Below are 144,179 nucleotides of genomic sequence, written 5' to 3'. Positions count from 1 at the left end.
AAATGAAGTTGTGAAAGTCACAACTACTATATAGGCATGGAAAACTGGGATCACGGCAGCAGCAACCCAAACGGCAGATAACAGAGAACAATAGAAGAAAATCGGGTTTTTATCAGCCGCGCCAATGATCACTTCTCAGGTATTCAGATTAATAGATCTTTTATTTTGCACAGGTCTACGTGTTTCTGGAGTCTCAGCTCCCTTCCTCAGGACCATCAGGCATAAGAACACATTAAATTTGATTGTAAATATTTATTATTATGGACATTTAAACAGCTATTGTCAAACAAGAAGAAAAGAAGAAAGAAGATCTTTTATCCTAATGATGAATTTATCCACTTTGAGGGCTCCATTCAATATATGTGTTACCCCCCAAACAGGGGAGAATGTAAAAAGTCCACAAATATTAACTAATCCATAGTACTGTTGTAAAAATATTAAAATTAATACATCTAGTTATCAAACACTTTATAATAGGACATATTATATATGTTGACAGTCCTGTCTATATTGGAGGGCATAGCTTATTGATAACAGGTCCTATAAGAAATTAATATTTTGAGCCTGTATTGAATATAGATAAATGTTGACATAGTCCTGTATATATGTATATATATATATATATATATATATATATATATATATGAACAATGACAAGGCAGAGTCCAGCAATAACGTGAGCAATCCAGGATGCTGTTAAAAATTTTTTCCTTCTTTTTATTCATAAAGTCATTAAAATATAATGGTCCAAGCAATTCAGAACAGCATTATCGCAGGAAAATAGCGCAGATAGGACTACGCGTTTCAGCAGTAAAATCCAGATTCTGGACCGTGAAGAAGGCGGATTTTACCACTGAAACGCATAGTCCTATCTGCGCTATTTTCCTGCGATAATGCTGTTATGAATTGCTTGGACCATTATATTTTAATGAATTTATGAATAAAAAGAAGGAAAAAAATTTTAACAGCATCCTGGATTGCTCACGTTATTGCTGGACTCTGCCTTGTCGTTGTTCACATTTGTATGGATGGACTCCTACGTCCTGATCCGGGCACAACGGAGTTAACCAGGTCAGCTGAGGTTCCAGGTGATTCACAGGAGTGAGCTGGTCTCCATTGTTGGACTCATATATATATATATATATATATATTCCATTTGGAACCTTCCAGAGGGTTACATCGTGTGCAACATGCATTCAGAATAATCTCCCTATATGGGTTTGGACAGCTGCATATATAACATGACACATGGTGGAGGGCGGGCGGACTCTTGCACATGTCAAGCTGCTGGGAGCCTGATCCATCCATCCAAGATGAAGTAATACATGCCTGTCAGTTCTACAGCAGATCACCCTTGCCGTCCATTTAGGAACATGGGAAAGATGAATGAAGACTTTTGATTTAGTTAAAGATATGGACTATTATTGAACTCCTCACGTAAGCTAACAAAGAATACTATTTTTTTCCTTTCTGTAACTGAACTGTAACTGAATTCTTTGGCAACCATTTTACTCGATATAAAATACATCTATTTATTTTTTTACATTTTTAAAGTTTGTCTTTCATGCGCCTTATCACGTATTTGAAGAAAAATATATTTAAGGGATATATTTTTAACATTTGGTGAGCCAGCCATTCTTGATTTTTTTTCATTTTTTTGTGCTAATTCCTTTATTTTGCACAAGGGGGGACAGATATAGAATACCTCTTGCAAAGTATCAGGAATCGAGACAATTTTATGTTAAAAATCATACAGGACCTAAAAAATACGGATAAGTTTCAAGTTGCATGAATGTTTTTTAAATGAACTTTGAAGAGTTTGTAAAGCCACAGAAGATCATCCTTTGACGTGTCTTTGACTGAAAAAGAATAAGTCAGTCCAAAAAGTATTGGACGTGCTGAACGAGGTGAATCAAGTCTCAGGGGATCATCCATTCACGGTTGGGTCATTCCAGGTAAGAAAATGGATTTTATCTCTTCTTTTCCTAAACAAAGTAAATTACAGTTCACATACTCAGATATTTCTAATGTAGAGGCGCTCTGGTTAAGCCTTTATGGGAAATGTGAACTTGAGAATTCACGTGTAGAATGTGCAATGTCTTTTAATAGAGAGAAACAGAAAATCAGGAATGTCTGTCATTTAGTCCATGAATTTCACAAGTTAGTGTTAGAGAAATTTAAAGATTGTGGAAATGGACAACCAGAATTGTCAGGAAATGATTTTGGCTGTACTCGCCCTCAAGATGGCTACAGACATGTGCTGCCCATTAAAGGTGACCTTGAGGACACCGGAAAAGAAGCAGGAAATTACATAGAGGAGCCAGAAGGGGGAGGAGTCAATGAAGGAAATGACAAAGAGGAGCCAGAAGGGGGAGGAGCCAGAGAAGGAAACGTGCAAAGAGGAGTCAGAGAGCATGGCGACGATCAGTTTCTAAAAATAGAACAGGCTAAGTTAGGAATTAACCCCTTCACCCCCGGCCACTAAAACACCGTAATGACCGGGCCATTTTTTGCAATTCTGACCAGTGTCACTTTGACAGGTTATAACTCTGGAACGCTTCAACGGATCCTGGCGATTCTGAGATTGTTTTTTCGTGACATATTGTACTTCATGTCAGTGGTAAATTTAGGCCGATATTTTTTGCGTTTATTTGTGAAAATTTAGGAAATTTGGCAAAAATTTTGAAAATTTCGCAATTTTCAAACTTTGAAAATTTATGCCCATAAATCTGAGAGATATGTCACACAAAATAGTTACTAAATAACATTTCCCACTTGTGTACTTTACATCAGCGCAATTTTCGAAACAAATTTTTTTTCTGTTAGGAAGTTAGAAGGGGTCAAAGGTCATCAGCAAATTCTCATTTTTCCAACAAAATTTACAAAATAATTTTTTTTAGGGACCACATTACATTTGAGGTGACTTTGAGAGGCCTAGGTGACAGAAAATACCCAAAAGTGACCCCATTCTAAAAACTGCACCCCTCACACTGCTCAAAACCACATCCAAGAAGTTTATTAACCCTTTAGGTGCTTCACAGGAACCAAAGCAATGTGGAAGGAAAAAATGAAAATTTTACTTTTTAACACAAAAATGTTACTTTAGCCATAAAATTTTCATTTTTACAAGGGAGAAAAGAGAAAGTACACAATACAATTTATTGTGCATGTTCTCCTGAGTACGCTGATACCCCATATGTGGTAAAAATCAATTGTTTGGGCGCACGGCAGAGCTCGGAAGGGAAGGAGCACCATTTGAATTTTTGAACGCAAAATTAGCTGCACTCATTAGCGGACGCCATATCGGGTTTGAAGACCCCCTGAGGTGCCTAAACAATGGAGCTCCCCCACAAGTCACCCCATTTTGGAAACTAGAGCCCTCAAATAATTTTTCTAGATGTTTGGTGAGCACTTTGAACCCCTGGGGGCTTCACAGAAGTTTATAGTGTTGAGCCGTGAAAAGAAAAAAATTTTTTTTTTTACCACAAAACGGTTGCTTCAACTAGGTAGCTTTTTTTTTCACAAGGGTAACAGGAAAAAATGCAGCATAAAATGTATTGTGCATTTTCTCCTGAGTACGCAGATACCTCATATGTGGTGGAAATCAAATGTTTGGACACACAGCAGTGCTCGGAAGGCAAGGAGCGCCATTTGAATTTTTGAGTGCAAAATTAGCTGCATCTATTAGCGGACGCCATGTCGGGTTTGAAGACCCCCTGAGGTGCCTAAACAATGGAGCTCCCCCACAAGTGACCCCATTTTGGAAACTAGAGCCCTCAAATAATTGTTCTAGATGTTTGGTGAGCACTTTGAACACCTGGGGGCTTCACAGAAGTTTATAGCGTTGAGCCGTGAAAAGAAAAAAAATTTTTTTTACAACAAAACGGTTGCTTCAACTAGGTAGCTTTTTTTTCACAAGGGTAACAGGAAAAAATGCACCATAAAATGTATTGTGCATTTTCTCCTGAATACGCAGATACCTCATATGTGGTGGAAATCAAATCTTTGGACACACGGCAGTGCTCGGAATGCAAGGAGCGCCATTTGAATTTTTGAGTGCAAAATTAGCTGCACTCATTAGCGGACGCCATGTGGGGTATGAAGACCCCCTGAGGTGCCTAAACAATAGAGCTCCCCCACAAGTCACCCCATTTTGGAAACTAGAGCCCTCAAATAATTTTTCTAGATGTTTGGTGAGCACTTTGAACACCTGGGGGCTTCACAGAAGTTTATAGCGTTGAGCCGTGAAAAGAAATTTTTTTTTTTTTACCACAAAACGGTTGCTTCAACTAGGTAGCTTTTTTTTCACAAGGCTATCAGGAAAAAATGCACCATAAAATGTATTGTTCATTTTCTCCTGAGTACGCAGATACCTCATATGTGGTGGAAAGTAATTGTTTGGGCGCATGGCAGGGTTCAGAAGAGAAGGAGCGCCATTTGACAGCAAAATTGGTTGGAATCATTAGCGGACGCCATGTCACGTTTGGAGACCCCCTATCATGCCTAAACAGTGGAGCTCCCCCACAAGTGACACCATTTTGGAAACTAGAGCCCTCAAATAATTTTTCTAGATGTTTGGTGAGCACTTTGAACACCTGGGGGCTTCACAGAAGTTTATAGCGTTGAGCCGTGAAAAGAAAAAAAAATTTTTTTACCACAAAACGGTTGCTTCAACTAGGTAGCTTTTTTTTCACAAGGCTATCAGGAAAAAATGCACCATAAAATGTATTGTGCATTTTCTCCTGAGTACGCAGATACCTCATATGTGGTGGAAAGTAATTGTTTGGGCGCATGGCGGGGTTCAGAAGAGAAGGAGCGCCATTTGACAGCAAAATTGGTTGGAATCATTAGCGGACGCCATGTCACGTTTGGAGACCCCCTATGGTGCCTAAACAGTGGAGCTCCCCCACAAGTGACACCATTTTGGAAACTAGAGCCCTCAAATAATTTTTCTAGATGTTTGGTGAGCACTTTGAACACCTGGGGGCTTCACAGAAGTTTATAGCGTTGAGCCGTGAAAAGAAAAATATTTTTTTTTACCACAAAACGGTTGCTTCAACTAGGTAGCTTTTTTTTTCACAAGGCTATCAGGAAAAAATGCACCATAAAATGTATTGTGCATTTTCTCCTGAGTACGCAGATACCTCATATGTGGTGGAAAGTAATTGTTTGAGCGCATGGCGGGGCTCAGAAGAGAAGGAGCGCCATTTGACTTTTCAAACGCACAGACGCAGTGCACTGATCGGCCGCTGCAGGACGCACGGTCGGATGCGATAAAAAAAGCGTCGGGGATACGTAAAAAAAAAAGTCACGCCAAAAATTGACCATGGATGCAGATACGTTATGTGCATCCCTGATCAGCGCTTGGCGGGATGCACGGACGGATGCGATACAAAAAGCGTCGCAAATACGGAAAAAAGTCACGCCAAAAATTGAGCAGGGATGCCGATCAGTTATCTGCATCCTTAATCAGCGCTCGGCGGGACGCATGGACGGATGTGATACAAAAAGCGTCATGAATACGGAAAAAAGTCACGCCAAAAATTGACCATGGATGCCAATCCGTTATGTGCATCCCTGATCAGCGCTTGGCGGGACGCACGGACGGATGTGATACAAAAAGCGTCGTGAATACGGAAAAAAGTCACGCCAAAAATTGACCATGGATGCCGATCCGTTATGTGCATCCCTGATCAGTGCTTGGCGGGACGCACGGACGGATGCGATACAAAAAGCGTCGGGGATACGGAAAAAAGTCACGCCAAAAATTGAGCAGGGATGCCGATCCGTTATGTGCATCCCTGATCAGTGCTTGGCGGGACGCACGGACGGATGCAATACAAAAAGCGTCGGGGATACGGAAAAAAGTCACGCCAAAAATTGAGCAGGGATGCCGATCCGTTATCTGCATCCCTGATCAGCGCTTGGCGGGACGCACGGACGGATGCGATACAAAAAGCGTCGGGGATACGGAAAAAAAAGTCACGCCAAAAATTGAGCAGGGATGCCGATCCGTTATCTGCATCCCTGATCAGCGCTTGGCAGGACGCACGGACGGATGAGGTGTAAAAATGGACAGGGGATACGGAAAAAAAAAAAAAGTTATACTCACAGTACCCAGAGGACTAGCAGGAGGATCACTGACCAGAAGAGCTGCAGAGGAACAGATGGCAGAGAGATGGACAGCTTTACAGGAGCAGCAGGCAGATCAGCAGAATGCCCAGGAAGGACCCAGCGATGGACGCAGATGTGATCAGGCCGGTGAAGACAGGTAAGAGGACGTCGGGGGAGAGCAGAGGGGGAGAGGGGGGGGAGAGCAGAGGGGGGGTTGAGAGCAGAGGGGGGGGGAGCAGAGGGGGAGGGGGGTAGAGCAGAGGGGGAGACCGGAGCGGGAGCTGCAGAAGCAGAACAGAGATAATGGGGGAGGCAGTCAGATCGCGGGGGGAGCAGATCGGGATGTCGGGGGGGGGTTGGGGGGAGCAGATCGCGGGGGAGGCACGGCAGGGGCTATCACGGCAGCGCGCAGGGGCACCACGGGAGCGCGCACGGGCTGCAAAGTGAGCACAGTACTCACGTGCAGCAGCAGCGGTGACCTCAGCTACGGCGGCGGCGGCAGCAGCAGCGGTGGCGTGGTACCACAAGTACCAGCCACTGCACGCTGCAGACATGTTGGGGGAGGGCTCGCAGGCCAGCACAGGCCTGGGGAGGGCGGCCACCGGCAGATCAGACCGCCCCACTGCACACTGATTGGAGCGATTGCGCGTCATAGCACGATCGCTCCAATCAGTGCTGCAGGGGCTGGGGGCAGCATGTTTGAGGTCCACCTATGATATGCTGCAGCAGCTGCGGCATCTCATAGCTGGATCTCACAGGATCGCACTAATTCGGGCATTATTTTTGCCGAAATTAGTGCGATCGATGTGGTTGGCGGTTCAGATTTGAACAGCCAATCACATCGATCGTCGATAGGGGGTGGCGATGCCGCCCCCCCTGGGGTCAAGCAAAGGTCCCCTGCTGTAAGAAACAGCAGGGGACATCATTTGAAAGCCGTTGCTATGGCCACGGCAATCAAATGAAGTTTAGGCCGTAAAATTACGTCCCTGGTCGTTAAGTCACGTTAAAATAGGACGTAATTTTACGGCCCGCGGTCGTGAAGGGGTTAAGCTTAGAAATAATTTTTTGGACTTATGCAAATTAATTCCTGCATATGATCCCAAGATACATGTGTGCAGAAATTCAGAAATATTTGAAAGTTTTGTTGAAAAGTTCAATTTATCCAATAGTGAGAAAACTCTGATATTCCATATGTGGATACCACAACAATTTTTCAGGCAGCTAGCATTAAAAAAGTCTTCTGACAATAAGACATTTGATTGTCCAAATGATGACATCAATAGATTGAAAAATCTTATCTTTTGCGAAAGAAATGAAGATAGTCCAAATTATGGGATGTTGAAGGAATTACAAATTGAACAGAATGAGGGTACATTCTCATTTATGTCCGTTTTTGAACGTTTATATTGGGCGGTCATTCCAAATGTCAGATCAAATGCAATTATACTTTTGTTCGTAAAGAAATTTAATTTCCTTGATGATACAACCTGTACTATTGCATTAAAGAAAAGGAACCTATTCAAATGTACGAAATTTATTGATTTCGTTAGGAAACACCAAAAATAATCAAAACAGAAATTAATTAAAGCCATAAAAGGAGAAATTCTATGAAAAACCAACATTGTCTCCCAGATCCAAATATTCCTGTGACAAAATTTAGGAAATTCAAAGGAAATTGCATGTAAATTACAAATCATACAATCCGCTACAATTATTATCTAAAAATCCTTTTTCACAGGAAAAAAACTCTCTTTCCTTGTCTCCAATGAAGGGACTGGTCACAAGATCTGATATTGATGATCTCAGACAGGTTATTTTTAAAAGCCCTGACAGACAGAAACAGGTGATGGACTCTCCTGAAAAAAATATTTTGTCTCATGAATTAGCGGAGTTACAAAATGTTTTAAAAAATTCCAATAGTTTAAAAATGGTTTTATTAGATCGGATCTTTGAAGAAAAAATGAGGTTGGTCTTCAGTTTGGGTAGAGGGGATTTCTGAATTAATAAAATATGGTGATTCGTATTTTGATATTCATAATTATTCATATACAGTGAATCTATGCATTACATGTTTTATGTATATATATATATATATATATATATATATATGTTCATATAGCATATTGTATACTTAAAATTAGTGACCGTAAAGGCAAGGTTATATTACTATTTAGCTTAAGAAATTATAGTTTAATTTTATAAATTAATAATTTGATCTCTGTATATGAATAATAATCTTTAAATTTTAATAATAAGGAAAAAGTATAACTTATTTTAAGTGTTTCATTTTTCCATAAATATGATAATAATTTTATTCTTTTATTTCACTCAGAATTTCTCAGTAAAGCAGATTGATGAAGTATTCAATTTTTATTTATAAATTTATTCTTATCCTCAAACAGGTAACATATGTCTTATATTGTGTAAGGCTAATTACAAAAGCATGCTTAATAATAATAATAATAATAATAATTATTATTATTATTATTTTCTCAGGTACCAATCGCCAGAGGACCATCAGTTTTAACATTTCTTTTTAGGAATATGAATACATATATCTTTCTTAGTACAATTTATAATGTAACTAATATGTGTAACCTGAGTTTTTGGAGTGGAATACTTACACGCATATTGTTGTTGATGGAATGTTCTTTGCATCTTTGTACTTAACTAAGGCATGTGACTTTGAATACTGAGTTAATAGTATGTGACTATCAAAGGTACTTGTTACTCATGAGTATATGTGATATTTAATTCGTATATTTCAAGAAGTACTTCAAATTAGTTATCATATCTTTGAAATGCGCATAGAAAAATTGAAAATCAAAAAGGGATACGTGTTTGTCAATGTCTTGTATGTGGATAGTTCTGTATATACATGTGAGGCAGTGTAATTGACTGAATAGCTGTTGAATGAAATTCTATCCAGAGAAGTCTTTGAAGCTTCAAAAGAAAAAAAAAGGGAAAACTTTTTTTTCAACTTCAAGGTTATATATCTATATTATTTAGATTAAATAAGTTTAAAGTACATAAGTATTAATAATGAAGGAATTTATACAAAATATATCTTATTCATATACATATTTCTTTAGTATAGATGTGTGTCAGGATTTTAATTAAATTATAGATAGGTAAACCAATATCAAAGGTTTACTCCGAAGACTCTCATTTTAGGAAAGTATTTCCAATGTCTTTACTTTTATACAGTTTTGTGTTACTTATTTTACTGATACACAGATTGGTAAATATTTTCTTTTCAAATATGGAAGTAATATTTATAATATGGTCTTGAAGATTACAACATCAATTTTATTTTAATTTAATCTTGATAATTTTTTTTTTCATAACATTATATTTCATGATATTAAAAGGAAAAGGTTTGGTCTTAATTACATATTTATTTGATTAATATACATGTCTACACAATATTTTAATAATCAATATTAATCAAGTACAAAGAAAATTATTGGGAATAAAAAAAAATAATTTTGAAGTATAGTAATCACAATGCATTTATATACTAAAGAAGAGTATTATCAGCAAGGTTACATGAATTAATTATTTCTATAAGTTAATGATATGACAGGTATGGAAATTGGTAATAATAAAGTTATGTGTTCATCAAGGACATAAGTGTCATATACATAAAGGCCTTATTTTTATTCCAACTTTTATCTTTTATTTTTATTCCGATTTTCATTTTTCCTTTTAAGTCCTATTTTTTATTTTGATTATTTTTATTCAATATTTAAATTTTTAATCAAAATTTTAATTCTACAATTTTTATTTTTCATCCTAATTTTTAATATCTCAATTGAGAAAACAATTCAATATTTAGTTAAGTAATATCTAATATAAGAATATTACTTTATTAAATATGAATCACATTAAAAGGAAAAGTTCCAATTTTTGGAAGAAAAGAACACTTCATTCATCGATATATTCAGTCATTTACTTTCTAGTAATATATTATTCTTACATTAGTATGTAACACAATAAGGATGAAATATTGGTTATAGTTACACATTTTCTTATATAGTAGGTTATTTAATAAATAATAGACAAATCAAATAAACTAAATTAGAGTAATAAAGATGGAAGATCAAGGTACATCTAGGTTTACCTTCCTATATTAATATATTATATTTTTAATCAATAATAATCATTTATGATGAGTAATATTGTGTTTTGATAGAATCATCCAGTCTTTTCTTAAAGGTTACTTTATTGATTGTCAATTATTACCCCTTTGGTTTAGCATTTTACAAATGATCTAACTAAATAAGCCACAGTGTTGCCTTTCACATTTACATATTATAGGCACATATTATTTCATATTTAGTATTATATTTTGGTTACATTCAAACACATTGCTACCTATGGGTTGGAAAAGTAATTACACCAATGACAAAAAAGGTTATTACAGGAAAATACTATCGTATATACCATTATTCAGTATTATTTCATCATTCTAAGTATTAATTATATTAATACTTTTACGATCATAATAATGACATGGTATTATAGTATTAGAGTTATGATATGCTGTGACATTTATTAGTGGTAGTATCATTGCCATATTTGGTATCTAGATTAGGGAATGAAGTCTTGAATCAAGATTACAGAAAGATAAAAGACTTTTACTAATTTTTTAAAGTCAAAAGTGATTCCACAAAAAGTTGCAAAAGCTGATACCCAAAAGTCCAAAAGTTAAAGTCTCAAATAAGACTGTGTCAATTACAATCTACTGACCACTTCTGGACTGCAGCAGGACGGTGATCTCATGATACCAGGATGGACAATGTGATAAAAGGTCTCTGTTTTATCATTTCCAAACCTTCAAGGTGTGGTATTGTCAGGAAGCTGCAAACCTGATATATGTTCTGTGCATTAAGACTTCCCCACAGTTACCAAAGAGAGTAGGAAAGTGTTAAGGTTAACCCCTGTCATGCTGACCAAAAAGTCTCATCACCTGTTCCAGGAATGACAACAGGCAGCGCAGAGGATAAAGGTGACTAATGTAAACTTCACTGCACAGACATCAGAGGCCTATGCTATTCTTCTACACTTATGAACTGTGGTTTATCAACATTTGATCATGGACTTTGCAATAAAGAATAAAGTTTATTGATCTAACAATGATAAATGCAATAATGGACTGCATCAAATCAATAACCATTCATTTTTTACCAAAGGATTTATTTCAAAAGACTGTGTTTATGCCAGATTACACCGGAGATAAGAAGACATCATCCCAGAGGACATCAGAAGGTGACCGGATCTGTGTTGCATCTTTTTAGGTATAGGATGGGACAATTATGTACTTTATCTGATTATCAGTAACGGCCTACCATAACATGAATCCACATTATTATATTGTTGAACATACAACATGCATAATGCAAATTGATTATTAATATTTTCATCATTATCACTGACATTAATCCAGTATAACCAAAGAAGGAAAGAAGATCTGTTATCTTAATGATGTATTAATTTATTTTGGGGGTTTCATTAATAATAATAATTTACCCGCCTCAAGGGGGAATTGTAAACACATTAAAATTAATACATCTAGTTATCAAACACTGTTGTGTTGACAGTCCTGTCTATATTGGAGAGCATAGCTTATTGACAACAATTCTTATAAGAAATTAATATTTTGAGTCTGTATAGAATATAGATAAATATATATATATTCCGTTTGGAACCTTCCATAGGGTTACATCATGTGCAACATGCATTCAGAAGAATCTCCCTATATGGGTTTGGAAAGCTGCATATTTAACATGACACATGGTGGGGGGGCGGTCAAACTCTTACACATGTCAAGCTGCTGGGAGCCTGATCCATCCATTCATCCATCAAAGATAAAGTAACACATGCCTGTCAGGCCTACAGCATATCATCCTTGCCGTCCATTCAGGAACATGGCAAAGATGAATGAAGACTTTTGATTTAGTTAAAGATATGGACTATTATTGAACTCCTCACGTAAGCTAACAAAGAATACTATTTTTTTCCTTTCTGTAACTGAACTGTAACTGAATTCTTTGGCAACCATTTTACTCGATATAAAATACATCTATTTATTTTTTTACATTTTTGAAGTTTGTCTTTCATGTGCCTTATCACGTATTTGAAGAAAAATATATTTAAGGGATATATTTTTAACAACTTTACATATAAGTATATATACAGGTGCATCTCAATAAATTAGAATATCATCGAAAAGTTACTTTATTTCAGTAACTCAATACAAAAAGTGAAACACATACAGTATATTATATAGTCATTACAGAGTGATCTATTTTAAGTGGTAATTCCTGTTAATGTTGATGGCTTACAGCCAATGAAAACCCAAAAGTCATTATCTCAGAAAATTAGAACAATTACCACAAAACACCTGCAAAGGCTTCCGAAGCATTTAAAATGCTCCCTTAGTCAGGTTCAGTAGGCAACACAATCATGGGGAAGACTGCTGACTTGACACGAGACATACTGATAGACCAGGGCCACACAGGGCACTAGTGCAATGCTTGCATGACACTCAGCTCGCGCTGGCAGCACAGCAGGAGCCGAGTGTCATGCTAGTATCCCTGCGACTGAGGTCCGACTGTGCGAGCGGACCTCAGCTGCGGGGGGCGGGCCAGTGCTGCGGAGGGGCGGGCCTGCACGGAAGAGGGGAGGGAGGGATTTCTCTCCCTCTCTCCTCTGTTGCCGGCTATTGCGATTCTCGCTCTGCACGCGCAGTACACCGGTGTACCGCGAATGCAGTGTGATTTTTCTCTCGCCTCATTCACTTGAATGGGTGCGAGAGAAAAGAGTTTTGCATTACAGTTTCTCGGTCCAATTAGAGCTGAGAAAATAATCGCTCATGTGCGCTGACACACTGGCTAGAATTGGTCCGAGTGGAATGCGATGTTTTATCCCACTCCACTCGCACCGATTTTCTCGCCGTGTGGCTTAGGCCTTAGCAGAATCACCCTTCCTTAAAATCTACCCAGCTATACAACAAAACTATAGGAGTTATGGTTCCCCTCCTCCCAAACTTATGTCCCCCTTTGCTTAGTGCTCTGGGGGTGTCTTTACTCCAGACAATGTATAAATCTCGGTAAGGAGCAGACTACTCCACTCCACTTGCCATCGGAAGCCGGCAACCCAGTGCATATATGTCCCGTTTTCTCACCTCCCAACTTAACCACGACCATAACAATGCCGGGGATAAAAGAAGCTGAATTTTGGATTGACGCGGGGGCAGTCGGGACCCTAGTGTACAGACACTTGATACTACCGGACGTAACTAAAGATATTACAGAGTGTTTTTGGTGGGGAGACTTGTGACTGAAGCCCTCATGACTAAATAGATGAAACTGAATTGCCGGATAGCCACGATGTGCCTACAAAATGTATTCTTAGTGAAAATGCTCCTGTGAATTTGTTGGGGACAGATGTGGTAAGTGTTGTCCAGAACACAAAGCAAGACGCTCCTGAAGGTAACACAGTCACAATTCGACTCTAAAGCGGGCTTTACACACAGCAACATCGCTAGCAATTTCGCTGGTGAAAGAACCCACCCCCGTCGGTTGTGCGTCACAGGCAAATCGCTGCCCTTGGCTCACAAGATCGCTAACACCCGTCACACGTACTTACCTGCCTAGCGACGTTGCTGTGGCCCGCGAACCGCATCCTTTCTAAGGGGGCGGTTCATTCGGTGTCACAGCGGCGTCACTAAGCAGCCGTGCACTAGAAGCGGAGGGGCGGAGATGAGCGGGCCGAACATCCCGCCCACCTCCTTCCTTCCTCATTGCGGGCGGCCGCAGGTACAGTGATGTTCCACGTTCCTGCGGTGTCACACATAGCGATGTGTGCTGCCGCAGGAACGACGAACAACCTGCATCCTGCAACAGCAACGATAATTGGGATTAGAACGACGCGTCAACAATCAACAATTAGGTGACTAATTTTGATCGTTAATGGTTGTTCGTGCGTTTCACACGCAATGACGTCCCTAACGAGGCCGGATGTGCGTCACGAATTCCGTGACCCCAATGACATCTCATTAGCGATGTTGTTGCATGTAAAGCCCACTTAAGATAGACACTTATACAAACTGGCAGAAATGGTGTCTATTTTAATAGCTTTGAGAGCACCTGATGCCAGATTATTTGATGATATGTTAATTCATCAGGTGCCCGACACCTTGTCAGCAGAACGGCTCCCAACCCACCTGCCATGATTAAATTGAAAGCAGAGAAGTACCCTCTGTGTTTAAAGCAATATTTGTTAAGCACGGCCCAATCAATGGCCCTGACTAGCAATAAAAGAAAGTACATCCAGGCTAGAGCCCAGGTGCCATAGACGTCCCCCTGTGAAACCCACTTTTATCCAAATAAGATTAAAATAGACCTAGAGATTCCCCTGATACTTACTGAATGATCCATGATTTGAAGACTGTTAATGCTTTGACCGAAATTGAGGCCTTGAATGTTCCAAACCCTCATACCTTGTTGTCACAAATACAAGCAATCTCCAGATATTTTAAAAATGCATGTTTCTCTGTCCACCACCTGTCACAGGTACGTCATGGCTGACAGACAGTCCTGTGGTGTCCGGCTGTAGAGGGTCACAGGGTTTGACTGCATAAACTGCTCCCTGACATTCTATTCTTTCTTCTGTGTTGTAAATAGAGACCTATGTATCTTCTCTGTTTGACGTTAATCATTTTCCTTTTAGGACCCTGTGGATATCCTCACCTCTCAGTTCTTAATCATCACTTTCCCTTATGTCCTTAAATACCTGCATTTCCCTATTGTGTTTGCTGGTGATAGAGTTACATTTCTATATGGTCTTGAGTGCAAGCAGTCGGCTTGTAATCATCACGAGAAACATTGTTTGTTGCTGTACCTCTCCCTGAGTCATCTTGGAGATAAGTTGTTTTTTTATTTTCCCTTGTTTGTGTTCCCTGTGTCTTCATTAGAACTTAGTGGGGTTGACGAAGTGCTTATCTCATGCGTTCCTTACCTAGGGCCCAGTTCAGGGTCAGCCAGGGCCAGGTATCCTGCTCAGTGCATATGTGCGGATCATATTTAGGGTGGTCAGGGGGAGCCATGGGCCAGTGGGAGGTTTCATTAGGGGTCACCATCTCTCTCTTTCCTAGAAACAGGGTTCTCTCTTCCCGTCCCTCCTTTTTTACCGTCTGCTTGGTATTTCCCCATACCTAGCGTGACACCACCTTGTAGACTGTTATGATCTCTTTGCCTTCCTCTGAGCTCCAGAATGCAGCCTAGACTGAACCGCGAGCATCAAGTGATTGATTTGCCGGTGATTGTGGTTCAGTTCATGACAGCTGCAGACAGGCCGGGCTGATCTCCGGTACTCTCACCTGAACTCCGGAGATCAGCCCGGCCTGTCTGCAGCTGTCATGAACTGAGCCGCAATCGCCGGGGAATCACTCACTCAGCGCTCACGGATCAGTCCTGCAAACTCTGAGATCAGTCCAGTCTGCAGGTGAGAGCTCCGGAGTGCAGGTAACTGAATCCAGGCCTGGCATTCCTGGAGATTCCACCAGTAGCCAATCCGACGCTGCATGGACAGTATCAAAGTTGTGTCTTGTGAGTAGTGCCATGCTTCTGTGAGGAACAGGCCTACACCCGCCACTCAGGCATGTCTTCATTTTTAAAATTAAAATGCCGAACCACAGAGTTGCTCACTGAGAGCCGGACGTCGGCCTGTTGTGTGCTTACTAATGATCGGTCTAGCATTAGCTTATTCCTGCTCCCCTGTGAATTGCTGCACGGTCATGTGTTTCTGAAGACCCATCATGGCGGTTTTCTCCAATGGTAGAAGCCTATAATAGCTTTTGTGATTACAATCCATGTAAATGGTTTTCCAGCTTCTGGTGAAGTGCTGTATACTATTCCGGTGTGTTTTGGAAATTCATGTCATTTGATTATTTCCTTCCTTTTCTTTATTTCGTACTGAACACGTGTTGTCGTTACCTCTATGAGTGATTGCTGGGAGTTTGTTTTTGGTTTTCCCCCCTGTCTGTCTTTTAGTGTGGGATTTACCACTCCAATCCCAATCCTCTCCTGGTTTTTGGGTGAGGGGGTATTACACCTAGGGCTAAGCAGAAGTCAGGGCTATGTTGGCGGTCCAGACCTCTTTACCTTCAGAAGTACCTCTGGGATAAGGGACAGTTACGGCCTGTAGCCCAAGGGCCAGTTTAGGAGCTTTTGTTCCCAGTTACTACATTACCCTCATGACAGACCGCCCCTGCAAATTAATGAGCTGGATATGAACCCAAATTGAACAATCATCGCAGCCATTTTGATTGTTTCCTAGAAAAAAAAATCATAATTAAGAAGAGGCTGAATAAAGTGGAAACTTCACAAGAGAAAGAATGAAGCATTCATATTTATTGTGGATTTATTTATTTCCGGGAACCCCTGTAGAAAAATTTCTGGAGCGCAATCATTGATGGCGAATAACATGGTTGGCCACTCATATGACTCGGCTTGTTATTTATGCATTGTGAATATTGTTCAGAAACGTCTTTGCCCATTAAACACATCACGGTTTTCCGGTCGCACTCGCAGGTGTCTGGAGCACAGTTATCCAGAAACTCTTTATTTGCTGTGGATATAACAGAAGCATTTATCATTATTCATCCATGATGGATCCATGACCCGGATATAACACAAATCAGCTGTAACACTGACCAGGGATAACAATGACCAGAGATAACACTGACGGGAGATAACACTGACCAGAGATAACACTGACCGGAGATAACACTGACCGGAGATAACACTGACAGGAGAGAACACTGACCAGAGATAACACTGACTGGAGATAACACTGACCAGAGATAACACTGACAGGAGAGAACACTGACCGAAGATAACACTGACCAGAGAGAACACTGACCGGAGATAACACTGACCGGAGATAACAATGACCGGAGATAACACTGACCAGAGATAACACTGACTGGAGAGAACACTGACCAGAGATAACACTGACCGGAGATAACACTGACCAGAGAGAACACTGACCGGAGATAACAGTGACCGGAGATAACACTGACCAGAGATAACACCGACTAGAGATAACACTGACCAGAGATAACACCGACCGGAGATAACACTGACTGGAGAGAACACTGACCAGAGATAACACTGACTAGAGACAACACTGACTGGAGATAACACTGACTGGAGATAACACTGACTGGAGATAACACTGACAGGAGATAACACTGACCGGAGATAACACTGACCAGAGATAACACTGACTGGAGAGAACACTGACCAGAGATAACACTGACCGGAGATAACACTGACTGGAGATAACACTGACTGGAGATAACACTGACCAGAGACAACATTGACTGGAGAGAACACTGACCAGAGATAACACCGACCGGAGATAACACTGACCGGAGATAACACTGACTGGAGATAAAACTGACCAGAGACAACACTGAACTGAGATAACACTGACCTGAGATTACTGCAGCCTCTATATACAGTGTATGAAGGAGGAGGACACTGGATAATCCCCCGATTACTGCAGCCTCTATATACAGTGTATGAAGGAGGAGGACGCTGGATATTCCCCCGATTACTGCAGCCTCTATATACAGTGTATGAAGGAGGAGGACGCTGGATATTCCCCCGATTACTGCAGCCTCTATATACAGTGTATGAAGGAGGAGGACGCTGGATATTCCCCCGATTACTGAAGCCTCTATATACAGTGTATGAAGGAGGAGGACGCTGGATATTCCCCCGATTACTGAAGCCTCTATATACAGTGTATGAAGGAGGAGGACGCTGGATATTCCCCCGATTACTGCAGCCTCTATATACAGTGTATGAAGGAGGAGGACGCTGGATATTCCCCCGATTACTGCAGCCTCTATATACAGTGTATGAAGGAGGAGGACGCTGGATAATCCCCCGATTACTGCAGCCTCTATATACTGTGTATGAAGGAGGAGGACGCTGGATAATGCCCCGATTACTGCAGCCTCTATATACAGTGTATGGAGGAGGAGGACGCTGGATATTCCCCCGATTACTATAGCCTCTATATACAGTGTATGAAGGAGGAGGACGCTGGATAATCCCCCGATTACTGCAGCCTCTATATACTGTGTATGAAGGAGGAGGACACTGGATATTCCCCCGATTACTGCAGCCTCTATATACAGTGTATGAAGGAGGAGGACGCTGGATATTCCCCCGATTACTGCAGCCTCTATATACAGTGTATGAAGGAGGAGGACGCTGGATATTCCCCCGATTACTGCAGCCTCTATATATAGTGTAGACTGTGGAGTTATCAAAGATTCTTAATAAATCTGGAAACAAAATCTGCAAACAATGGGGTCCTTGAGAAATTGTGCCATTTGACTCCTCCTAACACCGGGCCTGACTGTAACTTGGGCTCATTTTTTGAGTAGGGCTTATATTTTAGGTATATTCCAAAAAACTATAGAAAATGCTACTAGGGCTTATTTTCAAGGAAACATCTGACATAAAACATCTGATTGGATTTCCAGTTTTGTGATTAATCATGGACAATCTTGTAATTATTGCCGCCGAGTGTCTTGACCCCGAGGAGACCCCCGGACTTACTGCAGGTGAGGGTCCCGTTCCTGTAAGTGTAGGTATAACGCTGGCGTTTAGGCTTACACGTGTATTTAAAGAGTTCTTTATGGCAGCAATCTTGTAGACGACAGCACCTGAAGAAGAAAGAGATTGATGTCACCGGGGGCGAAACTAAAAAAAAGAAACCTGATAGATAATATGAAAAAGATTAATACTATTGACCCTTTCATGTCTGGGTGATTTTTTATTTTTCCAATGTCATTGTTTCTTCCTCTCCTTTGGAGAGCCAACACTTTTTTTTATTTTTCCATCTGTCTGTATTTCCATATTGTATCAACGTATGAGAACTTGGGTTGATTGTTGGAAAAGTTGCGGTTTGGAAGCTCACCATTCATTTTACCATATAATCTACTGAGAAACGAGAAAAATCTCGGGGAAGTGAAAAGACAATATTGATTTCAGATTTTTTTAATTTACCAAGTTTTATTTTTTCATAAACAGAGGATGATCCAAACTTTCATTTATATTTATTTTTTTTAATGTCTATAGAGCAGGGGTGGGCAAATAATTAATGGCCGAGAAGCCACATGAGAAATCGTGACTGGTGTGGATGCCGAACCTATGGGCTGAAATGAATTCTGCTCAATAGTAATGTTACCATATGAAGTATAATTTTTTACTTTATATCAATATTTATTGTATGACTTAATATTGAGCAGAATTAAGTATGCTGACATCCCCCTATATACACTTTGAGCGCCCACATAGTCCCCTATATACAGCAGGAGCCCCAACGTAGCCCCACTATATACAGCAGGAGCCCCCATATAGCCCCATCATATTCAGCAGGAGGCCCCACATATCCCCCTATATACAGAATGAACCCCACATAACCCCCTATATACAGTATGAGCTCCCACACTGCCTCCTATATACAGCAGGAGCCCCGACGTAGCTTCACTATATACAGCAGGAGCCTTACATTGCCTCCTACATACAGCTGGAGCCCCCACATAGCCTCCTATGTACAGTATGATCCCCATATAGCCTTCTATATACATATTATCCCCCCACATAGCTCCCTATATACAGTATGAGCTCCCACATTGCCTCCTATATACAGCAGGAGCCCCCACATAGCCCCCTAAATATAGTATGAGCCCCCACATAGCCTTCTATGTACAGAAGGAGCCCCCGCATAGCCTGCTATCTACAGAAGGAGCCCCCACATAGCCTCCTGTATACAGCAGGAGTCTCAACACTGCCTCTATATACAGCAAGAACCCTTATATAGCCTCCTATATACAGCATTAGCCCAAATATAGCCTCCTATATACAGTTTGAGCCCCACATAGCCTCCTATACACAGCAAGAGCCTCCATATAGCCTCAAATATACAGAATTAGCCCCATATAGCCTCCCATATACAGCAGCAGCCTCCACATAGCCTCTTATATATAGTATATGCCCCCACATAGCATGTTATATACATCAGGAGCCTTATGATAGCCTCCTATATACATTATATACAGTATGAGCCCCCACATAGCCTCCTATATACAGCAGGAGCCTACACATAGCTTTCTATATACAGGAGGAGCCCTCTCATAGCCTTCTATCTACAGTTTGAGCCCTAACATAGCCTCCTATATACAGCATTAGCCCCAATATAGCTTCCCATATACAGCATTAGCCCCATATAGCCTCCCATATACAGTAGTAGCCCACACATAGCCTCCTATATACAGTATGCATCCCCACATAGCATGTTATATACATCAGGAGCCCCCGCATAGCCACCTATATACAGTATATACAGAATTAGCACCCACACAGCCTCATATATGCAGCAGGAGCCTCCACATAGCTTTCTATATACAGAAGGAGACCTTTAGATACTTTAAATGATACTTTAAATGATACTTTAGAATTTGATGATCTTGTTGAAGCTGCTTCAGAACACTTTTGTATTCATCACATGCGCTGTGTTGTGCATACACTGCAGCTGGCAATAAGAGATAGTCTACAAGAGGGACATGCTGGAAATCTAATTGGAAAAGTGAGGAAATTGGTTATTGCCGCCAAAACCCCTAAAATTGATTCCATCTTGAAGAGACATGCTGGGAAAGGGGCAATTGTTGATCAAGCCACTCGGTGAGTCAACACTTATTTAATGACTGAGCGATTGCTTGAACTAAATCCGTTTCTTATAGATATGGCGAATCCTCAGGTAACCCTAAATGAAGGTCAATGGACACAAGTGGCTGAATTGAAGGAATTGCTTAATCACCCATTTACCGTGACTAAAAAATTACAAGCTGAGGATTTAACTCCTGGCATTTTCATAAGGGAGTGGAAGAACTTGCTATGTTGCCTGTCCCAAAGAGGAGGTTTAATCGCAGATGGCATTTCTGCTTCAATGAAACGGAGAGACGCAGCTATTGGAAATTAAAATTCTTCTGGCAGTTGTTTGTGAACCCAAGTCATCGTATACTGCTTGATCAACAGCTTACTAAAGGAAAAGAAGCTGTGAGTGAGGTAGCAGTTAGGATGAGCAGCTACAGGACTGCCAGGCAGAAGAGGACTTGGGGCCTGACAGTGCTACTGCTGCCATATCTTCATCCTCATCAGATGAGGAGTTTAACTTTTGACAAGTATTTGGATGTCAAGGAGCAGGTAAAGCGTTGCCGCAAGGAAAAAGATTGGACTCCGTCTCCTATAGCAGCAGATTGACCAGATTTCAGCAAGATTTTTCACTTGCTCTCAAAGAAATAGAAAAATTCAACCGTTCATCAAAATTGACTGTGCATGAGGCAATTCCTTTATACCCAGAAATTGTTAGAGATGTTGCCCATGTGGTTACGGCTTTGCCTCCAACCCAAGTTACTGTAGAGAGGCTGTTCTCCAGCCTTAACATTATTAGGTCAGATTCAAGGTCATCTGCGAAGGACGATCTGATGGAGGCAATTCTATTTCTTACAACAAATTCATAGACTGCAATGTTATTTAGTATGTTTTTGTTGAAAACTGTTTTTTGCCACTTACATAGTTTATTGCATAGTGTTATTTATATATATATATATATATATATATATATATATATATATATATATATATATATGTAATCTATTACATAGTGTATTACATATTTACAATTTATTACAGTTTTTTGTGTTCTAAAGTTGTATCCAATACATATATTTTATGTTGTATCTAAATATCTTGATTATTGTATCATAAAAAATGATTAAATCTCTGATGTTCACATTGTACTGCAGTACATTTTTCACTTAAATGGAAGCATATATGTGGGAGTCGGAGTCGGAGTCTGAGTCGCAGGTTTGGCTTACTGACTCCACAGCCCTGGTCCACACAGCGCAGACCATCATGTCACGTCATCCTGTCTACTGTTACTCATGCTAATTTGTGGAAGATGGAACCAGTGGCGTCTCCTCCATCAATGTGTTTACCGCTGTTTGCATCCTGTGAATGCTGTGAATGTATATAGCGGTGACATCAGGAGGCACATGGACAGCAGAGGAGGGCACAGTGCGGGACATGGGCAGCGGAGGAGGGCACAGTGCAGGACATGGGCAGCGGGGGAGGGCACAGTGCGGGACATGGGCAGCGGAGGAGGGCACAGTGCGGGACATGGGCAGCGGAGGAGGACACAGTGCGGCACATGAGCAGCGGGTGAGGGCACAGTGTGGCACACATCCACTGTTTTCAGCCCTTTGCCCTTTAACCATGTCAATCCGCGAGCCAGACTAGAACACTCAAAAGACCTGATGTGGCACCGACTGCACTTTGCCCACCCTGCTATAGGGAAATGTAATCTAACATCACCTCTTCACTTTTCCTATTTGATTCAATACTTTACTATTCAGTAAAAGTTATTACTGTTGTATTACATAGGACTGCAGGTGACATCTACTACATTATCTGTACTCCGAGATATCACTGTGTTATCTGTGGTGTTACATAGGACTGCAGGTGATATCTACTACATTATCTGTACTCAGAGAGATATCACTGTGTTATCTGTGGTGTTACATAGGACTGCAGGAGACATCTACTACATTATCTGTACTCAGAGATATCACTGTGTTATCTGTGGTGTTACATAGGACTGCAGGTGACATCTACTACATTATCTGTACTCAGAGATATCACTGTGTTATCTGTGGTGTTACATAGGACTGCAGGTGACATCTACTACATTATCTGTACTCAGAGATATCACTGTGTTATCTGTGGTGTTACATAGGACTGCAGGTGACATCTACTACATTATCTGTACTCAGAGATATCACTGTGTTATCTGTGGTGTTACATAGGACTGCAGGTGACATCTACTACATTATCTGTACTCAGAGATATCACTGTGTTATCTGTGGTGTTACATAGGACTGCAGGTGACATCTACTACATTATCTGTACTCAGAGATATCACTGTGTTATCTGTGGTGTTACATAGGACTGCAGGTGACATCTACTACATTATCTGTACTCAGAGAGATATCACTGTTATCTGTGGCGTTACATAGGACTGCAGGTGACATCTACAATGACTGTGTATACATTCACTCACCTTTCAATTTCATGCGGTATCTGATCTCTTGGAGATATTGTACACCTGCAGCCATAAGGAAGAGAATCTACAATCTCTTTGTCCAGTGTTTCATTAACCATTGTCTTGAAATCTTTGCGCTCTATTGTGAGTCTGAAGCTTTCCACCGACACTAGAAAATAAATGCCATTGTCATTGAGCCTTGAGCCGATATTCCACCTGTGTCGGGTGTAAATGGCTCCAGATACTCCCAGATCTTACCGAGACTCAGGAGGAGCAGCAGAGAGGAGAGCATTGTGCCCCGGAGACAGACGGGGAAGATCCAGGAGAAGACCATCTGGAAGACCAGCAGATCCCACCGGGGATTATATCCTCCTGATATTCCCTCCACTAGGGGGCGCTGCAGAGCGCTGTCTGCTATTGGTGCCCGGGGGCTTCTTACCTGATACCAGCATCATATGATCGGGTGACAGCGTGGGAAATATTAACCCTTACTGCATTGGATGTGTGGCCATGGGTCTAACAACATTGTGTGGAGTGAATGTCAGTGATGTGTACTCTTCACATAAGCTTATGAAGAATACTATTTTTCTTTTCTGTAACTGAACTAATGAATTGTTCCATTTTTGTCATTTTCACTCAATATAAAATACATTATTTATTTTTTTGATTTTTGAAGTCTATTGGTTTTTATATCTCATCGCATATATAAAGAAAAATATATTTAAGGGATATATTTTTAACATTTTGATGAGCCAGCTTACTTGATTCACACAGCTGTTTTTCCCTTTTGGCATGTGTGGTCATTTGTCATTTTGACGCTGGCTACTGCTGTTTTTTTTGTTGTTTTTGTCTCATTTCCCTAGTCTTTTGTACAACAAGGGGGGACAGTGCTGATAAACAACAAACTTGTCCAGAAGCCTCAGGGAATTGCACAGAACTGTGTTTAAATCAAACGAGAACATAAAAATATGCATGAGTTTGTTTAATTTGAAGTTTGAAGAGTTCGCAAAGCCACAGAAGATCATCCTTTGATGTGTCTTTGGAGGAAAAAGAATAAGTCAGTACATGAGAAGGACTACAAGTGCTGAACAAGGCTCAAGTCACAAAAGAGTTATAAGCCAAGGAAAGATTGAATTTAAATTCTTTTTCTGAACAAAATAACTGTACCACCCCGCGCTTGGCTGCAGCTGAGCCGCTCGGATCCGGGCCATGTCGGTGGCTCGAGCGTCTCCGGACCGGGGGTCACGTTGCTCTGCAAGGGGCTGGCGCTTTGAAGGGGGTTTTAGATTAGAGTTCGTGACACCACCCACGGGTTGTGGTGAATGTGGACACCACCGCTGCTGTTTACTAGACACCCCGGGGGAGATGTTGGTGCAGATTTTGGTGTTAACCCGTCCGTGGGCAGGGGTGGTGGCCCCGGGACGCGTTTGATGTGGTGCTGGCGGGGCAGGGCGGTGCGTGGCCCGAAGGCACAGTGGTACTCACTCTGACAAACACACGGGAGTCTCTGGTAAACAAAATGGATGATGGTCGGTGCCCGCAGCCGGCTGTTTCGGTTCCCCAAACAGGTTGATGGTGTCCACTTTTCTCCTGCACCTTTTTGTAGAAATGGACAGCCGCACTTCAGCGACGGGAGTCCCGCTCCCCGGCGTGTATGTCAGGAGAGCCCGTTTGCCCACAGGTGCTGGTCCGTTGGATCTCTTGGCCCTTGGCGGTGGCCGTTATCCGGAATCGGTGGGCTGTTGCCTTCTTTCGGGACTTGGGTGGGAAAGGACCTAGAGTCCAGACCTCGATCAGTTAATTACCTTGCCCCTCCCCCCATCTCATTGTAGATTGTAAGCTCTCACGAGCAGGGTTGCCATTTTTCCTTTTAAATATTGTAGCCTCTATAATTGTTACTTGTTTGTATATGTTTATGTATATGATATGTATATGTTCCTCCTGAATTGTAAAGCGCTGCGGAATATGTTGGCGCTATAGAAATAAAGATTATTATTATTATTATTATTATTAACGGGGTCCGGTAGATTCGGGACCGCATTTCAGGGTCTGAGTCCCCCCACTTGTGCTCCAGTTTCCAATCGGTTCCCCGGTTCGGTACCGGCGGGCCACTACCCTGTCCCGGCTACCTACGGTTCCACCAGGCTGTCTTCCTGGCTCCTGCAGACAGCCACCACCGTCTGCCTCCTAGCCAAAGTGCCCGGGCTCCTACCAAGGACACTAACAGATTTACTCCTCTACTCCACTTCACTGTCAAAACTGAACTCTACTGTACTCCTCCTCTCCTCAGACTTGATCTCTGTGGTTTTTCCTGCCTCTGGGCATGTGAACTCCTAGGTGGGCGTGGCCAACCACCTGGCTCCGCCCCCCCTGGTATGGACATCAAACCCAGAGGGAGGTGACTAGGGTTTAGTAGGTTGGCTGCTGTCACTTTATTTGGGGATGGGTGTAGTGCAAGGGCCTAACTGTGACTACTGGCTAATCCAGGGCGTCACACTCCCCCTTGGTTGAATGCAGACCATCCGCGGGCTGCCTGACCACCACCGGTTTATTTTGTAACTGCAAAAGATAAAAATAGAAAGAACAAGTACAAATATAATAACAGTGTTTACATCAGAAAACTGTAGGCATCATCCCTTACGGGAGGCAGATTGCTTAAACGTTGCAAATATAATAACATGTTTATTAACGGGAATGGGACCGGGTCCTTCCGCTTGCCCACCCAAGCATACTTGCACCTTGATACTGCCTCTAAGAAAACCAGATCAGCACCCCTTTTCCCCAGTCCAGGAAACAGGCCCAGATACGGGTATTGCCCACAACGGGTCGGGTACAAAGTTCCATACCCGGCAGTCTATCAGAGGCCCCACGTCCAGGGGACCCCTGACCCGGAGGGTTGTCACCGGTTGCTCTGGTGAAAGGACCCCGGCCTACTCTGCCGCAGGCCCTTCCTCCAACCAGCCTCTCCTGAGACTGTAGGACGGGATAGGATGGTCCAAGGGGCTGTTTCCAACACTTAACTCCGGTACAGCTTCCTCCTGCAGCTTTCCCACAGTCCACCACCAGACAGCACAAGCCCCCAATGCCACCTTCACTCACGGGCGACACTGTCCCACAAGACTCCGTTTTCAGCTGCCGGCAGTGCGGGTACGATTGCTCCTCCGACCGGACTCTTTAACTTTGGGGGTTAACTGGAACATCAACAGGGTCCCAACGGGGACTGGCAGTAAGGTATCCGGAACCGCTACCAATTCAACTTTCTTCAGAATAAACGCGGGCATGCACATCCCCCCTGCTGCCCAGGAGCACTTGGGTGCCCTCGGCACCGGCTACGACCGGCCTCTCATACTGCCGTGGGCCCCACTGATCAGTGGCCTGCTCCGGGTCAGCCTGTGTGGAGGACGGGTCCAGCTGGAGTCCCTCCGTGCCAGCTATGACCGGCACCTTCGGTAATGAGGGACCCCGCTTTGACATGGCCTGCTCTGCCACTTGGCAGCTGCGTCCCCGCCGTGCCTCAGCCGAGGCCCCGTGTTTGGGCGAGGATTGCCTCCATTGCGGCCGGGCGGACTGCCGGAGCCGTCGTCATCTTCGTTACGGCCATGCTCGGGGCCAGATGGGATGTCGTCAGCAGTGCTGGAGCGATGGTGACGGTAAGGCCTGAGGGCTCAGTAACTCGGTCCTCCCCCATAGGTGGTACGGGCTCCGCTGCCGCGGACTGGGGCAGCGGGTCGGTCGGGGCGTTGGCTGCGGACACGAGCGACGAGAGGGACGGTGTGGCGGACGGGAGCAGGCCGGGTCCCTCAGCCGCAGCGGCAGATCCTTGTGGGACATAGGGGTGTGGGTCACTGCTTACCCGCTCCTCCGAGATCACCTCCACTTTGCGCACCCGGACAGCTGCAGCCAGGCCCTTCATCCCCGACACCCACTTCACAAGCATGAAGTGGGCTTGGGCCTGGATCTTCCGACACATCCTGCCGCGTTGGTGTCCAGGAACGGGTTTTGGCAGAGTCCTGGCGTCCCTGCACTCCACAGCGCTAGTTACATGCCGCAGTTCTTCACGCGCTCCCCCTTGCTCTTTTCACAGCACACCTTCTGCACGGCTTCTCTTGCAGCCATGCGCTCTCCAACACTCTCTGTTCCCAGGGGGCGGGGCTTCTCTTTCACGCCATTTCCACGGGGAAGACGGCTTAGGCGGGAATTTTTGCGACACAAGATGGCGACAAGATGGAGGATTTTGCGATTTTCCCAACGGATCACCGCTAACTTCAAGGCGCACTTCCACAGGTAAGTGGACTGGTTCAATCCTGTTCATGATGCCAGAAGAGTCTATGTGTACTGCCCCGCGCTCGGCTGCAGCTGAGACGCTCGGATACGGGCTCGTGTGTCGGTGCCTTGAGCGTCTCCGGACCGGGGGTCACGTCGCTCTGCAAGGGGCTGGCACTTTGAAGGGGGTTTTAGATTAGAGTTTGTGACGCCACCCACGGGTTGTGGTGAATTTAGGCACCACGGCTGCTGTTTACTAGGTACCCCAGGGGAGATTTTGGTGGAGCTTTTGGTGTTAACCCCTCCGTGGGCAGGGTTGGTGGCCCCGGGACCCGTTTGATGTGGTGCTGGCGGGGCAGGGCGGTGCGTGGCCCGAAGGCACAGTGGTACTCACGCTGACAAACACACGGGAGTCTCTGGTAAACCAAATGGATGATGGTTGGTGCCCGCAGCCGGCTTCTTTGGTTCCCCAAACGGGTTGATGGTGTCCGCCTTTCTCCTGCACCTTTTTGTAGAAATGGACAGCCGCGCTTCAGTGACGGAAGTCCCGCTCCCCGGCGTGTATGTCAGGAGAGCCCGTTTGCCTACAGGCGCTGGCCCATTGGATCGCTTGGCCCTTGGCGGTGGCCGTTATCCAGAATCGGTGGGCTGTTGCCTTCTTTCGGGACTTGGGTGGGAAAGGACCTAGAGTCCAGACCTCAATCAGTTAATTAACGGGGTCCGGTAGATTCGGGACCGCGTTTCAGGGTCTGAGTACCCCCACTTGTGCTCCGGTTTCCAGTCGGTTCCCCGGTTCGGTACCGACGGGCCACTACCCTGTGCTGGCTACCTACGGTTCCACCAGGCTGTCTTCCCGGCTCCTGCAGACGGCCACCACCATCTGCCTCCTAGCCAAAGTGCCCGGGCTCCTACCCAGGACACTAACAGGTTTACTCCTCTACTCCACTTCACTGTCAAAACTGAACTCTACTGTACTCCTCCTCTCCTCAGACTTGATCTCTGTGGTTTTTCCTGCCTCTGGGCATGTGAACTCCTAGGTGGATGTGGCCAACCGCCTGCCTCCGCCCCCCTGGTGTGGACATCAAACCCAGAGGGAGGTGACGGGTTTAGTAGGTTGGCTGGTGTCACCTTATTTGGGGATGGGTGTAGTGCAAGGGCCTAACTGTGACTACCTGGCTAATCCAGGGCGTCACATAAGCACTTAGATAAGTCTAGTTTGGCGAATTTATGGTTAGGCTTGTATGCTGAGTGTGAGCTTGCAAATTCAGGAGTAAATTCTAAGGTATTTTTTTAACAAAGAAAAAGAGAGCTTTAGGAATATATCACATCTAGTCCAGGAATTCCACAAGTCAGTGTTGGAGAAATTCAAAGATTGCTTACAACCTGAAATGCCAGAAAGTGATATTGTTGAATTAGGCTGTAATCATCCTCAAGATGGCTACAGACATATGCTGACCATTGAAGGTGATTTTGAGGACACCGGAACTGATGCAGGAAAAGATGGTGGAGAGGCAGGAAATTACAGAGAGGAGCCAAAAGGGGAAGGAGCCAGAGAAGGACACGTGCAGAGAGGAGTCAGAGAACGGGGAGGAGCCAGAGAAGGACACGTGCAGAAAGGAGTCAGAGAAGGGGGAGGAGCCAGAGAAGGAAACATGCAGAGAGGAGCCAGAGAAGGACACATGCAGAGAGGAGTCAGAGAAGGACACATGCAGAGAGGAGTCAGAGAAGGACATGTGCAGAGAGGAGCCAGAGAAGGACACGTGCAGAGAGGAGCCAGAGAAGGACACGTGCAGAGAGGTATCAGAGAAGGGGGAGGAGCCAGAGAAGGACACGTGCAGACAGGAGTCAGAGAAGGGGGAGGAGCCAGAGAAGGACACGTGCAGAGAGGAGAAAATGGCGATAGTCAGTTACTAAAAATAGAACAGGCTAAGCTAGAAATTAACCTCAGAAAGAACCTTTTGGATTTATGCAAATTAATTCCTGCATATGATCCCAAGATACATGTGTGCAGAAATTCAGAAGTATTTGAAAGTTTTGTTGAAAAGTTCAATTTAACCAATAATGAGAAAACTCAGATATTCCATATGTGGATACCATAACAATTTTTCAGACAGCTGACATTGAAAAGGTCTTCTGATAATGAGACATTTGAGTGTCCAAATGATAATGGTATCAATAGGCTGAGGAATCTGATTTTTTGTGAAAAAAATGAAGATAGTCCAAATTATGAGATACTGAAGGAATTACAAATTGAACAGAATGAGGGTAAGTTCTCATCCGTTTTTGAACGTTTATATAGGGCGGTCATTTCTAATGTCAGATCAAATGCAATGATTCACACATTCGTAACGAAATTCAAATTTGTGGATGCTAAAACCTGTACTATCGCATTACAGAAAAGGTCCCTATTTGAATGTACCAAATTTATCGATTTTTTAAGGAATCACCAAATTAAAACAGAAATTAATGCCGTAAAACCAAAACCAAAAAAGGAGAAATTCTATGAAAAACCAACTTTGTCTCCCAGACAAAATTTATGAAATTCGTAGGAAATTGCATGTAAATCATACAATCTGCTTCAATTATTATCTAAAAATCCTTTTTCACAGGAAAAATCCTCTCTTTCCTTGCCTCCAATGAAGGAGAGAATTGTCACAGAATTTGATACTCAGAGACAAATTATTTTTAAAAGCTTTGACAGACAGAACCAGGTGATGGATTCTCCTGAGATGTCTCATGTAAAGAAATTAGCGGAGTTACAAAATATCTTCAGAAATTCCAACAGTTTGAAAATGACCATAATAGATCCAATTTTTGAAGAAAAAATGAGGGTTGGTCTTCAGTTGGGTAGAGGGGATTTCTGAATTAATTAAAATCTGATTGTATTTGATATTTATAATTATTCATATACAGTGTATCTATGTATTACATACTTTTTATAATTTATCTAGATAGTATATTGTATACTTAAAATTAGTGACAGTAAAATCAAAGTTACATTTTTATTTAAAGAAATTAATAAATTTGATCTCTGTATATGAATAATTATATATATTTTTTTTTTTTAAATTCTTTATTTTAAAGACCGACTCGAGAACATACAAAGTAACACTTGCTCCACAAAGAGCAGAATAACAGATTTCAAATATTTACCAATGACATGTATCCCACCCTTCCGCACCCCTGTACATAACAAGTCACTGCAACTGCTCAAGTCAGGCCCAATTTAATCCTTTTATAAACCAACCCAACAAGGGTAGAATACAGAACATAGAAAGAGAGAGCAAAGCCCGAAAAGAGTTTAGAACAGGATAAGAGAAAGAGGTAGAAAGGGGAATAGAGGGAGGGGAGAATAGGGGAATATAGGGGACAAAGAAGTGAGAAGGGAGAGCGAGGGAAGAAAAAGAGGAAAGGGGGGGAGGAGGAGAGAGAAAAAAAAAAGGGGGGGGGGGAGAATGCTTCCCCAGAACCTCACAGCAGCCGTGGAACAGAGAGTAGTCTGGCGTATTCCGCCGAGTAAGTGAACTCCAACCATGGAAACCAGGTCCTATGAAAATCCTCCTGTCTGTCATTGAGAGAGGATGTCAGGTCCTCCATGTGCCTCAGGTCGTTAACCCTTGAAACCCACTGTGCCAGTGTGGGGGGGGTAGAAGACTTCCAGCCAAGCGGAATGCAAGACCTGGCAGCCATTACCAGAAATCTAAGCAAAGAGCGCTTGTATCTAGAAGCTGGGAGTTCCGAAAGCAGTAAGATAAACAGTTCCGGACCCAATGTCTCCACCGTGCCAGTCACCAGTCTAATCACCTCCCTCACTTCTGACCAAAACCGTTGCAAGGAAGGGCAGGACCAAAAGATGTGCACGTAATCACCCTCCCCCAAGCCACACATCCAACAAACAGGGTCGACTGAGGGGAATATCCTATGGAGTCTTGTCGGGACTCTATACCACCTAGTCAGCAGTTTGAAATTGGCCTCCAGCAGTCTGGAACTGACCGAGGTTTTATGTGCCATCATTAGGACGTTGTTTCGTTGCGTGTCAGATAGAGCCGTCCCTAGGTCCCTTTCCCACTGCCGCAAATAGACCGGGGTGGGCAAATGCAAATCTCCCGGGTCTGATAGCAAATTGTATGCCAGGGAAAGTGAGTGCCGCAGGGCCCCCTCTCCCAAGCACAATTTTTCGAATCTTGTGGGAGGCCCAGCATACCGGGCGAAGCAGGGAAGGGAGCTCATGAAATGCCTCAGCTGCATGGCCCTCCATCTCCCCAGGGGGTCCGGAGGCAAGAGACCACAAATGTCCGAAAGAGATAGCCAGTCACCCTCCCCTCCCAGTTGGTAAGCTCTGAATCTGCCTCCCTGTATCCAGCTCCGAAAAACTGGGTCCGAGAGGCCAGGACGGAAATCCGGATCTCCTATAATTGGTGACATGGGGAAAGGCAACGGCAGGAGGAGGCGCCGAACCTCGCCCCTCGAACAGCATTCCAGATGTCAGGTTTCCGGGTTTTCCAGTTCTCTTTTGAAAGAGCTTGCCCTCGGTTAACATGGAGTTTACTGTTCTGTTGCCCTACTTCCTGTCCAGCTGCTTAAAAGGCCGCCTCTAAGCCTAGTCCAGTGCCTGAGTATACTGCTTGCTGTGTGCTCCTGCCTTGCTGCTTCTACTTCCTGATTACCTTTGGATCCTCCTGAAAGACTACCGACCGACTCTGGACCATACCCGGTTTCTTCAAGCTGTGCCCGGACTCCGTCTGCCGTCTTCGGTCAGCACTTCTGCCCGGTTCCTTCCGGTTCATAACCACTCTGGACTATCATCCCGTACGGACACTTCTGGACTTTACCGTTTGCCCCTTGTGTCCCGGCTGCTGTGCATTTAGGCCTTCCGGGGTGATTGCCGGACAGTCCCTGTATAGGGGTTCGCTCTGGTGGTCTCCCTGGGGGAGTCCGGTGCGTGGCCCCGGGAATTCCCTCCGCTCCGTTTCGGGAAGGTATTTCGTGTGTTTGTTCTGCTGTGTTTGTTCTGCTGTGTTTGTTCCGTTGTGTATCTACCGTGGTTACATATTATAAACGTCTTGTACCAAGAACTCGTCTCTGGTTGTCATTGCCCTAACGCTATCGAAATCCTCAGAACATACAATAGTATATACATTATACTCAGGCCATAAGAGGATTTCGCTGGGGCAATGACTGAGACACGAGTAGACCAGCTCTTTTCCATGATTAACTCCTTACAGCAGGAGATGGAGGCGGTACAAACTAAACTTAGAGATGTGGAGGCACAGCTGGGCCATGATCACCAGGTACTGGGTCCGGCTATTCAGGATTTGCAAGTCAGAGTGGAGGCTCAGGAAGCCGTCCCCACTACGTCCGTATCAGCTGCCGGTATGCCTAGGTTACCCCCATTCCGTTTCAATGGTGATCGTAGTCAGTTTCGTGGATTTGTTAACCAATGTATACTGTTTTTTGATGTACATGCTGATTATTACCGTTCTGACCGGTCAAAAGTGTTATGTATAATCATGTTATTAACCTCACGAGCACTGGCTTGGGCTAATCCGATGATAGAGAATCGGGACATCCGTTTAAATCACCTGGATGACTTTCTGACCGCAATGGCGCAAATGTTTGATGATCCGAATCGCCGTGCTACCGCTGAATCGGCTCTCCTTTCCTTACGTCAGGGAAAGCGTTCTGTCGTTGAATACGCCACTGAGTTCCAGAGGTTAGTGGTAGACACCGACTGGGGAAACAATGCATTATTGTCTGTTTTCAGAAAAGGTTTGTCCGGTATCATCAAGGACGAGTTAGCTCGTTCCGAATCTCCAGGGGAATTTGAAATGTTTCTCCAGCACTGTCTGCGTATTGATACCCGCTTGACGGAACGTAGACAGGAAAAATGGGCAGCTATAAACCGTGTAAACAACTTTGCGTTTCCTTCCAGAGAACCCGCTCTCAGGACGCCACGGGAGGCCGAGGACGTTCCTATGCAAGTGGACTCTCTGCAAAAGCGAGAGACCAACGAACGTCGTCCGTGAGCGTTTGTGCTTCTATTGCGGTCAATCGGACCATTTCTTGATCGACTGCCCGAAACGTCCAAATCGCCCAAATAAGGTATTGGCAGCCATGGCAGAGTGTGACAACACGGATGCAGAGTCCGATATCTCTGAGGCAAGTGGACACTTGGATGCGGTATTTCCCTTGACTATAATGTCAACCTCACCGAAGGACTCAGAAGGGAAACATACCCATTGCTCGCTCCCCATTCAGATCCGTTGGGAGGGACAGCTAATACCTACCTCTGCAATGATAGACTCTGGGGCAGGGGGAAATTTCATGGACTCTTCTTTTGCCAGGAAACACGGTATCCGGACTCAGCAAAGATCCTCACCGGTTACCATGGAGACGGTAGACGGATCTCCGTTAATCTCTGGACCAGTTGATCGGGAAACAGTACCGCTATAATGCGTGATGAAGCCAGGTCAGCAGGAGACCCTTGTTTTCATGGTAATTTCTTCTCCTCATTTTCCGATTATTTTAGGTATTCCGTGGCTACGGTCTACAAATCCAGTTATCGATTGGGAGACTAAGGAAATATCCTTCCCACCGCAGAGTGGTCCGACCATTAGTCCAACTGTTCCGGTTCCGGTAACACCGAATGCGGAGGGCACTGTACAGGTACCTGTTTTACCCCCGGTTTATCATGACTTCGCAGATATATGCGATAAAAGAAAAGCCGATCGGCTTCCCCCGCATAGACCGTATGATTGCCCCATAGACTTACTCCCAGGGGCGGAGATCCCGTTTGGTCATGTCTACCCGTTGGCGGCACCTGAGCTAGAAGCACTCAAAGAGTACATTGATGAAAGTCTAGCCAAGGGATTTATTCGCCCGTCTACCTCACCAGCAGGGGCACCCATCTTTTTCGTGAAAAAGAAGGAGGGGACTCTGAGACCCTGTATTGACTACCGGGAACTGAATAAAATAACCATCCGGAACCGGTATCCGTTACCGTTGATTCCTGAGCTATTGGAGAGGGTCCAACAGGCAAAAATATTCACTAAATTGGATCTCCGTGGGGCATATAATCTACTCCGCATACGTCCCGGAGACGAGTGGAAGACCGCGTTCCGATGTCGGTATGGACATTTTGAGTACCTAGTGATGCCTTTTGGACTTTGTAACGCTCCCGCGGCTTTCCAACATCTGGTTAACGATATTTTTAGGGATATAATGGACCAATTCATGGTGATCTATCTGGACGATATCCTAATCTTTTCTGATTCCCTACAGGAACACCAGGAGCACGTCAAGACCGTACTTACCCGGCTGAGGGACAACCACCTGTACATTAAACTGGAGAAATGCGAATTCCATTGCTCACAAATACAATTTTTAGGGTATGTCATCTCTCCTCAGGGACTGAACATGGAGTCTGGCAAGATACAAGCAATTCTAGACTGGCCGGAACCGGGAAACATCAAAGAGGTACAACGCTTTGTCGGTTTTGCCAACTTTTACCGACGCTTTATCCGTAACTTTTCAGAGATCGTTCGTCCCATCACGCTGTTAACCAAGAAAGGACAGAAGTTTGTGTGGTCCGCTCAGGCCCAGGAAGCTTTCCATCGTCTCAAGGTGGGTTTTACCTCAGCGCCAATATTAGTACATCCGAATCCCGCACTTCCCTTTATCGTGGAAGTCGACGCTTCCGACTACGCATTAGGGGCCATCCTTTCTCAAAGAACTGGGGACAGGAGTCTCTTGCATCCGTGTGCTTTCTTTTCCCGCCGGTTGTCCCCTGCAGAGAGGAACTATGACATTGCGGACAAGGAATTGTTGGCGATTATTTCTGCTTTTAAGGAATGGAGACACCACTTACAGGGAGCTGCGCAGCAAGTGATAGTACTCACGGATCATCGTAACCTGGAATTTCTTAAGTCTGCCAGGTGCCTGTCTCCACGGCAAGCCCGTTGGAGCTTATTCCTTAATCAATTCAATTTTATCGTTACATACCGTCCAGGTTCACGTAATGGGAAAGCCGATGCCTTGTCCCGAATCCACGCCGTGGACTCCGTGCCTGGAACCCCGTCTCAGACCGTGTTATCGGATGCCAATTTCGTTGGAGTAATCCAGGACCAGGACTTGTGGAAGGACATCAAGCTGGCCTATGATGGTGATGTATTTCTTGCTGCCCCCCCGAATGATGTAACTCTTGTTCTTCGGAATGGTGTGTGGTTGAGAGAGCGACGCATTTATGTCCCGGAGGCCGTAAGACTTCGAGTTCTCAAGTTGGTCCATGACTCCGTGTTGGCTGGCCATAGGGGGGTACAGAAGACGCAGGAGTTTCTGAGCCGTTTTTTCTGGTGGCCTACCTGTTTAAAGGATGTGAAGGACTATGTCCACTCATGTGTGGTTTGTGCCCGGTGCAAGGTCCCTCGTGTGGCTCCTACGGGACTCCTCCAACCGTTACCCGTTCCATCTCGCCCTTGGGGATCTATCTCAATGGATTTTATTGTGGAGTTGCCCGTCTCAGGCGGTCACAATACCATTTTAGTGGTGGTGGATCGGTTGACAAAAGCTGCTCACTTTATTCCGTGTACCGGTCTTCCCTCAGCCGCAGAGACAGTGGATTTGGTTATCCAGAACGTATTCCGATTGCATGGGGTACCAGACGAGATCATCTCTGACCGGGGCGTGCAGTTCACGTCTAGGTTCTGGAAGGGGTTTTGTACGGCACTCCAGATTGATGTCTGTTTGTCTTCTGCATACCATCCTCAGACAAATGGGCAAACAGAACGGACTAATCAAACCCTGGAACAATACCTTCGATGTTATGTCAGCCATCTGCAGGACGATTGGTTGAAGATGCTTCCGTTGGCGGAGTTCTCTTATAACAACACTCAGAGCAGCTCCACTAAGGTAACGCCCTTTTTTGCTAACTTGGGTTACCATCCGAATGTTTTGCCTAGGTCACCGGTTGCGGTTTCGGTACCAGCAGTGGAGGACAGATTGACGGAACTACGACAAAATCTGGAGATTCTAAAGGACACTGTGGCTACGGCTCAGGAGCGTTACAAGAGGACGGCAGACACTCACCGGAAACCGGCCCCCATGTATAAGGTAGGGGACTCTGTATGGTTGTCCACCAAAAACCTGAGATTGGGTGTTCCTTCGCAGAAGCTGGGACAAAAATTCATCGGTCCGTTTAGAATCACCGGGATCGTGAGCCCTGTGGCCTGTCGGCTGCGGTTACCGCACCATCTGAAGGTACACCCGGTCTTTCATGTTTCTCTCCTCAAACCCGTTTCTCCTAATACGTTTCGTGGTCGTGTCGTGCCTCCTCCTCCGCCTGTGATGGTCGATGGCGAGGAGCAGTTCGTGGTTGAGGACATTATTGACTCCCGGCTCCATCGTCGTCGGCTTCAGTATCTGGTACGTTGGCAGGGGTACGCTCCCGAGGACGATTCCTGGGAACCGGTGGGTAACATTCGGGCACCCCGGAAGATTGCGCAGTTTCATCGACGGTACCCGGACAAGCCTGGCCCTGATCCGTCCTGAGGCCGTTTCTGGGGGGGGGAGTAATGTCAGGTTTCCGGGTTTTCCAGTTCTCTTTTGAAAGAGCTTGCCCTCGGTTAACATGGAGTTTACTGTTCTGTTGCCCTACTTCCTGTCCAGCTGCTTAAAAGGCCGCCTCTAAGCCTAGTCCAGTGCCTGAGTATACTGCTTGCTGTGTGCTCCTGCCTTGCTGTTTCTACTTCCTGATTACCTTTGGATCCTCCTGAAAGACTACCGACCGACTCTGGACCATACCCGGTTTCTTCAAGCTGTGCCCGGACTCCGTCTGCCGTCTTCGGTCAGCACTTCTGCCCGGTTCCTTCCGGTTCATAACCACTCTGGACTATCATCCCGTACGGACACTTCTGGACTTTACCGTTTGCCCCTTGTGTCCCGGCTGCTGTGCATTTAGGCCTTCCGGGGTGATTGCCGGACAGTCCCTGTATAGGGGTTCGCTCTGGTGGTCTCCCTGGGGGAGTCCGGTGCGTAGCCCCGGGAATTCCCTCCGCTCCGTTTCGGGAAGGTATTTCGTGTGTTTGTTCTGCTGTGTTTGTTCTGCTGTGTTTGTTCCGTTGTGTATCTACCGTGGTTACATATTATAAACGTCTTGTACCAAGAACTCGTCTCTGGTTGTCATTGCCCTAACGCTATCGAAATCCTCAGAACATACAATAGTATTACACCAGAGTAGCGCCAATAGTGGGGTGAGATCTCAAAGTAGTCGGGAAAAATCTTACGAGCCAAGGCATGGCCGATAGATGTACCTCCGAGAAGCTCTGTTCCAGGGCGACCCACGGTTTCATCCCAGAGTGGCGGCACCAATCCAGAACCCTAACCATATGTGTGGCCCAGTAATATTTTTTCATATCAGGTATTCCCAGCCCTCCCCTACACTTAGGTCTGCACAGTAGAGAACGGGAAAGTCTCGCCAGCTTATTCGCCCAGATAAATTTAGTATATAGTGAGGCCAGATCCTTGAAAAAGGAGCTCGGGATCTTAATTGGCAGGGCCTGGAAGAGGTATAAAAGTCGCGGTAATATATTCATTTTCAATATTGCACATCTCCCAAACCATATGAAGAGGCCCCTCGCCCAATTTGCGCAGTCTGTTCTAATAGACTGCAGGAGAGGGAGATAGTTCAGCTTATATAGTTGACTAGTGTCCGCAACCAGCTGGACCCCCAGGTACCTCAGAGAGTGATTAGCCCACTTAAACCCGAACGCAGATTGTAGCGAAATAACAAGGTCTTGGGGGAGAGATACATTCATAGCCTCCGATTTTGACATATTAATTCTAAAATTAGAAAGAGAGGAGTACGTTTCCAGCTCTCTCAGTAGATTGGGCAGGGAGACCCGAGGGTTGGTAATAAAGAAAAGTAAGTCGTCCGCGTACGCCGTGATCTTGTAGGTGGAACCAGCAACTATAGGGCCGGAAATGTCAATATTACCTCTAATTCGGCTAAGCAGGGGTTCCAAGGTCAGTATAAAGATCAGGGGTGAGAGGGGGCATCCCTGCCTTGTGCCGTTAAGAATGGGAAATCTATCTGAAAGGAGACCGTTCACCCTGACCGCGGCGGAGGGGTTACTATACAAAGAGCATATCCACCTGAGCATCATCCTCCCCAACCCCACCTCCCGCAGAACCTCCTCCATGAATATCCAATTGACTCTGTCGAACGCTTTTTCTGCGTCGGTCGACAGGAGCATCAGGGGCAACCCTTCCGATTTAGCCCTGTGGATTAAGTTCAACGCCTTAGTGGTGTTGTCCCTCGCTTCCCTTCCCATCATGAACCCAGCCTGGTCAGGGTGGACAATCCCCCCCAGCAATGGAGAGAGTCTCTCTGATAATATTCTGGTGAAGAGCTTCAAGTCTGTGTTGAGGAGGGAGATGGGTCGGTAACTGGAACAAGAGGTAGGGTCTTTACCCTCTTTAGGGATGACTACTATATTAGCGGCCAGAGAGTCTCTTGGCAAGTGGACTTTTTCGGAAAGTGAGATATTGTTAAAGGCAGAGAGAAATGGGGGGAGCAGCATGGAGCCCATCTTTTTGTAGTAAAGCAGGGGGAAGCCATCTGGGCCAGGGGCCTTACCAGTGGGGGAATTTTTAATTGCAGCCCAGTACTCCTCCTCTGAGATGGGTCTTTCCAGGGCGTCCGCATCCTCCGGTTTCAGGTGTTTCAAACCGGAGTTTGAAATGTACTTCTGGATACGCTGCCGTAGTTCCGTTCTGGCCCTCTCAGACCGCCCCCCATCTATTGAGTAGAGAGAGGAGTAGAAGTCTTTAAAGGCGGAGGCAATGTCTTTCGGAAGAGTGGCCCACCTGTCGCCCGAAATGTGCACTCTAGGAACATAGCCTCTCGCCCTCTGTGTCCGGAGGGCTCTAGCTAGGGTCCTGCCACTTTTATTGCCATATTCGTAGAAATGCCGCCTACACTTAGCTAGCACTCCCTTGGCCTTTTGATATAACAGGGACCTGAGTTCCTCCCTCTTCCTGGCCAGATTGATGCCCACGTTCCCTCCCAGAGACCCCTTGTGTACTGCTTCCAACTCCCTTATGTCTGCTAGGAGAGATGTAACCTCAGCTTCCCGTTCCCTTTTCAGACGGGCCCCATGTTTGATGAATAATCCCCTCACCACACATTTGTGAGCTTCCCACACAATGTTGGGGGACACCCCCTCCCCCCCACTACAGTCAAAGTATTCCGTCAAGGCCCCCCTTATTTCTTGCATTGTCACCGGCTCATTGAGTAGCGAGGTGTTCAATATCCACTGACTCTGCCTCCCGATGGGACATCCAAGGGACAGAGTGACCGTAATCAGGGCGTGATCAGAGAAAGATATGCACTCAATTGAAGCATCCACCAGAGAGTGTAGGTCCCCATGTTTAATAAAAAAGAGGTCCAACCTAGAATAGCAGTCGTGCGCTGCAGAATAAAATGAAAAGTCTTTGTCTGATGGGTGCAGCAATCGCCAAGTGTCTATCAGTTGGTGGTCATGTAGTCCCCGTCTCATCCGGCGCAGCGCCATGTGTGGCATACCGGACACCCCTTTTGAACTGTCCCTCAACGGTTCCAACACTACATTAAAGTCACCCCCGAGAACCAGAGTACCCTCCGAGAATTCCTCTATCTTCTCAAGGTAACGCAGCAAGGTGGGACATTGGCCCGCATTAGGCAAGTATACTGCCACGAATGTAAATGTCTGAGTTGCAATGCGTCCCTTGAGCATCATAAGCCTACCTTGGTCGTCTGTCTGAGAGTCCAACAATTCCCAAGGGAGCGTACTGGACATAAGGATGCTCGTGCCCCTAGATCTAGGATCAGGGGAGGGTGAGTGGTGCACTGTGGGGTACCTTCTGTCCGAGAGTCTGTAAGGTTTAGCTTCACAGTAGTGTGTCTCTTGGAGGAAGGCTACCTGGATTCGGTTTTTCCAGAGAAGGTTCAGTAGAATAGACCGTTTCTCAGGGCTATGAAGGCCCTTGACATTCAGAGAGCCCACCCGTAGTTTGGCCTGCCTCTGTTTCGCCATTCTCTGTCACAAGACCCTAGAGAAACAATCAAAGAAAGAAGAAGAAGAAAAATAAAGAAAGAAAAAAGAAAAAAAAAAAAAAGGGAAAGAGAGAGAGAAAAGAGGGGGGGGGGAAAGCTGGTAAAAAAAAAAAAAAAAAAGAAGAAGGGGGGAAGAAAAAGTATTGACAAAGGAGGAAATAGCAGAGACCCTTTAGCAGGGAGAAGAGAGAAAGGCAAGAAGTTCAGAGAAGAGAACAAGAAAGTGGAAAAGCAGCAGAACTGCCGCTCGCAGTACCAGGGACCAGCCCAGGGACTACTAAGGAATATATAGGGACAAGAACTGAAACGCGGCCAGAGCGCAGACCCGCGCCCCTCTTATTAGTACTAAATGACCCTTCTCCCCAACGACGAGGGAGGGTCAGCCGATTAATCACCCACACACCCCACCACCCAGGACGAATGCAGTAAAGAAAAACTTTCCCCCCCCAATCTTAAACTTAAACTAGTCATTGCCATAGAATTAGGATTTTCAAAAACTTAAGTCAATAGGCTATGTCCAGAAAAAACTAGCCCAAGGCCAGGACTCCTGCTTAGGGGTCGTAGAGACGTAAAAGAGCCTCCCAGCTCCCAGTTCTTTGATTCCATCTCCCATCAGAAGCACCTCCGTCTCATAGCTTGGACCACTCCTTCCTCCCAACAGCACCCGGTACATGCCATGCCCCTCAAGGATCACCGCTTTGGGTAGGGCGGGTACCTCCCTTCCTCCTCCGCAGCCCCGGGGGTGCCTGGGGTTTCCACTCCAACCAGTCCGGAATTGAGCATTCTGGTATTCCCAGGAAGGCAAAAAGATTCGGAAGCTCCGAGTGCCTCCTCAGCAAGAACACGGAGTCCCCCTTGCGTACTATCAAATGGAAGGGATGGCCCCATCTATATGAGGCGTTCACTTCTTTGATGCCAAGCAGGAGAGGATGAAGCAGGCGTCTCATATATAGTGTGCGGCTGGAAACATCAGGAAATAACTTCACCATGGCCCCATCCATCTCCACAGGACCGTATGACCAAGCCCCCTGTAGGATCCTTTCTCTGTCCCCGTAATAATGCAAGCGACATAGTACATCTCTAGAAGAGGGGACAGATCTAGGGCCCGGCCTTGCGACTCTGTGAATTCTGTCGAAGAGATAGGTAGCCTCCGAGGGGCGACCAGTGACCCGGTTGAAGATGTTTAAGACTTTAGTACGCAGGAGTTCCTGGGGCCAGTCCTCCGGTATACCCTTTAGCCTGATATTATTTCTTCTGCCTCTGTTCTCTTGGTCATCCAAGAGCAGGGCAAGGTCTCTGATGCGGGCATTGGATGACTCACAGTCCCTCTCAATCCTCTCCATTCTGCTCTCCAGGGACTCCTGAGCCTGCTCTGTGGCCTCAATTCTGTCCTCCAATACCACCATTTCCTCCCTCAGGGCAGACAGAGCCATCTGCTGGGAGGATTCAATTCTAGCCACAACGTCCTCCAGATCTTTCTTGCTGGGGAGGGCCAAAATACGTTCTCTCAGGACTTGTATGTCTCCCTGTGGGGGGCCCGAGTGCAGGTTGTTTAATATGGCCTGAGGCTCCGTGTGCCCCGTGGGCGGGGGGGTCCCCTGTGTGCAGAGCATGGCAGGAAAACCCGGGTCTGGTGATCCACCCAGGGCCCCCTCTCCATCCACATCAGCGTGCTGTGAGGCAGGTGAAGCAGCCCCCCCCCCTCCTACAGTCCTCTGTACCTGGGCCCACTCCGTCCAGTTTCACCGCCGGCTCTGTCCTCCGGTTCTCTCCACCGCTGATCCCCTGCACTGCTTCACAGGCTGAGATGAATAATTATATTTAAAATTTAATAATAAGGAATAAGTATAACTTATTTTAAGTGTTTCATTTTTTCTCATAAATATGATAATAATTTTATTCTTGTTATTTTCCTCAGAATTTCTCAGTAAAAGCAGATTGATGAATATTAATTCTTTCTTTCTTTAAATTTATTTTTATCCTCAAACAGGTAAAATATATAATTATATTATGTAAGGCTAATTACGAAAGCATGCTAAATTATTGTTGTTTTCTCAGGTATCAATGGACTAAGATCATCATTTTTTAACAATTTTATTTTAGAAATATTAATACATATATATTTCTTAGTACTATTTGTAATGTAACTAATATGTGTAACCTGAGTGTTTGAGTGAAATACTTACACGGCTTGCCTTGTTGGAATAGTTTTTTTCTTTGTACTTAACTAAGGCATGTGACATTTGAATACTGAGCTAATAATATGTGACTGTCATGTGGCCAAAAGTACAATATCTGTGTTACTCATGAGTATATGTGATGAATGTAATTCGTAAATTTAAAGAAGTACTTCAAAATAATTATAACTTTAAAATGCGCATAAATAATAATTGAAATATATATATTTATTTATATATATATATTATATATTATATATATATATATATATATATATATATATATATATATATATATATATATATATATATATATATATATGTGAGGCAGTCTAATTGACTGAACAGCTGTTGACTGAAGTTCTATCCAGAGAAGTCTTTGAAGCTTCAAGAGGAAGAAAAAAAAGGAAAGCCTTTTTAACTTCAAGATTATATATATATATATATATATATATATATATATATATATATATATATATATATATATATATATATGTGTTATTTAGAGTAAAATTAGTACAATACATAAGTATTAATGGAATTTATACAGAATATATCTTATTCATATACATATTTCTTTAGTATAGATGTGTGACAGGATTTTAATTAAATTATAGATAGGTAAACCCATATCAAAGGTTTACTCAGAAGACTCTCATTTTAGATAAGTATTTCCAATGTCTTTACTTTTATACAGTTTTGTGTTATTTATTTTACTGATACACAGATTGGTAAACATTTTCTTTTCAAATATAGAAGTAATATAAAGTTTTATTCTGAAGATTTACAACATCAATTTTAATTTAATCTTGATATATTAATTTTTTTCATAACATCATATTTCATGATATTAAAAGAAAAAAAAGGTTTTGGTCCTAATTACATATTTAGATTTGATTAATATACATGTCTACACAATATTTTAATAATCAATATTAATCAAATACAAAAAATAATTATTGGGAATAAAAAAAATGAAGTATGGTAATCACTATGTATTTATATACTAAAGAAGAGTATTATCTGAAAAAAATTACATGGCTTAATTATTTTTTTATAATTTGATGATATGCTAGGTATGGAAATAATACAAGAAATTTGTAATATTAAAGTTATGTGTTTATTAAGCACATAAGTGTCATATACATAAAGGCCTTTTTTTATTCCAACTTTTTATCCTTTATTTTTATTCCGATTTTTATTTTTCCTTTTTATTCCTATTTTTTTTTATTTTGATTATTTTTATTCAATATTTGAATTTTTAACTAAAATTTTAATTCTACAATTTTTATTTTTCCTTCTAATTTTTTAATATCTCAATTGAGAAAACACTTCAATATTTAGTTAAGTAATATCTAATATAAGAATATTACTTTATTAAATATGAATTACATTAAAAGGGAAAATTCTAATTTTTGGAAGATAAGAACACTTTATTCATCAATATATTCATTAATTTCCTTCCTAGTTCTACATTATTCTTACATTAGTATGTTAACGCAATAAGGATGAAATATTGGTTATAGTTACCCATTTTCTGATCTAGAAGGTTATTTAATAAATAATAGACAGATCAAATAAATTAAATTAGAGTAATAAAGATGAAAAGACCAAGGTACATCTAATTCTACCTTCCTACATTAAATATATTTGTAATCAATTATAATAATTTAAAATGAATAATATTGTGTTTTAATGGAATCATCCAGTCTTTTCTTAAAGGTTGTTTTATTGTCTGTCAATTATTACCCCTTTGGTTTAGCATTTTACAAATGATCTAACTAAATAAGCCACATTGTTGCCTTTCATATTTAGTATTACATTTTGGTTACATTCAAAAACATTGCCACCTATGGGTTGGAAAAGTAATTACACCAATGACGAAAAAAGTTATTAATATATATATGATAGTAATAACTTTTTTTGAATATATATTCAGTATTAGTTCATCATTCTAAGTATCAATTATATTAATACTTTTACGATAATAATAATGACATGGTATTATAGTATTAGATTTATGATATGTTGTGACATTTATTAGTGGTGGTACTATTACCATATTTTGGTATGTAGATAGGGAATGAAGTCTTCAATCAAGATTACAGAAAGATAAAGACTTTTACTGTTTTTTTTTAAAGTCCAAGTGATTTTACAAAAAGTTGCAAAAGCGGATATCCAAAAGTCCAAAAGGTAGCGTCTCAAATAAGACTGTGTCAATTACAATCCACTGAGCGCTTCTGGACTGCAGCAGGACGGTGATCTTATGACCCCAGGATGGACAATGTTATAAAAATTCTCTGTTTTGTTATCATTTCCAAACCTTCGAGATGCGGTATTGTCAGGAAGCTGCAACCTTTACATATGTTCTGTGCATTAAGACTTAACCACAGTTACCAAAGAGAGCAGGAAAGTGTTAAAGTTAACCCCTGTCATGCTGACCAAAAATGTCTCATCACCTGTTCCAGGAATGACAACAGGAAGCACAGAGGATCCAAGGTGACTAATGTAAATTTCACTGCACAGATATCAGAGGCCTATGCTATTCTTCTACAATTATGAACACTGTGTTTTATCAACATTTGGTCATGGACTTTGATTAAATATATGGACTTTGCAATAAAGGATAAGGTTTATCGCTCTAACAATGATGCACGCAATTATGGATGGTATCAAATCTATAACCATTCATCTTTTATCAAAGGATCTATTTCAAAGCATTGTGTTTATGCCAGAAATAATTAACAAACATGAGTTGATAAGAAGACGATATGCCAGAGGACATCAGATATAAGAAGAGACCATGCCAGAGGACATCAGATATTAGAAGAGACCATGCCAGAGGACATCAGATATAAGAAGAGACCATGGCAGATGACATCAGATATAAGAAGACATCATCCCAGATGACATCAGATATAACAAGAGACCATGCCAGATGACATCACATATAAGAAGACATCATCCCAGATGACATCAGATATAAGAAGAGACCATGCCAGATGACATCACATATAAGAAGACATCATCCCAGATGACATCAGATATAACAAGAGACCATGCCAGATGACATCAGATATAAGAAGAGACCATGCCAGATGACATCAGATATAAGAAGACATCATCCCAGATGACATCAGATATAAGAAGAGACCATGCCAGATGACATCACATATAAGAAGAGACCTTGCCAGAGGATATAAGATATAAGAATAGAACCTCCCAGATGACATCAGATATAAGAAGAGACCATGCCAGATGACATCAGATATAAGAAGAGACCATGCCAGATGACATCAGATATAAGAAGAGACCATGCCAGATGACATCAGATATAAGAAGAGACCATGCCAGATGACATCAGATATAAGAAGAGACCATGGCAGATGACATCAGATATAAGAAGACATCATCCCAGATGACATCAGATATAAGAAGACACCATGCCAGATGACATCAGATATAAGAAGACACCATCCCAGATGACATCAGATATAAGAAGAGACCATGCCAGATGACATCAGATATAAGAAGACACCATGCCAGATGACATCAGATATAAGAAGAGACCATGCCAGATGACATCAGATATAAGAAGAGACCATGCCAGATGACATCAGATATAAGAAGACATCATCTCAGATGACATCAGATATAAGAAGACACCATGCCAGATGACATCAGATATAAGAATAGACCATGCCAGATGACATCATATATAAGAAGAGACCATCCCAGATGACATCACATATAAGAAGACATCATCCCAGATGACACCAGATATAAGAAGAGACCATGCCAGATGACATCAGATATAAGAAGAGACCATGCCAGAGGACATCAGATATAAGAAGAGACCATGCCAGATGACATCAGATATAAGAAGAGACCATGCCAGATGACATCAGATGTAAGAAGACATTATCCCAGATGACATGAGATACAATAATAGTTTTTTAACTGCATGAGAGGACACACACGAGCTAGGGACCCCAACGTAGAGAAATACTTTGGCATAGTGTTGGGGCTCTATTGCATTGATCAATTCAGTAGCTAAATTTCTCTTTGTTCATATGTTCATGGCAGTAATGCAGGTTCCATTTTTCACATTTCAATCTTACATATAGCTATTGAATTTTCCATGTCAGTATTCACACAGCAGTTTCTGCTATTACATGTATTCCCCTTGCATAGTCACTGGTGTGCATACCTTATCTCCATATAGTGATGTTTATTTAGGTTTTTTGCACCCAGTTCAGACTTAGAATGGAGTTCCAAACGTTATTCCTTATTTATGAGATATAATAAGACACCATGCCAGATGACATCAGATATAAGAAGACGTCATCCCAGATGACATGAGATATAAGAAGACACCATGCCAGATGACATCAGATGTAAGAAGACGTCATCCCAGATGACATCAGATATAAGAAGAGACCATGCCAGATGACATCATATATAAGAAGAGACCATGCCAGATGACATCAGATATAAGAAGAGACCATGCCAGATGACATCAGATATTAGAAGAGACCATGCCAGATGACATCAGATATAAGAAGAGACCATGCCAGAGGACATCAGATATAAGAAGAGACCATGCCAGAGGACATCAGATATAAGAAGAGACCATGCCAGAGGACATCAGATATAAGAAGAGACCATCCCAGATGACATGAGACATAAGAAGAGACCATGCCAGAGGACATCAGATATAAGAAGAGACCATGCCAGATGACATCAGGTATTAGAAGAGACCATGCCAGATGACATCATATATAAGAAGAGACCATGCCAGAGGACATCAGATATAAGAAGAGACCATGCCAGATGACATCAGATATAAGAAGAGACCATGCAAGATGACATCAGATATAAGAAGACATCATCCCAGATGACATCAAATATAAGAAGAGACCATGCCAGAGGACATCAGATATAAGAAGAGACCATGCCAGATGACATCAGATATAAGAAGAGACCTTGCCAGAGGACATAAGATATAGAAGAGACCATGCCAGATGACATCACATATAAGAAGAGACCTTTCCAGAGGACATAAGATATAAGAAGAGAACCTCCCAGATGACATGAGATATAAGAAGAGACCATGCCAGAGGACATCAGATATAAGAAGAGACCATGCCAGAGGACATCAGATATAAGAAGAGACCATGCCAGATGACATCAGATATAAGAAGAGACCATGCCAGATGACATGAGATATAAGAAGACATCATCCCAGATGACATCAGATATAAGAAGAGACCATGCAAGATGACATCAGATATAAGAAGACATCATCCCAGATGACATGAGATATAAGAAGACACCATGCCAGATGACATCAGATATAAGAAGACATCATCCCTTGATGACATCAGATATAAGAAGAGACCATGCCAGATGACATCAGATATAAGAAGACAACATGCCAGATGACATCAGATATAAGAAGACAACATGCTAGATGACATCAAATATAAGAAGACATAATCCCAGATGACATCAGATGATCTGTTTTGCATCTTTTTAGATTTAGGAAAGTATAATTATGTATTTTATATGATTATCAGTCACGGCCTACCATAACATGAATCCACATTATTATATTTTTGAACAATACAACATGAATAATGCAAAATTGATTATTATTTTCATCATGATCATTGACATTAATCCACTATTGCCAAAGAAGGAAATAAGATCTGTTATCTTAATGATATAGTAATTTATTTGGAGGTTTTATGTAAATTTTCCCTCCACAGGGGGTTTGTAAAAAGTTCTCATTTATCAAATAATTTATAATATAATACCTCCATATAATAGATCTATAGAGGACAGAACTTATTGATATCAGTACTTATAGGAATTAATATTTCGTGTCTGTATTAAATGTACATAGATGCTGACATAGTCTTGTCTATATATATATATATATATATATATATATATTCAATCTGGAAACTTCTAGTGGTTACCTCATGGATATCGAAGAACACCTTAAATAGCCCTTTTGAGCAGCTGCATTGGGCAAATATACCATGACACATGCTGGGGAGGGGTCATCTTTCTCTGGATAGCCAAGCTGCAATATGTCAGATGCGAATGAAAACAGGAGAAAGACGAGTAGAAATGCTTCGCAATATATGTTTTTTTATTTCTATATTATTATTTTACTTTATAAAAGTTGGTAGACAAAAACACAAAACACATATATGATGTAGATGCAATAATGGAGAAAAAAGAGGCAAAGAGGAGGGATGTTAAAAAAGAGGCACAGACAAAACCTTCATGAATAATTGTAAAAATACTATCATAATACCATAATATTGTCACAGAGGCTATATCAGACAAAATGAACAATAATGCTGACAAACCCCTTTCCTGTGTGCTATCATGTATGATTATCGCACCTATATGTGATTACAACAGTGCAGCAATCTCACACAGGAGAGGATAAAACAGAAGGGCATAAAAAAATCTATCTATGCCAGTTATGTGTCCAATATAACTTCTAAAACGCCCAGAGCAAAAAACCGCACATGTGTACATTTATTTCATCAAGCCTATAACCACACCATCAGCAGGCACCATTGGTAAGTAGCCCATTTTACATATATAAAACAAAGGGTGTAAAGGGGGTCTGCCAGGCTGGCTATATATCAATACGGCATTTATCACCTAATGTGAAAATCACATGTACGTGCATTCAGCTTAATAGGCATATAAAAAATGACAATGAGGTGGTTATGAGTGGAGTCCCGCCAGTTCCAGTGTCCCTTACTACTAATCATGTGTCAATACACTGGATCAGCATTAAAAGGAGGTTACCTCATACTACTGCAGTAAAGGAAACACAGACATAGGCGGGGGCCCCATACATACCACACTGTGCAATCAGTGAGTGTAAGTCCAGTCAGGAAGGCTTGTCAGGTGTGGAAGGAATAAATCCCCCAGAAACTCCGACGTACGTTTCACAGAAAACCTAGCTTGTGCGCGGTTGCTTCATCAGGGAGTGACTGATCATACTGAATCGGCTGGTTTAAATAGCCGCTCAGTCCCTCAGAGCAGCTGTATCCTATCAAAAGATGTTGCCGGCGCATGCGCGTATGGCATCCCCGGGATCCGGAAACCCCCACACACCGTCATAACCCCAGCGCACTCGCGGGAGCGGGGACGCGTCTCCATGGCGCCCGCGCGTGCGCAGTGAGTCACCCAGAGACGGCCGGGAGGAAGGCGGACCCGCGGCGCAACACGCGCGCGCGCACGTCCATGATAGGTAAGAGGCAAGTGTGCACAGACACGGGTATATATAGTAACATTATGCGGTCGCATGGTAGATGAATACAAGATAAAGCCACATAACAACTTATGACATAAATGAATATACAGTCACAGCGCCGCATACAACATCCAGTGTCTGTGTCCACAAGAATAGAAAGATTCCTCGATGTCAAAATTTAACTTGATGGTTCAAATTCATACAGGACCAAAGCTGTTATTTCATACATGTGTTTTGTGTTTTTGTCTACCAACTTTTATAAAGTAAGATAATAATATAGAATAAAAAAACATATATTGCGAAGCAGTTCTACTCGTCTTTCTCCTGTTTTCATTCCTACCTTTGAGTAGCTCTGACACGCAATGCAGCGTCCCAAGTGAGGGGCAGCTGCTGTGTGTCTCTAATGTAATGTTGGACTCTATGTATCTAATATGTCAGATGCGTAGGAAGAGAGTTGAGAAAGGGGGGGTTACTTCTTCCAAAGATCTTCACTACTAAAGCAACACATGCTGGTCTCCAGCATGTCACCCATTCAGGATCCAGGGAAAGATGAATGAAATATAAGACTTCTACTGATTTAGTAAAGAAATGGACTATTATTGATATGAATTATATATATATATATATATATATATATATATATATATATATATATATATAAAATAAAATAAATAAATATATATATATTGTATATATATAGTGTTGTGTGGAGTATGCACGGGCAGTGGAACTGTGACTGTCTGAGTCAGTTTATAGTGCCGGGCGGGCGAGGTAGGGTTTTATGCTGGTTTGTTTTTGGTATGGATTTTGTTATGGGCTGGAGTTGTATATATAGTTTTATTGTTGTATTATATCTTCTTATTACGGTAATAAATAAGACTTACAGGAGGTAACTCAGGATCAGGAATATAATGTATGTACACAGTGACTGCACCAGCAGAATAGTGAGTGCAGCTCTGGAGTATAATACAGGAGGTAACTCAGGATCAGGAATGTAATGTATGTACACAGTGACTGCACCAGCAGAATAGTGACTGCAGCTCTGGAGTATAATACAGGAGGTAACTCAGGATCAGTAATGTAATGTATGTACACAGTAACTGCAGCAGCAGAATAGTGAGTGCAGCTCTGGAGTATAATACAGGAGGGAACTCAGGATCAGTAATGTAATGTATGTACACAGTGACTGCACCAGCAGAATAGTGAGTGCAGCTCTGGAGTATAATACAGGAGGTAACTCAGGATCAGGAATGTAATGTATGTACACAGTGACTGCACCAGCAGAATAGTGACTGCAGCTCTGGAGTATAATACAGGAGGTAACTCAGGATCAGTAATGTAATGTATGTACACAGTAACTGCAGCAGCAGAATAGTGAGTGCAGCTCTGGGGTATAATACAGGAGGTAACTCAGGATCAGTAATGTAATGTATGTACACAGTGACTGCACCAGCAGAATAGTGAGTGCAGCTCTGGAGTATAATACAGGAGGTAACTCAGGATTAGTAATGTAATGTATGTACACAGTGACTGCACCAGCAGAATAGTGAGTGCAGCTCTGGAGTATAATACAGGAGGTAACTCAGGAAAATGTTCCATAAGGAGAAAAGTTAGATAAGATGTGTATATCCCTTAATCGAACACCATTAAAACCTATGACTGATTCAGCCTCTAGGGGCTGCCACTCTGACGAGTTTCCGGCACCTCACCCGCATTTAACTTAGATACTATGTGTCAACTATACATAGAAATTTAAAACCATGAATAACCGATAGGAATAATTCCTTACTGATTTTTCAGGAAATAAACATCCATTATCAAAATAATACAAAAACATAATGTCATTACGGAGATTAATTCCATTCGGCTGTCTTGTGGATCTCTCTCAGGAAAATCTTTTTTTCAGTCCCTCCTCATACAGGTCTTGTAACTTGTTAAATACGAAAGCATTCCAGATGTCCAGGAAATGCTTCCACAGAGTAAGTATTGTTCTTTTAATGATATTATGTATATATTATTCTTTTTTTGAGTTTTCTTATGCTGCACCCTATATATTGTAGGTTTTCTTGTGGTGCACGCTATATATCATAGGGTTTTTTGTCTTGCACCCTATATGTCCTAGGTTTTCTTGTGATGCACTATGTATATCGTAGGTGTTCTTGTGGTGCACCCTATATATCGTAGGTTTTCTTGTGGTGCACCCTATATATTGTAGGTTTTCTTATAGTGCACCCTATATATCGTAAGTTGCACTTAGTACTTTCCATACAATAATCCAAATGATCGGAATCACAATTAATGAAGCTTCCTATGTCATACACTTTGTCATTAGGCATAAAAAAGTTTTTCTTTTTTTGGCAAAAGAGCACATGTTGCAATTTTTACCACAATTACCAAAAAAAACCTACAGTCAATAACCAAGGTTTTTTAGTTTTATTTTTTTGTACATAGACTGGGAGAATGAATATTATCGAGGCTATTACCTCTTTTGGCTACCACTATATGCCCCTTAAAAAACTAGAATTATTACTATTATTAAAAAAACTACCCTTTATTTCATATTCTTTAATAATGGGTCAGCGGTCGGATGTGTTGTACAAGGACAATGACTGTTTCGTGCCTAGTGGTGCTTCCACATGTCCTGAATATGTGCAGCAGCTTTAAGTGACACTGAAAAAAAAACAATGTGACACGATCACTCGATCATATGATGCTGGTATCAGGTAAGAAGCCCCCGGGCAGCAATAGCAGACAGCGCTCTGCAGCGCCCCCTAGTGGTGGGAATATCAGGAGGATATAATCCCCGGTGGGATCTGCTGGTCTTCCAGATGGTCTTCTCCTGGATCTTCCCCGTCTGTCTCCGGGGCACAATGCTCTCCTCTCTGCTGCTCCTCCTTAGTCTCGGTAAGTCCTGAGATTCTCCGCTCCTCTCCGGTAATGGTAATATAGTAGGGACCGATCTCCAGGCAGATCCCTGATCAGAGGAGGAAGATTCCCGGTAACATCCGTCATTCCCGGTGACTGCGCCGCTCCGTGTAACCACAAGGTGACCATGGCTTTATTTTCTAGTGTCGGTGGAAAAAGTCAAATATCAGCTCAAAGATTTCAAAATGATGATTAACGAAACATTGAACAAAGAGATGATAGAGGCGCTGCCCTGGGGCTGTGCATGTGCAGAAACCGCAAATAACCAGACAATGCATAAAATAACAAGGCAAGACAATTTATATACAGTAATAGATGTCACCTGCAGTCCCATGTAACACCACATATAATACAGTGATATCTCTCTGAGTACAGATAATGTAGTAGATGTCACCTGCAGTCCTATGTAACACCACAAATAACACAGTGATATCTCTGAGTACAGATAATGTAGTAGATGTCACCTGCAGTCCTATGTAACACCACAAATAGCACAGAGATATCTCTCTGAGTACAGATAATGTAGTAGATATCACCTGCAGTCCTATGTAACACCACAGATAACACAGTGATATCTCTGAGTACAGATAATGAAGTAGATGTCACCTGCAGTCCTATGTAACACCACAGATAACACAGTGATATCTCTGAGTACAGATAATGTAGTAGATGTCACCTGCAGTCCTATGTAATACCACAGATAACACAGTGATATCTCTCTGAGTACAGATAATGTTGTAGATGTCACCTGCAGTCCCATGCAACACCACAGATAACAGGGATATCTGAGTACAGATCATGTAGTAGATGTCACCTGCAGTCCTATGTAACACCACAGATAACACAGTGATATCTCTGAGTACAGATAATGTAGTGGATGTCACCTGCAGTCCTATGTAATACCACAGATAACACAGTGATATCTCTCTGAGTACAGATAATGTAGTGGATGTCACCTGCAGTCCTATGTAATACCACAGATAACACAGTGATATCTCTCTGAGTACAGATAATGTAGTAGATGACACCTGCAGTCCTATGTAACACCACAGATAACAGTGATATCTCTCTGAGTACAGATAATGTAGTAGATGTCACCTGCAGTCCTATGTAACACCACAGATAACACAGTGATATCTCTCTGAGTACAGATAATGTAGTAGATGTCACCTGCAGTCCTATGTAACACCACAGATAACACAGAGATAGCTCTCCTCTCTTCTACCTCAGGTGCTGTCAATTACAACGTTGCTGCCATTTAACCTTCTGGACTAAGATCTGTCGTCCATATTTACAGCTTTACTATTACACCTACAGTAACGGGGTCATCACCTGCGGTAAGTCTAGGGGTCTCCTCTGGGTTAGGACATCCCCAGTAATGGGGTCATCACCTGCGGTAAGTCCGGGGGTCTCCTCAGGGTTAGTACATCCCCAGTAATGGGGTCATCACCTGCGGTAAGTCTAGGGGTCTTCTCGGGGTTAGGACATCCCCAGTAATGGGGTCATCACCTGTGGTAAGTCCGGGGGTCTCCTTGGGGTCAGGATATCCCCAGAAATGGGGTCATCACCTGCGGTAAGTCCAGGGGTCTCCTTGGGGTCAGGAAATCTCCAGTAATGGGGTCATCACTTGCGGTAAGTCCAGGGGACTCCTCGAGGTCAGGACATCCCCAGTAATGGGGTCATCACCTGCGGTAAGTCCGGGGGTCTCCTCGGGGTCAGGACATTCCCAGTAATGGGGTCATCACTTGCGGTAAGTCCAGGGGACTCCTCGAGGTCAGGACATCCCCAGTAATGGGGTCATCACCTGCGGTAAGTCCGGGAGTCTCATCGGGGTCAGGAGATCCCCAGTAATGGGGTCATCACCTGCGGTAAGTCCGGGGGTCTCCTCGGGGTCAGGACATTCCCAGTAATGGGGTCATCACCTGCGATAAGTCCGGGGGTCTCCTCGGGGTCAGGACATCCCCAGTAATGGGGTCATCACCTGCGGTAAGTCCGGGGGTCTCATCGGGGTCAGGACATCCCCAGTAATGGGGTCATCACCTGCGATAAGTCCGGGGGTCTCCTCGGGGTCAGGACATCCCCAGTAATGGGGTCATCACCTGCGGTAAGTCCGGGGGTCTCATCGGGGTCAGGACATCCCCAGTAATGGGGTCATCACCTGCGATAAGTCCGGGGGTCTCCTCGGGCTCAGGACATCCCCAGTAATGGGGTCATCACCTGCGGTAAGTCCGGGGGTCTCATCGGGGTCAGGAAATCCCCAGTAATGGGGTCATCACCTGCGGTAAGTCCGGGGGTCTCCTCGGGGTCAGGACATTCCCAGTAATGGGGTCATCACCTGCGATAAGTCCGGGGGTCTCCTCGGGGTTAGGACATCCCCAGTGATGGGGTCATCACCTGCGGTAAGTCCAGGTGTCTCCTCGGGGTCACGACACTCGGGGACATTGTGAGAAGCAGTAGAATTACAATTTTGTCCTTGGTAAATCATCACCCTTCAGGCGAGCAGTGTCAGGTCATGTGACGCAATTATATGTATATATGTATATACTGTGCAAAAGTTATAGGCAGGCGTGCAACAAATGCTGCAAAGTAAGAAAACTTAGGAGCAGACGGGAGGATGTGAGATCAGAGCTCTGTGGATCATCACTGCCAGGACAACTCCTTCTTAATGGCTTCGGCTGGATGTTGGGGGTCATTGTCTAATTGCAGAATAGATTTGGAGCCAATTAGACGCCTACTTGATGGCAATACATTATGCACATTATGCACAAGTGTCTGTCGAGTTTTCTCAGCATTGAGGACACCAAGAATTAGGCAACACTGGGAACTGTAGACGCGGTGATCGGCCGAGGAAACTTAGTGCAGCAGATGAGACCCCAGGAAGATGTCCAGCAGTGCCATCAACTCCAGGGGAACAGCTACAGAGGTGTCAAACTCAAGGCCCTCGGCTGAATAAAGCCTGCCTTGTGTTGTGATGGGGCTCGTGAGGTTAGGACACATAAGGACCGACTCTCCATTTTCCACGAAAAGTGTGGAAGTGTGCGCCAGTGATCAAAATGTAATATGGCACCCGTCGTGTGTCTGCTGGCGCCATTCCCTCTACTACACAGCCGGTGAGTAGCAGAGTGCGACAGCCTAGCACAAGGAACATGGCATCTTTGTGACTGAGTGCAAATGACATCTTTGTGCTGGTGGACTGCGGTCACTTGATCAGTTGTCGCGGGCGGGGAGGAGGGTGTCAGCACACCGCGCTCACCCCTTCTGCTCGGGTCCGGCTGCTCAGTGGTGGCTCGAGCCGTAGGCCGGATCCCGGGGGTTTCCTCGAGCGGCACTCCTCGCCCGTGAGTGAAAGGGGTTGTTGGGTGCGGGGATTGTTATAGTTCGTGACGCCACCCACGGTTGTGGTGATTTCACCACCGCTGCTCAATGCGGGGGTCCCGGGGATGGTGATGCGGAGCAGCCAGGTGTTGTGTTGCCCCTCCGTGGGCAGGGGTTGGTGATCCCGGGGCCCGGTGATGGTTTGTGAGGTGCGGGGCCTGGTGGGCGCAGGGACGCGGGGGCAGTGCGGTGCCTTGCGGCACTGTGGTACTCACTCAGCTACAAACACTTCGGCCTCCAGGCCCGGTTCATATATAAACCCGTAGCCCCGGCGGACATCAAACCGCCTCACCTGCCCCTCGTACAACGGGCCCCGGACACGGAAGGTCGCTTGCCGCAGATTCTCTTTTTCCCGAATGGCTCGGGCCACCAGCTCGGCTTTCCTTCTCTCCCTCTCCGCGATCTCCAGGCCCAGCTTTGTCGGCTCCCTTTCCCAATATGGCGCTGCTGCCAGCTCCGGCGCACGGGTCGGGCCCCGCGGGACATCCAGAACGTTACCCACTGTCAGGAAGGTGGGCGGCGTATCCCGCGGTGTCATGGCCTTGGGCGCTGCCCTGCAGCAACAACCCAGCGCCACCTCAGCCGAGGTGTGGGGGATGGGCACAGGGGCTTTCCGCAGCTGGGCCTTCGGCTCGGAGCGGGTCATCGGCTCCGGCTCGGGGACTGTCTCTGGCACACCCTTCGGGGCCTTCCATGGCAACACCTCCGGTTTGCTACGGGCTCTGGCTACAGGTCGGTCCGCTGGGGCGGACGGGCTGGGTATCGCTACCGGTTGCGGTGGTAGCGGGCCTAGTGGCGGGGTCACGGCCTCTGAGACGGGTGGCGAGGGAGGCAACGGGGGTAGAGGGCTTGGACCGGGTCCCTCAGCCGCAGCGACCGGTCCCTCCGGGACATAGGGGCGTGGGTCACTCACCCTCCCTTCCTCCGCTTCCTCCTCGCGTCTCCGCACGGTGGCTATAACGTCCGCCATGTCGGTCTCCCACTCCTCCAAGAGGAGCTGCATCTTGACCTGCAGCCTTAGGTGGAGCTGCGCGGTCCGGATTTCCACCCACGCTGCGGTTCCCGGCGCGGGGGCCACGGTGCTTCGGGACGGCATCCACATGGTGACTTTCTCTCTTTCTTCCAGGAACGGTATGTTTGCAGGGTCCTGGCGTCCCTGCCTTTATAGCCGCGACTACATGCGGCCAGCCGCCATCGCGTCCCCCTTAGCTCTTTCCGGCCCCTCCTCTCTCGGGGCGGGGTCTTGGCCTTCGCGCCTCTACTGCTCGAGAAGACGCTCGAGCGGGAACTTTTCGCGCCAAAGATGGCGGCTTCTGCAATTTTTCTGCCGGGTACCTCCGGCGGTAACAAGGCGCACCTCTACCAGACGGCAGAGCGGTAAGATCCTGTTCGTGACGCCAAGTTGTCGCGGGCGGGGAGGAGAGTGTCAGCACACCGCGCTCACCCCTTCTGCTCGGGTCCGGCTGCTCAGTGGTGGCTCGAGCCGTAGGCCGGATCCCGGGGGTTTCCTCGAGCGGCACTCCTCGCCCGTGAGTGAAAGGGGTTGTTCGGTGCGGGGATTGTTATAGTTCGTGACGCCACCCACGGTTGTGGTGATTTCACCACCGCTGCTCAATGCGGGGGTCCCGGGGATGGTGATGCGGAGCAGCCAGGTGTTGTGTTGCCCCTCCGTGGGCAGGGGTTGGTGATCCCGGGGCCCGGTGATGGTTTGTGAGGTGCGGGGCCTGGTGGGCGCAGGGACGCGGGGGCAGCGCTGTGCCTTGCGGCACTGTGGTACTCACTCAGCCTGAGACACGGGCACAGTTTGTACGGTAAACCAAACGGCTGGTAGGACGGTCCCACAGACGGCTGCACCTGCACTCCCGGTAGGTGACGGTGATGCCCCTCTTCCTTGCACCTATGGTTGACTTGTGGTAGCGGTGGATTCCCTCCGGTTACCCGCTCCCCGACTACAATCTGGGCCGGGGGAGCTCTACACTTTGCCCGCAGGCGCTGGCCCTGAAAAACTGGTGCCTTGGCGGTGGCGGTGTCTTTCTGCTTCAGGTTGGACTGTTGCCTTCAATCGGGACTTGGTTGCTGGGGGATCTACGTCCCCTTCACTGACGGATTCGGCAAATTTGGCGACTCCTAGCCTTGCCGGGGTCCGAGAGGCCCCTGCCCTGGTGCTGACTGTCTTTCGGAACACTGCTCCAGACCACCGGGCACACAGCCAACGGGGTCCTTCCAGGAACTTCCAAACGGTCCCCCTCCAGGCAGTCACCGCCGTCGCTGACCTTGCTGTTCTGGCCCTACACAAAGCTGGACCCTTCAGGCTTTCCTTCCTTCTTGCCACCTCACTTGCTTTCCTCCTTTTCCACTTTCACTACTTGTTTACTCCCTCACTTAGCTGTTTACACAAGCCCTGCCTGGGCTTATCTGCTTCCACTTCCTCCTCCCTGACTAGACTCCTACTCTAGACTGCCTGGTCCTTCCTGCCTCCAGAGCTGTGATCTCCTAGGTGGGCGGAGCCAACCGCCTGGCCCACCCCCTGGTGTGAATCATCAGCCTCTGGAGGAAGGCAACAAGGATTTGTAGTTTAGCTGTGATGTGCCTACCTGGAGTGTGGGGTGTGGTGGTGTTGTGACCTGTGACCCCTGGCTTGCCCAGGGCGTCACACACTCACAAAGAGTGAATGCAGTCGGCACTTTTATGCAATTCCATCTTTGAATCACAGCAAACACAGCCAGTACATAGGGAGCAGCCTGTCCTGTATTCTGAGGCCTGGCACAGCACTCTTATCTCTACTACCCAGGGACAGTGCTCTTATCTCTACTACCCAGGGACAGCACTCTTATCTCTACTACCCAGGGACAGTGCTCTTATCTCTACTACCCAGGGACAGTGCTCTTATCTCTACTACCCAGGGACAGCACTCTTATCTCTACTACCCAGGGACAGCGCTCTTATCTCTACTACCCAGGGACAGCGCTCTTATCTCTACTACCCAGGGACAGCGCTCTTATCTCTACTACCCAGGGACAGCGCTCTTATCTCTACTACCCAGGGACAGTGCTCTTATCTCTACTACCCAGGGACAGTGCTCTTATCTCTACTACCCAGGGACAGCACTCTTATCTCTACTACCCAGGGACAGCGCTCTTATCTCTACTACCCAGGGACAGCACTCTTATCCCTACTACCCAGGGACAGCACTCTTATCTCTACTACCCAGGGACAGTGCTCTTATCTCTACTACCCAGGGACAGCGCTCTTATCTCTACTACCCAGGGACAGTGCTCTTATCTCTACTACCCAGGGACAGCGCTCTTATCTCTACTACCCAGGGACAGTGCTCTTATCTCTACTACCCAGGGACAGTGCTCTTATCTCTACTACCCAGGGACAGCACTCTTATCTCTACTACCCAGGGACAGCGCTCTTATCTCTACTACCCAGGGACAGCACTCTTATCCCTACTACCCAGGGACAGCACTCTTATCTCTACTACCCAGGGACAGCTCTCTTATCTCTACTACCCAGGGACAGGGCTCTTATCTCTACTACCCAGGGACAGCTCTCTTATCCCTACTACCCAGGGACAGTGCTCTTATCTCTACTACCCAGGGACAGCGCTCTTATCTCTACTACCCAGGGACAGCGCTCTTATCTCTACTACCCAGGGACAGAGCTCTTATCTCTACTACCCAGGGACAGAGCTCTTATCTCTACTACCCAGGGACAGTGCTCTTATCTCTACTACCCAGGGACAGGGCTCTTATCTCTACTACCCAGGGACAGTGCTCTTATCTCTACTACCCAGGGACAGCGCTCTTATCCCTACTACCCAGGGACAGCGCTCTTATTCCTACTACCCAGGGACAGTGCTCTTATCTCTACTACCCAGGGACAGCGCTCTTATCCCTACTACCCAGGGACAGCGCTCTTATCTCTACTACCCAGGGACAGCGCTCTTATTCCTACTACCCAGGGACAGTGCTCTTATCTCTACTACCCAGGGACAGCGCTCTTATCTCTACTACCCAGGGACAGCGCTCTTATCTCTACTACCCAGGGACAGCACTCTTATCTCTACTACCCAGGGACAGTGCTCTTATCTCTACTACCCAGGGACAGTGCTCTTATCTCTACTACCCAGGGACAGCACTCTTATCTCTACTACCCAGGGACAGCGCTCTTATCTCTACTACCCAGGGACAGCACTCTTATCCCTACTACCCAGGGACAGCACTCTTATCTCTACTACCCAGGGACAGTGCTCTTATCTCTACTACCCAGGGACAGTGCTCTTATCTCTACTACCCAGGGACAGCACTCTTATCTCTACTACCCAGGGACAGCGCTCTTATCTCTACTACCCAGGGACAGCACTCTTATCCCTACTACCCAGGGACAGCACTCTTATCTCTACTACCCAGGGACAGCTCTCTTATCTCTACTACCCAGGGACAGGGCTCTTATCTCTACTACCCAGGGACAGCTCTCTTATCCCTACTACCCAGGGACAGTGCTCTTATCTCTACTACCCAGGGACAGTGCTCTTATCTCTACTACCCAGGAACAGCGCTCTTATCTCTACTACCCAGGGACAGCGCTCTTATCTCTACTACCCAGGGACAGAGCTCTTATCTCTACTACCCAGGGACAGAGCTCTTATCTCTACTACCCAGGGACAGTGCTCTTATCTCTACTACCCAGGGACAGGGCTCTTATCTCTACTACCCAGGGACAGTGCTCTTATCTCTACTACCCAGGGACAGCGCTCTTATCCCTACTACCCAGGGACAGCGCTCTTATTCCTACTACCCAGGGACAGTGCTCTTATCTCTACTACCCAGGGACAGCGCTCTTATCCCTACTACCCAGGGACAGCGCTCTTATCTCTACTACCCAGGGACAGCGCTCTTATTCCTACTACCCAGGGACAGTGCTCTTATCTCTACTACCCAGGGACAGCGCTCTTATCTCTACTGCCCAGGGACAGTGCTCTTATCTCTACTACCCAGGTACAGTGCTCTTATCTCTACTACTCAGGGACAGAGCTCTTAGTCCTACTATCCAGGGACAGCGCTCTTATCTCTACTACCCAGGGACAGCGCTCTTATCCCTACTACCCAGGGACAGGGCTCTTATCTCTACTACCCAGGGACAGCTCTCTTATCCCTACTACCCAGGGACAGTGCTCTTATCTCTACTACCCAGGGACAGTGCTCTTATCTCTACTACCCAGGGACAGCACTCTTATCTCTACTACCCAGGGACAGCGCTCTTATCTCTACTACCCAGGGACAGAGCTCTTATCTCTACTACCCAGGGACAGAGCTCTTATCTCTACTACCCAGGGACAGCGCTCTTATCTCTACTACCCAGGGACAGAGCTCTTATCTCTACTACCCAGGGACAGAGCTCTTATCTCTACTACCCAGGGACAGTGCTCTTATCCCTATTACCCAGGGACAGCACTCTTATCTCTACTACCCAGGGACAGTGCTCTTATCTCTACTACCCAGGGACAGAGCTCTTATCTCTACTACCCAGGGACAGTGCTCTTATCTCTACTACCCAGGGACAGCACTCTTATCTCTACTACCCAGGGACAGTGCTCTTATCTCTACTACCCAGTGACAGTGCTCTTATCCCTACTACCCAGGGACATGGCTCTTATCTCTACTACCCAGGGACAGCACTCTTATCTCTACTACCCAGGGACAGTGCTCTTATCTCTACTACCCAGGGACAGAGCTCTTATCTCTACTACCCAGGGACAGCGCTCTTATCTCTACTACCCAGGGACAGAGCTCTTATCTCTACTACCCAGGGACAGTGCTCTTATCTCTACTACCCAGGGACAGCACTCTTATCTCTACTACCCAGGGACAGTGCTCTTATCTCTACTACCCAGTGACAGTGCTCTTATCCCTACTACCCAGGGACATGGCTCTTATCTCTACTACCCAGGGACAGTGCTCTTATCCCTACTACCCAGGGACAGTGCTCTTATCTCTACTACCCAGGGACAGTGCTCTTATCTCTACTACCCGGGGACAGCGCTCTTATCTCTACTACCCAGGGACAGAGCTCTTATCTCTACTACCCAGGGACAGAGCTCTTACCTCTACTACCCAGGGACAGTGCTCTTATCCCTACTACCCAGGGACAGTGCTCTTATCTCTACTACCCAGGGACATAGCTCTTATCTCTACTACCCAGGGACAGCGCTCTTATCTCTACTACCCAGGGACAGAGCTCTTATCCCTACTACCCAGGGACAGTGCTCTTATCTCTACTACCCAGGGACAGCGCTCTTATCTCTACTACCCAGGTACAGTGCTCTTATCTCTACTACCCAGGGACATCGCTCTTATCTCTACTACCCAGGGACAGCACTCTTATCTCTACTACCCAGGGACAGGGCTGTTATCTCTACTACCCAGGGACAGTGCTCTTATCTCTACTACCCAGGGACAGAGCTCTTATCTCTACTACCCAGGGACAGTGCTCTTATCTCTACTACCCAGGGACAGCACTCTTATCTCCACTACCCAGGAACAGTGCTCTTATCTCTGCTACCCATGGACAGCACTCTTATCTCTACTACCCAGGGACAGCACTCTTATCTCTGCTACACAGGGACAGCACTCTTATCTCTGCTACCCAGGGACAGCGCTCTTATCTCTACTACCCAGGGACAGTGCTCTTATCCCTACTACCCAGGGACAGAGCTCTTATCCCTACTACCCAAGACCAGTGCTATTATCTCTACTACTCAGGGACAGCGCTCTTATCCCTACTAACCAGGGACACTGCTCTTATCTCTACTACCCAGGGACAGCGCTCTTATCTCTACTACCCAGGGACAGTGCTCTTATCCCTACTACCCAGGGACAGTGCTCTTATCCCTACTACCCAGGGACAGCACTCTTATCTCTACTACCCAGGAACAGTGCTCTTATCTCTGCTACCCATGGACAGCACTCTTATCTCTACTACCCAGGGACAGCACTCTTATCTCTGCTACACAGGGACAGCACTCTTATCTCTGCTACCCAGGGACAGCGCTCTTATCCCTACTAACCAGGGACAGAGCTCTTATCCCTACTACCCAAGACCAGTGCTATTATCTCTACTACTCAGGGACAGCGCTCTTATCCCTACTAACCAGGGACACTGCTCTTATCTCTACTACCCAGGGACAGCGCTCTTATCTCTACTACCCAGGGACAGTGCTCTTATCCCTACTACCCAGGGACAGTGCTCTTATCTCTACTACCCAGGGACAGCACTCTTATCTCTACTACCCAGGGACAGCGCTCTTATCTCTACTACCCAGGGACAGCGCTCTTATCTCTACTACCCAGGGACAGCGCTCTTATCCCTACTACCCAGGGACAGCGCTCTTATCCCTACTACCCAGGGACAGTGCTCTTATCTCTACTACCCAGGGACAGCGCTCTTATCTCTACTACCCAGGGACAGCGCTCTTATCTCTACTACCCAGGGACAGCGCTCTTATCCCTACTACCCAGGGACAGCGCTCTTATCCCTACTAACTAGGGACACTGTTCTTATCTCTACTACCCAGGGACAGTGCTCTTAACCCTACTATCCAGGGACAACCTGGTTAGTAGCGTTAAGGGTTACCTCTTTCGTCCTTCTTGCACCCTTGAAACAAGGAGAAGATTAAACTTCAGTCTATAAGGCTCAGTCCAGGCCCAAATGGTCATGAAGGCAATAACGAACAGTCTCACCCCTCTATACATGGTCCACTCAGGCCTTTTCAGCCAAAAAAAGACATTCAATGAAGAACCTCTTTAACAAACGCTCTCTGAAATTAGCCTTTAATTCCTAGTCTCCTTTGGTGATCTTACCGGTACCAGCTTCCTTTTTAGAAAGGCTCTCTAGGACTCCATCTTCTTCAAGTATACTCTTCTTTCTCTAGGTAATATGGAGAAACTCCCCTATGTCTTCCACACCTTCTTCTTATTTCTCTTCTGTGGTCTCTCCCTGGGTTTGTCCGCAGGTCCTCTAGACTCTGGAAATAACAATATGCTCGTCCCACAGACAAATGCCAAAGCCCTGTACCCCACCTGGACCACAGCATAACTCCAAGTAACTGAAAGTGTGACGCCCTGGCAAAACGAGGTAGTCATAAAAGTTGTCCACCGTCCTTGTTACCACCAAAACCCACACCCAGGTACAACACACAGCCATTAAAAGCCTAGCCACCCCCTCGTGATAATAAGGACACACCAGCGGGCGGGATCAGACGGAGGAGAATGCCTGAGGTGTCAGGGGCGGGAAGACAGTGGTTCAGTTCAGTACAGTTGAAGTGGAGACTTGAGTTGTGACAGTCGACAGTGGAAGTAGAGTTGAGCTGACAGAGAAGTGTAGTCAGGGGTAGGAGCCCTTGAACTACCCGGCTAGGTGGCAGACAGTGAACAGAGCCACAGGCGACAGAGATCCGGTTGCGGGAAACCTTAAGTGGACTGGGGCAGGGTTGTAACCCGCCGGTGCCGACAGCGGGAATCCGGTCCGGAGGCCGTGCACAGTCGGGGTGCCTAGACCCTAGGACGAGGAAGGGACACCTGTTTACTATCCCTGGTGTGCGACCCGAATACATCCTCCAACAGCAGCCGGTCACTGGCAACTTGGTTTACTACTGGACTTGTGTGAAATTACTGAACTGTGAGTACACCATTGACTGCCGGTCTAACCCGGCGCGCCACCTCCAGCAGTCATTGCTCCCGTGTACCGACCACGGGCCCCGTGACTACATCTTGCTGGACCGCTACACCAGCCCCGGGCGCCCCATCACCAGGCAGCGGCGGTGCTACCATCCCTCACCGCAACCCACAGGTGGCGTCACCGACACAACACATCCCCTGTAAATATCTCCTTCCGACGGTTGCGAGGACAGCCGGCCGTGCGAACCCCGGTCCGGTCACCACTCATGCCGCAGCAGCAACCCGGATCCGAGCGGCCCCAGATGCGGCAGCGGCCCCCGCCCGCAACAAAAGTGACTCCAGGACTGTCTCTTGTGCAACAGCTGCACCTCCATCTGGACTGCAATCGCAGCATCCCTGCCAATGTCCATCTGTCCTGAGGGGCTGCTCGAGGGGTGATCGGATCCGGGGCTTCTCTGTGGCTCTAGTTTGAACCGGACCCAGGCTCGAGCAGCGCTCCACCGCCCACAAGTGAAAAGGGGGGTTTTATTTACAAGGGAGGTTGTCTGTGACGCCACCCACGGTGTGTGGTAAGGTACAGCACCACCGCTGCAGTTATGGGAGGCCCGGGGAGCTGTAATGGCAGCTGGTTGATAACCCCTCCGTGGGTAGGGATGGATGCCCCGAGGCCCAGTGTCTTTGTGCTGAGGAGTAGCAGTGCAGGGGCCGGCGCACCCGGCCAGGCCGGGGATGTTACTCACGATAAGAAGAGGTATACAAGTCTTGTGGTAAACCAAAATGATGGTGGCCGGACTCCGCAGACGGTTGTATCGGTATCGTCACCCGGGTGTGGTAGTTGAGTCTTTCTCCTCTGCACTGTTTGTAGAAAATGGGACTGCCTTGTGTGTAACTCAGGTTCCCGTTCTCGGTTATTTGTTTGGGAGCCGTGCCCGTCTAACGCTGACCCGTGGGATCTACAGGCCCTGGCGATGGCCACTATCCCTTCACTGTGGGTGGTTGTCTACTTTTCGGGACTTAGGTTGTGACAGAACCTATAATTCTGCCCTCAATCGGTGAATTAGCTGGGCCGCTGGTTTCGGTCCCGGCTTCAGGGTCCGAGTACCCCCTTTCTGTGCGTACTGTTTCCGGTCGGTTCTCCGGTGGCTGCACTGGTGGGCCACTACCCTGTCCCGGTCCACTCTGGATCCCCGCAGCCGTCTTCCCGTCTCCTGCAGACTATGGCCACCGTCTGCCACCTAGCCAAGTTACAGGGCTCCGACCCTGGCACTGTTCAAAATGGGACTCCCTGCTGGAGCTACATTTAGCTCCAGCCCACACTCCTCTCCACCTTGAACTTCAAACTGAATCTCGACTGATCTGCTTGTTTTCCCGCCCTGGGCTGTCTAGATCCCTTGTCCCAACTGCCTGGTCACGCCCACTGGTGTGCCTGTCTTGCCCTGAGGGGGGGTGACTAGGGTTTCAGGTCGGCTGATGTAACCCTTTGGGAACTGGTGTAGTGTGGGGGCCTAAATGTGAGTGTACCTGGCTCTCCAGGGCGCTACACATCCGTGACACAGGATGCTCCCCAGTATCCCGAGAGACATCTTCTTCCTCACCTTTCTCTTTCTCTCCGCATATCTTTTCTAATGCTGAGGTCTCTCCCACCTCTTCTGCTGGGACAGGGTCAGTAGGGGGTTGTATTTCACTCACTCCTCAAGGTACTTGGGTGGTGAAACACTCTCACCATCTGGCGTCCTGCTCCAGTTTTGGACCCTGACTTCATGTAAATACAGGCCTGCTCCTGGAATCGGCACAATATTCCAGTCAGTCAATGGTGCCGGCTGTGGTGAGGTAGTATTTCAGGGCTGATGTTTTCCTGCCACGGCCCCTGGGTTCTTCACAGAGATCACCTATTTATCGTCACTTTCCAAGATTGCCATAGGGCATTAATCCACCACATCGGCCTTTCCAGGAGCCACGGAGCAGAGCAGCAGTCATTCATATTCAGAGAAGATGGCGCTGGCTAGTCACGTGACGGTCACTTCCTGAGTGCGTAGCCCTGCCTCTTCTGAGGCCGATTTTCTGATGTGCTGCCACTCACTCTCGTCCATTCCACGATCGTCTGCACCTCTTTCACTTGGCAGTCTCCACTCACCAGGCTACACTACATCTTGAACTGCGCCTTCTTCCAGACTTCTCCCATCTTGGGAGATCTTCAACACATCATGTCTTCCTCCAGGCCGACATTTCCATAGGCCAGGCACATTTTCTTGCACTCTGGCACCATCCACTCCCACGATGGGTCAAACTCCCCCTCCTCAGGATAAATTTCACTTCCATCTTGGAATCCACCAACGGTCCACATTTTAAGTTGCTCGGTCTCAGACACCATTATTTTCGTGTCACTGCTGAACAATATTAAATCCATACATGGCACCGCTTCAGGTCACCCAACTTCAGGCACTCTATTTTCTACACCACGCGTTCCATTTTCCCCCTTTTAATGAGATGGACTAGTATCCTGCCAACTACGCCAAGAAATGTAGCGGTGCCTGAGGAGGTATTGTAAAGTTCAGCTCCTCGGTACACCATATTAAAATTACAGCCCTGTGAGTGTGTTTGTTAATGTTGATAACTTGAGTGCCTTTAGGCCGATCCTATTACACTCATCACGAGGTCCATGGGATTTCCAGATAAGGATGACAGACATGTTCAAAAGAATGATGTGCATTTCAATGAGTATTTTGCACCCACAGCCACCATCAGTGATCCCTTATGAGGGCCGTTTTTAGAGCCTCATCACTCTTCTTTGTGCTCTCAGTGGGGCAGCACCCACACTTCCCCGAGTCCCCACCACTGGCATACACTGGACTCACTAAATTCTTGGCTACTCTTCCACAGGTCTCCTCCAACTTGCTTGTAGATCCACCCTCTTACTTACCTCCCTTCTTTAAACATGGTCATCCTCAACCACATGATACATTTGTGTTAATAAGGGATTTATCCTTTTTGTTGTCATCTGCTGGATCTGCTCAGTTCGGTGTGGTCATTACTTTATAACTTATTGGTCTGATGTCTATTCATGTACTTATAATTGCTGCGGTGTTTGACCATTATCGTCTATGGGATATTTGATTCTTATCCTTTTTACTCAGCCATATTGGCAAATTATCATTAATATTGGTTATGTTTGGCCTATAATATGTGGTATATACAATCTCTATAGACCCTTATTACACGGCTGATCTCCGGTGCCCTCTGTACATTTCGGGGGTCCTGATTACATATTTATCATTGGAGGTTTGTCTTTCGGTTATTTCCAGTTGGTGCAGCAGTCGGGTGTTCTCTTATTATGGACGCCCCCAGACTATTTTTTTTTAATGTTTTAATCATATTCTTAATTTTGTGTCCTATTTCTTAATATAATAAATACTTAATTGTTGACCCCCCCATAATTTGCACCTTTCTTTGTCTTTTACTGCTCATATTGTTTGTTGGATACTTGGAGGGTTGACTCCTATATATTTGTAGAGCCCACCCTGTATATCTGGCATAAGAATACCATAAGTCGCACAAAATCAGTTTTATTCCACATTTATGGAACAAACTTTTGGATTAATCAGCTTCTAAGGCAAAAATAAGTTGTAGAAATTTTCCATTCAGCGGATTAAACTTTATTTCCTCATTCAGAAGTGTCTTTATCTCGGCTGTTCTCTCCGGTCAGTGTTCTCTCTGGTCAGTGTTCTCTCCGGTCAGTGTTCTCTCTGGTCAGTGTTGTCACTCCGGTCAGTGTTGTCTCCGGTCAGTGTTGTCTCTCCAGTCAGTGTTGTCTCTCCGGTCAGTGTTCTCTCCGGTCAGTGTTCTCTCTGGTCAGTGTTATCTCCGGTCAGTGTTATCTCCGGTCAGTGTTACAGCTGATTTGTCTCATATCTCGGACACAGATCGGTAATGGATGATAAATGATGGATGTTTCTTTTATTCCTGCAGATCACAGTGTGTTCATGACCGACTGTGCCAGAAACACCTGCGAGTGCGACCGGAAAACCGTGATGTGTCTGATGGATCCAGAGTATTCAGAATCCAAATACAGCGAGTCATGTTCTCTTGGTCCCCTAGCTTGTAGCAAAATTAAAAAATGGGCGTCATTCTTCAATAAGACTTAAAAGAAAAAAGTTTTGGTACCGTGTTAGCCCGCTGAAAAATGATTGATTGCGGTCAGTGAGAGAAACAAAGTTATAATCTTGTAGTTGTGATACCTTTTAATGGCTAAAGACAATAAAATAAAATGATGCTACAGAGAAGCTTCCAGACTCCTCAGGTCTTTTCCTCGGGCATGGTATAACAAGGTTTCTGAAGAAACACAAATATATACAAAGAGCAGAGGCGATATAATAAAAGGACATTTACATAAACCAACACTGAGCTAGAGAGGGAATCCTTAATTAGCTTTGATTAGTGGTGTGAAAGTTTTATTGTACCAATATCCATGTAAGATCAGAGGCCTGGTGCCCTCACCATCTCTTTAGCAGACTCCTCAGATTCTGTATCCATGTGAGATCAGAAGTATGGTGCCCTCACCATCTCTGGAGCAGACTCCTCAGATTCTGTATCCATGTGAGATTAGAGGCCTGGTGCCCTCACCATCTCTGGAGCAGACTCCTCAGATTCTGTATCCATGTGAGATAAGAGGCCTGGTGCCCTCACCATCTCTTTAGCAGACTCCTCAGATTCTGTATCCATGTGAGATCAGAGGCTTGGTGCCCTCACCATCTCTGGAGCAGCTTCCTCAGATTCTGTATCCATGTAAGATCAGAGGCCTGGTGCCCTCACCATCTCTGGAGCAGATTCCTCAGATTCTGTATCCATGTGAGATCAGAGGCTTGGTGCCCTCACCATCTCTGGAGCAGATTCCTCATATTCTGTATCCATGTGAGATTAGAGGCCTGGTGCCCTCACCATCTCTGGAGCAGCTTCCTCAGATTCTGTATCCATGTAAGAGCAGAGGTATGGTGCCCTCATCGTCTCTGGAGCAGAGTCCATGTAAGAGCAGAGGCCTGGTGCCCTCACCATCTCTGGAGCAGATTCCTCAGATTCTGTATCCATGTGAGATAAGAGGCCTGGTGCCCTCACCATCCCTGGTGCAGATTCCTCAGAATCTGTATCTATGTGAGATCAGAGGCCTGGTGCCCTCACATCTCTGGAGCAGCTTCCTCATATTCTGTATCCATATAAGAGCAGAGGTCTGGTGCCCTCACCATCTCTGGAGCAAAGTCGATGTAAGAGCAAAGGTCTGGTGCCCTCACCGTCTCTGAAGCAGACTCCTCAGAGTCCTTGTGGCTCTAATGAACTGATCATCAATGGAGGTGGGGTTAAGCCTTGGTTTAAAAATGTCTTTTTAAGATGGGTAGTGTTCATCCCTGTCTGCTGGGCTGGAGCAGATACGATTATATCTGAAGGCCTGGCTGTAGACAATGGACTTTTTGATGTGTTTGGGATGGAAACTGTCCTAACTCAGATATGTGGGACGATCAATAGGTTTCCGATACACCGATGTCTGCATTGAACCAATGTGAATTTTTATGGATATATTTAGGAAGCTGATTTCTGTTTTTGAATGTTCCAATGTCAAGTTTATAGTTGGAGAAAATGCATCGAATTTCTCATGGAATTTTAGAAGTTCTTGTTCAGACTCGGTCCAGATTACTAACATGTCATCGATGTAGCGAAAATAGGCAAAGGGTTTGATGGAGCAGGATGCTAAAAAGTAATTTTCCAGTTTAGCCATGAAAAGGTTGGCATACTTCGGTGCCATTTTGCTGCCCATAGCATTTCCTGTGCGTTGTAAGTATAGCTCCTCGTCAAAAGAGAAAAAGTTGCAAGTGAGGATGAATCCGGTGAGTCTTAATATAGACTCAGAAGGGATCCCATTGGATTCAAGAAACATTTGGCAGGTGGTTAGTCTATCTTCATGTGGAATGTTAGAGTATAAGGATTCCACATCCATGGTGGCTAAGATGGTATTCTCGGGTAGGGGACCTATTGTAGATAGCTTTCTTAAAAGGTCAGTGGTGTCCTGTACATAGCTGGCTGTCTTCTTTACTAGCGGATTAAGGACATTTTCTACCCACCCAGAGATCATTTCAGTGAGCGTTCCCACCCCTGAGATGATTGGCCTCCTGAGTTACCTGGCTTATGAATTTTGAGTAGCATATAGGATATTTCCATCCTAGGATTCTCAGGTATTAGGTCCAGAAGATTTGTGAAATCTGTACCCAGACATCTGATGACTCTTTTCAACTCCCTCAGATATTTTGGGGTTGGGTCATCATCCAGTCTGGTGTAGTACTGTACATCCGTCAGCTGTCAATGTGCTTCGTTAAAGGGAATCACTCACCAGGACGTTTGTAAATAACCTAAAGCCAGTTCTATACTGACACTATCAGGCTGATTCTATATATACAGTGCTATACTGACACTATCAGGCTGAGTCTATACATACAGTGCTATACTGGCGCTATCAGGCTGATTCTATACATACAGTGCTATACTGGCATTATCAGGCTGATTCTATATATACAGTGCTATACTGGCACTATCAGGCTGATTCTATACATACAGTGCTATACTGGCGCTATCAGGCTGATTCTATACATACAGTGCTATACTAGCACTATCAGGCTGATTCTATACATACAGTGCTATACTGACACTATCAGGCTGATTCTATACATACAGTGCTATACTAGCACTATCAGGCTGACTCTATACATACAGTGCTCTACTGGCACTATCAGGCTGATTCTATACATACAGTGCTATACTGGCACTATCAGGCTGAGTCTATACATACAGTGCTATACTGGCACTATCAGGCTGAGTCTATACATACAGTGCTATACTGGCACTATCAGGCTGATTCTATACATACAGTGCTATACTGGCACTATCAGGCTGATTCTTTACATACAGTGCTATACTGGCACTATCAGGCTGATTCTATACATACAGTGCTATACTGGCACTATCAGGCTGAGTCTATACATACAGCGCTATACTGGCGCTATCAGGCTGAGTCTATACATACAGCGCTATACTGGCGCTATCAGGCTGATTCTATACATACAGTGCTATACTGGCACTATCAGGCTGATTCTATACATACAGCGCTATACTGGCACTATCAGGCTGATTCTATACATACAGTGCTATGCTGGCGCTATCAGGCTGATTCTATACATACAGTGCTCTACTGGCAGTATCAGGCTGATTCTTTACATACAGTGCTATACTGGCACTATCAGGCTGATTCTATACATACAGTGCTATACTGGCACTATCAGGCTGAGTCTATACATACAGCGCTATACTGGCGCTATCAGGCTGAGTCTATACATACAGTGCTATACTGGCACTATCAGGCTGATTCTATACATACAGTGCTATACTGGCGCTATCAGGCTGAGTCTATACATACAGTGCTATACTGGCGCTATCAGGCTGATTCTATACATACAGTGCTATACTGGCGCTATCAGGCTGAGTCTATACATACAGCGCTATACTGGCGCTATCAGGCTGATTCTATACATAAAGTGCTATACTGACGCTATCAGGCTGATTCTATACATACAGTGCTATACTGGCACTATCAGGCTGAGTCTATACATACAGCGCTATACTGGCACTATCAGGCTGATTCTATACCTACAGCATCACGAACTGTCCATACAATCCCCTGTAAATAACACCCCCCTTTTATTCTGGGTGGACGTGCGACCCCGACCCCTCGAGCCACCGCGGATCCGGATCTGAGCAGCAGCGGCAGGCTGCCGACGCTGGGGCGACACATGTCTCTTTTATTTGTGTTTATGGTCATCATCCCAATTTCTGTACATTTCAGGAGGGACACTCATCTGGGGAACCTGGGGAGGATCAATTGCTCTCTAAGGGTACTTTCACACTTGCGTTAATTACCTTCAGTCGCAATCCACCCTTTTGGAAAACAGTGAAATCCGTTAACGGATTCTTCTGTTTCCCATAGACTTGTTAGGATGACGGATTGTGATAGAAGTACCTGCGTTGTTTCCGCTGGCCGATGCTGTGTTGCTTCCGCCGGGCGGAAGGAACGCACCATGTAACGTTTTTTGAGCAGCGGAATCCTTTATTTTTTCAATTTTGAGAGTGCTCAGCTGAGCGCCCGGCAGCCGACTTTTGATCAGCTGAGCGCCCGGCAGCCGGCTTTTTAGAGCGATCAGCTGAGCACCCGGCAGCGGGCTTTTGAGAGCGATCAGCTGAGCGCCCGGCAGCCAGCTTATGGGAGCACTCAGCTGAGCGACTGGCAGCCGGCTTTTGAGAGCAATCAGCAGAGTGCCCGGCAGCCGGCTTTTGAGAGCGATCAGCTGAGCGCCCGGCAGCCGGCTTTTGAGAGCGATCAGCTGAGCGCCCGGCAGCCGGCTCTTGAGAGCAATCAGATGAGCGCCTGGCAGCCGGCTTTTGAGAGCGATCAGCTGAGCGCCCGGCAGCCGGCTTTTGAGAGCGATCAGCTGAGCGCCCGGCAGCCGGCTTTTGAGAGCGATCAGCTGAGCGCCCGGCAGCCGGCTTTTGAGAGCGATCAGCTGAGCGCCCGGCAGCCAGCTTTTGAGAGCGATTAGCTGAGCACCCGGCAGCTGGCTCTTGAGAGCAATCAGATGAGCGCCTGGCAGCCGGCTTTTGAGAGCGATCAGCTGAGCGCCCGGCAGCCGGCTTTTGAGAGCGATCAGCTGAGCGCCCGGCAGCCAGCTTTTGAGAGCGATTAGCTGAGCACCCGGCAGCGGGCTTTTGAGAGCGATCAGCTGAGCGCCCGGCAGCCGGCTTTTGAGAGCGATCAGCTGAGCGCCTGGCAGCCGGCTTTTGAGAGCAATCAGATGAGCGCCTGGCAGCCGGCTTTTGAGAGCGATCAGCTGAGCGCCCGGCAGCCAGGTGATCAGCTGATCGTTCACAATAGTCTGCCGCCGGTAAAAAACTGTAAAGAAAAAAAGAAAAGATAAAAAAAAAGAAAAAAATGCTTTCCTTTGTTTTGTACGATCCGTTGCATCCGTTGTGCCATTATATGCAACGCATCCGTTACATCCGTCACACAACGCAATGCAATGGAGGCCATTCAACGCAAGTGTGAAACTAGCCTAAGGGGTACTTTACACGTTGCGACATCGCAAGCCAATGCTTGCGATGCCAAGCGCGATAGTACCTGCCCCTGTCGCTGCAGCGATATCTTGTGATTGCTGCCGTAGCGAACATTATCGCTACGGCAGCTTCACATGCACTCACCTGCTCTACGACGTCGATCTGGCCGGCGAATCGCCTCCTTACTAAGGGGGTGGGTCGTGCGGCGTCATAGCGACGTCACACGGCAGGCAGCCAATAGAAGCGGAGGGGTGGAGATGAGCGGGACATAAACATCCTGCCCACCTTCTTCCTTCTGCAAAGTCGGCCGGGACGCAGGTAGGAGATGTTCCTCGCTCCTGCGGCTTCACACACAGCGATGTGCGCTGCCGCAGGAACGAGTAACAACATCATTCCATCGCAGCAGTTGCACTATGGAAATGTTGGACCCTACACCGATCATACGATAACGACACTTTTGTGCTCGTTAATCGTATGTAAAAGGCTTTACACACTACGATATCGACAGCGACGCCGGATGTGCGTCACTTTCGATTTGACCCCACCAACATCACACCTGCGATGTCGTAGTGTGTAAAGTACTACTTAGTCATCGTCTACATGGGATAAGATTCAGCAGCATTTGCGTGACGCTGGCTCTAAGTATAAATGTATGACTCCTCCGCTAGTCCCCGCCACGCGTCCTGTACATGCAACATGTTTGATTTGGAGTTTGCAACACTGAAATCCTGCGGTCCTTGGTCACTGGGCCGGGTCTCCAGATTTTGCTCGGCTCCGGAAGGTTCTGCCCATTTTCACCACATTGCAGCAATGTCATCAGGAGGACAATGTGGTGAGAGGTGAGACGAGGAACCAAAATTCCAGCTGTGATCAGAAAGAAGAAACAACCCAATTACATTTCTGGACATTGTCCATTTTGATACATTGATGAATCCACGATTGCTGACAAAACAAAATATTGTACAGCAACAATGTATCACATGAGGCATCTCCTGTAATAACCATTTATCAGAAGATACTATATAAATATTGTACAGCAACAATGTATCACATGAGGCATCACCTGTAATAACCATTTATCAGAAGATACTATATAAATATTGTACAGCAACAATGTATCACATGAGGCATCTCCTGTAATAACCATTTATCAGAAGATACTATATAAATATTGTACAGCAACAATGTATCACATGAGGCATCACCTGTAATAACCATTTATCAGAAGATACTATATAAATATTGTACAGCACCAATGTATCACATGAGGCATCACCTGTAATAACCATTTATCAGAAGATACTCTATAAATATTGTACAGCAACAATGTATCACATGAGGCATCTCCTGTAATAACCATTTATCAGAAGATACTATATAAATATTGTACAGCAACAAGGTATCACATGAGGCATCTCCTGTAATAACCATTTATCAGAAGATACTATATAAATATTGTACAGCAACAATGTATCACATGAGGCATCACCTGTAATAACCATTTATCAGAAGATACTATATAAATATTATACAGCAACAATGTATCACATGAGGCATCACCTGTAATAATCATTTATCAGAAGATACTATGTAAATATTGTACAGCAACAATGTATCACATGAGGCATCTCCTGTAATAACCATTTATCAGAAGATACTATATAAATATTATACAGGAACAATGTATCACATGAGGCATCTCCTGTAATAACCATTTATCAGAAATGATATAAATATTGTCATTTATACCAGAGATACAGGCAGCAGATACAATCCTGTGCATTAGAGGATAAGATCTACGGGAGATCGTTTTTTGTTTTCTTTTTGCTGATGTATCAGGATTTACAGGAGTATGGGAAAGTCAAATACAACTATAAAAACTGATATTCTCAAGTCTGTAGCTTTAGGATCACATGTGCAGTGCAGTAAGGGTTAATATTTCCCACAGAACCTCCTGATCATATGATGCTGTCATCAGGTAAGAAGCCCCCGGGCAGCAATAGCAGACAGCGCTCTGCAGCGCCCCCTAGTGGTGGGAATATCAGGAGGATATAATCCCCGGTGGGATCTGCTGGTCTTCCAGATGGTCTTCTCCTGGATCTTCCCCGTCTGTCTCCGGGGCACAATGCTCTCCTCTCTGCTGCTCCTCCTTAGTCCCGGTAAGTCCTGGGAGTCTCTGGAGCCATTTACACCCGGCACAGGTGGAATATCTGCGGGGGGACAAGAGACAGATACATCAGAGGGTCTGTACATACATTGTCCCATGCAAGTGACGTGTAGATTTATAGTAAAACTCATCACGCATGGATTTTCTGCTGTAGTTAGATGTAGGTTTGAGCCTTATTCCCATCAATGAAAGATGCCTGTAATGGTGAACGTGGAGAGCAGGGGTCCGGGGCTCCTAGACTGGCCCTCCAGCTATCCCTAATCCCAGAGTTACCTCTGAAGGTGAGGATGTCTGAGCCACCTTGTGACCATGCTCCTGTACAGCCCTCAACTTATACCACCTTCCCCCAACCCTTGGGAGGTGTTACGTCCCCATCGGAGTCCGCTCCAGCGACTTCTACGCCGATCGCCATGAATAGTGCTGGTGATGGGAGAGGAGTCAATGCCATCGGCATCCACTGGGCTGGGTTTCCTTGGGATCTGCAGTACCACTGGCTGACTGTAGGTGGCGTGTCTCTCCCAGCTGAAGTTACCATCATTCAGCTACAACCTATGGGAAGACACCACACCTTTTTTAATTACCCCCCTGTCTGCTGACCACTGCCAGAGATAGTTCTGAAATTCTGGTTCCTGTTCTGCCCTCTTCTGCGTGTTTCCTGACTACCCTCCTGCTGCTGTTTATGTACCTCGCTGCCCGATCCGGATCTGACCTCTGCTTGTTTCTGATTACGTCCTTGCCTGCCGATTCTGTCCCTGTTCCGGTATTCCTGGTTTGACCTCTGCTTGTTTCTGATTACGTCCTTGCCTGCCGATTCTGTCCCTGTTCCGCTATTCCTGGTTTGACCCTGCCTGACGACTACTCTCATCGGACTGCAGCTTTCCACAGGTAGTGATCTCCAGGGCCCTGTGTAATTCCAAATCCCTGTCTAGGGGTTAAGGGGTTTCAGGGTTCTGGGGGTCCTGCTTGGTGAGGGGCTTCCCTCTAGCCTTTAGTGCTATGTGATGTACAGTATGAAAAGCAGTAAAGGGGGCACGTGTTAACCCTGCCTATATGTTTAAACTCTCCCTGAGCCTCAGTGGCTGAGTGTCCTGTTCCAAGGTCTTATATTGGACCCGATGATGTGATGCGGCCGGTCAATCACATAATGCCAGGAGCCAACAAGGCTACAGCATTATCATGTATGGCGACAATCCGCTCATGATTAGTGGCTGAAAACCAGCCGCCAAACATTCGGCGCAGGGCCTCGAGCATAACGCCTGAGCACCATGATAACCAGCCAAGTATCGAGCGGTGCCGAACTCCCCCATCACTGGTCCACAATTCCCTGATCAGAGGAGGAAGATTCCCGGTAACATCCGTCATTGACTGCGCCGCTCCGTGTAACCACAAGATGTAACCACAAGGTGTAACCACAAGGCGACCATGGCTTTATCTTCTAGTGTCAGCCGAGATATTCACAATCCAGAGAAAAGATTTCATGATGATGATGAAAGAAACATTGAAGACGAAGATTGTAGATTCTCTTCCTTATGGCTGCCTATGTGTCTCATCCCCCAGTGACCAGATCATGGAGGTATTCCACAGGTAAGGGAATGTATATACACCTGCAGTCCTATGTAACACCACTATCTCTGAGTACAGATAATGTAGTAGATGTCACCTGCAGTCCTATGTAACCCCACAGATAACACAGTGATATCTCTGAGTACAGATAATGTAGTAGATGTCACCTGCAGTCCTATGTAACACCACAGATAACACAGTGATATCTCTGAGTACAGATAATGTAGTAGATGTCACCTGCAGTCCTATGTAACACCACAGATAACACAGTGATATCTCTGAGTACAGATAATGTAGTAGATGTCACCTGCAGTCCTATGTAACACCACAGATAATACAGTGATATCTCTCTGAGTACAGATAATGCAGTAGATGTCACCTGCAGTCCTATGTAACCCCACAGATAACACAGTGATATCTCTGAGTACAGATAATGTAGTAGATGTCACCTGCAGTCCTATGTAACAGCACAGATAACACAGTGATATCTCTGAGTACAGATAATGTAGTAGATGTCACCTGCAGTCCTATGTAACACCACAGATAACACAGTGATATCTCTGAGCACAGATAATGTAGTAGATGTCACCTGCAGTCCTATGTAACACCACAGATAACACAGTGATATCTCTGAGTACAGATAATGTAGTAGATGTCACCTGCAGTCCTATGCAACACCACAGATACCACAGTGATATCTCTGAGTACAGATAATGTAGTAGATGTCACCTGCAGTCCTATGTAACACCACAGATAACACAGTGATATCTCTGAGTACAGATAATGTAGTAGATGTCACCTGCAGTCCTATGTAACACCACAGATAACACAGTGATATCTCTGAGTACAGATAATGTAGTAGATGTCACCTGCAGTCCTACGTAACACCACAGATAACACAGTGATATCTCTCTGAGTACAGATAATGTAGTAGATGTCACCTGCAGTCCTATGTAACACCACAGATAACACAGTGATATCTCTGAGCACAGATAATGTAGTAGATGTCACCTGCAGTCCTATGTAACACCACAGATAACACAGTGATATCTCTGAGTACAGATAATGTAGTAGATGTCACCTGCAGTCCTATGTAACACCACAGATAACACAGGGATATCTGAGTACAGATAATGTAGTAGATGTCACCTGCAGTCCTATGTAACACCACAGACAACACAGTGATATCTCTGAGTACAGATAATGTAGTAGATGTCACCTGCAGTCCTATGTAACGCCACAGATAACACAGTGATATCTCTGAGTACAGATAATGTAGTAGATGTCACCTGCAGTCCTATGTAACACCACAGATAACACAGTGATATCTCTCTGAGTACAGATAATGTAGTAGATGTCACCTGCAGTCCTATGTAACGCCACAGATAACACAGTGATATCTCTGAGCACAGATAATGTAGTAGATGTCACCTGCAGTCCTATGTAACAGCACAGATAACACAGTGATATCTCTGAGTACAGATAATGTAGTAGATGTCGCCTGCAGTCCTATGTAACACCACAGATAACACAGTGATATCTCTGAGTACAGATAATGTAGTAGATGTCACCTGCAGTCCTATGTAACACCACAGATAACACAGTGATATCTCTGAGTACAGATAATGTAGTAGATGTCACCTGCAGTCCTATGTAACGCCACAGATAACACAGTGATATCTCTGAGTACAGATAATGTAGTAGATGTCACCTGCAGTCCTATGTAAGACCACAGATAACACAGTGATGTCTCTGAGTACAGATAATGTAGTAGATGTCACCTGCAGTCCTATGTAACACCACAGATAACAGTGATATCTCTGAGTACAGATAATGTAGTAGATGTCACCTGCAGTCCTATGTAACACGACAGATAACACAGTGATATCTCTCTGAGTACAGATAATGTAGTAGATGTCACCTGCAGTCCTATGTAACACCACAGATAACACAGTGATATCTCTGAGTACAGATAATGTAGTAGATGTCGCCTGCAGTCCTATGTAACACCACAGATAACACAGTGATATCTCTGAGTACAGATAATGTAGTAGATGTCACCTGCAGTCCTATGTAACACCACAGATAACACAGTGATATCTCTGAGTACAGATAATGTAGTAGATGTCACCTGCAGTCCCATGTAACAGCACAGATAACACAGTGATATCTCTCTGAGTACAGATAATGTAGTAGATGTCACCTGCAGTCCTATGTAACACCACAGATAACACAGTGATATCTCTGAGTACAGATAATGTAGTAGATGTCACCTGCAGTCCTATGTAACACCACAGATAACACAGTGATATCTCTGAGTACAGATAATGTAGTAGATGTCACCTGCAGTCCTATGTAACACCACAGATAACACAGTGATATCTCTCTGAGTACAGATAATGTAGTAGATGTCACCTGCAGTCCTATGTAACACCACAGGTAACACAGTGATATCTCTGAGTACAGATAATGTAGTAGGTGTCACCTGCAGTCCTATGTAACACCACAGATAACACAGTGATATCTCTGAGTACAGATAATGTAGTAGATGTCACCTGCAGTCCTATGTAACACCACAGATAACACAGTGATATCTCTCTGAGTACAGATAATGTAGTAGATGTCACCTGCAGTCCTATGTAACACCACAGATAACACAGTGATATCTCTGAGTGCAGATAATGTAGTAGATGTCTCCTGCAGTCCTATGTAACACCACAGATAACACAGTGATATCTCTGAGTACAGATAATGTAGTAGATGTCACCTGCAGTCCTATGTAACACCACAGATAACACAGGGATATCTCTGAGTACAGATAATGTAGTAGATGTCTCCTGCAGTCCTATGTAACACCACAGATAACACAGTGATATCTCTGAGTACAGATAATGTAGTAGATGTCACCTGCAGTCCTATGTAACACCACAGATAACACAGTGATATCTCTGAGTACAGATAATGTAGTAGATGTCACCTGCAGTCCTATGTAACACCACAGATAACACAGGGATATCTCTGAGTACAGATAATGTAGTAGATGTCACCTGCAGTCCTATGTAACACCACAGATAACACAGTGATATCTCTGAGTACAGATAATGTAGTAGATGTCACCTGCAGTCCTATGTAACACCACAGATAACACAGTGATATCTCTCTGAGTACAGATAATGTAGTAGATGTCACCTGCAGTCCTATGTAACACCACAGATAACACAGTGATATCTCTGAGTGCAGATAATGTAGTAGATGTCTCCTGCAGTCCTATGTAACACCACAGATAACACAGTGATATCTCTGAGTACAGATAATGTAGTAGATGTCTCCTGCAGTCCTATGTAACACCACAGATAACACAGTGATATCTCTCTGAGTACAGATAATGTAGTAGATGTCACCTGCAGTCCTATGTAACACCACAGATAACACAGGGATATCTCTGAGTACAGATAATGTAGTAGATGTCACCTGCAGTCCTATGTAACACCACAGATAACACAGTGATATCTCTGAGTACAGATAATGTAGTGGATGTCACCTGCAGTCCTATGTAACACCACAGATAACACAGTGATATCTCTGAGTACAGATAATGTAGTAGATGTCACCTGCAGTCCTATGTAACACCACAGATAACACAGTGATATCTCTGAGTACAGATAATGTAGTAGTTGTCTCCTGCAGTCCTATGTAACACCACAGATAACACAGTGATATCTCTGAGTACAGATAATGTAGTAGATGTCACCTGCAGTCCTATGTAACACCACAGATAACACAGTGATATCTCTGAGTACAGATAATGTAGTAGATGTCACCTGCAGTCCTATGTAACACCACAGATAACACAGTGATATCTCTGAGTACAGATAATGTAGTAGATGTCACCTGCAGTCCTATGTAACACCACAGATAACACAGTGATATCTCTGAGTACAGATAATGTAGTAGATGTCTCCTGCAGTCCTATGTAACACCACAGATAACACAGTGATATCTCTGAGTACAGATAATGTAGTAGATGTCACCTGCAGTCCTATGTAACACCACAGATAACACAGTGATATCTCTGAGTACAGATAATGTAGTAGATGTCTCCTGCAGTCCTATGTAACACCACAGATAACACAGTGATATCTCTGAGTACAGATAATGTAGTAGTTGTCTCCTGCAGTCCTATGTAACACCACAGATAACACAGTGATATCTCTCTGAGTACAGATAATGTAGGAAGGAAGAGGGGAGAACCCCACGTGACCCAGGATAGATGTCAAGTATTGAAAAACAGGACCTGCTAAACAGATATATATGTATAGTTTTGTTTAACTTTAAGGGACCTGTTTTTGTCATGAATTTCGACCATCTGGCCCCTCCCTTCCTCTTTCCCCCACCCCCCTCCCCGTTCTCCTTCTCTCCAAACCCCCCCCCCCCCCAATTCCCCTTTCCCACCTTCCTCCACTGCCCCCAAGGGTTTGCCATCATTTTTGATCTGGAAGAAATGGAGGTTTATGTGCGTCTACAGAACAACAAAAAACTGGGAGGCTGTGGAATCGTGACAGACATGGACATGGATTTGTCTGTAATTATTTCTATGCTGAAAACCACTGTGTATATATTTATGCCCATGTTCCTATATCTATACTCTTTTGCAGACGTCTGCCTATCTTTTCTCCTCCTCTTCCCTCTATTTTTCTTCCATATTAGCACCACTTGTGGTGTTTGTATACAAATAATGCATAATACGTATGTGCCTTGTAATATATTCCTTGTATTGGTGTCACTAGGGGATATTTTATCCTGATATGTAAAAACGCCTAATATACATTGGTGCATTAGACATCATACCTTTGATGACGGGACTGTGGAGGTCGGATTGGCGTTTCCACTAGGGGTTGGTCCATCTGACGCAGCGCTGCAGTGGTTTCCGCTTTGATTGGTATCGCGTCCATGGCAACGCTCGGAGCGGCGGGGAACCGGATGTACTAGTTGGTGACGTCACCGGAAGTTCTTGTTCCGCCGGTTTCCGGCCGCCGAGACTGTGCCGCGGCGCGCTCCGTAGCGGTCATCCACTGCAGCGCACATGGGGAATGGAGGCGTGTCAGTGACAATTAGGCTCCCTTTTTAAACTCCACTCCTCACACCTTTTAATTATCGTCCCCCGACGAAGTATTTGACGAAACACGTGTTGGGACGTCGGTCCCCACGTGCCCCTCAGGACTCCCGGACGTTCTGCTTGTCACTGGTAAGCCCTCATGTCCTATAGATAGTTGTTTAAGCTATATAGCCTGGGCACCTCTGATTTGTTTATGAAGTTATAGCCTAGCTGTGTAGCGAATTTTTGGCCATGGTGTCAGTCTCTTCTACATAGGCCTTTAGCTATACCTGATGTATGGCCCGTTAGAAGGCCATATGTCTATGCTTTGGGCCACAAACTAGCGACACATTGGGCCTTTCTATAGACAAGAGGCTACTATACATATATATCTGTTTAGCAGGTCCTGTTTTTCAATACTTGACATCTATCCTGGGTCACGTGGGGTTCTCCCCTCTTCCTTCACTACCCATTCCGGTTACTCTGATTGTTGCTCTGTAATTTTGTAATACCCTGTGCACTATTATTAATAAAATGTTTTATACATTTGTACTACGATGTCTATGGGGTGTTTTCATACCTTGGTGAATTTAAAGACTCTTGTGTTCTGTGTTTCAAATGCATTATTGAGTTGTTGCCTATAATTTCTGGATCTTCATGTTCTTATACATGAACTGTAGGTATGCATTATACATGGAGGAGTATGGGGCTGCATAATACAAAATGAAAATGTATGGGGCTGCATTATAATATATGGAGGACTATGGGGGCTACCTTATACATGGACTATGGGGGTGCGTTATAAAACACGGAGGACTATAATCTATGGAGAACAATGGGGTGAATTATAATACATGGAGAATTATGGTAAATCCATTATAATAATTTGAGGGCTACTTTATACATGGAGGACTATGGGGGATGCATTATAATATATGGAGGAATATATGGTGCAGTATAATATATGGAGGACTATGGAGGTGCATGCTAATATATGAAGGGTTATGTGGGACCCTTTATACTATATGGAAGGCTATGTAGGGGTCATTATAGTATTTGGAGAACTATATATGAGGGGGACAAAGATACAAGTATGGGGTGGGAATGTTTTGTGCTGAGGGAACAAGGCTACACCCCTCAGCCCCCAGCTTTCCCATGCTCTGCTATACATCTTCTCTCAGCCCCCAGCTTTCCCATGCTCTGCTATACATCTTCTCTCAGCACCCAGCTTTCCCATGCTCTGCTATACATCTTCCCTCAGCACCCAGCTTTCCCATGCTCTGCTATACATCTTCTCTCAGCACCCAGCTTTCCCATGCTCTGCTGTACATCTTCTCTCAGCACCAAGCTTTCCCATGCTCTGCAATACATCTTCTCTCAGCACCCAGCTTTCCCATGCTCTGCTATACATCTTTCCCTCAGCACCCAACTTTCCCATGCTCTGCTATACATCTCTCAGCACCCAGCTTTCCCATGATCTGCTATACATCTTTCCCTCAGCACCCAGCTTTCCCATGCTCTGCTATACATCTTCTCTCAGCACCCAGCTTTCCCATGCTCTGCTATACATCTTCTCTCAGCACTCAGCTTTCCCATGCTCTGCTATACATCCTTCCCTCAGCACCCAGCTTTCCCATGCTCTGCTATACATCTTCTCTCAGCACTCAGCTTTCCCATGCTCTGCTGTACATCTTCTCTCAGCCCCCAGCTTTCCCATGCTCTGCTATACATCTTCTCTCAGCACCGAGCTTTCCCATGCTCTGCTATACATCTTCTCTCAGCATCCAGCTTTCCCATGCTCTGCTGTACATCTTCTCTCAGCACCCAGCTTTCCCATGCTCTGCAATACATCTTCTCTCAGCACCCAGCTTTCCCATGCTCTGCTATACATCTTTCCCTCAGCACCCAGCTTTCCCATGCTCTGCTGTACATCTTCGCTCAGCACCCAGCTTTCCCATGCTCTGCTATACATCTTTCCCTCAGCACCCAGCTTTCCCATGCTCTGCTGTACATCTTCCCTCAGCACCCAGCTTTCCCATGCTCTGCTATACATCTTCTCTCAGCACCCAGCTTTCCCATGCTCTGCTATACATCTTCTCTCAGCACCCAGCTTTCCCATGCTCTGCTATACATCTTCTCTCAGCACTCAGCTTTCCCATGCTCTGCTATACATCTTTCCCTCAGCACCCAGCTTTCCCATGCTCTGCTGTACATCTTTCCTCAGCACCCAGCTTTCCCATGCTCTGCTATACATCTTCTCTCAGCACTCAGCTTTCCCATGCTCTGATATACATCTTCTCTCAGCACCCAGCTTTCCCATGCTCTGATATACATCTTCTCTCAGCACCCAGCTTTCCCATGCTCTGCTATACATCTTCTCTCATCACTCAGCTTTCCCATGCTCTGCTATACATCTTCTCTCAGCACCCAGCTTTCCCATGCTCTGCTATACATCTTCTCTCAGCACCCAGCTTTACCATGCTCTGCTATACATCTTCTCTCAGCACCCAGCTTTCCCATGCTCTGCTATACATCTTCTCTCAGCACTCAGCTTTCCCATGCTCTGCTGTACATCTTCTCTCAGCCCCCAGCTTTCCCATGCTCTGCTATACATCTTCTCTCAGCACCCAGCTTTCCCATGCTCTGCTATACATCTTCTCTCAGCACCCAGCTTTCCCATGCTCTGCTATACATCTTCTCTCAGCATCCAGCTTTCCCATGCTCTGCTGTACATCGTCTCTCAGCACCCAGCTTTCCCATGCTCTGCAATACATCTTCTCTCAGCACCCAGCTTTCCCATGCTCTGCTATACATCTTTCCCTCAGCACCCAGCTTTCCCATGCTCTGCTGTACATCTTCGCTCAGCACCCAGCTTTCCCATGCTCTGCTATACATCTTTCCCTCAGCACCCAGCTTTCCCATGCTCTGCTGTACATCTTCCCTCAGCACCCAGCTTTCCCATGCTCTGCTATACATCTTCTCTCAGCACCCAGCTTTCCCATGCTCTGCTATACATCTTCTCTCAGCACCCAGCTTTCCCATGCTCTGCTATACATCTTCTCTCAGCACTCAGCTTTCCCATGCTCTGCTATACATCTTTCCCTCAGCACCCAGCTTTCCCATGCTCTGCTGTACATCTTTCCTCAGCACCCAGCTTTCCCATGCTCTGCTATACATCTTCTCTCAGCACTCAGCTTTCCCATGCTCTGATATACATCTTCTCTCAGCACCCAGCTTTCCCATGCTCTGATATACATCTTCTCTCAGCACCCAGCTTTCCCATGCTCTGCTATACATCTTCTCTCATCACTCAGCTTTCCCATGCTCTGCTATACATCTTCTCTCAGCACCCAGCTTTCCCATGCTCTGCTATACATCTTCTCTCAGCACCCAGCTTTACCATGCTCTGCTATACATCTTCTCTCAGCACCCAGCTTTCCCATGCTTTGCTATACATCTTCCCTCAGCGCCCAGCTTTCCCATGCTCTGCTATACATCTTCTCTCAGCACTCAGCTTTCCCATGCTCTGCTATACATCTTTCCCTCAGCACCCAGCTTTCCCATGCTCTGCTGTACATCTTTCCTCAGCACCCAGCTTTCCCATGCTCTGCTATACATCTTCTCTCAGCACTCAGCTTTCCCATGCTCTGATATACATCTTCTCTCAGCACCCAGCTTTCCCATGCTCTGATATACATCTTCTCTCAGCACCCAGCTTTCCCATGCTCTGCTATACATCTTCTCTCATCACTCAGCTTTCCCATGCTCTGCTATACATCTTCTCTCAGCACCCAGCTTTCCCATGCTCTGCTATACATCTTCTCTCAGCACCCAGCTTTACCATGCTCTGCTATACATCTTCTCTCAGCACCCAGCTTTCCCATGCTCTGCTATACATCTTCCCTCAGCGCCCAGCTTTCCCATGCTCTGCTATACATCTTCTCTCAGCACCCAGCTTTCCCATTCTCTGCTATACATCTTCTCTCAGCACCCAGCTTTCCCATGCTCTGCTATACATCTTCTCTCAGCACCCAGCTGTCCCATGCTCTGCTATACATCTTCTCTCAGCACCCAGCTTTCCCATGCTCTGCTATACATCTTCCCTCAGCACCCAGCTTTCCCATTCTCTGCTATACATCTTCTCTCAGCACCCAGCTTTCCCATGCTCTGCTATACATCTTCTCTCAGCACCCAGCTGTCCCATGCTCTGCTATACATCTTCTCTCAGCACCCAGCTTTCCCATGCTCTGCTATACATCTTCCCTCAGCACCCAGCTTTCCCATGCTCTGCTATACATCTTCCCTCAGCCCCCAGCTTTCCCATGCTCTGCTATACATCTTCTCTCAGCACTCAGCTTTCCCATGTTCTGCTATACATCTTCCCTCAGCACTCAGCTTTCCCATGCTCTGCTATACATCTTCTCTCAGCACTCAGCTTTCCCATGCTCTGCTATACATCTTCCCTCAGCACCCAGCTTTCCCATGCTCTGCTATACATCTTCTCTCAGCACCCAGCTTTCCCATGCTCTGCTATACATCTTCCCTCAGCATTCAGCTTTCCCATGCTCTGCTATACATCTTCTCTCAGCACCCAGCTTTCCCATGCTCTGCTATACATCTTCTCTCAGCACCCAGCTGTCCCATGCTCTGCTATACATCTTCTCTCAGCACCCAGCTTTCCCATGCTCTGCTATACATTTTCCCTCAGCACCCAGCTTTCCCATGCTCTGCTATACATCCTTCCCTCAGCCCCCAGCTTTCCCATGCTCTGCTATACATCTTCCCTCAGCCCCCAGCTTTCCCATGCTCTGCTATACATCTTCTCTCAGCACCCAGCTTTCCCATGCTTTGCTATTCATCTTCCCTCAGCACCCAGCTTTCCCATGCTCTGCTATACATCTTTCCCTCAGCACCCAGCTTTCCCATGCTCTGCTATACATCTTCTCTTAGCACCCAGCTTTCCCATGCTCTGCTATACATCTTCTCTCAGCACCCAGCTTTCCCATTCTCTGCTATACATCTTCTCTCAGCACCCAGCTTTCCCATGCTCTGCTATACATCTTCTCTCAGCACCCAGCTGTCCCATGCTCTGCTATACATCTTCTCTCAGCACCCAGCTTTCCCATGCTCTGCTATACATCTTCCCTCAGCCCCCAGCTTTCCCATGCTCTGCTATACATCTTCCCTCAGCCCCCAGCTTTCCCATGCTCTGCTATACATCTTCTCTCAGCACTCAGCTTTCCCATGTTCTGCTATACATCTTCCCTCAGCACTCAGCTTTCCCATGCTCTGCTATACATCTTCTCTCAGCACTCAGCTTTCCCATGCTCTGCTATACATCTTCCCTCAGCACCCAGCTTTCCCATGCTCTGCTATACATCTTCTCTCAGCACCCAGCTTTCCCATGCTCTGCTATACATCTTCCCTCAGCATTCAGCTTTCCCATGCTCTGCTATACATCTTCTCCCAGCACCCAGCTTTCCCATGCTCTGCTATACATCTTCTCTCAGCACCCAGCTGTCCCATGCTCTGCTATACATCTTCTCTCAGCACCCAGCTTTCCCATGCTCTGCTATACATCTTCCCTCAGCACCCAGCTTTCCCATGCTCTGCTATACATCCTTCCCTCAGCCCCCAGCTTTCCCATGCTCTGCTATACATCTTCCCTCAGCCCCCAGCTTTCCCATGCTCTGCTATACATCTTCTCTCAGCACCCAGCTTTCCCATGCTTTGCTATTCATCTTCCCTCAGCACCCAGCTTTCCCATGCTCTGCTATACATCTTTCCCTCAGCACCCAGCTTTCCCATGCTCTGCTATACATCTTCTCTCAGCACCCAGCTTTCCCATGCTCTTATATGAGAAAGCTGGGTGCTGAGAGAAGATGTATAGCAGAGCATGGGAAAGCTGGGTGCTGAGGGAAAGATGTATAGCAGAGCATGGGAAAGCTGGGTGCTGATAGAGGGATTTCAGATCATGGGAAACCTGGGTGCTGTGGGTAAAAGCCAAGTGTCAGCATCATTATCCTGTACCCCGAGTGTCAGCGTCATTTTCCCGTACCAGGAGTGTCAGTGTCATTATCCTGTACCCCCAGTGTCAGTGTCATTATCCTGTACCCCCAGTGTCAGTGTCATTATCCCGTACCCCGAGTGTCAGTGTCATTATCCCGTACCCCGAGTGTCAGTGTCATTATCATGTACCCCCAGTGTCAGTGTCATTATCCTGTACCCCGAGTGTCAGCGTCATTTTCCCGTACCAGGAGTGTCAGTATCATTATCCCGTACCCCGAGTGTCAGTGTCATTATCCCGTACCCCGAGTGTCAGCATCATTATCCCGTACCCCGAGTGTCAGTGTCATTATCCCGTACCCCGAGTGTCAGTGTCATTATCCCGTACCCCCAGTGTCAGTGTCATTATCCCGTACCCCCAGTGTCAGTGTCATTATCCCGTACCCTGAGTGTCAGTGTCATTATCCTGTACCCCCAGTGTCAGTGTCATTATCCCGTACCCCGAGTGTCAGTGTCATTATCCCGTGCCCCGAATGTCAGTGTCATTATCCCGTACCCCGAGTGTTAGTGTCATTATCCCGTACCCCGAGTGTCAGCGTCATTATCCCGTAAGCCCAGTGTCAGCGTCATTATCCCGTACCCCGAGTGTCAGTGTCATTATCATGTATCCCCAGTGTCAGCGTCATTATCCTGTACCCCCAGTGTCAGCGTCATTATCCCGTACCCCGAGTGTCAGCGTCATTATCCCGTACCCCGAGTGTCAGTGTCATTATCCCGTACCCCGAGTGTCAGTGTCATTATCCCGTACCCCGAGTGTCAACGTCATTATCCCGTACCCCTAGTGTCAGTGTCATTATCCCGTACCCCGAGTGTCAGTGTCATTATCCTGTACCTCCAGTGTCATTATCCTGTACACCCAGTGTCAGTGTCATTATCCTGTACCCCCAGTGTCAGTGTCATTATCCCGTACCCCCAGTGTCAGTGTCATTATCCTGTGCCCCCAGTGTCAGTGTCATTATCCCGTACCCCCAGTGTCAGTGTCATTATCCCGTACCCCGAGTGTCAGAGTCATTATCCTGTACCTCCAGTGTCAGCATCATTATCCCGTACCCCCAGTGTCAGTGTCATTATCCTGTGCCCCCAGTGTCAGTGTCATTATCCTGTACCCCCAGTGTCAGTGTCATTATCCTGTACCCCGAGTGTCAGTGTCATTATCCTGTACCCCCAGTGTCAGTGTCATTATCCTGTACCCCCAGTGTCAGTGTCATTATCCTGTACCCCGAGTGTCAGTGTCATTATTCCGTACCTCGAGTGTCAGTGTCATTATCCTGTACCCCCAGTGACAGTGTCATTATCCTGTACCCCCAGTGTCAGCATCATTATCCCGTACCCCCAGTGTCAGTGTCATTATCCTGTACCCCCAGTGTCAGCATCATTATCCCGTACCCCCAGTGTCAGTGTCATTATCCTGTACCCCCAGTGTCAGTGTCATTATCCTGTACCCCCAGTGTCAGTGTCATTATCCCGTACCCCGAGTGTCAGTGTCATTATCCTGTACCCCCAGTGTCAGTGTCATTATCCTGTACCCCCAGTGTCATTATCCTGTACCCCCAGTGTCATTATCCTGTACCCCCAGTGTCAGTGTCATTATCCTGTACCCCCAGTGTCAGTGTTATTATCCTGTACCCCCAGTGTCAGTGTCATTATCCTGTACCCCCAGTGTCATTATCCTGTACCCCGAGTGTCATTATCCTGTACCCCCAGTGTCAGAGTCATTATCCTGTACCCCCAGTGTCATTATCCTGTACCCCCAGTGTCAGAGTCATTATCCTGTACCTCCAGTGTCAGCATCATTAACCTGTACCCCCAGTGTCAGCGTCATTATCCTGTACCCCCAGTGTCAGAGTCATTATCCTGTACCCCCAGTGTCAGCATCATTATCCTGTACCCCCAGTGTCAGAGTCATTATCCTGTACCTCCAGTGTCAGCATCATTAACCTGTACCCCCAGTGTCAGTGTCATTATCCTGTACCCATAGTGTCAGTGTCATTATCCCGTACCCCGAGTGTCAGTGTCATTATCCCATACCCCGAATGTCAGTGTCATTATCCCGTACCCCGAGTGTCAGTGTCATTATCCCGTACCCCGAGTGTCAGTGTCATTATCCCGTACCCCGAGTGTCAGCGTCATTATCCCGTACCCCGAGTGTTAGCGTCATTATCCCGTACCCCGAGTGTCAGTGTTATTATCCCGTACCCCGAGTGTCAGTGTCATTATCCCGTACCCCGAGTGTCAGTGTCATTATCCCGTACCCCGAGTGTCAGTGTCATTATCCCGTACCCCGAGTGTCAGCGTCATTATCCTGTACCCCGAGTGTCAGCGTCAATATCCCGTACCCCGAGTGTCAGTGTCATTATCCTGTACCCCGAGTGTCAGTGTCATTATCCCATACCCCGAGTGTCAGCGTCATTATTCTGTACCCCGAGTGTCAGCGTCAATATCCCGTACCCCGAGTGTCAGTGTCATTATCCCGTACCCCGAGTGTCAGTGTCATTATCCTGTACCCCCAGTGTCAGTGTCATTATCCTGTACCCCCAGTGTCAGTGTCATTATCCTGTGCCCCCAGTGTCAGTGTCATTATCCTGTACCCCCAGTGTCAGTGTCATGATCCTGTGCCCCCAGTGTCAGTGTCATTATCCTGTGCCCCCAGTGTCAGTGTCATTATCCTGTGTCCCCAGTGTCAGTGTCATTATCCTGTGTCCCCAGTGTCAGGGTCATTATCCTGTACCCCCAGTGTCAGTGTCATTATCCTGTGTCCCCAGTGTCAGTGTCATTATCCTGTACCCCCAGTGTCAGTGTCATTATCATGTGTCCCCAGTGTCAGTGTCATTATCCTGTGTCCCCAGTGTCAGTGTCATTATCCTGTGTCCCCAGTGTCAGGGTCATTATCCTGTACCCCCAGTGTCAGTGTCATTATCCTGTGTCCCCAGTGTCAGTGTCATTATCCTGTACCCCCAGTGTCAGTGTCATTATCATGTGTCCCCAGTGTCAGTGTCATTATCCTGTGTCCCCAGTGTCAGTGTCATTATCCTGTACCCCCAGTGTCAGTGTCATTATCCCGTACCCCGAGTGTCAGTGTCATTATCCTGTACCCTAAGTGTCGGTGTACGTGAAGGGGGGGCCCCGATCCAAATTTTGCTCCAGGACCCATCAAACTCTAGTTGCGCCACTGCTGGAAGTGCTGTTTTTTCAGTGCCCTAAACTTAAAAAAATATAAATAACAATCAGAAACATTATTTTTGTGCTGAATTCTGGTAAAAATAAGACATACGGGTCAATGTCCAAAATGTAAAAGTTTACACAAAAAGATGGTGATAAAAACAAATTTGTCTTTTCACAACGGCATAGAGATGAAAAATCAAATTAATATAAAAACCTGGATAAAGGTAAAAAAAAAATCAGAAAAAAGAAAAATCATCCAGTCATGAAGGGGTTAATAGTATCGGTCTTTTCCAATGAACAAACAGGGTTGGGTTTTTTTTGCTGTTAAGGCTTCAGGGCCCGTGTGGAATTGAAACCTTTGTGGTTTCGCCCCTTACACTCCTCTCTTCCACCTTCAGGTGCTGCAGTATACATAGCTGCTGCAATCGTAATAAACGCTTCTGTGACCAGGGACCCAGGAATTATTCTTACACTTACATTAATGGGACCATCACTTGCGGTAAGTCTGCGGTCCTCCTCGGGGTCAGGATACGAGGTGTCTGCGAGATACAATTGTAACAAACTCTTCTCTGTGATTGCTATAAAAAATAGATTTTTGGTACTCACCGTGATATCTGTTTCTGATAGTCTTCATTGGGGGACACAGAAACCCTGTGATGGTCTACTGCCACCTGGAGGCCAACACAGATGTTACATAGAACTAAAAATTACCTATACCTTCCCTGTCGGATCCAGCCTCCTCAGTTTAGTGCCCTAATGAAGACTACGAGAAACAGATTTTATGGTGAGTACCAAAAATCAAGTTCTCTAGGTTGCTTCTTTGGGGACACAGAACCCTGGGATGTTCAAAAGCTGTTCCTAGGGCAGGAAAGGACACACCAAGTAACAATTCTGTTAACACCACAGAACTTAAAGGTGATACGCAAACGGAAAATTCCTTAACTGCTGCCTCTGGAATAAAACATCAAAGGCAGAAGCCTGACCCTACAGGGAGATAAGTGCCGGGCCCGCTTCCAGCCCGGACTGCAAAAAAGACAAATAAATTGGAGAAATCGATTTGGATTCGCACCAGCAAAAGAAAGTCTTCTAGGAGCAATGGTAAATTCCGCGTGAAAATGGGTTCCTTATAATAACCACAGTTTGTATCACAGAACCTTCTCAGAACCGAGGCTTCAACAGCTATGCCGGTAAAGCGAGCGGCTGTAAATTCTGGTGATAAAACGGATACAACATGTCAGTGTTCTGCCACATTCATGGTGCCATCTGTTTTAGTAATTGGTCAAAAGTTTATTAGAAATGTATAGAAATATTGAATTTAGAATCGTCAACCACGAAAATGTATTTACTCAACAAATCGCCTTATCGCGGCCATGTTATTTTATACATCTTCTTTAGTTCTTCTTCTATAAGTTGGAAATCAGCGCCCTGTACGATTCACTGTTAAAGGGATTGTTCACTTCTTTTACCTTGACATCCTATCTAATATATAAAGCTCAGTGTATGTGTGAGTGTGTGTATGCATGTATGTATATATGTGTGTGTGTGTGTATGTCCGCTAAAGGAATCCGCACCGTCGCATTTACAATCACGAAATTTTGCACAGACACTCCATGTGACTCAGGGAACGTCGTAGACTATGTTTGGGTGGGAAAATTTAACCCCGTGCTTTCCAGTTACTCTGCAAAAATCCTGCAGCCATTAAACTGAATGGAGCTGGGAGCTGCAGGCTATTAATAGCAACTGTCAGTGGTTGCTATAGGAACGATATCGGTACCGATATCGCTACAGTTCATTCCCGCCCCCATCGGTTGTGCGACACGGGCAAATCGCTGCCCGTGTCGCACAACATCGCCCGGACCCGTCACACTACTTACCTGCCTAGCGACGTCGCTGTGACCGGCGAACCGCCTCCTTTCTAAGGGGGCAGTCCGTGCAGTGTCACAGCGACGTCACTAAGCGGCCGCCCAATAGAAGCGGAGGGGCGGAGATTAGCGGGACGTAACATGCCGCCCACCTCCTTCCTTCCTCATAGCGGCCGGCGGCAGGTAAGGAGAGGCTCCTCGTTCCTGCGGTGTCACACGGAGCGATGTGTGCTGCCGCAGGAGCGATGAACTATTTCGTACCTGCAACTCCAACGATATTCGAGAATGGACCCCCATGTCACTGATGAGCGATTTTGCACGTTTTTGCGACGATGCAAAATCGCTCATAGGTGTCACACGCAGCGGCATCGCTAATGCGGCGGATGTGCGTCACCAATTCCGTGACCCCAACGAGTTCGCATTAGCGATGTTGTAGCGTGTAAAGGCCGCTTAAGTATAAAGGGTGCTTTACACACTGCGACATCGCTAACGATCTCGTTAGCGATGTGGCATGCCAGATCGCAGATGCGATCTGCCGAGATCGCACATGTGACCGGCGCTATAAACGACCTATGTGCGATCTCCGCAGATCGCATCTGCGATCTGGCGTGTCACATCGCTAACGAGATGACTAACGAGATCACTAACGATGTCACAGCGCGTAAAGCACCCTTTAGAAGCTTATTTGTGAGGAAATAAGATGTCGGTGGAGAGACGGATAGAGAGACAGAGACACAAACAGAGACGGGAAAAGAGACAGAGCGGGAAAAGAGAGAGCGGGAAAAGAGACAGAGCGGGAAAAGAGAGAGCGGGAAAAGAGACAGAGCGGGAAAAGAGACAGAGCGGGAAAAGAGACAGACCGGCAAAGAGACAGCCCAGGAAAGAGACAGACCGGGAAAGAGACAGACCTAGAAACAGACAGCGGGGCAAAAAGACAGACGGGCAAATAGACAGACGGGCAAATAGACAGACGGGCAAAGAGACAGACGGGCAAAGAGACAGACGGGCAAAGAGACAGACGGGCAAAGAGACAGACGGGCAAACAGACAGACGGGCAAACAGACAGAGAGAGACAGACAGATACAGAGATTGAGACAGACTGATGCAAATACAGATAGAGAGATAAGGAAAAAGACAGACAGCGAGTTAGACAGACAGCGACACACAGACAGAGACCGGGAGAGAGACAGTTACTATCCCGGGCAACGCCGGGTACTACATCTAGTTCTTAATATTGGTCATCAATGTCTGATCGGTAGGGGTGCAATACCCAGCATCCATATGTCACGGGGGGTATCTAATGACAGAACAGAGGCTCCTAGGCTGACCCTCAGAATCAAGACCCTACACTGTCCCTTATCTCAGAGGTAGACTCGATGGTGCCGGGTCTGAGCCCTCAGTGTGACCCTGACTCCTGTCCAAGCCCTGGTCTTACTCTCCTTCTCCCTCACCCTTGGGGTGGGCCAGAAACACAGTAACAAAAACCCCACAGAAACAACACGGACAAAGGAGAACGAAAACTCGTACACACTGCACTGAAAGACAAAGGAGAGACAATATGTGTACGCGGGAATGAAGAGAAGAGAAGGAAGTAAACGCACAACAGGGGAACTTCCACATAACTCAAAATAGCAACACAGATCACCATAAACAGGATCACCACTAAGACTGGAATCTCTGGAGCTACGCTGAAGCTATAGTCGGCGCTGAGTAGAAATATTCAGAATCTTATGTAGGAAGTAGATGACTTTGATTGGCAATCTGAGCTCCTAGCAGAGTTCCCCAGGTCAGTAGGCATCAAACCCTGCAGGACTGAGGAACAGAGCACATTAAACAGCCAACGACCAGCTCTGGTTGAACAAAGGCTGCCAGTCAGGCTCTGCAGTGTGAACAGAGCATGGCGCCGCCGTGACACCTAATAAGTCTGGACCAGAACACCACATGACAGCATGATGATCAGCTGTTCTCGGTGTTTTCGAGGGCCGGCACTACCCAGCTGATAACTAAGCTGTATATCTCTGCAACTGAGAAATTTCAGTCGCCGAAGAAACCGAAAACAGCTGATCATTGGGAGGACCGGGTGTCGCACCTCCATCGATCAGACATTGATGACCGAAACTAAGGGGTACTTTGCACATTGCGACATCGCTATTGCGATATCGTCGGGTCAAATCGAAAGTGACGCACATCCGGCGCCAGTAACGATGTCGCAACGTGTAAAGCCTAGATGGGACGATAAACGATCGCAAAAGCGTCGTAAATCGGCGATCTGTGCAGCGTCGGTCATTTCCATAATTTCGGGATGACCGATGTTACGATGTTGTTCCTCGTTCCTGTGAAGCCGCAGGAGCGAGGAACATCTCCTACCTGCTTCCTGCCGGCTATGCGGAAGGAAGGAGGTGGGCGGGATGTTTACGTCCCGCTCATCTCCGCCCCTCCACTTCTATTGGCCGCCTGCCATGTGACGTCGCTATGACACCGCATGACCCGCCCCCTTAGGAAGGAGGCGGTTCGCCGGCCAGAGCGACGTTGCAGGGCAGGTAAGTGCGTGTGAAGCTGCCGTAGCGATAATGTTCACTACGGCAGCTATCACCGCATATCACATGTGCGACGGGGGCAGGGACTATCGCTGCAGCATCGGTAACACATTGTTACCGATGTCGCAGCGTGCAAAGTACCCCTAAAGAAAGGCCATCAATGTAAAAGTAGTTGACGATCCCTTTAAATAAAATATATAACAGATCTGTCAAAGAGATAACAGCAGTGGAGGCTCCCTCTATATCCAGTGGAGGTAAAGGGTATAAACCGGACGCCGGCCGTTTCACGTTCCCTCGCGCTTTATGTGTCGTCTTGTATTTTTAAATGATCTTCTTTCATTCCTACGGCTGATTTGTTTCTTATCTCAGTGAAGAATCCGTCATGGATGATAAATGATATATTTCTGTTCTACCCACAGACTATAGCGTGTACCAGAGCGGATGTGCCCGAGAAACCTGCGAGTGCGACCGCAAAACCGTGATGTGTCTGATGAACCTAGAGAATTCACAAAAAAAACAGAAAAAAAACAAGTGTTATATGAAACTTGCACCCTGCATTGCGACATCACAGATTGTGAAATTACTGTTCCCTAAAAAAAATAAAAATCTATGAATCATTCTCTTAAGAAGTTTGCATTGTAGTCAATTACTCGTTATTCGAAACCAAGAAACAGCCACAAATCCCGCCATGAGATCTCCTACATGGGCTGATATTCAACGCATCTGTTCCGCTTATTAAACTCCAGAGCTGCACTCACTATTCTGCTGGTGCAGTCACTGTGTACATACATTACTGATCCTGAGTTACCTCCTGTATTATACTCCAGAGCTGCACTCACTATTCTGCTGGTGCAGTCACTGTGTACATTACATTACTGATCCTGAGTTACCCCCTGTATTATACTCCAGAGCAGCACTCACTATTCTGCTGGTGCAGTCACTGTGTACATACATTACATTACTGATCCTGAGTTACCTCCTGTATTATACTCCAGAGCTGCACTCACTATTATGCTGAATAGGACTGGGACATTACCTATGCCTCTGTGAACTGTGTGTGCAGGATGTGATCAATAGAGATGAGTGATGTTCGAGGTTCGCCAATTTCATGTTCGAGTGATTTTGGTCGGTGTTCGAGTTACGTTCGATAACGGTTCGATCACCAAAAGCGTGGCTTTTCACAGTAAGTATGTGCGCACATTGCGTATCTGCATGCGTCCTGCGTCCCCAACACAATTCCTCTCCCTTTCCTACTCACCGATCACCAGCGCGGCGCTGCACGGCTGTCACAAAGCTCCGGCGGCTTTTCCTCTTCCTCTCATCTTGTATTCCGTGCTTTCCCCACCCACTGGTGCCCATGATTGGTTGCAGTTAGACACGCCCCCACGCTGAGTGACAGCTGTCTCACTGCAACCAATCACAGCCGCCGGTGGGCGGGTCTATATCGTGCAGTAAAATAAATAAATAAATAATTAACCCCGTTACGACAGCCTTCCGGAGATAAACCGCAAGTAGAAATAAGTGAATAGCGCCCCCCAGCGTTGGAAAATCTCCGGCGTTTCAGCTACCGGGGGTAGCTGAGACCCTGGAGCTCATGACTCAGGCCGTTTTTTCCGGTCCCCGCTCACGTGATCACCGGTATACACCGTATACCAATGATCACGTTACAGTAAATGACAGCGCCGGTAAAAAATTATTTATTTCCCATCTGGCATGAACAAACATGTCAGATGGGAGATAAATCTCCTCCTCGGTCCCCTCCGGTCCCCCGGTGTCGCCAAAGTGCCCCCCCAACCTCCTCCCGGAAATCCAAGATGGCCGCGCGCACAGCAGCGCGCAGGCCGCATTCACCCTACTCCTCTGATTTCTGTCACATGTGCCATGACACATGCGACAGAAAACTCCTCCCCAGGCCCTGCCCCCCCTATAACCCCACCGGTGTTCCCCGGTGACCCCCGTACCTTGTGCAGCACTGATCCCCCGTGGCCCCCTCCTTCACAATAGACATTGCCGCATGCGCATAGCGGCTGTCAGCTCAGCTTCCTGTGTTCAGTGAGAGCTGTGGAGCTGCGCTGGCTGCACGCACTCTGCTGCTGTGGACCCTGGGAGAGTGGGTGAAGATTCATTGCACCCACACTCCTCACATGGAGGGTCTGCACTCCTAGAAAATGGGGGATACGTTTCCTGAGCGTTCCCCCCATATTCTAGAAGGTCAAGAGTCGTCGTGGGACCCCCTTACTGGATTACTGTGGACCAGATTTTTTTTTCCTTACAATAAATTGGTGAAAGAGGGAATGTTTTGGGGAGTGTTTTTTCAAATACATTTTTTTTTGTTGTCTATTTTTTTTGTTAGTACTGACAGTTGGTGATGTCGGGTATCTGATAGACGCCATGACCTCACCAACTGCTGGGCTTGATGTCAGGTGACATTACATATCTGGTATCAACCCCATTTATTACCCCGTTTGCCACCACACCAGGGGGGGGGGCAGGGGGGAGATGAGGGCGGGGGGGGGGGGGGGGCGAGATGGGGGCGAGCGCAGGATTGGCACATCCATTAGCATCCACATCCACATCCAAAAATAGCAGACTGCAGCCGCCCCAGAAGTGGCACATCCATTAGGATGTGCCACTTCTGGGGCGGCTGCAGTCTGCTATTTTTAGGCTGAGTAGGGCCAATAACTATGGAACTTCCCACCCTGAGAATACCAGACCACAGCTGTCCGCATTACCTTGGCTGGTGATCCAATATGGGGGGGACCCTACTTTTTTTTTGTAATTATTATTATTTATAAAATAATTATAAAAAAGAGCCTGTGGTGACCTCCAAATTGGATCACCAACCACGGTAAAGCTGCCAACTGTGGTTTGCAGGCTACAGCTGTCTGCTTTACCCTAGCTGACTATCAAAAAATGGGGGGACCCCACATCATTTTTTTTAATTATTTCATGAAATTCATGAAATAATTAAGAAAAAGGGGCTTCCCTATATTTTTGGTTCCCAGCCGGGTACAAATAGGCAGCTGGGGATTGGGGGCAGCCCGTAGCTGCCTGCTGTACCTGGCTAGCATACAAAAATATGGCGAAGCCCACATCATTTTTTTGGAGGGCAAAAAACTCCTGCATACAGTCCTGGATGGAGTATGCTGAGACTTGTAGTTCTGCAGCTGCTGTCTGCTCTCCTGCATACACTAGTGGATGAAGTATGCTGAGCCTTGTAGTTCTACTCCCCCTGCCCTTCCCTCCAGCATACAGTACTGGATGGAGGATGCTGAGCCTTGTAGTTCTGCTCCCCCTTTCTCTCCCTCCAGCATACAGTCCTGGATGCACCATGCTGAGTCTTGTAGTTCTGCAGCTGCTGTCTGCTCTCCTGCATACACTATTGGATGGAGTATCCTGAGCCTTGTAGTTCTACTCCCCCTGCCTCTCCCTGCAGAATACAGTCCTGGATGGAGTATGCTGAGCCTTGTAGTTCTGCAGCTGCTGTCTGCTCTCCTGCATACACTATTGGATGGAGTATGCTGAGCCTTGTAGTTCTGCTCCCCCTGCCTCTCCCTCCTGCATACAGTCCTGGATGGAGGATGCTGAGCCTTGTAGTTCTGCAGCTGCTGTATGCTCTCATGCATACACTAGTGGATGAAGTATGCTGAGCTTTGTAGTTCTGCTCCCCCTGCCTCTCCCTCCAGCATACAGTCCTGGATGGAGCATGCTGAGCCTTGTAGTTCTGCAGCTGCTGTCTGCTATCCTCCATACACTAGTGGATGAAGTATGCTGAGCTTTGTAGTTCTGCTCAACCCTGCCTCTCCCTCCAGCATACAGTCCTGGATGGAGCATGCTGAGCCTTGTAGTTCTGCAGCTGTCTGCTCTCCTGCATACACTAGTGGAGAATGAAGAACATATTGAAGAAGGAAATTACATCAGACTTTTTTTTTTTCAACAATCTTTAAAAATGCATAAAAACGCAGTGAGCAAAAACGCAGCAAAACGCAGCCGAAAACGCACAAAAAGGCATTTTTGATGCGTTTTTTAAGATGCTGTGTTTTTGTGTGTTTTTTGTGGGAAAAAACGCACAAAACGCAGCGTCAACAAAAACGCAGTGTGTTTACTTACCCTAAGCATTTCTATGACTATAAATGCAGCTATAAACGCAAGGGGTGGGTAGTACAGTCACGTGTACAGGAAGAGGATTCCTTGTGTTGGTAAACACAGAAGAGTGGATCCTCCCAGTACCGCCACCCCTGCCTGCACCTCCAGTCCAGCGCCATGTCCAGACAGGAGGTGGAAGCAGCTGCGAAATCAAAAGTGAACAGTAGAAAAAAATATATCATATCCAGCTGTGTGCAGACTCCCGGGACACGTCCGATGACTGCAGGACCTGGGGGTGATCAGCTGATCGTATAAGTCTAGTGGTGAGGCCGGCTTTTTACCGCCTGGCCGGCTTAAACTATCAGCTGATGCTGACAGATGACCACATCAGCTGATTACCGCCGGGTCCTGCAGCGATCGTTCGGGAGTCTGCACAGAAGTGTGTAGGTTTTTTTTTTCTGCACTGATGCATCAGCTGATTGTCTAACTGGCTTTTATACAATCAGCTGATGTGTCATGTGATTCAGGCCCTTGAACCTGACACATCATCTGATCGGTTTTCCTTCCAGCAAACCGATCTGATGATTTTGGATCCGGATTGGACGGCGTGGGACCCTCGACCCAGGATTACTGTGGAGGGGGTTCTTTATTTCAATAAAGATGGAGTCACTAATTGTGTTGTGTTTTATTTCTAAAAAAAATATTTTTCTGTGTGTTGTTTTTTTATCTTTACTAGAAATTCATGGTGGCCATGTCTAATATTGGCGTGACATCATGAATTTCGGGTTTTGTACCATCTGAGAATATAAACCTGGTATTAACCCCTTTATTACCCAGCTAGCCACCGCCATCACGGCCGCTGGACGAACCGGATAAATTGCCTGGAAATGGCGCTAAGAAACAATGCGCCATTTCCAGGGGTGGTTGTCGGCTGTCGAGAATCCCAGCCCCCAGCTGCCTGGCTTTACCTGACTGGCGATCAAAATATGGTGGGAGCCCACGCATTTTTTTTTAACTATTTTTTTAAATAAAAAAAATTAATGGGCTTCCCTATATTTTAATTGCCAGCCAAGGTAATGCCAGGCAGATGGGGGAGGCAGCCCGTAGCTGTCTGATTTACATCATTTTTTTAATGATTTAATGATTTATTTTTACAGTACTATGATGTCAGGCAATCAAAATACAGGGAAGCCCAATTTGTTTGTTTTTTTTTTAGTTATTTAAATAAATAATTAAAAAAAAATACATGGGCTGCCACTGCATTTTTTGTATTGGTAGCTAAGGCTAGTTTCACACTTGCGTTCAGCGCAATCCGCCGCTATGGAGAATAGCGCAGTCCGTTAACGCACTGCGCTATTCTCCATAGACTTGTATAGATGGCGCACTGTAACGCAAGTGTCTGCGTTGCATCCGCTGCATGATGCAGCGTCGTTATTGTGATGCTGCGAAAGGCGGAAGGAATGCTGCATGTAGCTTTTTTTGTGTCGTTAAAATAGCGCATCTTGATGGATTCCGTTGGATCCGCCACGGTGTCTAATGATTGTCTATGGTGGCGGATTCCGCCGCTATGCGCTAAGCAGCAGAATCCGCTAATGGATTCCATCACATTCTACTGCGCATGCTCAGCATGTCCAGCAGACCGATCGAAATCGTTTAAAATCACTCCTGGTGTGTGTGGTGATGATGTTGGCGGTAGTGTCGGGATGTGTGCGGTGATGATGTGGGCGGTAGTGTCGGGATGTGTGTGGTGATGATGTTGGCGGTAGTGTCGGGGTGTGTGCGGTGATGTGGGCGGTATTGTCGAGATGTGTGCGGTGATGATGTGGGCGGTAGTGTCGGGATGTATGCGGTGATGATGTGGGCGGTAGTGTCGGGATGTATGCGGTGATGATGTGGGTGGTAGTGTCGGGATGTGTGCGGTGATGATGGGGGCGGTAGTGTCGGGGTGTGTGTGGTGATGATGTGGGCGGTAGTGTCGGGATGTGTGCGGTGATGATGTGGGCGGTAGTGTCGGGATGTGTGCGGTGATGATGTGGGCGGTAGTGTCGGGGTGTGTGTGGTGATGATGTTGGCGGTAGTGTCGGGATGTGTGCGGTGATGATGTGGGCGGTAGTGTCGGGATGTGTGTGGTGATGATGTTGGCGGTAGTGTCGGGGTGTGTGCGGTGATGTGGGCGGTAGTGTCGGTGTGTGTGTGGTGATGATGTGGGCGGTAGTGTCGGGATGTATGCGGTGATGATGTGGGCGGTAGTGTCGGGATGTATGCGGTGATGATGTGGGTGGTAGTGTCGGGATGTATGCGGTGATGATGGGGGCGGTAGTGTCGGGGTGTGTGCGGTAATGTTGTGGGCGGTAGTGTCGGGGATGTGTGTGGTTATGATGTTGGCGATAGTGTCGGGGTGTGTGCGGTGATGTGGGCGGTAGTGTCGGGGTGTGTGCGGTGATGATGTGGGCGGTAGTGACGGGATGTATGCGGTGATGATGTGGGCGGTAGTGTCGGGATGTGTGCGGTGATGTTGTGGGCGGTAGTGTCGGGATGTGTGCGGTGATGTTGTGGGCGGTAGTGTCGGGATGTGTGCGGTGATGATGGGGGCGGTAGTGTCGGGATGTGTGCGGTGATGATGTGGGCGGTAGTGTCGGGATGTGTGAGGTGATGTTGTGGGCGGTAGTGTCGAGATGTGTGCGGTGATGATGGGGGCGGTAGTGTCGGGATGTGTGCGGTGATGATGGGGGCGGTAGTGTCGGGATGTATGCGGTGATGATGGGGGTGGTAGTGTCGGGGTGTGTGCGGTGATGTTCGGGGTGGTAGTGTCGGGATGTGTGCGGTGATGATGTGGGCGGTAGTGTCGGGATGTGTGCGGTGATGATGTGGGCGGTAGTGTCGGGGTGTGTGCGGTGATGATGGGAGCGGTAGTGTCGGGGTGTGTGCGGTGATGTGGGCGGTAGTGTCGGGGTGTGTGCGGTGATGATGTGGGCGGTAGTGACGGGATGTATGCGGTGATGATGTGGGCGGTAGTGTCGGGATATGTGCGGTGATGTTGTGGGCGGTAGTGTCGGGATGTGTGCGGTGATGTTGTGGGCGGTAGTGTCAGGATGTGTGCGGTGATGATGGGGGCGGTAGTGTCGGGATGTGTGCGGTGATGATGTGGGCGGTAGTGTCGGGATGTGTGAGGTGATGTTGTGGGCGGTAGTGTCGAGATGTGTGCGGTGATGATGGGGGCGGTAGTGTCGGGATGTGTGCGGTGATGATGGGGGCGGTAGTGTTGGGGTGTGTGCGGTGATGTGGGCGGTAGTGTCGGGGTGTGTGCGGTGATGATGTGGGCGGTAGTGACGGGATGTATGCGGTGATGATGTGGGCGGTAGTGTCGCGGTGTGTGCGGTGATGATGTGGGCGGTAGTGACGGGATGTATGCGGTGATGATGTGGGCGGTAGTGTCGGGATGTGTGCGGTGATGTTGTGGGCGGTAGTGTCGGGATGTGTGCGGTGATGTTGTGGGCGGTAGTGTCGGGATGTGTGCGGTGATGTTGTGGGCGGTAGTGTCGGGATGTGTGCGGTGATGATGTGGGCGGTAGTGTCGGGATTTGTGTGGTGATGATGTGGGCGGTAGTGTCGGGGTGTGTGCGGTGATGTTGTGGGCGGTAGTGTCGGGATGTATGCGGTGATGATGGGGGTGGTAGTGTCGGGGTGTGTGCGGTGATGTTCGGGGTGGTAGTGTCGGGATGTGTGCGGTGACGATGTGGGCGGTAGTGTCGGGATGTGTGCGGTGATGATGTGGGCGGTAGTGTCGGGATGTATGCGGTGATGATGGGGGTGGTAGTGTCGGGGTGTGTGCGGTGATGTTCGGGGTGGTAGTGTCGGGATGTGTGCGGTGACAATGTGGGCGGTAGTGTCGGGATGTGTGCGGTGATGATGTGGGCGGTAGTGTCGGGGTGTGTGCGGTGATGATGGGAGCGGTAGTGTCGGGATGTGTGCGGTGATGATGTGGGCGGTAGTGTCGGGATGTGTGCGGTGATGATGGGGGCGGTAGTGTCGGGATGTGTGTGCGGTGATGATGTGGGCGGTAGTGTCGGGGTGTGTGCGGTGATGATGTGGGCGATAGTGTCGGGATGTGTGCGGTGATGATGTGGGCGGTAGTGTCAGGGTGTGTGCGGTGATGATGGGAGCGGTAGTGTCGGGGTGTGTACGGTGATGATGTGGGCGGTAGTGTCGGGATGTGTGCGGTGATGATGGGAGCGGTAGTGTCGCGGTGTGTACGGTGATGAAGTGGGCGGTAGTGTCGGGGTGTGTGCGGTGATGATGGGGGCGGTAGTGTCGGGATGTGTGCGGTGATGATGGGGGCGGAAGTGTCGGGATGTGTGCGGTGATGATGGGGGCGGAAGTGTCGGGATGTGTGCGGTGATGATGGGGGCAGTAGTGTCGGGGTGTGTGCGGTGATGATGTGGGTGGTAGTGTCGGGATGTGTGCGGTGATGATGTGGGCGGTAGTGTCGGGATTAGAGTTGAGCGCGGTTCGTGGTTCGTGGTTCTCCAGTTCTAGGCTCGAGTGATTTTGGGGCATGTTCTAGATCGAACTAGAACTCGAGCTTTTTGCAAAAGCTCGATAGTTCTAGAAACGTTCGAGAACGGTTCTAGCAGCCAAAAAACAGCTAAATCCTAGCTTGGTTTCTGCTGTAATAGTGTAAGTCACTCTGTGAATCACACTATTATCACATTTCAGTGTATAGTGTGCGTGAACAGCGCCTTCAGATCACTGCTGTTTCTATAATGGCGATCGCCATTTTTTTTTTTTTCCTTGTCTTCCTTCCCTAAGCGCGCGCGTCTTGTGGGGCGGGCCAGCATGTCAGCCAATCCCAGACACACACGCAGCTAAGTGGACTTTGAGCCAGAGAAGCAACGGCATGTGCGATAGGATCTGCATGTCACATGTCCCTGCATTATAAAACCGGACATTTTCTTCACGGACGCCATTATCTGCCTTCTGCGTCTTTGGTGTCAGACATCACTGGCGCAGCTCCGTCTTGAGTCCTATCGCTGATACAGCTGTATGCGCTGCATACACAGCGTTAGACAGCATAGGGAGAGCACTTTATAGCAGTCCTTTTAAGGGCTCAAACCGGCAGGGTCAGAGTTAAGGTGACAGGTCCTGAAAACAGCAACAGCATCTGTGCAGCCCAGGTCAGGGATTTCCTCCCTGCATTTCACCATTAGGAGGGAATAGAAAGGCAGGCTTCCATTCCTCTACCCAGAGCCCCACAATCCTGCCACTGTACCCTCTTGTCCTCTGCACACTCCAACTCATAACTAAGCCATTATACTAGCAAACATTCAGTGTACCTAGTGGCATCCTATACGTGGCTATTGGACTTTGCTATAGTCCCACTAGTGCCAAGACATTTGCAGAGCGCATCTGCCTGCGTTGCACACTCCAACTAATTATAACTAAGCCATTATACTAGCAAACACTTAGTGTACCTAGTGGCATCCTATACGTGGCTATTGGACTTTGCTTTAGTCCCACTAGTGCCAAGACATTTGCAGAGCGCATCTGCCTGCATTGCACACTCCAACTAATTATAACTAAGCCATTATACTAGCAAACACTCAGTGTACCTAGTGGCATCCTATACGTGGCTATTGGACTTTGCTTTAGTCCCACTAGTGCCAAGACATTTGCAGAACGCATCTGCCTGCGTTGCACACTCCAACTAATTATAACTAAGCCATTATACTAGCACACACTCAGTGTACCTAGTGGCATCCTATACGTGGCTATTGGACTTTGCTATAGTCCCACTAGTGCCAAGACATTTGCAGAGCGCATCTGCCTGCGTTGCACACTCCAACTAATTATAACTAAGCCATTATACTAGCAAACACTTAGTGTACCTAGTGGCATCCTATACGTGGCTATTGGACTTTGCTATAGTCCCACTAGTGCCAAGACATTTGCAGAGCGCATCTGCCTGCGTTGCACACTCCAACTAATTATAACTAAGCCATTATACTAGCAAACACTTAGTGTACCTAGTGGCATCCTATACGTGGCTATTGGACTTTGCTTTAGTCCCACTAGTGCCAAGACATTTGCAGCACGTCTGCCTGCGTTGCACACTCCAACTAATTATAACTAAGTTACATTGTCAGGGATATTTATTCTTTATTATTCTGCTGTTAATAAAGCTAGACCACCACTGCAATCTTCACCACCTCTCAATTTTTACTACCACATTTTCAGTCCACAATCTTGTCGCAATCAACATGAGTGGCAAAATGACAGATGCTGGTGGAAAGGGGAAGAGGCGTGGTGGAAAAGGCAAAAAAGGTTTTGTCAGTGGGGAAGGTGGCAAAGCTCCATTATCATCTGCTGCAGATAGACCATCTACTAGCAAAAGTAAGATGTCTACTACTTATTGTGGACAATCCGATGTGCTCCCTTTTTTACGGACACGAACAAGAGGAACAAAGGTAGATGATGGGCAAAAAAGGAAAATGCTTGAATGGATCTCAAGTGGTCCAACAAGTGCCCTCTCAGCCACTTCAAGTACCGCATCCAAAAAACACCAGTCCTCTGAGTTGTCATCCCAATCACACTTGATTTCTCCCAGCTCTGAAGTCTCCATCAGCCCTGCACAGTATGGTGGAACTGAGATGGCTGAGTCTGCAGAGCTGTTCAGTCACACTATAGCCTGGGAATCAGAGGTCTGCTCCCAAGCTACAGTGAGTACAGAACAGGAAATGGTCTGCAGTGATGCCCAGAACCTTTGTGACTCTGATTCAGGCCGTGAGGACCAAGTTTCTGAGCATAATGTTGACCCTTTGTCACAAACTGTAACACCTGTGGTTATAGACAATGAGGAACATACTGATGAAGATGAGACGCAGATACCCGATTGGGATGACAACTTAAATATTCGGTCAGGGCAAGAAGAGGCTCGGTCTGAGGGGGAGGGGAGTGCAAACACAACAATTGATGATGACGTTCTAGATCCCACCTACTGTCAACCCCCAGTCAGGCACTCGAGGAGGTCAACAGAGGCGGTGGAGGAGGATGCAACCGACGACGAAGTTACCTTGCGCCTTCCTGGACAGAGTCGGAGCACTGGTAGCACGTCTACAACTGCATCCTCAGCCACCACTCTGCCTATGAGCATTATTCGGGGTGGATCAACAGGTCGCATGGCCTCTAAGCCTTGCCTAGCCTGGTCCTTTTTTCACATCGAAAAAGATCGCCCAACTCATGTGATATGTAACATTTGTCATGATTCTGTTAGTAGAGGTCTGTAATATTGTCCGATTTTTGTATTTTTCACAATGATTGTTTTTAATTTCTTGGTACGTGAAATATGCACACAAAGTACCTTTTAATTGTATTATACACTTCATGCACACTTTTTGTATATGTGGGGAGGTCACCTGGATGCATGACCCTATTTAGGGAGGGCTGATTTTACCCCACATGTGGACCCGTGGAAGCCTAATCACAGGCGAAACGGCCGTCGTCCATAGTGAGGGGCCGCATCCAGGTCTCCTCCACCCGCTGATTTTACAACACCTTTTAACCGAGTTTATGGAATAAAGATTATCCGGAAAAAGACATCAGCATTGGTGCGGTCTTATTCTTCTTCTGTATTGATGAACTGAACTGACTTTTGCTGTTTGGACCTGCACGCTGATCCGGCTTCCAACAAGGACGTCTGGTGCTATATTCCTTACCCTCCAGTGATCCCAGGTGTGATAGGCGTGTATGGGTGGTGCAGGACTGTGTTCTCTTGGATTCATATCATTGCATTTACCTTTGGAGTCCATTGCACACCCAGCTACCACCGGGATATAATAACAAGGAGTTACTGGATTTGGGATACAAAGGATATGACGGACAATACAGTCAACATGGACAGCACCAATACGCCCTTGGCTAATACTTCGGGTGTTCAAGCGGGTCGATCGGATGCGGCTTCCTTTTTTGTGGAGTGCAATCAGAAAAAGGACACAGAGGTAATGGGCGTAAAAACCCTGGAACAGAAAATATATTCCCTCTCTGAAAGAGAGGTGCGGTTATTTTGGACGGTACAGTCACTACAATCCTATGTGGATTGCAACAGAGTCCCAAGGGGCTTACGTATTATTAAGTCAGTGTCACAATTCCATCAGGATGCGACTTTTGTTAAGGAATGGGAAACCATACAATTGGATTGCTCTATGAGACTGTTGCAATTAGTTTTAAAGAAAAACATAGAAGATTATAATGATTTGAGTTTGGAATTGGAAAATTTAAAACAGGATACCCATTCTAGAGTGACTGAGGATTATTGGTCCTCATTCACATCTAGGTTGGATAAAAAACTAATGGATGTTCAGACAGAAATTAAAAATAAAAAAAGAGAAAAATTTTTAAGAGACAAGCATGATTATGACACCAATCAGATCTTTTGTTGGACAAAAGATAAGGTCAAGGGATATAAAAAACATCAATATATGTATAATAAGAAAAAATCGCATGTACAAAATAAGGGATATTGGACTACCGATTCAGAATCTAGTGGCTCTGAAAAGGTAGTACCGGGTCCTTCAAGAGATACCTCTTCATCAGTTCCCACTCCTGCCCCTTTAGGAAACGCATCCGACGGGGGGGCAGGAAGGGGCACAAGAGGAAGAGGACGCAAACGAAAGATGGTGTCATGGAGGAATTGAATGATAATCAATTGCTTGTCTCTTTGAATAAGAATATAATAAATCTGTCGGAGCATTCACTGACCAGCGATATGGTGTCCGTTTTGTCTAAGGGGTTGAGCTTTTGTGTTCCAGAAGAATTTAATTTTGTGGAATTTAGAGTGGATCTTTATAAGGCAATAAGGAAAATACATTTATTCAAATTCTTTAACCAAATGCCTCACAATATAAATCTGATTCCTGAAGGTGAACAACCATGCATGGTGAATGATGGGAGTTTTGATGTGACAGGGGCTTTTGACCCTGACACATTAAAAGAAGCTACACTGTTAATGAGCTTGAATGATCCCACATTGGAGTCCGAAGTGGACATAAATGAAATAATGTGTGAACCCATGAAATTTAAAAAAGGAAACAAATCAGATTTTTGTCCACCAACAGTGCATGGGAATTTGATCGATTTGTTCCAGGATACTGTTATAAAAAAAGTAGAGGCTTTGAGGTATCCACAAGTTAGTAGGAATTTGAGTGCAGGTGAATTAGCTGCGGTAAAAACTATGCGCACATGGGAAGATACTATCTTCCGCGAAGCGGACAAAGGGGGCAACATTGTCCTCATGTCCCGTGATATGTACCTGCAGGAATGCTTAAAACAGCTACAAGATCGCACAACATATAAACCCTTATTGTCAAACCCTATTAATGAATACAAAAAACAACTTGTACGTCTCTTGGACAGATATGTAATCCTCGGTTTGATTTCTAAAAAACAAGCAGAAAAATTGATCCCGCCTTTCCCTACGAGACCACACTGGTACTGTATACCAAAAGTGCACAAAAATGAAAAAAATCCTCCTGGACGTCCAATAGTGGCGGGGATTGGCTCACTGACTGAGCCACTCTCCCACTATTTGGACTGGCTGCTGAGACCCCTGTTGTCCCATATTCCGTCTTATGTTAAAGACAGTGGGGATTTTGTGTCACTCCTCAAAGAAGTAACATGGCAGGAGGGATACAATTTAACCACAATTGATGTGGATAATTTATACACACGGATCCCACAGGCTTTGGGTGTAGAGGCAGTAAAGGACATTGTCACACGCAGTGGCAAAAGTCCTTTGTTTTGTGATTTTGTTGGTGAAGCGCTGGAATTTGTTTTATCAAAAAATGCCTTCATGTTTCTAGACGGGTGGTATGTACAGTGCGGGGGTACTGCAATGGGTACCCCCGTATCATGTGCCATGGCCAATATTTTTTTGGGACAATTTGAAGGCAAGTATGTATATACAGTGAATAACCCGTTCTTGAAGCATATTAAATACTATTTAAGGTATGTCGACGACATGTTCATGGTGTGGGATGGGACAGAAAAGGATTTTTCCGATTTTGTTTCCTATTTAAACACCACCAACACCATGAACATGTCGTTTACCTCTACCTTTGGAGGCAATACTATAAGTTTTTTGGATGTGGAGGTTGGGGTCAATGATGGAGTGATCGCAACAAAAATTTATAGAAAACCCACAGCCTCCAACTCTGTTTTACATTATGAAAGCGCCCACCCGCAGCACACAAAAACTGCCCTCCCGTACTCGCAGTTTTTGAGGGTAAAAAGAACTAACAGTACCAGTGTGACCTTTGAGGAACAGGCTTCTGAATTAAAAAATAGATTTTTACAACGGGGTTATCCCGATACTATTATCAATCTAGCATATGAAAAAACTAAAAAATCTGCAAACGAGGATAATCGTCTCTGTCCAGTAGCCGACTCAGGAGGGGTGAAAAAGAGAAAAGAAAAGAACACTAATGACAGGTTCACCTTTAGTTTCAAATTCGGACCTATGTTTGACATCATAAGAAAAACGCTTAATGAGAACTGGCACATCCTAGAAAGGGATCCTGAATTGAAAAAAATGACGGCTTCTAAGCCATTAGTTTCCTACAGGAGATGCCACAATTTGAGGGACTTGCTGGTTAAAAATAGATTAACCAGCAAAAAAACACATGGTTGGAAAAACAGTCTCCTAATGGCAACTTCAAATGTGGCCAATGCAGATTTTGTAGTCTGCGTTTGACCGGCAAGTCTGTGAAAATTGGTGCACATACACACTATGTCAATCAGTTTATATCGTGCAAGACAAAATTTGTAGTCTATGCAATAGTATGTCCCTGTGGGAGATTTTATATAGGAAAAACTATCAGATGCCTATATGTTCGATTTAAGGAGCACTATAATTCAATCCAGACAGGAAAGGGATCCCCAAGATTGATAGCACATGTACGAGAATCGCACAATGGCTGCCCTGATGTCCTGAATTTTGCCGGTTTGGAAAGGGTGTCACTCCCATCGCAAGGAGGGGATCACCACAAACTGTTGTTGCAAACGGAGGCAAAATTAATTATAAAATATGGAGCACAGGGCGCATTGGGAATGAATGACCGTAACGACTTATCAGTCTTTTTGTAAAGGATTTTTTTGCACAAAAACAGGGCATGGTAAAATAATGGTATATGCCTGACAATGGGTGGGATAATTAATGGAATAAATATCCCAGATAAGTGAAATCAAGTTGTAATCCTGATTACGCATATAAACCATGTATGAATTGATTTTTGTGAATATTATAATGTCTCATACCTCTGTAATATTGTCCGATTTTTGTATTTTTCACAATGATTGTTTTTAATTTCTTGGTACGTGAAATATGCACACAAAGTACCTTTTAATTGTATTATACACTTCATGCACACTTTTTGTATATGTGGGGAGGTCACCTGGATGCATGACCCTATTTAGGGAGGGCTGATTTTACCCCACATGTGGACCCGTGGAAGCCTAATCACAGGCGAAACGGCCGTCGTCCATAGTGAGGGGCCGCATCCAGGTCTCCTCCACCCGCTGATTTTACAACACCTTTTAACCGAGTTTATGGAATAAAGATTATCCGGAAAAAGACATCAGCATTGGTGCGGTCTTATTCTTCTTCTGTATTGATGAACTGAACTGACTTTTGCTGTTTGGACCTGCACGCTGATCCGGCTTCCAACAAGGACGTCTGGTGCTATATTCCTTACCCTCCAGTGATCCCAGGTGTGATAGGCGTGTATGGGTGGTGCAGGACTGTGTTCTCTTGGATTCATAGTAGAGGTCAAAACCTCAGCAGTTTGACAACTTCTTCCATGAATCGTCACATGACTAAATATCATAAGTCCCGGTGGGAAGCTCACCGTGCTGCAATGCGGCCTAGCGGAGCGAACCATCCACCGCCCGCCCCTTCCAGTGCATCCGCGCGCTCTTCATCTTCTAGGACTGTGGGGACAGCTGTCACACCTGTTTTTCCACGCAAAACTTCCACCACTGTAACCGCAACAGGCAGTTTGCTTGTAAGGTCGTCAGTTGGTTTGGAAGGGGAAACAAGTGAGTGTGTACAGCTCTCTCAGACATCGATAGCACCAACGTTGGATGAAGGCAACATCATGTCTCCGCCTGCACTTTCCTCACAAAACTGCATTTTTCCAGGGACACCCTACTCAACACCGTCTACACACAGCAGCCAGATCTCTGTCCCTCAGATGTGGTCAAATAAAAGGCCACTTCCTCCGACCCATGACAAAGCTAAGAGGTTGACTCTATCCCTCTGTAAGCTGTTGGCTACCGAAATGCTGCCTTTCCGCCTAGTGGACACACAGGATTTTAGAGACCTTATGTCTGTCGCTGTGCCCCAGTACCAGATGCCTAGTCGCCACTACTTCTCTAAGAAAGGTGTGCCCGCGCTACACCAGCATGTCGCACACAACATCACCGCTTCCTTGAGAAACTCTGTGTGTGAACGGGTGCATTTCACCACCGATACTTGGACCAGTAAGCATGGACAGGGACGTTACATGTCGCTGACTGGGCACTGGGTAACTATGGTGATAGATGGTGAAGGGTCTGCTGCACAAGTCTTGCCGTCCCCACGACTTGTGTGTCAATCCTCTGTCTGTCCAAGTTCCGCCACTGCTTCTGCATCCTCCACCTCATCTGGGTCCTCCACCTCCGCCCCAAGCCTGCCTGGTCAGGCCACCAGCGTTCTCACTGCGCAGAAGGAATCACGCACCCCTCATTACTATGCTGGCAGCAGAGCGCAACGGCATCAGGCGGTCTTTAGCTTGACATGTCTTGGTAATAAGAGTCACACAGCTGAGGAGTTGTGGTCAGCTCTGCGGTCCGAGTTTAATAAATGGTTGTCTCCACTCAACCTGCAGCCTGGTAAGGCCGTGTGCGACAATGCTGCAAACCTGGGTGCGGCCCTTCGCCTGGGCAAGGTGACACACGTACCTTGTATGGCTCACGTGTTGAACCTTGTCGTGCAGCAATTTTTAACACACTATCCCGGCCTAGATGGCCTTCTGAACAGGGCACGAAAACTGTCTGCTCACTTCCGCCGTTCAAGCGCCGCAGCTGAGCGACTTGCATCGCTCCAGAAGTCTTTCGGCCTGCCGGTTCATCGCCTGAAATGCGATGTGGCGACACGCTGGAATTCAACTCTCCACATGTTACAGCGACTGTGGCAGCACCGCAGAGCTCTGGTGCAATACGTCATGACGTATAGCCTGGGCCAACGAGATGCAGAGGTGGGGCAGATCACCCTGATGGAGTGGTCTCAGATCAAGGACCTATGCACCCTTCTGCACAGTTTCGACATGGCGACGAATATGTTGAGCGCTGACAATGCCATTATCAGCATGACGATTCCAGTCATTTACATGCTGGAGCACACGCTAAACACTATTCGGAGTCAGGGGGTGGGACAACATGAAGGGGAGGAACTACAGGAGGATTCATATGCGCAAGGGACAACAACATCACCAAGGTCCAGACGTTCATCATCACCAACGCAGCAGGCATGGGACCAAGGGGGACAGGGATCGACAAGGGCGCATAGTAGCAGGCGAAATGTTGAGCAAGGTGCAGGAGAACATGAAGAAATGGAGGACGAACTGTCCATGGACATGGAAGACTCAGCAGATGAGGGAGACCTTGGTCAAATTTCAGTTGAAAGAGGTTGGGGTCAGATGTCAGAGGAAGAAAGAACGGGTAGCACCTCTATGCCACAAACACAGCGTGGACTTGGTCCGCATGGCTGCGCAAGACACATGAGTGCCTTTTTGTTGCACTACCTCCAACATGACAGTCGTATTGTCAAAATTAGAAGTGATGATGACTACTGGATTGCCACACTATTAGATCCCCGGTACAAGTCCAAATTTTGTGACATAATTCCAGCCATAGAAAGGGACGCACGTATGCAGGAGTATCAGCAGAAGCCATAGAAAGGGATGCACGTATGCAGGAGTATCAGCAGAAGCCATAGAAAGGGACGCACGTATGCAGGAGTATCAGCAGAAGCTGTTACTAGATCTTAGCTCGGCTTTTCCACCAAACAACCGTGCACGTGCAGGGAGTGAATCTCCCAGTTGTAACTTGACAAACATGGGACGGTCTCGTCATCTTCAACAGTCTACCCGTACCAGTAGGACCGTATCTGGTGCCGGTAACAGCAATTTTATGGAATCTTTTCATAATTTTTTTAGACCCTCTTTTGCAAGGCCACCAGAGACAACAAGTCTGACACATAGTCAACGGCTGGAGAGGATGATACAGGAGTATCTCCAAATGAACATCGATGCCATGACTGTGCAACTGGAGCCTTGCTCCTTTTGGGCTTCAAACCTAGAAAAATGGCCAGAGCTCGCAACTTACGCCTTGGAGATTTTGTCGTGTCCAGCTGCCAGCGTTGTCTCTGAACGTGTATTCAGTGCTGCTGGGTGTGTGCTGACAGATAAGCGCACGCGTCTGTCCAGTGACAATGTGGACAGACTGACGTTCATCAAAATGAACAAGTCATGGATCCAGAAGGAATTTACTACCCCTGTGTCATCCTGGGGAGAGTAAATGCTTGTTGATTTGGAATGTGCTTGATGCAAATCAAAACATCCTGTTTGCAACTAGGGCACAAGTGCTGCCACTGAATGGGTGGGTGTGTGGGGCCCAATTTTTGGAAAAAAAGGGAGACTCCGCTTGGAGTAACCCTTGCTTACATTGTTTTTAAAAGAAGCCAAGATGAACAGAGCTGGGATCAGGAAAGACTTTGCTACCTACCCCGGTGTCATCCTGGGGACGGATAAGAATGGCGTATTTTTGAATGTGCTTGATGCAAATCTAGCTGTGAAGTGTACAACTAGGGCACAACTGCTGCCACTGAATGGGTGGGTGTGTGTGGGGCCCAATTTTTGGAAAAAAAGGGAGACTCCGCTTGGAGTAACCCTTGCTTGCTGTGTTTTTAAAAGAAGCCAAGATGAACAGAGCTGGGATCAGGAAAGACTTTGCTACCTACCCCGGTGTCATCCTGGGGACGGATAAGAATGACGTATTTTTGAATGTGCTTGATGCAAATCTAGCTGTGAAGTGTACAACTGGGGCACAACTGCTGCCACTGAATGGGTGGGTGTGTGGGGCCCAATTTTTGGAAAAAAAGGGAGACTCCGCTTGGAGTAACCCTTGCTTGATGTGTTTTTAAAAGAAGCCAAGATGAACAGAGCTGGGATCAGGAAAGACTTTGCTACCTACCCCGGTGTCATCCTGGGGACGGATAAGAATGGCGTATTTTTGAATGTGCTTGATGCAAATGTAGCTGTGAAGTGTACAACTAGGGCACAACTGCTGCCACTGAAGGGGTGGGTGTGTGTGGGGCCCAATTTTTGGAAAAAAGGGAGACTCCGCTTGGAGTAACCCTTGCTTACATTGTTTTTAAAAGAAGCCAAGATGAACAAGTCATGGGTCAGCAAAGACTTTGCTACCTACCCCGGTGTCATCCTGGGGATGGATAAGAATGGCGTATTTTTGAATGTGCTTGATGCAAATGTAGCTGTGAAGTGTACAACTAGGGCACAACTGCTGCCACTGAAGGGGTGGGTGTGTGTGGGGCCCAATTTTTGGAAAAAAGGGAGACTCCGCTTGGAGTAACCCTTGCTTGATGTGTTTTAAAAGAAGCCAAGATGAACAGAGCTGGGATCAGGAAAGACTTTGCTACCTACCCCGGTGTCATCCTGGGGACGGATAAGAATGACGTATTTTTGAATGTGCTTGATGCAAATCTAGCTGTGAAGTGTACAACTAGGGCACAACTGCTGCCACTGAAGGGGTGGGTGTGTGTGGGGCCCAATTTTTGGAAAAAAAGGGAGACTTCGCTTGGAGTAACCCTTGCTTACATTGTTTTTAAAAGAAGCCAAGATGAACAGAGCTGGGATCAGGAAAGACTTTGCTACCTACCCTGGTGTCATCCTGGGGACGGTTAATTATGGCGTATTTTTGAATGTGCTTGATGCAAATCTAGCTGTGAAGTGTACAACTGGGGCACAACTGCTGCCACTGAATGGGTGGGTGTGTGGGGCCCAATTTTTGGAAAAAAAGGGAGACTCCGCTTGGAGTAACCCTTGCTTGATGTGTTTTTAAAAGAAGCCAAGATGAACAGAGCTGGGATCAGGAAAGACTTTGCTACCTACCCCGGTGTCATCCTGGGGACGGATAAGAATGGCGTATTTTTGAATGTGCTTGATGCAAATGTAGCTGTGAAGTGTACAACTAGGGCACAACTGCTGCCACTTAAGGGGTGGGTGTGTGTGGGGCCCAATTGTTGGAAAAAAGGAAGACTCCGCTTGGAGTAACCCTTGCTTACATTGTTTTTAAAAGAAGCCAAGATGAACAAGTCATGGGTCAGCAAAGACTTTGCTACCTACCCCGGTGTCATCCTGGGGACGGATAAGAATGACGTATTTTTGAATGTGCTTGATGCAAATCTAGCTGTGAAGTGTACAACTGGGGCACAACTGCTGCCACTGAATGGGTGGGTGTGTGGGGCCCAATTTTTGGAAAAAAAGGGAGACTCCGCTTGGAGTAACCCTTGCTTGATGTGTTTTTAAAAGAAGCCAAGATGAACAGAGCTGGGATCAGGAAAGACTTTGCTACCTACCCCGGTGTCATCCTGGGGACGGATAAGAATGGCGTATTTTTGAATGTGCTTGATGCAAATGTAGCTGTGAAGTGTACAACTAGGGCACAACTGCTGCCACTGAAGGGGTGGGTGTGTGTGGGGCCCAATTTTTGGAAAAAAGGGAGACTCCGCTTGGAGTAACCCTTGCTTACATTGTTTTTAAAAGAAGCCAAGATGAACAGAGCTGGGATCAGGAAAGACTTTGCTACCTACCCCGGTGTCATCCTGGGGACGGATAAGAATGGCGTATTTTTGAATGTGCTTGATGCAAATGTAGCTGTGAAGTGTACAACTAGGGCACAACTGCTGCCACTGAAGGGGTGGGTGTGTGTGGGGCCCAATTTTTGGAAAAAAGGGAGACTCCGCTTGGAGTAACCCTTGCTTACATTGTTTTTAAAAGAAGCCAAGATGAACAGAGCTGGGATCAGGAAAGACTTTGCTACCTACCCTGGTGTCATCCTGGGGACGGATAAGAATGGCGTATTTTTGAATGTGCTTGATGCAAATGTAGCTGTGAAGTGTACAACTAGGGCACAACTGCTGCCACTGAAGGGGTGGGTGTGTGTGGGGCCCAATTTTTGGAAAAAAGGGAGACTCCGCTTGGAGTAACCCTTGATTGCTGTGTTTTTTATAAATGATCCAAGCTGCACAGAGCTGGGATCAGGAAAGACTTAGCTACCTACCCTGGTGTCATCCTGGGGACGGTTAATTATGGCGTATTTTTGAATGTGCTTGATGCAAATCTAGCTGTGAAGTGTGCAACTGGGGCACAAGTGCTGCCACTGAAGGGGTGGGTGTGTGTGTGGCCCAATTTTTGGAAAAAAGGGAGACTCCGCTTGGAGTCACCTTGCGGTGTTTTACATGATTTTAGAAGGGCGTGCCATGCCTATATCTGTGTGTCCTCCTCTTTTTCCTTGTCCAGCTGTTTTGTTTTCGCATGAGTATATGTCCTTGTCACTTTCCAATGTGTTTGAGTTGTTTGTCACCTTTAGGACACCTTTGAGGGTGTTTTCTAGGTGTTTTTCTGTGTTTGTGATTGCCTGCCATTGTTTCCTATGCAGTTCGAGTTCGGTTCGTCGAACGTTCGACGAACCGAACTCGAACGGGAGGTCCGTTCGGTGAACCAACCTCGAGCCGAACCGCGACCGGTTCGCTCATCTCTAGTCGGGATGTGTGCGGTGATGATGTGGGCGGTAGTGTCGGGGTGTGTGCGGTGATGATGGGAGCGGTAGTGTCGGGGTGTGTGCGGTGATGTGGGCGGTAGTGTCGGGGTGTGTGCGGTGATGATGTGGGCGGTAGTGACGGGATGTATGCGGTGATGATGTGGGCGGTAGTGTCGGGATGTGTGTGTGGCGCCCCAGGACCTGGTCGCCACAACAGCATTGCCCTCCCAAAGGGTTAATGCTGAGCCTGGAGGTAATTGGGAGATCCATTGGCCAGCAAGTTTAACACCCAACGCAATTCTCCCTCCGGCCAGCAGGGGGAGCTCTGAACCTGGGATTCCAGGGAGCATCCCCTTAAGTCTGATCTGAGAGAGGAAGTAGTGTTGAGTCTGTAGAGAGCAGTAGAAGTGAACAGACGCAGAGTGAGCTGTCCTGTGAATCTGGGGCCTAGAGCTAGAGTAGCTTGGCCCAGAGAAGCAGGAGTACCTGAGAGGCAGCGGAGAGACTCGGACATCGGAGTCTGTGGCCACCAGGGCTTAAAATACTCCCTGGTAGCCGAATCCGAAGGGCAGGAGAGCTGCGACGTACCATCAGTCCCAGCAGCACAGAGGGCCATTGCTGGATTCAGAGAAGCAGGGTCCTATCGTAACAAAGAAAAGTACAGGAGTAGGCCTCATACTCAGCTGGCCAGAGAGATCACCCCAAGTACTTCCAGGCCGACCGGATCCCCATCACCACCTGTAACGGTCTCCCAGGACTGGACTGTTTCCAAAGTAAAGAGGAAAAGGTAAAGAGACTGTTGTTTATGCCTGGTTCTTTCATCGCCTGTCGGCCCTGCACCGTGTTAGCCACACAACCTCATAGACTTCCACGAGCACTAATAGTATCCCCGGGGCTCCGCTCCACCTGTGGGGAGCAGTACCACCATTGCTGCCATAACATCACCCCGGAGGCCTCACACAGCAGCGGCGGCTTAATAGCCGCAGACCACAGGTGGCGTCACGAACACAAGCAACATAAGCAAGCCACATATTCTACTGACACCCACCAGGGCCACGGAGCCGGGCCCAGCCACCACTGACCACCACTGTACTAGTCCGGCCCGGCACCGGGTGTCCCATAGCCCTGGGGTGGGCGAGTCAACTTGGCGTCACGAACAGGATTTCGTGCCCGGTCCCACCGGGTACTGTGCGCCTGCAGAAACTGTGCCTAAAAGACTGTGTTACTGTTTGAAAACTGCCGCCACCATTAGCCCCACTGAGCGCAGGAAGAAGGGGGGCGTGCCTGACAAAGAGCGCGAAGGGAGCGCGCCATCAGAGCAGAGCGCTGTTAACCCCGCGCGACCCAGAAGGGAATTTGAAAAGTGAACGGAGCCTGGTAAGGTTCACTAAGGGGGAGGAAGATGTCCGACTCGGAGGAAGAGCAGGTGGCTGCCATAGCCCGAGACGCCGCAGCACCAGCCGAAGCAATCCCAGTCGCCGTCGCCCCAGCCCCCGCTGTAGCGCCGGTAATGCCGATCACAATGCCGTACATCCCGGGAGCAGAATGGCTACCGCAGTACTCCGGGGAGTTCCATACCTTGAGCGACTTCAGAGAAAGGCTGCACAGCTTGTTCCGGGTGTATCCACTGACTGAGAGCCAGAAGGTGGGCATATTAATGGGACAGCTAGCCGGCGCAGCCCAGCGTGAAGTGAAGTCCTGGCCTGATACAGATAAAGGGACAGTAACCCAGATACTGGCCAAGCTGAAGAGTACTTTTGACACCCGCACCGCAGCAGAAATAAAGATGAGATTCTTTGGGTGCAAACAACGGGCCACAGACAGCATAAGGGACTATGCCTTAAACCTGCAGGAGGCCCTGAAAGCAATTAAACAGGTGGACCCAGAGAGTGTACGTGAAGAACACAAACTCCTAACTGAGCAGTTCATAGAAGGGCTCCTGTCAGATGCCCACAGGACCCAGCTGCGTATCATGGTCCTGCAGAACCCTGCTCTGGACTTTGCAAAGTTTAAGGACCAGGCCACCTGGGTACTGAGAGAATCTACACCGAGTGACCCAGTACCCCTCCGGCCTCTTGCTATCACGTACCCAGGGGTGCTGCCTGCAACACGAGCTGCTGCAGGGGCTGAGGCGCAGTCCCTGGATAAGGACCCCGCTGCAGAGCTCAGACAGCAGGTCCAGGAGCTGACCAAGACTGTAGCTGCCCTGGCCAAGACCGTGCAGTCTCTACAAGTGACCCCATCACCTGCAAGAATCGAGTTGGCCTCCAGCCCAGATGACGTCCCCTGGATGCGACAGAGGAGGATTCAGCCGACCCAAGGCAGAGACACAGACCGGTATGATTCAACGGGACAACCGATCTGCCGCCGCTGCAGCCAGGCGGGCCACATTGCACGACACTGTCCTTTAAATGGGCCGAGCCTGGGGCCAGGAGCCGACCCCCAGGTGTGAGGAAGCCCGGCTCAACCCCCAGCCGCAGCAAGTATGTGGGAGGACGACCGGTCCTTCCTATTGTGCTGGATGGTATCCCGTTGAATGCCCTCCTGGATACGGGGTCCCAGGTAATAACCATCCCCTATAAACTGTACAAAAGATATTGGGCTGATTCAGACATTGACCATGGCCCAGATGATGATTTAACAATTGTGGCCAGTAATGGTCAGCCCTTACCTCAAATTGGGTACAAAGAAGTAACCATTAAAGTGGGGCGGGTAGAATTGCCATGTCAGGGGATGATAATTGTAGATATTGATCGCAAAGAATCTGACCCACTGCTAACCATTGGTACAAATGTGATAGAAAATTGTATTGCCGAAGTGATAATTTTGTTGCAACAGGCGTCTGAAACTGCCAGCTCCGGGCAGCAGCGTGCCCTACAGAGGGAGATCAGAGCCCTGATGAGGAGGCAGCAGGTAGAGCTGGCCGGAGGAGAAATTGGCAGTGTGAGGGTAAGTGACCCCCTCCCCATTGCAATACCCCCAAGAAGTGAAATGTTGATATGGTGTCGGGCAGCAATAGGCCTCAAGGGTCAGGACTACCATGCCTTCGTAGAACCGGTGTATTCAGACAGTAGGCCTGGAGTCCTGATAGCAAGAGGGGTAGCAGACGTCCGCAAGGGGAGAGTGCCCGTCCGTGTCCTGAATTGTGGGGAGGAGGAAGCCAAATTGCCCCAGTACGCCACTGTAGCAAAACTGTACACTGTCAGCAACAATACCATCAAAGCAGTGGAACCCTTGACCCCGTCCGACCAGGCGGAAGACAATGGCTCCAAGGGGCAGCTGGAAGACTGGTGCCAAAAATTACATGTGGGCACCGACTCCACCCCCTCACACCAAAAGCATGGGGTTTACGGGGTGGTACAGGAGTACGAGCGGGTCTTCAGCAAACACCCCCTAGATTTTGGGCAGGTGAAAGGGGTTAAACATCAAATCCCCACGGGTGATCATCATCCCATTAAAGAGAGATACCGCCCTGTACCCCCCGCACAGTATCAGCGTGCCAAAGAAATGTTACGGGAAATGAAGGAGGCTGGGGTTATTAGAGATAGTTGTAGCCCCTGGGCAGCTCCACTAGTGCTCGTAAAGAAAAAATATGGTACAATGAGAATGTGCGTAGATTACAGACAAATTAACCGTATTACACATAAAGATGCTTATCCACTACCCAGAATAGAGGAGTCACTAACAGCCTTAAAGTCAGCTAACTATTTCTCCACCTTGGATCTCACCAGTGGGTATTGGCAGGTTCCCGTGGCAGAGGCGGACAAGGAGAAGACTGCATTCACGACACCAATGGGCCTCTGCGAGTTCAACTGTATGCCATTCGGGCTCTGCAACGCCCCAGGGACATTCCAAAGGTTGATGGAGTGCTGCTTGGGCACCACAACTTTGAAACCGTGCTGTTGTACCTGGATGACGTCATAGTCTACTCCAAGACTTATGAAGACCACCTGAGGCACTTAGCAGAAGTGTTTGAGTCCTTGTCGAAATATGGCCTGAAGATAAAGCCGTCCAAATGTCACCTCTTGAAGCCAAAGGTACAGTACCTGGGTCATGTGGTCAGCGCAGAAGGTGTGGCAACTGATCCGGAGAAAGTCAACGTAATCAAGGACTGGCCAAGACCCACCACGGTAAAGGAGGTGCGGCAGTTCCTTGGGCTGGTGGGCTACTACCGAAGGTTCATTGATGGTTTCACCAAGATAGCAGCGCCCCTTCAAGATCTCCTGGTGGGCCAGCCAAAGCAGGCTAAGAAGCAGAGCCCTCCATTTGAATGGAGCAGCCAACTAGAAACATCCTTTGTCCGGCTGAAAGGGGCTCTCACGGGAGAAGAAATTCTGGCCTACCCTGACTACAGCCAGCCGTTTGTACTGTATACAGATGCCAGCAACGTGGGACTGGGAGCAGTTCTGTCCCAGGTGCAGGGAGGTAGAGAGAGGGTGATAGCGTACGCCAGTAGGAAGCTACGGCCCACAGAAAGGAATCCAGAAAACTACAGTTCCTTCAAGCTGGAGTTCCTCGCTATTGTTTGGGCAGTGACTGAACGCTTCAAGCACTATCTGGCGTCGGCCAAGTTCACCATCTTCACGGACAACAATCCGTTGACACACCTGGCAACAGCCAAGTTAGGTGCGTTGGAACAGCGATGGATGGCCCGGCTGTCTAACTTTGACTTTACCATCAAGTATCGGGCTGGCAAGAAGAATAACAATGCTGATGCGCTGTCCAGAATGCCTCACTTACCCGAATCTGGAGAAGACCTGGATGAACTCGAAGAGATAGAGTTACCGGCTTTCCATCACCAAGGTGTTTCCCAGTGTGAGCATGCTGTGGGAGTGAAGCGCTCGAGCCAGCACGAGGTCTCGGTCAACCCATTACTCCACCATAATTGGGAAGAGACACAGAACGGTGACCCGGCTGTGCGATTGGTCAAAGAAAAGCTAGCACAAGCTGAGACTCATCTTGGCCCAGATGCTCCAGAAGAAGCCCAGCAGTTGTGGAAGGAGAGGGGACGACTGTTCACCTACCAAGGCAAGCTCTGCAAGAGATATGTCAACTGGCGAACGAATTAACTTGTCTGGCAGATAGTGGTCCCGCAGAGGGATGCTCCAATGGTCCTAGCAGCTTATCATGATAACGCAGGACACTTCGGGTGGAAGAAGTTGGAGACCCTACTCCGTGATCGGTTCTACTGGGTGCACATGAGAAAGACAGTCGAGAAGTGGTGCCGAGACTGTGGTCCGTGTAATCTGAGGCGGAAAGATGATGCCAGCCAGAGGTCTCCCCTACAGCCAATTGTCACAAAGCAGCCCCTGGAGTTGGTGGCCCTGGACCACGTGAAGTTAACACCAAGCCGGTCAGGCTATGTGTACGCCCTCACCATTGTGGACCATTACTCGCGTTTCCTGGTAGTAGTGCCCGTGAAGGACCAGACAGCCAGAACAGCAGCGAGAGCGTTTCAGGCCTACTTTTGTCGACCTCACGGTTACCCTGAAAGGGTACTGACTGATCAGGGTCCTGCATTTGAGGCAGAAGTGTTCCAAGAGTTCTGTAACATGTACGGTTGTAAGAAAATCAGAACCACACCGTACCACCCCCAAACCAATGGATTGTGCGAGAAGATGAACCATGTGGTTATTGATATGCTCAAGACTCTACCTTTGGAAGAAAGAAACCAATGGCCAGAAAAGTTACCAGATCTGGTAGACTTGTACAACCATATCCCGGTAAATTCGACCAACTGCAGCCCTGCTTACCTGATGCGAGCCAGACCTGGCAAGTTACCTGTAGACTTTGAGATGGGGACTGTGTCACCTGAGGCGGTTCAGGAAATAGAGGATTGGGATACAGAGCGGCAGCAGCGGTACCGTAAGGTCCAAGAATGCGTAGAGAGGAGCCTGTCTCAAGCAAGAACGAGACAAGAGCAGCATTACAATCAAACAGCCCCTGCAACTCCTTTAGCACCTGGAGAACAAGTCCTCAAGAAGAAGCAGAGGATGCATAAATTGGATGATCAGTGGGAGAACGAGCCCTACACCATTATCCCCTCTAACTTTGACAATAGTAAGGTATGCCTCATAAGCAAGGACGAAGGCAGGACCTATCAAGCAGTTTCTCGGGACCGCCTGAAAACATGCCCTGAACGGTGCAGAACCCAAAAAGAAGTAGATGAAGTACAAGAAAGTCCCCAAAGTCAAGAAAAAGAGGAAGAGATGATCCAAACCATCCTTGGAAAATTCCCCAAAACTTGGACCCGAATAAACAATGCCATAGTGGTACCAGTCTTGACGTTCCCGCAGTTGGTCGAGCCAGAAACCGAAGAGGTTCCAGATCCACCTAAAGAACCATCCGCTCCAACACGAGATGACACGCCAGCAGTGGAACAGGAGGTTCAACCCCCTGCCAGTGGTGAACCTGCCATACCCTTGGCGAATCTGAGATCCCGTAGGCAACCGACATGTATCCCTGTCAGGGTTAGGCCTACCAATCACACGGGGGGGGCAGACACTCCAAGTAGTCAGGGACAAACCCCAGAGCTACGCCGGTCCCAACGTAGCACTCGGGGACAGCCCCCTCCAAGGTATAGAACATAGAAAGTAAAATACCTAACAGAATGTAAATAGTTATGTGAAATGTCTGTCATGTTGTGTATAAAATGCTTTTTGTCTTAGGTGATTAAGTAAATGGACAATTGGGCCACTGGACTATGGGTGGCCAACACCTAAATTGTTCATAGTTAGCACCAGTGTGCTCAACACCCCTGAAGAAAAACCCGTCCAGCGTGCATAGAGTGGGGTCATCAATGCTCTGACGCACGCCCAGAGCCTACGTTGGGGGTTTGATCGCGGCGGGTCCCCCATGGAGCAGTGTAATGGACACCCGGCAGGGAGCCACACTGGACTCTTATAGTAGTGTTTAAGTTTGTAACGTTCAAGTAATGCGCCTCCCATAATGGGATGAAATGTTGTAACATGTTATGTTTGTTTCCACAGTCCGGGAGTACTGAATTTAACTAAGGGGGAGTGTGGCGCCCCAGGACCTGGTCGCCACAACAGCATTGCCCTCCCAAAGGGTTAATGCTGAGCCTGGAGGTAATTGGGAGATCCATTGGCCAGCAAGTTTAACACCCAACGCAATTCTCCCTCCGGCCAGCAGGGGGAGCTCTGAACCTGGGATTCCAGGGAGCATCCCCTGAAGTCTGATCTGACAGAGGAAGTAGTGTTCAGTCTGGAGAGAGCAGTAGAAGTGAACAGACGCAGAGTGAGCTGTCCTGTGAATCTGGGGCCTAGAGCTAGAGTAGCTTGGCCCAGAGAAGCAGGAGTAGCTGAGAGGCAGCGGAGAGACTCGGACATCGGAGTCTGTGGCCACCAGGGCTTAAAATACTCCCTGGTAGCCGAATCCGAAGGGCAGGAGAGCTGCAAGCACCTGGCCCAAAAACATCCCAAAAGTACAGCTGCAGCATCAGGGCCCGGTGTGGATTCCAGCAGAGAAGCACCAGAGAGAGAGCCTGCGCAGCCTGCTACAGAGGGAAAGGGACGTACCATCAGTCCCAGCAGCACAGAGGGCCATTGCTGGATTCAGAGAAGCAGGGTCCTATCGTAACAAAGAAAAGTACAGGAGTAGGCCTCATACTCAGCTGGCCAGAGAGATCACCCCAAGTACTTCCAGGCCGACCGGATCCCCATCACCACCTGTAACGGTCTCCCAGGACTGGACTGTTTCCAAAGTAAAGAGGAAAAGGTAAAGAGACTGTTGTTTGTGCCTGGTTCTTTCATCGCCTGTCGGCCCTGCACCGTGTTAGCCACACAACCTCATAGACTTCCACGAGCACTAACAGTGTCCCCGGGGCTCCGCTCCACCTGTGAGGAGCAGTACCACCATTGCTGCCATAACATCACCCCGGAGGCCTCACACAGCAGCGGCGGCTTAATAGCCGCAGACCACAGGTGGCGTCACGAACACAACCATTAATAAGCAAGCCACATATTCTACTGACACCCACCAGGGCCACGGAGCCGGGCCCAGCCACCACTGACCACCACTGGACTAATCCGGCCCGGCACCGGGTGTCCCATAGCCCTGGGGTGGGCGAGTCATGTGCAGTGATGATGTGGGGGGTAGTGTCGGGATGTGTGCGGTGATGATGGGGGCGGTAGTGTTGGGATGTGTGCGGTGATAATGTAGGTGGTAGTGTCGGGATGTGTGCGGTGATGTTGTGGGCGGTAGTGTCGGGGTGTGTGCGGTGATGATGTGGGCGGTAGTGTCGGGGTGTGTGCGGTGATGGGAGCGGTAGTGTCGGGATGTGTGCAGTCATGATGGGGGCGGTAGTGTCGGGATGTGTGCGGTGATGATGTGGGCGGTAGTGTCGGGATGTGTGCGGTGATGGGAGCGGTAGTGTCGGGATGTGTGCGGTGATGATGTGGGCGGTAGTGTCGGGATGTGTGCGGTGATGTTGTGGGCGGTAGTGTCGGGGTGTGTGCGGTGATGATGTGGGCGGTAGTGTCGGGATGTGTGCGGTGATGTTGTGGGCGGTAGTGTCGGGGTGTGTACGGTGATGATGTTGGCGGTAGTGTTGGGATGTGTGCGGTGATGATGTGGGCGGTAGTGTCGGGATGTGTGCGGTGATGATGTGGGCGGTAGTGTCGGGATGTGTGCGGTGATGTTGTGGGCGGTAGTGTCGGGGTGTGTACGGTGATGATGTGGGCGGTAGTGACGGGATGTATGCGGTGATGATGGGGGCGGTAGTGTCGGGATGTGTGCGGTGATGATGGGAGCGGTAGTGTCGGGATGTGTGCGGTGATGTTGTGGGCGGTAGTGTCGGGGTGTGTGCGGTGATGATGTGGGCGGTAGTGTCGGGGTGTGTGCGGTGATGATGTGGGCGGTAGTGTCGGGGTGTGTGCGGTGATGTTGGCGGTAGTGTCGGGGTGTGTGCAGTGATGATGTGGGCGGTAGTGTCGGGATGTGTGCGGTGATGATGTGGGCGGTAGTGTCGGGATGTGTGTGGTGATGATGTGGGTGGTAGTGACGGGGTGTGTGCGGTGATGTTGTGGGCGGTAGTGTCGGGATGTGTGCGGTGATGATGGGAGCGGTAGTGTCGGGGTGTGTGCGGTGATGATGTGGGCGGTAGTGTCGGGGTGTGTGCGGTGATGATGTGGGCGTTAGTGTCGGGATGTGTGCGGTGATGTTGTGGGCGGTAGTGTCGGGATGTGTGCGGTGATTATGTGGGTGGTAGTGTCGGGGTGTGTGTGGTGATGATGTGGGCGGTAGTGTCGGGGTGTGTGTGGTGATGTTGTGGGCGGTAGTGTCGGGATGTGTGCGGTGATGATGTGGGCGGTAGTGTCGGGGTGTGTGCGGTGATGATGTGGGCAGTAGTGTCGGGATGTGTGCGGTGATGATGGGGGCGGTAGTGTCGGGATGTGTGCGGTGATGATGGGAGCGGTAGTGTCGGGATGTGTGCGGTGATGATGTGGGCGGTAGTGTCGGGATGTGTGCGGTGATGATGTGGGCGGTAGTGTCGGGGTGTGTGCGGTGATGATGTGGGCGGTAGTGTCGGGATGTATGCGGTGATGATGTGGGCGGTAGTGTCGGGATGTGTGTGGTGATGATGTGGGCGGTAGTGACGGGATGTGTGCGGTGATGATGGGGGCGGTAGTGTCGGGATGTGTGCGGTGATGATGGGAGCGGTAGTGTCGGGATGTGTGTGGTGATGATGGGAGCGGTAGTGTCGGGATGTGTGTGGTGATGATGGGGGTGGTAGTGTCGGGATGTGTGTGGTGATGATGGGGGCGGTAGTGTCGGGATGTGTGTGGTGATGATGTGGGCGGTAGTGACGGGATGTATGCGGTGATGATGTGGGCGGTAGTGTCGGGATGTGTGCGGTGATGATGGGAGCGGTAGTGTCGGGATGTGTGCGGTGATGATGGGAGCGGTAGTGTCGGGATGTGTGCGGTGATGATGGGAGCGGTAGTGTCGGGATGTGTGCGGTGATGATGGGGGTGGTAGTGTCGGGATGTGTGCGGTGATGATGTGGGCGGTAGTGTCGGGATGTGTGCGGTGATGATGGGGGCGGTAGTGTCGGGATGTGTGTGGTGATGATGTGGGCGGTAGTGACGGGGTGTGTGCGGCGATGTTGTGGGCGGTAGTGTCGGGATGTGTGCGGTGATGATGGGAGCGGTAGTGTCGGGGTGTGCGCGGTGATGATGTGGGCGGTAGTGTCGGGGTGTGTGCGGTGATGATGTGGGCGGTAGTGTCGGGATGTGTGCGGTGATGTTGTGGGCGGTAGTGTCGGGATGTGTGCGGTGATGATGTGGGTGGTAGTGTCGGGGTGTGTGTGGTGATGTTGTGGGCGGTAGTGTCGGGATGTGTGCGGTGATGATGTGGGCGGTAGTATCGGGGTGTGTGCGGTGATGATGTGGGCGGTAGTGTCGGGATGTGTGCGGTGATGATGGGGGCGGTAGTGTCGGGATGTGTGCGGTGATGATGGGAGCGGTAGTGTCGGGATGTGTGCGGTGATGATGTGGGCGGTAGTGTCGGGATGTGTGCGGTGATGATGTGGGCGGTAGTGTCGGGGGGTGTGCGGTGATGATGTGGGCGGTAGTGTCGGGATGTATGCGGTGATGATGTGGGCGGTAGTGTCGGGATGTGTGTGGTGATGATGTGGGCGGTAGTGACGGGATGTGTGCGGTGATGATGGGGGCGGTAGTGTCAGGATGTGTGCGGTGATGATGGGAGCGGTAGTGTCGGGATGTGTGTGGTGATGATGGGAGCGGTAGTGTCGGGATGTGTGTGGTGATGATGGGGGTGGTAGTGTCGGGATGTGTGTGGTGATGATGGGGGCGGTAGTGTCGGGATGTGTGTGGTGATGATGTGGGCGGTAGTGACGGGATGTATGCGGTGATGATGGGGGCGGTAGTGTCGGGATGTGTGCGGTGATGATGGGAGCGGTAGTGTCGGGATGTGTGCGGTGATGATGGGAGCGGTAGTGTCGGGATGTGTGCGGTGATGATGGGAGCGGTAGTGTCGGGATGTGTGCGGTGATGATGGGAGCGGTAGTGTCGGGATGTGTGCGGTGATGATGGGGGCGGTAGTGTCGGGATGTGTGCGGTGATGATGTGGGCGGTAGTGTCGGGATGTGTGCGGTGATGATGGGGGCGGTAGTGTCGGGGTGTGTGCGGTGATGATGTGGGCGGTAGTGTCGGGGTGTGTGCGGTGATGATGTGGGCGGTAGTGTCGGGGTGTGTGCGGTGATGATGTGGGCGGTAGTGATGGGATGTGTGCGGTGATGATGTGGGCAGTAGTGTCGGGGTGTGTGCGGTGATGATGTGGGCAGTAGTGTCGGGGTGTGTGCGGTGATGATGTGGGCGGTAGTGTCGGGGTGTGTGCGGTGATGATGTGGGCGGTAGTGATGGGATGTGTGCGGTGATGATGTGGGCAGTAGTGTCGGGGTGTGTGCGGTGATGATGTGGGCAGTAGTGTCGGGATGTGTGCGGTGATGATGTGGGCAGTAGTGTCGGGATGTGTGCGGTGATGATGTGGGCGGTAGTGTCGGGGTGTGTGCGGTGATGATGTGGGCGGTAGTGTCGGGGTGTGTGCGGTGATGATGTGGGCGGTAGTGTCGGGGTGTGTGCGGTGATGATGTGGGCGGTAGTGATGGGATGTGTGCGGTGATGATGTGGGCAGTAGTGTCGGGGTGTGTGCGGTGATGATGTGGGCAGTAGTGTCGGGATGTGTGCGGTGATGATGTGGGCGGTAGTGATGGGATGTGTGCAGTGATGATGTGGGTGGTAATGTCGGGATGTGTGCGGTGATGATGTGGGCAGTAGTGTCGGGGTGTGTGCGGTGATGATGTGGGCAGTATTGTCGGGATGTGTGCGGTGATGATGTGGGCGGTAGTGTCGGGGTGTGTGCGGTGATGATGGGAGCGGTAGTGTCGGGATGTGTGCGGTGATGATGGGGGCGGTAGTGACGGGATGTGTGCGGTGATGATGTGGGCGGTAGTGTCGGGATGTGTGCGGTGATGATGTGGGCAGTAGTGTCGGGATGTGTGCGGTGATGTTGTGGGCGGTAGTGTCGGGGTGTGTGCGGTGATGATGTGGGCGGTAGTGTCGGTAGTGTATGGCCAATCATGTGCCCAAACATCTTGCCGGTACACGGAGATGCTTAAATGAGCACCGCGTACCGGAGAGATGCACTGGCAGGACCTAACATGAAGTGTAGCCATGTGACCAGTCTGTAGCCAATGAGATAATAGACACGTGACTGGTCTCATGCTATGACATCACGGAAAGTTCCTGTCATCAGTGCTGGTTCCGGGAGGACGCAGCGATGATCGGAAGGAGAAACGGCGGGAGACAGAGTGCAGGACACGTTGCGGGGACCTGTAAGTATAATGGCAATGTTTATTAACTGTATGTGTATATGTATAATGTGTTTGTATGTGTTTGTGTATGCCTGCCATTGGTTTAATGGTGTTCGTCGAACGTTCACTGAACTGAGCCGCTGTTCGACGAACCAATCTCAAACACTTAGGGGATGGCTCATCTCTATTTATAATAGTGGATAAACCCACCTGGTATCCATTCGAATCCATGGACAAAACATTGGGCAACAATCTTTAATAACATCAGATAATAAATCAGTTAAATCAGAGGCTAAATTTAAGGCCCCGTCACACTAAGCAACATCGCTAGCAACATCGCTGGTAACGAACAACTTTTGTGACGTTGCTAGCGATGTTGCTGTGTGTGACATCCAGCAACAACCTGGCCCCTGCTGTGAGGTCGTTGGTTGTTGCTGAATGTCCTGGGCCATTTTTTAGTTGTTGCTGTCCTGCTGTGAAGCACAGATCGCTGTGTGTGACAGCGAGACAGCAACAACTAATGTGCAGTGAGCAGGGAGCCAGCTTCTGCTGAGGCTGGTAACTAATGTAAACATCGGGTAACCAAGAAGCCCTGTCCTTGGTTACCCGATATTTACCTTTGATACCAGTCTCCTGCTCTCACTGCCTGTGCTGCCGGCTCCTGCTCTGTGCACATTTAGCTGCAGGACACATCAGGTAATTAACCCGATGTGTGCTGTAACTAGGAGAGCAAGGAGCCAGCGCTAAGCATTGTGCGCTGCTCCCTGCTCTGTGCACATTTAGCTGCAGCACACATCAGGCAATTAACCCGATGTGTGCTGTAACTAGGAGAGCAAGGAGCCAGCACTAAGCAGTGTGCGCTGCTCCCTGCTCTGTGCACATTTAGCTGCAGCACACATCGGGTTAATTAACCTGATGTGTGCTGTAACTAGGAGACTGGGGGCTGGTCACTGGTTGCTGGTGAGCTCACCAGCAACTCGTGTAGCCACGCTCCAGCGATCCCTGCCAGGTCAGGTTGCTGGTGGGATCGCTGGAGCGTCGCAGTGTGACAGCTCACCAGCAACCTCCTAGCAACTTACCAGCGATCCCTATCGTTGTTGGGATCGCTGGTAAGTTGCTTAGTGTGACTGGACCTTTAGTCCAGGAAATCTGATAGGCATTCAAACAAAGTGTCTTCAGTATCATTAAGTAGATAAATCAGCAGGGAAAATTCATCCAGGAAAACTCATAGACATTCAAGATAATGAATCAGTGGCAAATTTAAGCCAGGAAAGCTTATAGGCATTCAAAATGTCTAAAGTATAATTAGGTAGGTAAGTCAGCAGGCAAAATTTGTGCAGGAAAACTCATACACAGTCAAGCTATGGTATCTTCAAAACTCCAAGTAAAAGGATCAGCAGGCAGAATTAGTTCAGCAAAGTTGATGGACATTCAAACAAGGTGTCTTCAGTACCATCATGTAGGATGGATCAGCAGGCAAAATTCATCCAGGTATGTGAAAGCTTATAGACCATCCAAACAAGGGTGCTAGGTATTGTTATTTAGTAGTGCCTGCTGTAAATTTGATAGTTAACTAGCTAAAAAGGTCTTGACACTTTTCATTACCTGCTCAAAATTACGCAGTCAATTACGTTTGTAGGTTTTCTTAGCACTGCCTGCTGTTAATTTGCTAGTGAAGTAGCTAAGAAGGTCTTGGCACTTTTCAGTGTCTTCTCAAAATTACACAGTCAACCTCATATGGAGTTATTGGTACTTTTCTGTGCTTTCACAATATTGCCAACTGAGGCAAGAAATAAATAATTTATCTTTTGTGTCATGTGTCTGACAGGTGTGGCCTTAGAGTTGTGAAACATCTGTTTGAAAGGGGAGGGTACATCAACCACGAGTGGTAAACGACAACAGAGATGGTGGTGGAAGAGTGAACAGGCGGGGTGTTGGAGGTGTACGTGTGGGAAGTTCTGTTAGTCAAAGCTCTAGTGAGCAAACAACTAATCATTCTATCTGAAGAGAAATGAGAACAACTTCCGTTACAGTACAGTCTACTCCATTAGATTTCTTTCGCAGCCGCACATCATTTCAACTTCCAAATGAGGGTGATAAACAGCAGGTGCTAGAGTGGATGGCAAGCGCTGCATCACGTGGCCTCTCCTCCTCTTCCTCCACCTCAACATCACACACAGTTCATTCCTTAGAGGTGCCACCCCAATTACACTTGTTTCCCCCCGCATCACAAATCTCCAATCGGCAAACTGACTGTGGGGAAACAAACATGGGGGAGCCTACAGAGCTGTTCACACATTGTATCCAATGGGCACCAGAGATCCACTCCAAAGATTCCCAGACTCAAGAGCAGGAAAGCATCTGCACCTATGCCCAAAATCTTTGTCAGTTGGATCCTGGTCCGGACGAAGTAGGGTCCAAGCAGGATCCCGACCCTCGTCAACTTACAGGTGGAGGGGATTATGAGCCTCAGATACTTGAGGTGCACGCATACTGTTATGTGATGTTAGGTCAGGAAGAGGAGGAGTGGGACAACACAGAGCAGGACAACAAAGTTGTAGATCCCACTGGGTGTGAGCCCTGAGGCTGTGTTGCTCAGCAGATAAGGAAGAGGAGGAAGCTGAGGAGGTTAAGTTGGCAATTCCCATACAACCACATAGTGATTCAACCATGAGAAGCACTGCATCCTCAGCCACAACTCAGCAGAGGTCACGGGTCTCCAGTTTGCAGACAGGGTTGAATAGCCTGGGCCTTTTTTGAAACCGCAAAAGATGTCCCAGCTTTTATTATCTGCCAATGTTGTCAAATAATTTGAGTGCTGCATGCATGAACCGGCACATGCGCAGCCAACATGCATTACTGTGGGAATCTTACTGTGCTAAAATGTGGACTACCGGGCCTAACTAACCACCGGCCACCAAATCAACCACGTCTGCCGCTTCTTCCTCCTTCTGCGTCAGCGTCAAAACTATTCTCACACAGGTCTCCAACCGCATAATCACCAGTTGTTTACCTGCTACAGTCGGTGTGATTAAGAGCCCACCAGCTGTTACAGAAGTAACCATGCCTGGTGTTTTTGACCCATGTGGGACACTAAGGGGTACTTTGCACACTATGACATCACAGGTGCGATGTCGGTGGGGTCAAATCGAAAGTGATGCACATCCGGCGTCGTTGTCGATATCAGAGTTTGTAAATAGTTTTTGATACGATTAACAAGCGCAAAAGCATCGAAATCGTATCATGGGTGTAGCGTCGGTCATTTCCATAATTATGGAAGGACTGATGTTACGATGTTGTTCCTCGTTCCTGCGGCAGCATACATCGCTGTGTGTGAAGCCACAGGAGCAAGGAACATCTCCTACCTGCCTCCTGCGGCTCACGCCGGCAATGCGGAAGGAAGGAGGTGGGCGGGATGTTCACGTCCCGCTCATCTCCGCCCCTCTGCTTCTATTGGCCGCCTGCCGTGTGACATCGCTGTGACGCGGCATGACCCGCTCCCTTAGGAAGGAGGTGGATCGCCGGCCAGAGCGACATCACAGGGCAGGTAAGTGCATGTGAAGCTGCCGTAGCGATAATATTCGCTATGGCAGCTATCACAAGATATCGCAGCTGTGATGGGGGTGGGGACTATCGCGCTCGGCATCGCAAGCATCGTCTTGCGATGTTGTAGTGTGCAAAGTACCACTAAGGCCACATCCTGTGTGTTGCATTGACCATACCTTCCTGCTGTGAAAACACACTATGAGGAAATAGGATGGGGAGCAATTGATGCCACTGTCCTGCTTTCTGCCTGAAAGGTTTTTAATCTCAAGACTCCGAGATGGGTCTCCAAATTGTCTTTTTTCTGTATTGCCTGGGTTCTGGGAGCAAAAGGCCTACGCCTGTTACTCATGAATCTCTTGATTTTTTTAAATGAAAATGCCAGACCACATCCTGTTTGTTGCATGGACCATACTCCCCCTGCTTTATTATTTATAATTGTGATTTATTTAAACGCGTTTCGGACAGACTCCTATCCTTCTTCGGGAAAAAAAATCACACATACACTATGTGCAGAATTATTAGGCAAATGAGTATTCTGATCACATGATGCTTTTTATACATGTCGTCCTACTCCAAGCTGTATAGGCTGATTGCCAACTATCAATTAAGTAAGTCAGGTGATGTGAATCTCTGTAATGAGGAGGGGTGCGGTGTAATTACATCAACACCCTTTATAAGGGGTGCTTAATTATTAGGCAACCTCCTTTCCTTTGGCAAAATGGGTCAGAAGAGAGATTTGCCGGGCTCTGAAAAGTCCATATTGTGCGATGTCTTGCAGAGGGATGCAGCAGTCTTGAAATTGCCAAACTTTTGAAGCATGATCACTGAACAATCAAGCGTTTCATGGCAAATAGCCAACAGGGACGCAAGAAGCGTGCTGGGCAAAAAAGGTGCAAAATAACTGCCCATGAATTGAGGAAAATCAAGCGTGAAGCTGCCAAGATGCCATTTGCCACCAGTTTGGTTATATTTCAGAGCTGCAACGTTACTGGAGTAACAAAAAGCAGAAGGTGTGCCATACTCAGGGACAGGCCAAGGTAAGGAAGGCTGAAAAACCACCACCTCTGACCAAGAAACAGAAAATATAACCTCAAGACTGGGCCAAGAAATATCTTAAGACTGATTTTTCAAAGGTTTTATGGACTGATGAAATGAGAGTGACTCTTGATGGGCCAGTTGGATGGGCCAGAGGCTGGATCAGTAAAGGGCAAAGAGCTCCACTGCGACTCAGACGCCAGCAAGGTGGAGGTGGGGTACTGGTATGGGCTGGGATCATCAAAGATCAATTTGTGAGACCTTTTCGGGTTGAGGGTGGAGTGAAGCTTTGCGAGAGGTTCTGGGAGATGTTCTGGGAGAGGTTCTGCAAGAGGTTCTGGGAGAGGTTCTGGGAGATGTTCTGCGAGAGGTTCTGGGAGAGGTTCTGGGTGATGTTCTGTGAGATGTTCTGGGAGAGGTTCTGGGAGAGGTTCTGGGTGATGTTCTGTGAGATGTTCTGGGAGAGGTTCTGGGAGAGGTTCTGGGAGAGGTTGCTCAGATAAGTAGCAGAGCAATCACAGGGAAGATGGAGCCTGAGCCATCAGCACCTCCCAGAACCAGAATGGAAGCCTGGACTGTCAATCCTCTACTGACAGCTCAGCACACCAGAGAAACACAGCAGTGACTCTCATTGCATGACAACCACTTCACGAGCAGCCTATACCCTCAACATCCCTTCAAGACTGTGAGCTCATGGGCAAGATCCTCTCTCCACCTGTACCAGTGTGGGCCATGGGATAAATGGCAAGATAATAATAAATAACAATATTAATGCTAAGAACCAAATGTCAGCTACGATATATCTAACGAGATGTCGGCATGGTCACGTCGGTAGTGACGCACATCTGGTATTGTTAGTTATATCGTAGCGTGTGACAGCAATGAACGAGCAGAAATACTCACCTTCTCGTTCATCGCTGACACGTCACTCATTTTCTAAAAATCGAACATCCTGTTGTTCATCGATCCTGAGGCAGCACACGTCGCTCCGTGTGACACCACGGGAACGACGAACACAGCTTACCTGCGTCCCGCCGGCAATGCGGAACGAAGGAGGTGGGCGGGATGTTATGTCCGCTCATCTTCACCCCTCCACTTCTATTGGCCGGCCGCTGTGTGACGTCGCGGTGATGCTGAACATCCCTCCCCCTCCAGGAAGTGGATGTTCGCGATGTCGTTTGGAAGGTAAGTACGTGTGATGCTGGGTAACAGGATTGTGCGACACGGGCAACAAATTGCCCGTGCCGCACAAACGATGGGGCGGGTACGATCGCAAATGCGATCGCACGACACACACATTGAAGCGTGTAAAGCAGACTTTAGTATGAACCTAGTGAAAAGCCTCCTTATGTCGGCTGGAAGGAAGACCATTACCCTTACCTTATACTACTACAAACCGGAGCAGAAAACTAACTAAAGCTCAAGAAAATTAATGGGGGTTATCCCCCCATGACCATGAATACTGGTACTCACCAACACGCCAACACCTTGCAGGTTGAACGGTTCGCAGAGGGTCTATAATGGCGTCTGGACCTGTCGCCCAACTGCTGGAGACTTCCCGATGAATGTGAAGAACTTTCCAAAACGTGAGGATCTTCAATGATGAAGCTGGGAGATGAATAGCTACTGATGGACGGCGACCCTCGGGACTATGAGAGTCAAGGGTGAAGACGAGCCAGCAGAGTGGGTAGCGCACTTTTATTGCCACGGATTTAGGGCCATGGATCTAGCACCAGCAGGGCCGTCACTATGTATAGACGTTGGAGGGGCATAAAAGCCACAGTCACTGGTGAAGGCAGGGTCAAAAGGAGAAGAGGGATGAGCTTGTGTCTGATGAACTTTGCCAGTGACCGAGGCAGAGCAGCGTCTGAGACATGGTGGGTGTGATGCCGTCGCATTATTCAAAGCAGGGCGGGTGGGCGCAGATTAAGACGGGAGAGTGTGCAGCTTTCAGTGCACTCCCTTTGATATAACGGGATGGATAACTCAAGAAATCGGTGGGTGTGTTCACCGTGTGGTCCGACGGCCACGTGCAAATGTGCTTGAGCACCTGTACGCCCAGGAGGCAGGTGAGCCAGGAATCGCCTTCCCTCCTGAGTCTGTCTCTAATGGCATCAGCCATCTTCTCTCATCATGACAGGCTTCCTCACCATGGACAGCAAGTCTCCAGGTCTCACGAAGAAAGGAGAGACAAGAAGAGGCAAGGAATAGGTTTATAAAGGAGGAAGAAAGAGGAGGAGGAGAGACAGGAAGAGGCAGGAAATAGGTTTATAAAGAGGGAAGAAAAAGGAGGAGAGAGACAGGAAGAGGTAGAGAACAGGTTTATAAAGGGGGATGAAAGAGGAGGAGGAGAGACAGGAAGAGGCAGGGAATGGGTTTATAAAGGGGGAAGAAAGAGGAGAAGGAGAGACAGGAAGAGGCAGGGTATAGGTTTATAAAGAGGGGAAGAAAGAGGAGGAGGAGAGACAGGAAGAGTCAGGGAATAGGTTTATAAAGAGGGAAGAAAGAGGAGGAGAGACAAGAAGAGGCAGGAAATAGGTTTATAAAGGAGGAAGAAGGAGGAGGAGGAGAGACAGGAAGAGGCAGGGAATGGGTTAACAAAGAGCGGAAGAAAGAGGAGGAGGAGAGACAGGAAGAGGCAGGGAATAGGTCTATAAAGAGGGGAAGAAAGAGGAGGAGGAGAGACTGGAAGAGGCAGAGAAGAGGTTTATAAAGAGAGGAAGAAAGCGGAGGAGAGACAGGAAGAGGCAAGAAATAGGTTTATAAAGGAGGAAGAAAGAGGAGGAGGAGAGACAGGAAGAGGCAGGGAATAGGTTTATAAAGGGCGGAGAAAGAGGAGGAGGAGAGACTGGAAGAGGTAGAGAATAGGTATATAAAGGAGAAAGAAAGAGGAGGAGAGACAGGAAGAGGCAGGGAATGGGTTTATAAAGGGCGGAGAAAGAGGAGGAGGAGAGACTGGAAGAGGCAGGGAATGGGTTTATAAAGGAGAAAGAAAGAGGAGGAGAGACAGGAAGAGGCAGGGAATGGGTTTATAAAGGAGAAAGAAAGAGGAGGAGAGACAGGAAGAGGCAGGGAATGGGTTTATAAAGGGCAAAGAAAGAGGAGGAGGAGAGACAGGAAGAGAAGAGGCAGGGAATAGGCTTATAAAGATGGGAAGAAAGAGGAAGAGAGACAGGAAGAGGCAGGGAATGGGTTTATAAAGGGGGAAGAAAGAGGAGGAGAGACAAGAAGAGGTAGAGAACAGGTTTATAAAGGGGTAAAGCAGTAGGAGGAGAGTGGAATCAATGCTCTAACAAAACAGGGAGAAGGTAGAAATTACATAGGACTACCAGATTACCCCTTTACAATGAAGCACAGCAGTCAGGGGGCACTCAATCAAATGACCTGCATTATGGTATGGTCATTTTTGTTTAGATTATTTAAAAAGTTATTTAATTAATTAAGTTATCTCTGCCAAATAAAAAATATATCATCGATAGACCTATACCATATCACATCATCGGAACATCAGAACCTTCTGTGTTAAGGACTATCTCGTTCTCCTGCAGCCCAAGGAACAGATTAGCAAATGAGGGCACACAAGAGGTCCCCATAACTGTGTCCTGAAGCTGTAGTAAAAAGTGGTACATAGAACATGACCACCCACTGTGACGTTCAGGCAGAGACTGAGTGAGCGGCGCGATCAGCGGGGATGTCACTCAGGTGATTTGCGGTCACAGCTGAAGGTTCCTATGGTCCTCCACTTGTGACCACAAATATCCCAAGTGACGTCACCACTGATCACTGCAGCTCATTCTCTGCCTTAACATCAAAGCGGACGGTCATGTTCTATGGCCGCTCTGTGTGAATTCAGATGTAGCAGAACTGGAATCGTCGTGGGACCTTGTGTGGATTACATCAGACTTGGTTGTTTTGGGTTAATAAAGTTGTAAAAGAGGTTGCTTTTTTGTCTTTTATTTCAAATAAAGGATTTTTTTAGTGTTTGTGTTTATTTTTTTCACTTATATATTAGTAATGGGGGGGTCTCATAGACGCCTCCCATTACTAATCAAGGGCTTAGTGGCAGCTATGAGCTGCCATTAAACCCTTATTACCCCAACTGCCACCACATCAAAGCAATTGGGAAGAGCTGGGTAAAGCGCCGGCGCTGTCGCATCTAATGGATGCAGTAATTCCGAGCCACTACAGGCTCCTATTTTTAGGCTGGGAGGCACCCAATAAGCACGGGTCTCCCTAGCCTGAGAATACCAGCCGCCAGCTGTCAGGCTTTATCTTGGCTGGGTACCACAAATGGGGGTACCATATGCTGTTTTTTTAAATGATATTTAAATAAGTGAAAAAGAAAAAAGCCGCATGTGGTTCCTCTTATTTTGATACACAGCTAAGATAAGCGCACGGCTTGGGGCTGCAGCCTGTAGCCCTATGCTTTATCTGTACTGGGTATCATAATATACAGGGACCCTACGCCAATTGTTTAAATTATCTATACTCCATGAAAAAGTATTGTAGATTCCTCCTATTGTTTGTATTATTGAGGTTTTGACTGAACATGTACAGGAGCTTTATGTGACAAAAAAACAATGCGGGACGATCACCTCTACTCCATTGTTGTCCCAGGATCCCATCCCCAGAACAGTAAGGGTTAATATTTCCCTACACTGTCACCCGATCATATCATGTTGGTATACGGTAAGAAGCCCCGGGCACTATATGCCCTTTAAAAAACTAGAATTATTACTATTATTAAAAAAAACTACACTTTATTTCATATTCTTTAATAATGGGTCAGCGGTCGGATGCGTTGTACAAGGACAATGACTGTTTCGTGTCTAGTGGTGCTTCCACATGTCCTGAATATGTGCAGCAGCTTTGTGTGACACTGAAGAAAAAACAATGTGGCACGATCACCCGATCATATGATGCTGGTGTCAGGTAAGAAGCCCCCGGGCAGCAATATCAGACAGCGCTCTGCAGCGCCCCCTAGTGGTGGGAATATCAGGAGGATATAATCCCCGGTGGGATCTGCTGGTCTTCCAGATGGTCTTCTCCTGGATCTTCCCCGTCTGTCTCCGGGGCACAATGCTCTCCTCTCTGCTGCTCCTCCTTAGTCTCGGTAAGTCCTGAGATTCTCCGCTCCTCTCCGGTAATGGGAATATAGTAGGGACCGATCTCCAGGCAGATCCCTGATCAGAGGAGGAAGATTCCCGGTAACATCCGCCATTCCCGGTGACTGCACCGCTCCGTGTAACCACAAGGTGACCATGGCTTTATCTTCTAGTGTCGGTGGAAGAAGCCAGAATTCAGCTCAAAGATTTCAAGATGATGATTAATGAAACATTGAACAAAGAGATGATAGAGGCGCTGCCCCGGGGCTGTGCATGTGCAGAAACCGCAAATAATAGGACAATGCAGAAAATAACAAGGTAAGAGAATTTATATACAGTAATAGATGTCACCTGCAGTCCCATGTAACACCACAGATAACACAGTGATATCTCTGAGTACAGATAATGTAGTAGATGTCACCTGCAGTCCCATGTAACACCACAGATAACACAGTGATATCTCTGAGTACAGATAATGTAGTAGATGTCTCCTGCAGTCCTATGTAACACCACAGATAACACAGTGATATCTCTCGGAGTACAGATAATGTAGTAGATGTCACCTGCAGTCCTATGTAACACCACAGATAACACAGTGATATCTCTGAGTACAGATAATGTAGTAGATGTCTCCTGCAGTCCTATGTAACACCACAGATAACACAGTGATATCTCTCGGAGTACAGATAATGTAGTAGATGTCACCTGCAGTCCTATGTAACACCACAGATAACACAGGGATATCTCTGAGTACAGATAATGTAGTAGATGTCACCTGCAGTCCTATGTAACACCACAGATAACACAGTGATATCTGTGAGTACAGATAATGTAGTAGATGTCACCTGCAGTCCTATGTAACACCACAGATAACACAGTGATATCTCTCTGAGTACAGATAATGCAGTAGATGTCACCTGCAGTCCTATGTAACACCACAGATAACACAGTGATATCTCTGAGTACAGATAATGTAGTAGATGTCACCTGCAGTCCTATGTAACACCACAGATAACACAGTGATATCTCTGAGTACAGATAATGCAGTAGATGTCACCTGCAGTCCTATGTAACACCACAGATAACACAGTGATATCTCTGAGTACAGATATTGTAGTAGATGTCACCTGCAGTCCTATGTAACACCACAGATAACACAGTGATATCTCTGAGTACAGATAATGTAGTAGATGTCACCTGCAGTCCTATGTAACACCACAGATAACACAGTGATATCTCTGAGTACAGATAATGTAGTAGATGTCACCTGCAGTCCTATGTAAAACATCAATCATTTTCACCATATACAAACCCTCGCAGCCCAATAAATGCACAGAAAACCTGCAGATATTAGAGACACAAACACATTTTCTTACAAAGTTCAGATTTTTTTAGCCCAAAAAATAAGTGTGAAGTTTTACGATTTCGCGGTCGCTCTGGAGGTTTCTGCTTCCGGGTCGTTGTTACTGCACAAAAAACTCAGCAAAAACAAAATCCTCAGAAAGTGACAGTGCACGGACGCATTCACACTCAGAATTTTCACCTTTTTAAATCTTTTTCAAAAAGATGGAAACATTGAGTTCTACAGCTCCTCCCCCGCAATGACAGGAGGTCACATGATCGGGTAGAAGCAGAAGAGAGGAAACAATGAAAGTCCAAAAAGGAAAAATCACCAAGTCATGAAATGGTTAATAGTATTTTTTTTCTGTGCACCAGCAGGAATTTTTTTGCCGCCCTCGGCTCTAATGTCCGATGTGAATTCTTTTGCACCTGGTGACCGCCCTCTACTCTCTTCTCTTTTCTCCTCTCCTTCCTCAGGTGCTGTAAATTACAACGTTGCTGCCATATATTTGCCTGGACTAAGACCTGTCGTCCATATTTTCAGCGTTACTCTTACACCTACAGTAACGGGATCATCACCTGCGGTAAGTCCGGGTTTCTCAGGTCAGTGCTCTCTCCGGTCAGTATTATCTCAGGTCGGTGTTATCTCCGATCAGTATTACCTCCAGTCAGTGTTACCTCCAGTCAGTGTTACCTCCGGTCGGTGTTCTCTCCAATCAGTGTTCTCTCCGGTCAGTTGTATCTCCGATTAGTGTTCTCTCCGGTCAGTTTTCTCTCCGGTCAGTTTTCTCTCCGGTCAGTGTTCTCTCCGGTCAGTGTTACCTCCAGTCAGTGTTACCTCCGGTCAGTGATCTCTCTGGTCAGTGTTCTCTCCGGTCACTGTTTTCTCCGGTCAGTGTTACCTCCGGTCAGTGTTACCTCCGGTCAGTGTTATCTCCCGTCGGTGTTCCCTCCGGTCAGTGTTCTCTCAGGTCAGTAGAGATGAGCGAGCCTCTAGAGGCTCGAGTTCGGTTCGTCGAACGGAGGCCGCGTTCGAGTTCGGTTCGGCGAGCCGTTCGACGAACCTCTCGAACCTCATTAAAACCAATGGCAGGCAAACACAAACACATAAAAACACATTATATATGTACACATACAGTTAATAAATATTGCCATTTACAGGTCACCGCGACGTGTCCTGTACTCGGCATCCCGCCGCTTTTCCTTCCGATAATCGCTGCGTCCCCCCGGTAACCAGCACTGATGATAGGACCTTCCGTGACGTCAAAATAGCATGTGACCAATCACGTGTCTATTATCTCATTGGCTACAGACTGGTCACATGGCTAGATGTCACGCTAGGTCCTGTCATTGCATCTCTCCGGTACACGGTGCACGTTTGTGTATCTTCGTGTACCTTCGAAATGCTCTGGCACATGGTCGGCTTCTCCATTCTGCTCCCCGTTCCATTATTCACCGGCTGCCACAGCCGGTCAATAACGGAGATCACCGTTGCTATAGCAACGCACCTGTCAGCGGTGACGTCACCACTTACAGCCAGCAGCTTCTGGTCACTCACTGAGTGAATAGACTGCATGGGAGCAGCAGGGTCTTCCTCCCATGCAGCGCTGATGATGTAGCAGCGCTGCATGGGTTGAAGGAGAAAGAAGACAGAAGACCATGGATCGTGGAGGGGTGAGAGGGAGTAATAAATATGGAGTCTCTAAGTGTGTCTGTGTATTTATTTCTATTAAAGTATTTTTTCTGTGTGGTGTCTTTTTTTTAACGTTTATTGGAGATTCTTCATGGCTGGGTCAAACTTGCCTGACATTAAGAATCTCTGGCTTAATACTAGCTAGTAAAACAAAGCTAGTATTAACTCATTATTACCCAGCAAGCCACCCGGCTTCAGGGCAGCTGGAAGAGTTGGATACAGTGCCAGATGATGGCGCTTCTATGAAAGCGCCATTTTCTGGGGTAGCTGCGGATTGCAATTTGCAGCAGAGGGGCCCAGATTCCAACCCCCAGCTGCCTAGTTGTTCCTGGCTGGACACAAAAATGGGGCGAAGCTCACGTCATTTGTTTTTTAATTATTTCATGAAATTTGTGAAATAATTAAAAAAACGGGCTTCCCTATATTTTCGGTTCCGAACCGGGTACAAATAGGC

General features: G+C 47.1%; 4 protein-coding genes across 6 annotated transcripts in view; 3 read left to right on the top strand and 1 right to left on the bottom strand.

Moving 5' to 3' along the window:
• Positions 1-16,533: 16,533 nt before the first annotated feature.
• LOC142256534 (acidic phospholipase A2 homolog) lies at positions 16,534-23,675 on the bottom strand. 2 transcript variants are annotated; one of them, XM_075328283.1, is made up of 5 exons: positions 23,563-23,675; positions 23,323-23,473; positions 18,759-18,865; positions 17,620-17,694; positions 16,534-16,749 (listed from the first exon to the last, which is right to left on the bottom strand). In XM_075328283.1, exons 1-5 carry the CDS (start codon positions 23,636-23,638, stop codon positions 16,547-16,549), a joined length of 612 nt encoding a protein of 203 aa, XP_075184398.1. In that variant the 5' UTR covers positions 23,639-23,675; the 3' UTR covers positions 16,534-16,546. The 2 variants fall into 2 exon arrangements, with proteins under 2 accessions (XP_075184398.1, XP_075184399.1); XM_075328284.1 differs by lacking the exon at positions 17,620-17,694.
• Positions 23,676-52,907: 29,232 nt separating this feature from the next.
• On the top strand, positions 52,908-69,400 carry LOC142256121 (acidic phospholipase A2-like). 2 transcript variants are annotated; one of them, XM_075327660.1, is made up of 4 exons: positions 52,908-53,026; positions 53,192-53,336; positions 54,278-54,384; positions 69,070-69,400. In XM_075327660.1, the coding sequence occupies exons 1-4, from the start codon at positions 52,951-52,953 to the stop codon at positions 69,243-69,245; spliced, it is 504 nt and encodes a 167-aa protein (XP_075183775.1). In that variant the 5' UTR covers positions 52,908-52,950; the 3' UTR covers positions 69,246-69,400. The 2 variants fall into 2 exon arrangements, 1 of the variants encoding a protein (XP_075183775.1); XR_012727487.1 differs by lacking the exon at positions 53,192-53,336 and having other exon boundaries at positions 69,070-69,398.
• A 6,882-nt stretch (positions 69,401-76,282) lies between these two features.
• Positions 76,283-97,325, top strand: LOC142256120 (basic phospholipase A2 homolog LmutTX-like). Its single transcript, XM_075327659.1, has 4 exons — positions 76,283-76,403; positions 77,851-77,995; positions 92,696-92,796; positions 97,116-97,325. The coding sequence occupies exons 1-4, from the start codon at positions 76,328-76,330 to the stop codon at positions 97,307-97,309; spliced, it is 516 nt and encodes a 171-aa protein (XP_075183774.1). The 5' UTR covers positions 76,283-76,327; the 3' UTR covers positions 97,310-97,325.
• A 43,244-nt stretch (positions 97,326-140,569) lies between these two features.
• LOC142256315 (phospholipase A2 homolog EPL_00195-like) overlaps positions 140,570-144,179 on the top strand; it is an 8,077-nt gene continuing 4,467 nt past the window's right edge. The window contains exons 1-3 of the mRNA XM_075327940.1: positions 140,570-140,699; positions 140,865-141,009; positions 142,510-142,616. Of these exons, the coding sequence (XP_075184055.1) occupies positions 140,624-140,699; positions 140,865-141,009; positions 142,510-142,616 (328 nt within the window). The 5' untranslated portion in view covers positions 140,570-140,623. The remainder of the gene's footprint in view (positions 140,700-140,864; positions 141,010-142,509; positions 142,617-144,179) is intronic.

Source organism: Anomaloglossus baeobatrachus, chromosome 11 (assembly GCF_048569485.1).
Source record: "Anomaloglossus baeobatrachus isolate aAnoBae1 chromosome 11, aAnoBae1.hap1, whole genome shotgun sequence".
Taxonomy (NCBI): Eukaryota; Metazoa; Chordata; class Amphibia; order Anura; family Aromobatidae; genus Anomaloglossus; species Anomaloglossus baeobatrachus.
The sequence above is the reverse complement of the archived record's forward strand: the minus strand, read 5'-3'. Positions and strand labels throughout refer to the sequence as shown.

Bases quoted from the DNA above. Each gene is read 5' to 3' on its own strand.
- LOC142256534 (XM_075328283.1), bottom strand. From the start codon at position 23,638: ATGGTCTTCTCCTGGATCTTCCCCGTCTGTCTCCGGGGCACAATGCTC. The intron at 23,474-23,562 runs GTAAGATCTGGG...TTTATTTTCTAG, and splicing joins GCTGCTCCTCCTGAGTCTCG to TGTCGGTGGAAAGCTTCAGA. The intron at 16,750-17,619 runs GTCAGTGTTATC...TTATATCCACAG, and splicing joins AGAGGCTGCAGTAATCTCAG to CAAATAAAGAGTTTCTGGAT.
- LOC142256121 (XM_075327660.1), top strand. From the start codon at position 52,951: ATGGTCTTCTCCTGGATCTTCCCCGTCTGTCTCCGGGGCACAATGCTC. The intron at 53,027-53,191 runs GTAAGTCCTGAG...TTTATTTTCTAG, and splicing joins GCTGCTCCTCCTTAGTCTCG to TGTCGGTGGAAAAAGTCAAA. The intron at 54,385-69,069 runs GTAAGTCTAGGG...TTATTCCTGCAG, and splicing joins TAACGGGGTCATCACCTGCG to ATCACAGTGTGTTCATGACC.
- LOC142256120 (XM_075327659.1), top strand. From the start codon at position 76,328: ATGGTCTTCTCCTGGATCTTCCCCGTCTGTCTCCGGGGCACAATGCTC. The intron at 76,404-77,850 runs GTAAGTCCTGGG...TTTATCTTCTAG, and splicing joins GCTGCTCCTCCTTAGTCCCG to TGTCAGCCGAGATATTCACA. The intron at 77,996-92,695 runs GTAAGGGAATGT...TTCCACCTTCAG, and splicing joins ATCATGGAGGTATTCCACAG to GTGCTGCAGTATACATAGCT.